Genomic DNA, 144,179 nt, shown 5'->3' on the forward strand with positions numbered 1-144,179 from the left:
TCGTTGAATAGCGTTCTATGGGACCATCGTTGTTGAACACCTTACAATTTTGGTAATTGTTGCGTCCGATTTGGTTCAGTGTATGCCGAGAAACAAGTTGCCGTGGTCAAAACCAGATGCACTTAAAATTAATTGTCTTTTTTTATAAAATACTGAGAAGCAAAACACACACGATCAGAAGGACACGCGTAGTTCCAGGTTAAATAGCAAACAAAAATAAATTGTTGACTTGATCCTTTCCAATTTGCATAATTGTTTGTTAGAGACAATCATTCACATTTGTGCTAAAATTTGGTAAAAAAAATCAAAATTTCGTATTTAACATTTTTCAATAAATTGTAGCACGAACACGTCAATAATAATCAACGCCTCAAAGTTTTAGAGAAAATTAAGTTCTTGCTTGGAAAAATATAAACAGTACAATCTTTAACAGTAACTTTGTGAAAAAAGTACATAAAATTGTTATGAACTTAAATTTCACACAATATGTGATATATTTTTTTAAATATTATGTTTAAATAAAAGCTCATGCCAAATTTGATATATTGAAAACCTTACCCGAGCAGAGTATGAAAGCAAAATAAAAACAAAATTTGATATTTTGATATGAGCGTTCGTGATAACATATTTTGCCTACCGTGTGGTCGAGTTAACAGTAATCCTAACAAAAATGAGATCTAAATGGTATATGAAGGGTATTAAAAAGATAACAAATCATGTTTTATTGATAACAAATCCATGTATGCGTTTTGATATTAGTTATTTTTTTAATAATAAACAAAATAAGTAATCAATATGTTATTATAACTAGGGTAGGAAAACAACAATAATTAAAAAAATCAAAAAAATACTAATTAACTTTATATTATGCTATCAAATTTAGTAATTTGAATTTTTTGAAATATATTGGTTGATATTCAAAATCAAAAAATGTTATAAATAAATTTTCATTGATTCAAAATAAAAATAAACCTTTATTTCAATCAGTTTTATCGATATCTATCAGTTATATCAATTTCTAACAGTTATATCGATTAGTTAATTCAATTCACAGGTAGATTAATATCAATAAATGTTGTAAAATATAACTGTAAAAATCATAATTGTCTTGTCATTGTTCATTAAAAAACAGCAATCATCCTGATTGACTCGTAAAAAAAATGGTTTCAGTGATAAATGTGGATGCTCATTTTATAAAATATCAAATTTTGTTAAAAATTATATTTTTTAGAGATATAAAAATAAAATTAAGATATGAATTCAACCGAAATAATAAAAATTGCATATCAAAATATGTTATCAACATGATTTCAAAAACATAATTAGGCATCATTTTAATAGTATTTTGATATCGGACTTTGCTCGAGTGTCGATGTCAATTGACAAAAATCATAAAACAACAACTTTGTTCAAATTTTTCAGATTTTAGTTAATAAGAATTAAAATGTTTCAATTATTTTTTCCTGTCTTAAAATAACATAAGAAAGTATATTAACAACAGGTTGAAAAAAATGATGAAAAATTGTTCTGGTATGAATTTTGCAATTTTTGAAGTGTACAAGGTTCACAGAATTTCAAAATTTTGAAGTTTTCTTAACGTTTTTTTTTTAAATAAATAAATGATTTTTATTCCTTGCATTGTTTTTCGTCGATATTGTTTTCCATACTAAGTACCAATGCAAGCTACGTCAGGGAGGCAGCTACCAACACGTGGACCCTACATATCGATCCCATAACTCATGGACCGGGGACTAAAGGCTAAACTTCTCTTCCGAAGGAAGGTTGTGATCAGAAATCTTATTCCTCTGAGAATCCCGGCTGCGCCAACTCAGGCCCTTTGGGTTGAAAGGCAATTACGCAATCACACCACCGGAGCCACTAAATTATGAATATTGACTAAGAACATTTTGAGATATTTAAGTTTTTCAAAACATTTCTTTAAAATTTTACTCAAAATTAAGAAATATTTTATTTTTCTCTACAACTTTGTCTCAGACGTCATTTCGATCAGAATCAGAAGTGAAGGTTTCGTGCTACAATTTATAGGCAAAGGTGCAATTTTGAAAAAAAGGTACAACATGCAAAATAGCTGAATTTTACCTAAAATATGCCTATAATAAACAGTTATGCAAAGTTCCTACTCGAAAACGTTACTTCCAATCTTAATAACACCTAATACAAAGTTGTAGGAAAAAAATAATTTATGTTCAAGAAAAAAAATACACGGTAGTATATTTCATTTGGAAAACAATAAAAAAAACTGTTCAAAACTTGAAAAACAAACAATGACTCCCCTTTTTCAATATTCCTCATTAAAACTCATACATTCTGTAAAAATTTCAAGCTGTAAAAATTTAAGAGCTATTTGTTTAAACTTTTTTTGTGCAATTTTGCACATTAAACGATTTTAGGGGTCTAAAAAATCGTTTTCGATACAAAATTTTCTAAAAATTTATCCGAACGATTTTTGTTAATTTTTAAGTGTAAAGTTTGTAATTTTTACAGAAGGTAACATTTTATATAATCGTTTTAATGAAAAATATTTAAAAAATATTGAAAAGAGTAATTTTTAGATACTTTTCTTATTTTTTTTTTCAAATTTACTTGATTTTTTGCCGTGTAAAAGAATATTTTTGTTCTACAACTTTGTTTCAGACGTCATTTCGATTGAAAGTTACGTTTTCGAGTTATTTTTTATGATTTCATTTATTTGTTAATGCTCAATTGCGTTAGCCGATTTCGAGTTATCTAGATTACGCCAGTGGACATTTTATACGACAGTCGAGGAGATGAAAGTATAGAATGGATAATTTCCTTAAGGGGAGTTACTGCTATTGTACCTTTGGACCAATGAAAGTATGTTTGATTGTATAACCCGATTCGCACCTTCCTCAAAATTGTCTTTTGCTTTCTTTTTACTTTCTATATACTTCCTCATCTATCGTATAACATGTACACTTTAAGTATGATATTTGACGTTAAACATCTCCAACTATCTAACAAATATGATTTCAAACAATCTAACAAATATGAAAAAATTAATAGCGGAAAAAAGTTTAAATGTTGTACTAATCATTGATTTTATTTGACTTTGTGCAATTTTAAAGTGTACATTGCGTCCATTTCAGAAAATGTTGTATTGTTGATTAGCGTAAATGTAAGTTAAAAAACCTTAAAAATATTTTTTTTTTGTTTTTGAGCTTATCACTGACTTTTTAATCTATTTTTATGAAAATTTGTGATTTTTATCAGTATGTATTTTTTCAGAAAAGGCAATCTAGTTTCCTACAACTTTGTCTCAAATGTTATTTCGATTAGAAAAGGCGTCATTGCACTATGATTTATTGAAAAATATCAAAAAAGCCTTTTTGAAAATTTAGTCGTTAGTCAAAATGGCTTAATTGCAGCTGGCCAGAACACAATGGATGCGATTTTAAGGAAGTTAGGTCTAAAATATGGAGGATGCAAATTAAAACAAACTTTCTTATTTCGCAAGATACAAGTTTGCTGTCTTGGCCAAAGTTGAAGAACGTAAATTTTATGAAAAAAAAATGTCCGAGACATAAAAGCTGTTCATCTTCAAACAACTGAGATATAGCGGAATGGCTCTAATGTTGGCATATGGATCTAAGATTGGGCCCATCGCTAAAAATCTGCTATTTATCAATATTATCTAGATAAGATTGGGACGGTTAAAATTGATATTTTTGGTCACTTGGCCTCAAGTTGAAAGTTAATAAATGTCAAATGCACAAATGTCTAATCGATTTGAGATCTTCGACAAAGTTGTTCTTTTTTCAATAATTTTATTTGTTAGGCTCAAATGTTCAAAAGGTTTGATCCAAATTGTAACAATTTTTGTACCCGGCCACCTCCAGCATAGTCTTGTTTTGTAGCTGCGCTTTAACCAAATGAAATAAGGAAGGCACCCGCCTTAATGTACATAATAGAATAATAAGAGCTGCATTGGTTTGAATAAAATATATTTTTTTATTCAAATTCAAATCTATCAAACATATCACAATGAATAAATGATGACATGTTGCGTTCACTTGCGCATTTTTTAGAAAATTCATTCATAAAATCATGCATGTGATGTATATTTTTCAGTGCTCTAAGAATAATAGCATTGCTCTGGAAAAGATTTAATTTATCATCTAGGAAAAATGATAAAATTATTCAAATGTTTAAAATATAATACTAAAAACATGAATTCCAGACAATTGTTATAATTCTTCGTACATCTAAATTGTTTGAAGATGTACGGCTTCCAGGTTTTCGGCATTTTTCATCAAATTTTACGTTCTACAAACGGCCTGCCCGAAGTACGGCCCGAGTTTAGAAAAAGTCTTCGCATCCGGTCCACGGGTTGTTCTATCCTCGTTCATCATTTCTAGACGAGAACTAAGAAGCATGTTTGCAGATTTCGGTAACAGTTTTTAAGGCCAATATGCAAAGAGCGCTCGGGAGCCATCAATTTCATGTTTCTTATTAAATAAGTTGTATTTTGCGTGAACAAATGTTGTTCTACTTGATATGACATATTTCAGTCATAAACAATTTGCTGCAACTTGTCATAATACTTCCATTATTTTATTTTATTTTATTTTTTTTTAGCAATTTTTAATGCTTGTTAAATGACAAAAAAGCTTATGATTGTGTAAAATGTGAGAATTTACAGCAAAAAAGGTTATCTTCCATTTAATTCCACTTAATTAATTTTGGTATCCATGACAGATACGTATTTCGACTACAATGTGCAGTCTTCATCAGTGTCATTCCCACTTGGTACCAAAATTAATTAAGTGGAATTAAATGGAAGATAACCTATTTTGCTGTTTTATTTAGCATTCCGCTAACAACGCAATTTCATTACTTCAGTGAGAAACTACGTTTAAGCCGACAAACCGAGATTGATAAATTCACATACTTAAACATTCACAAATGTTTGGATTCTGTTAGCTAATATAATTTTTTAATATTTTAGCATGCTTGGGTCAATAAACACATTTTTAAAGGTTTTTGGACTTGCACCAAAAAATTTCATTTGCGCGATTTTATTACTTTTGACCTAAATCAAATAATGTTACTGGAAAAATGTCAAAACGTACCGCGTAAAAACAGCTCCAATGTAAAATGATAATTTCTGGCCCGCCAGCTGGTATGGATTCCAATATTTGGCCCACAGTTCAAAAACTTTGAGTAGGCCTGCTCTACAACATTGCCGAAGATAGCAATGTATCCCACATGTACTTGAATTTTCAAAAAAACTTCTTTCCTGTGGGTAATCTACCTGTTTACTCAAAACATTTTACAATTTAAAATTTTGAGCAATTCAATAGTCATTAGTCTTCTTCTTCTTCTTCTTCTTCTTTTTCGCATATCAAGCTTATTGCTTAGCGCATATTAGCTTATTGCGTGCTCTCAACTTAGTGTTCTAAATGCACTCCCACAGTTATTAATTGAGAGCTTTCGATGCCAATACCAATGCATGAATTTGTATATTGTGTGGCAAGCACAATGATACTCTAAGCCAAGAGAAGTCGAGAAAATGTCCAACCCTCGACCGGACCGGGAATCGAACCCGCCGCCTCCGGCTTGGTAATACCGTGCCTTTACTGACTAGGCTATGAGGCCCCCTAAACTTATTTCACCCTGCACTCCCCTATATGCTGAACTTAAAATTCTCTAGTAGACATAATTGGCTTCCATGAGCAATGTCCTTTAGCAAGATTGTAAAATGAGTACTAATTATTTTTAGCAATGCTTTGAGATATATACCCATTTGAAAATAATACTATAATAAATAAGTTCATTTTATTTTAATATACCATAATTGTTAATAAAAAAAAGGTTCTTTGTATATCTGAGCCCCGTAACGTGCGTAGATCACCTTTTCGTGGTACGTCACGGGATGTAAGATCTACCACCGATTCCTAGTCTTGACTACTTCAAACTTGGGAACAGGATTTTTCAGTAATCAAAAGAACACATATTAGTCCTTGTTACTTTTTATGCCTTGCTGATAGTGATAAGTCCTCGGGTTGCCTGGACCGAAGATGATCTTGAAACAAAGAAAAAATGAATTGGTTAGTCTTCATCTATGTGATTCCTAATTTTCTATTCGTTGTTTCCTAGTTTGAAGTGGTTAAGACTGGGTTCTGATGCATGGTCACTATCGGTGTCATTCTTTAATTTTGTTGCTAAGGAATTCAATTTTGACTGACAAAGGGGCTCGCCTTCGGAGGGTGTTCCAACACTCCGAAGGGTATAAATAGCGGGACCTTTCAATTAGAATCGATTCCTTGCGATGAAGGCAATAATGACAAATGTATCAAAACCGAATACTTCATCATTTCTCAATAGTGATGGAGTAATACGACACTGGATATACTACACTGGATATACTACAATACGACACTGGATATACTACAATAGATTAAATTACTGGTCACAGTAGTTTTATGTCCCGAACAGAAAAAAAATATCTGAGCATCAATCTTTTTGTTCACTCAGAAAACCACTCCGTTTAAAATTAAAAACAGAAATGAAGTAAATGACCATCGATTATATATGACCCTACATTCCCCTATGTCATCCATCTTAAAATTCCTTAGTATATAATGAAATGAGCTCAATGAGCAATGTTGTATAGAAATTGTCATGTGAATTCAAGGTCACTGAATACATGGAGAACATTTTATTTGTGAATAAATGATTTTGTTAAAAAAAAATTCAAAAAAGCACAAAGCATTCGAATTAAAGCTGATTTTACACCAATATACCTTAGCATTCCAAAAAATGTTTGTTCGTTCCTGCGGACAATCTATTCAGTCACTCAAAAATCTTACCGTTCGACAATATATGGAATTTAAAATGTTAACCGTGGAACCACATTAACCTCATAAACCCCTATGTATTCTCCCCCGAAATCCCTTAATACTTCGTGAACTGTTTTATAAAAGCATAACATTCAGAAACTACTAATATTTTACGAAAAATAACGTTGTGAAAAAACATGTTCTTCAAAGAATCGGAGAAAATAGGGTAAAATAGCCTTAAACACATACTTCTAAGCAGGCTTGCTTCCACTCACTTGCTATAAAAGGATGATTTTCTGAATTTTGAAATCATTAGACGTTCTAATAATGTTTTGTACTTGTTGGATACAGGAGGAGGTTGAAAGGCGGGTGTTTGACACATGGAACCTGTCAAATTCGCTTTCAGATAGTCGCAATAGGCGATTTTACGACTCACGAGCGCTCACTCTGAGTGAACGCTCACGAGTCGTAAAATCGCTGATTGTGGCACTCTGGAAGCGAGGGTGACAGGTTTTGTGTGTCAGATATTTCCTTTCAGCATCTTCTTGTATCTAATAGGTGCAAAATATCATTGTTAACGTCTAATGATTTCAAAATTCAGAAAATAATTTTTTATAGCAAGTGAGTGGAAGCAACCCTGCTTCTAAGGCTCTCCGGCGTATGAAATAACGTGCAATCGATTCCTCAGCCTTTTTTACATTTGGAAAATTATTTGCTCATGGCCGAATACGAGCGTCCTTGTAAGATATTTAACTTTGGGTAATTTTGGGTTTTGTGACAACTTATAGCTGCTTTGATTAAAAAAACTCAGAGATCTTAACAATTCCCAACAGGAACTCATAACAGGGATGAGCATAGTTCGGAATTTACTCACTAGCGAGGTAATTAATAATGTTTGTATGATATTTCACTATCCTTATTGTATAGGATTAGCTCTAAGGCAAATTTGAGCAATACTTCTCCAGCTAACATACATACATATGTATATGTAAAGAGGATAGCTTTCAATTCAATCGGATTATTTCATGTGTCAAACACACACAAGAAATCAACTTAAAACCGCATCATCCTACCCACAACAAGATCCAAATTAGCATCGGAACCGTTCTGGCACCGAATCCAATTTGGCACAATGAAATCAATCCGCGTAACAAGACTTCAAACCAATTTCATTGGTTCCAAATTTGATTTAATCCACGCAGTAAAACGAAGCTATATGGCACTCACATACGAAAAAGGGGAGCTCGGCCAAGGTAAAGAAGGTGAGAAATAATTACACACATCTCCCAGTATGGTTTGTTCTAGTTTCGCCTCTCTGCTTCTCCATTTGTGCGTTGCGTCGTCGCCGCCGTCTTATGGAGTAATATGGTTTCAAAATAACCGGTGTGATTTCCTTCTATCCACCGGAAATCGCCATCCCCTCTGCAACTCGTAATTTGAATGCTGTATCGCTAAGCTAATGTTAAATCTCAGATGCACAGTTTTCAGTGTTGAGTGCTCGGCTTCTGCAGCTAGGAATCTATAACAAACAACGTAATATACGCTTCTTACCTCAACACACATATATGCGGACATGACTAGTTTTGGTCCGTGAATAATTGTGTAATTATAACGTCGAATCAAAATTGTAGACCAACTACTACGATTGGACTGGCGTGAAACTTGTTTTTGTTTTACTCATCTGCTTCTTTCTATATAGACGCATTTTTCCCCCATTCGACAAAAAAGAGATCTACAGGAATGTAACAATCTCTCTTGAGTAATATCATTCAAATCTGCGCAAAAAGGGAAGACTTTCAATTACTACCTGAAGCTAAACAAATGATACAATGCCAGAAAAAGCATCACAACCTTCATCGACTTCCATCAACATCATTAAACGAGCTTCTCCACCGATGACTGGTTGGCATTCACCGAGTAGCTATCTGACTGCCCATCCATTCATGTGTGGCGGGTGGGATTCCAACGACGACGACGACGACGCCGCGACGTGTGCTTCTTGTGTGAATGTGCGATGCTCGATAACAAGATTTGCCAAAGGAAACACAACGAATGTGGTGGCAAAGGGAGGAACGAGGGATGCCGCGTCGTTTTTTGATAAATGGAGAAAACTTTCTCCACGGACGCGACCGGCAAGAGCAAAGCAAAAGCAAACTCAGATGATTCGATGGTCATCGGCCACCAGCCAGATCCAGTCAAGCCAACGAGCCAAGCAACGACGAAATGCCACACTACTACCCATCAAGCACGAATCTTCCGTAACAGGTCACTGGTTCCTCCCAACGGCAGCAACATCATCATCGCCTTGCAACATGCAGCATTCCACTATCGGTACGGGAAGTGGCCGTGCTGCTCTTTGTCCAGGTTGGGATTTCAAGTGGAAGATTGGACTGTCGAGTGTGAAGAAAAATTCGCGAAAAATGTCTTCCATTTCCATTTGCTGCGTTCACCACCAACAACAACAACAAGAACAACAGCAGTGCACGCCCCGTGTGGCCGTTCGGAGTGAGTGGTCAACGACGATGGTAAGGTGGTAGCACGTGTTATATGATTCGGAACGGAGCGCACCAAATGGAAAGTGACAGACGGATGGCTGGGATCAAAACAATAAATGGAAAGATTGTTACCAGTAGCCAGCGGAGGGATTTATTGACACATTTGGTGGATGAAAGAGAAATGCAGTGCAGAAAGTGTGGCGATTTCAGTGGGTCACGAAATGCGTTGCGATTTGAGTGGCCGCGTTTTGCAACAGGAAGTTTCGGAACTTACCGCACCTGTGCCAAATACAAATCCGTAGAAGAAGAAAATGAATTGATCCTTTGATGGGCTCTTCAACGTTGGAATTAATCGAATCTCACAACGGAATCTTCTGTGAAGAGCAGTTGAAGTGATTTGAATAATTTACTTTTGCTTACGTTGTTCATGATGACTAGCAAATAGTTATTCCCATTTTTTTATGATCTTGAATTTGATTCTGCGTTCGAAATCTTTAAATATTTAATATATCTAGGTAGATAACTTTTATAATTCACAGAATTAATTCAGAATGATCTAAAGAACTTTTTAGAATCATTCCCCTTCCCTTAAACTTAGAGGCAAATAAGCTTTTACAAGCATAATATTGCATTCTTGAAATTATTTGCAGAACATTCAACAAAATTCTTGGAAATAGATTATTTTCGTAGTTGGGACTGCTTAACATCAAATATCAGAATTAAAGTGGACATTTTATACGATAGATGACGATATGAAAGTAAAGAGCTTATAGTTCCGTTATAGTGTGGCAGTGTGAAATTTGTATATAGAAAGTAGAAAGCGAACAAAGGACAATTTTAAGGAAGGTACGAATAGGGTAGAGCATCTCATTTACCAAGCTCATCCGTTAATGAGGTATGGTGAGGAGTGTTTCCTCCTGCCACCACTGGCAAAAGGGATGATAGGCGATTTGCTCATGTACCTCTGATGTGCGGAAACAGTTCTATCGATTGTTCCACACTCAAGTCGCCATCTAACGTAAACAACTACCCGATTCGTACCTTCCTCAAAATTGTCCTTTGCTCGCATTCTTCTTTGTATATACAATTTTCACACTGCCGTAGTATAACGGAACTATCAACTCTATAATTGAATTTATTTATTTATTTATTTCGTCAACCAACGTAGACTAGTACATATCACAACGGATCATATAAAATTTCCACTTTAAGTCTGATATTTGACGTTAAGCATCTCCGACTATGTAAATCGTTAAATTCACGCATGAAGTAATAACACATGATTAGTTAAAGCAGATTATTTTCGATTTTTAATTGATTCTTCTAGGAGCTCCCTGAAGGCTCCTTCCATAAATCCATCTTTAGAATTCCCATGCAATTAACGTCAGAAATTTTATAAATTTCTGCTTAAAATAATCTTGGACTTCTCCCTTGCATTCAATTTGTATTCTCCTCAGAATCCCCATAGTATTCCTCAGAATTCTTTTTTTCCTTTGGTTTGTTTTTTCCGTCGATCTTGTTTTCCGTGCTGAGCACCAATGCTACCGACGTGCCAGGAAGGCAGCTCCCACACCTGGACCCTACCTATCGACCCATCAACTCATGAACCGGGGACCAACGGCTTTACTTCCCATCCGAAGGAAGGCGTGATCAGAGATGTTATGCCTCAGAACATCCCGGCGGCGCCGACTGGGGTGAGAGAAAATCACGCTTACCACTACACCACCGGCGCCGTTCTCAGAATTCTGAAAACAAAAATTCATCACAGAATAACTTTGAAACTCTTCTCAGAATTCCTTTGTGATTGAATCCTCAAAATTCGATTCCATTGGGATTCTTCTCGGAATTTATTTCAAACTCTTTAGAATTCTCTGGGAAGTATCGTCACAAATCACCCCAGAATTCTTTAGATCTATCCGCAGAGACCATCTTTTTAGTTCACGGAATTTTCATGGAATTTTCATCAGAGCCCCCTTAAGCAAAATTTCAGAACTATTGTGGAATTTTTATTAGAATTGGACCTAGAATCCTCATCCAATCATCATAGAATTCTTCTCAGAACTCTTGTTAAAATGCACTCCCAATTATATTAAAATTATTTCCAAAATAGTTTCGGAGCTGAATTTTGCGTCTCTAATAATTTAAATAATTATCAAAAGCGACGCTCGTACCTGTTAAGCCAAGTAAAACTATATAGGTAAACCTGGCTTAATATTTAAGCCGAGAAGAAGAAATCGGTCCTCAGAGCACTTAATTTTACATGAGACTTTCGTAGTCTGTACTTTGGTATTCTTCTCTGATATACCTTGGTGTCATCCCTAGAATCCTTTAAAATTCTCTTAAAATTTATTTTGGATTTTTTTCTTAATCATCCTTGAAAGACTTTTGAAAATCTATCACAGACAAATACCTTTGGAAAGTTTCCAAGGTTTACAATTTATTTTTTGGGAAAAGAGGTATATTTTCCGGATTTTTAATCGAAATTGTAGGCATTTCCCAATAGTTTTCCTTGGGTTCTAAAGTTTTGCGGTATATATTATATATATATATATATATATATATATATATATATATATACACATATATATATATATATATATATATATATATATATATATATTATTTATATTTTATATATATTTTTTTTTTCCATATTTTATTATAAAAGTATGCCTATTAACATTTTAGAATTTATTTTCTGGTGATTTTGGACAAGTATTTGAAATCAGAGAATAAGATCTTGATGTTAATAAGCCTGCTTTATGAAATATAAAATTCTGACACGATCGACTACAGATAAATTTCCGTATCTCGATGTACTGCATCTCAATATTTTTAAAGGCATTTTAACTCGTGGTACAGTCGTTCATATCATCTTCTACATATTTCGAACTCTCTTTATGATGATGGGCACAAGAAGAAGTAAAAAAAGAGTTCATCAATTTCCGGAATTTTTGAAGTTTTTCCAATAGTGTGTTATTGGGAAAACTTCAAAAACAATTATGTATAAAACCAAATGCGAAAGAATTAATGGGTTAAATGACGCATTACAAAGCCTTTTTTCGAGGATATTGAATTTGTTTGTGCTTTGTCTTCTAAATTTATCGAATCCGAACTACCTTGAAAATTTGCTCATATTCGGAAATTTGCTGGTTTTTTGGAATAAAGGACATTTGTTTAATTATTTCAATTTACATTCATAGAGCAAATATTTTAATCTGTGAACAAAGATCTCTTTTGAATAAATCTGAAATAGGGGAAATTAATGTAATGTCGACCTAAATGCCCCTAAATTGGGCCCATACATAAATTCAGCAATCGACTACATTTTCAAAAGTGACCAAAATTAGATAAATTGATAAATAGCAGATTTTTAGCGACGGGCCCAATCATAGATTCATAGGCCAACAGTCAGAGTCAGAGTCAGAGTCAGAGTCAGAGTCAGAGTCAGAGTCAGAGTCAGAGTCAGAGTCAGAGTCAGAGTCAGAGACAGAGTCAGAGTCAGAATAAGAGTCAAAGTCAGAGTCCAAGTCAGAGTCAGAGTCAGAGTGATATATTGAGCCAAGGTGTCCTGTCCCCTACACGGTAACCGCAAAATACCCAATAATGGCTACAAAGTAAGCATTTTCGAGGGAAACTGGGACTACCCATTAAATTAGTAAAATTTCACCCATTTATGAGTAATTACAACTACAAAAACAAGTAGTAAGTATTCATTTTTGAGTAACAAATACTCATAAATGGGTAATATGTTTACTCATTTAATGGGTAGTCCCAGTCTCCCTCAAAATGCTTACTTTGTAGTCATTATTGGGTATTTTGCGGTTACCGTGTAGGTGACACCTATAGCTTAATGTGCAAATGAAGGTAAACCATAAAAATCGACATTCCCAAAATTTTCACCATTCGAAAGAAAGGGCTCTTCCCGTCATCTTAACACAATTACTTACATCTTTCATCGAGGGCGCTTTTCCGTCTACCATATTGGTGAACGTTAATTTATATGGAACAATATTTTCTCAACACAAATTTGAATGATTGCGTATAACAAAAATGCAAAGATTTATGGAAATCGTAGAAGGTCGCACCGTGTCTTAGTTAGAATAATTTTAATAAATATTTTTAGGAATAGCGTCAAAACGACGGGAATGGCAAAGGTTTGGGGAATATCGATTTTTTTGTTTTAAACATATTCTAACATAGACACCCTCCTGCCATGTAAACTCTCGCCTCATTTTTCAAAGAGGCGTATTTCTTTTTTTCGAAAAATCTACATAAACCGTCATTTCAAAATGGCGTCTTAGACAAAGTTGTTAAAAAATAGGTGGTTTTATCTGAATTTTAGAGCAATTTTGTGGTGATGATCAACATAATAGAATCGCAATACCTTTTAAAACCCCAGCAAGCAGAATATATGGACAAACCCTAATATTTATTATATGGTCGAAATATTGAACCGACAAACTGCACATAGGAACACTAAGAAGAATTAACAATCGATTGAAAAAAGCAAAAAGAGACAAAAGGCCGACAATATAAGGTCGAAAGTAATAAATAGTCCAATGAACAAAAGTTCGGATTGTCTAAAATTGAAAGAAAAACTAAATTGCATTTTTCATGAGCTTTATTAAAAAAATATATATAAATATATAAGGTATACTTTTTGAAATATTTCAGATTTTAACACATTTTTTGATTTTTCCTCAAAAATATTTAAAAAAAAATTGCCATGAACATTTTTCCCAGCATTACTTTATTTTTCTTAACAACTTTGATTCAGACGTCATTTCGATTAGAAGTGACGTAAAAGCTACAATTTATTGAAAAATTAAATTGTAAACATTAATACAAGATCCAAAATGGCAAAATTTTTAGCGACGCCGGTGGTAAGCGTGATTACCTTTCACCCCAGCAGGCCTGGGTTCAATACCAGTCGGCGCCGCCGGTATGTTCTAAGGCATAACATCTATGATCAAGCCTTCGGAAGGGATGTAAAGCCGTTGGTCCCCGTTGCATGAGTTGATTGGTCGATAAGTACACACTTAGAAAAAATCATGGAAATTTAGGTGCTCTGAGAGTGACAATACGAGCGTCAATTTTGTCATAAATTTGAGTCATAACAGACGCGAAATATAACTCAATCAAACGTACTTTTCGTCGAGCAACGAAATTTTCAGTATCGGAGCATTTAATATTACATGACATGTTTGTTTACGTCTCATCTGTTACGTCAAAGATGGATTCCGTCACTTGTAAAATTATTTATTTCTAAGTGTGTAGGGTCCAGGTGTGGGTACCTCCCTGGCATCGGTAGCATTGGTGCTCAGCACGGAAAACAAGTTCGACGGAAAACAAATCAAGAAAAAAAAAATGGCAAAATTTTTGCAAAAATGTGAATGATTGCCCATAACACATCTGTGTGTTGAAATACCTGGAAATCTTAATAAAGTCAACGAAAAGAACCTGTCAATGTTACTTAGGACCTAATGAAATGTTCAGGTTGATTTGACCTGGAATTGGTCAGTTCTTATTTTTGTTTTTTTTCAAACCGGTTAAAACAAAACAAAGCTTTACGAAGCTGACAGACTTCAAAACAATTTTTGAAATTCTCGACCAACAATTGAAAAGGGCCCATCAGCTTTGGTAAACAAGACTTTGTAAGCCATTTCCGCGCAAACCGAAGATCGCCCACGCAAATGAATGGCTTCATCGTGTAGGGGGAACTTTCCCCCTACCCGACGATGCTATTGGTTTGCGTTGCTCTTTTCAATTTTGGTCGATAATTAATTGGGTTGTTTGGGGTATTGAGGTAAATACACGTAATCTGTACTAAAAGTGGAGCCAAAATCCAAAATTTCATCAGTTTTGGTGCACTGGAACAATTTTAAATAAGTGCGATTACATTTGCAAAAAATCACAATCTTAGCGCCCCTTGGTGGGATTTTTTATGGGAGCAAGCTGTCAACTAATAGATTAGCGTCAAAAATTAAAAATTTAAATCTTGATTTTAAAATTAAGATGACAGTCTATGGGGTCGGTAAAAATATCGTTGTACTCAGGAAACAAAGCTCTTTCAGTTGATGTATAAAAACCACCATGTTTTTCGAAATTAAACAACCCAATCGGATCACTAATCCAAAACTGTGTCATATAGCTGCACAATTGGAATGGACAATACAGTACCGGACAAAAGTACACTTAATTCTATTTATATGCGATTTTTCTACGCCTCTATTTCTTATCGTATGAACCCAATTGAATAAAATTTATCTTAAAAAATATAAAACGAAGGTTTCAAACTATTTTTCCCTTCCTACATGATGGCTAAATTGAAGAAAAAAAACAATCGCGTAAAAACAGAATTGAACAGTGTATATCAGCTTGCAATTTTATTTTTTCTCTTTAAATAAAAAGTTGAAAAATGTCCCGAGCGATCATGAAATTTACTGAAATCTCGGCTACTGTTTGTTCAGGTATTCAATTATGGGTATAATTATGAGATTGATTGACAGTATTTGTATGAAATAAATCAAATCGTCTATCTTTGATACATCCTTTATAAAATTAAAATTCAAATATCAGTAGGTTTTCTATATTATGCTTGTTTAGATTTATATGCCTTTGGTTTTATTAAAATTTGATTTGTTCGAACAAAAATTATAACATATGAGATGCCATACTTTTGTCCTCAAAGTAAAAACCCAGTACGGACAATAGTATATCACGTTGTCTTTTGTTTCAGATGCACACTACGAAAAAGACGTGTACATTTCGGTTCCCTGAGACCGACACATGTAAGCGGCCCTCTTGACATAAGAATCAGTTGAAAGAAACGAGAAAACCAATTCAATCAAACGTTCTCTTCGTGGAGTTGCTTATCATTCGGTTTGAGAACACTTAATTTCACATGAAATGTTTGTTTATGTTCCATGATTTACATCCAATATGGATTACGTCTCGTGTAAAAGTAGTTATTTCTAAGTGTGTGCTTAACAAAATCAAACTGTTTTCGTACCTACTAAACGGATTTTAGTAAAACCAAAAGTATATAAAAAGTTCATGTTTTGCCTACAAATCAGGAAAATTTCAGCTTATTTGGAATATGGTTAACCACCCCATTTTCGGCCTATTAAGCACAACCCGCACTTAATATTTCTTAATCTTGCGTAGTTTAGCACCAAACGGAATGTTATTATTACTGATGGCTTCGAAATTTACCTTTCCGTATGTACCGGAATATTTGATAAAAAAAAATCCATTCGTTGAGATATTGTTAAAAGTCTAACACTGCTTATTGACTCCAAACTCGGCCTACGGATTCTAAACTCGGCCTAACGCATTGAAACGCCAATGAATTTATTTCGGCCTATCGGATGATGATAAAAATTGATTCGATCGGAGCGCTTCATTTGTTTTTTGATAATATTGGGTGGAAACATTCATATCACGCGTTCCTATTGACTTCGTTCGGTAGCATTTGAACTAAAGTATCGTACCAAACGCATAATTTTCCTGTTAACACTGAAATCATGGATTTATTTGATGTGTTCTGCTTGATGGCCCAAAATGGGTGCTTAGGTCGAAGTAGTTCCCTACCCTATTGTACTTCAAGAAAATACAGATTTTAAAAAGGATACTACAATAAGAGGCGCATTTATTCAATTGCCCATACTTCATACAAGTTATATCGATACATCTTTAACTCTTGGATATTACCAGCATCCATGATTTCAATATATTTCATGTACAGTTACAATAACTAACTTATGTTGGATTAGTTCGGAATAGTGTGTCAAATAATTTTAAAATAGCATTAAAGACATTCGGCTCCGCAAATTTTTCACCAAATAAGAATATTTAAAAAAAAAAACTTTGAAAAAGATCATCAATAAATTAAAAAGTTGCAACAGAATATTCAAAAGTTACAACACAAAAAAACGTGATGCCATAGAAAGCCCATGAGTGTTCTCTAAACAGTTGAAAAATGTTCAATTAATCGCCTAAAAGCTGCAATAAAATAAAACAAAATCTGCACTTGAAATGATGTAGTTCCCTTAAATAAAATTAAAAAGTGAACAGTAAATAAATTAACGACCAAACCATCAACAATTTCCATTTTTTTAAATAGTGCATTGAAATACGTCAAATTTAAATCAATTTTATTGGAATATTTTTTTATTACAAAAAAGTGCTTAGTGGTTTAATATGTTCAAGGAATTTTATTAATTCTGTAGGTAGGTATAGATTCTGATTTACCCAAAGCAATATTTCAATACGCATTAAGTAGCAAGTTGGTTGGCTCTCAGATCCCCTAGTCGATAAAGGCACAACGCTACAAAGCCGGACGCGACTGGTTCAATTCCCAGTCCGGTCGAGGAATTCTTTCGGGTTGGAAATTATCTTGACTTCCCTGGGGCATAGAGTAACACAGTGCTTGCCACACAATATAAAAACTCAGGCATTGGTTGGCATAGAAAGCTCTCAATTAATAACTGTGGAAGTGCATCAAGAATACTAAGTTGAAATTCGATAAAACGCTCCTAAAAGAAGCGTAAAAACCTAGAAGAAAAAGGTTGGCTCTCTACTCTCACATGAATGACTACACAATATTCGGTCTTCATGCTATCTTTAAGAAGCATCCTAAATTTTCGAACTAATAGCAGCAAATCAATCTTTCTGCCTTGAATTTCGGTTCGCAACTCACAAAACTTAAGCGTTAAACCAATTTAAACCTACTGGGGTGTGCACTTGCAATACCGAATCAAATCCAAGAGAAGGAAAACACACCTGCAATTACGTACCCCAACAACAACAACAACAACAACAACAACAACAACAACAACAACAACAACAACAACAACAACAACAACAACAACAACAACAACAACAACACCTACAGCTTCGGGAGGAAGTATCAAATTAAACGCCACTTCACTGGAGAACTTCTCAAATGGTGTTTCCCTCTTCTGATTCTCGAAATCGCATTCAAATCCAATTCCAATCACTTACTTCATAGCCGTTTGATACTGACTGCACGCGCGCGCTTGGTTAGAGATATTCTGCCAGTCATCAGATCAGACTGGAGCTCGGAGGCCCCACAGACAGCAAAGCAGATGTGTATTTACCGGCAGTCATGCACAACAGTTCCATTCCGCAAACGGATCTATTTGGAAAGGTTCTTGAACTGCTCGGCTCTCGCTCTTCGTTCCCGGTAATGAGTTGCAATTTCTGGACCTCCAATAGGCTCAATCCTGCTGACTCTTAATCGAGCACAAAGCTTGGGCTCGAAACGTGAGAAAAAGTTTCCTGCTTCGGTCGAGGTAGGTTATTGAAACCACGACTCCCAGCAGTACTGCTGCTGGCACACACACACTCGCACCAAGCAAAGGAGTGGAGGTACCTACATAATAATAAAAATCTGAATCTAAAAATGGTAATGTTGTTTTGTGTACACACTTTGGCGATGCATACGGGCAGATAAGACACGTTTTCTCCCGGGTTCCGAGTGGAAGAAAGCAAACCCACCGATCAACGCGACGGCGACGGGAGAAAGAAGCAGGTAGAAAACCACGAAACCGAAAACCGGAATATGATCTTTTTCTGAAGAACCAACAACCGGGCGGCGGGAACCCTTGGGCGAGAAACTTGATTTTTTTTTTGTTCCAGTACGGTGTTGGTACTGTGCACTTCCTTCTCCGACGTCATCAGCATCGCCACCGCCGCCGCCGTCGTCGTCTTCTGTCCAAAGGAGAGATGGTGCAAGTGCGCGTTTACTCTCACTTGAGGCAGTTTTGTATGGTGTGGTGCAGACACGATGCACCTCGATGTACATCTTGGGCACTGACCAAGCTCCGTTCGACCATGCAGTCAGGACGGGTGTGTCAGGTCAAGATTGGTTTTGATGGTCTTTTTTCATTTCGTTATTTTTCTTTATTTTTGATGAATTGAAATTCACTTTTTTCCATGTTTTCGCTTTCAATTATGAGCCTCCTGGGAAGGAAACCAACGGAAACAGGTTCGACTGTCTAAGGCAGCTTTGCTGAGCCTAGGGGAGAGTTAAAATTAATGTCATTTGTTCGATGAAAATGGAACAGTATTACAATTTAGCTGAAAGCATAATGCTACAGGGTTTAAATCAGTTAGATGTTAATTAAATGTTGCTAAATGTGGAACGGTGTTTTGCAACAATTTTTGGTGATACATCGGAACCCTACCCAAGTAACATTAAAAGTGTTATCGGGGGTTTTTAACCATTTTTCTAGTACAAATCAGAACTCTTGTAAAACCAAAATTGTTACATGGGAACTGTTGATTTAATTTTTTTATGTTAACGAATTTCAATCTGGCATGGTAAACGTTATCAACATCGTTTGAAAAATGTATGTACATTTCTGCGTTACACAGCGCAAACTTAGCTAAATTTCATAAAACGAATATCATAAATAATTATGCAAGATTCTCAGCATATTTCAGTATAGAAATTTTTAATTTTTCCGGAATAATTCTATTTAAAATTCGCTGAAATTCTCCTTATAATTCTCGTGCAGTTCACCTCCTTGTACCCTGAAAATAAAATTTCGTTTATACAACGAAATCGCTCGTTTGTTCTACGAATTTATTCGTTTGTTTTCTGCAACGAAATGGATTTGTAAATTGTATAAAGCTAATTTCGTTAGAACTGCCACACTCGCTATCGCTACACCCAACCAGCGGGCCATAAGTGTTGGTTGTGGAGATCGAAAAATGTGGAATGTGTTAGTGAGGATGGATAAAAATAACTTCTTTTTTTTTTCTTTGGTTTGTTTTACGTCGATCTTGTTTTCCGTGCTGAGCAGAATGTTATGTCTCAGAACATCCCGGCGGCGCCGACTAGGATTGAACCCAGGCCTGCTGGGGTGAGAGGTAATCACGCTTACCACTACAACACCGGTGCCGTTGAAAAAAAATAACTACATCATTGGAAGAAATAAACATAACAAAAACAAATTAAAAAAGGGTTCACACCAGACTAGCACCATGAACCTTGCGTTGGTCAGATCTGTGCCTTATCCATCGCTCTACCTGTGCTACGAAAAAGGGAAAAGCTAAAAGCAAATAAGAAGTACTCGATTTTTTCGATTTCGATTTCGTTTTGTTTTTTTCTGCTGCTTGCATGTATTTTTTTTTTCCTCTGACATAAAACCGTATTTTGATTTATAATGGTAGCTTACATTAATTGGTCAAACCGATAATATTTCAAAAAACAAGTATCCCATCTCCAACACACAATCAGCACTTTAGGAGATAATCAGCGAAGTTGTTGGTTTGCGCCAGATGACAAGAAACGCCTTCAAGTTCGAGTTAAAACTCTCTTAGACTTCTTCCTAAAACTCCGTTTGAAATTTTCTCTGAGCTACGTAAGACGGGGTGACATTGAGCCTAGGGGGTGACATTGGAGTAAAATTGAAAAATGTTTATTGATGGAAATAATGTTTCTTGAACTCCTGGAGTAAAGTGTAAATTACATTACCGAGTTTATTTATTTAAATAGTTCTGTGACGTAAAATGTGGGGCCTCCCTTAGCTCAGTCGGTAAAGGCGCAGCTACAAAGCAAGACCATGCTGGAGGTGGCTGGGTTCAATTCCCGGTCCGGTCTAGGAATTTTTCGGGTTGGAAAATGTCTCGACTTCCCTGGGCATAAAAGTATGATTGGATTTTCCACACAATTATACCAATGCAAAAATGGTACAGGCATCGAAAGCTCTCAATTAATAACTGTGGAAGTGCATAATATGCAATATGCAATAAGCTTGAAATGCGAAGAAGAAGAAGAAGAAGAAGAAGAAGAAGAAGAAGAAAAAGTGGCGTAAAATGTCATGAATAGTTACAAAAAACAAGTTTTTAACAATGTCTACATGCGAACAAAAGTTTGAAAAGGCAACAAAGAAAACTGCCTAAAAACTTTTAAACTTCTCTATAGTTTCTCAAATCTTCTATTAGGTTCCTACAATTGCCTTGAAGTTAATTAAACTGTCCTGTGGTTCTCTGATCATCCCTGATGATATAGAAGCTAAATTAAAGTTCTCACAATTATCCTGAAGTTCATGGTGCTGCCATTAGTTTAATTGAACTATACTAAAAATATAAACCTTCTCTGAAATTCTCCAAACTTCTATAAAATTCCCTAAATATTTCATTTTTTTTTTAAATTTTCATAAGTTTTCTGGGCTTTTCTGAAATTCTCTAAGCAGCTTAAGGTTTCTTAAGATTTCCCTGAAGTTCGTGGTGCTATCCTGAATTTATCAAATTTAACCATTACAGATCGATAAACTTCCCCGTATGTCTAGACTTTTCTGAAGGGACTGCCGTTAAGATCTTTCAGCTTCCCTGAAGGTCTCTAGACTAAGCTTCCATGAGGTTCTTGAAATATCTTTTAAGTGTTCACAATTTCCCTTTAATTCTCTGGATTTCGCTGAAATTTTCAGGGCTGTCCTGAAGTTCTTAGAACATCTTGAAAGTGTCTGCAGTTTCCCTGGATAGAGGCCTAAGATAACCTAGACAGTTAAGGCACAGCATTACCAAGCCGGAGGGAGCGGGTTCAATTGCCGGTCCGGATGAGGAAATCTTTTGGGTTGGAAATTGTTTCGACTTCCCTGGGCATAGAACATAATTGTGTTTATCACACAATATACAAATTTATGCAATGGTTGGCATATAAAGCTCTCAATTAATAACTGTGGCAGTGCATCTATAACTAAGTTGAGAGCTGGCAAAAACGTTCGCTACAGAAGCATAAAAAACCTAGAAAAAGCTAAATGTTTCCCTGAAGCTAATGGAACTGCCTTAAAGTGCTCAAAACTTTATTGATGAGCCTAAAATCCAACAGAAGATCCAGTATTACCACACTTTTATTTTTTTACAATTTAATTAAACTGTCCAAAAGCTCTCGTAATTCAACTTTTTCTCGGAACTTGAACCCTGAAGTTCACGAAATTTCCTTTATACTCATGGAACTACCCATAGTAAAGTAACTTCCCTTAACATCTTTAAACACAACTGAAGTTTTGGAAACTTCTATAAAGTTCCGGAAGCATCCTGAAGTTACTGGAACTTCCCTGCAGATCTTTGATTGCTTTAAAGTTATTGTTTTTTTTTTTAAGGTATTGAATTGGATTCACTCAGTCTATTGGTACTACTTCTCATTTTCCAGCAGATTTCTGAGGTTTTTTACTCATCGCTAAGTTCCTGCAGTTTTGGCGATTATAAGTTAACTAAACTCAAATAAGGGTCGTTCTCATTCGCCGTGTACCAACGCTACCGACGTCAGGGACTCGAGCAGGACAAAATAACTAATGAAAATATAATTCTGACCTGATACCAAAATTTGGTATAATACCAAAGAATAATACCAAAAAAATGCATGCAAAATACTTTGTAAATAACAAAAATTTATATTTGGATACCAAAATCATAACTGTGTGCTTTTGTTTTGGTATTGCATTATCATAATTTGGTATTGGAATGGTATTATGAGAACATTTTTTTTGGTATTTTACCTTTTATGTCAGGCTTATCAATACCAATTTAAGGTATCGAGATATTCGTTCTTGCTCGGGAAGGCAGCTCTCATACCTGGACCCTACCTATCAACCCATCACCTCATGGACAAGGGACCAACGGCTTTACTTCCCTTCTGAAGTGATCAAGGATGTTATGCGTCAGAAAATCCCAGCGACGCCGACTGGAATTGAACCCAGGCCCTCTGGGGTGAGAGGCAATCACGCTTAATACTACACCATTGGTGCCGCTAAAAATGTCACTTTGAAAATGACTTAACCATCGCTATCCGTAATTCTGAATGTTCTAGAAGTTCTAAGATCTGCACTGAACTTTTCGAAACTTTCTTTAAAGTGTTGGTATTTCTGTGAAATTCTGAGAACCTCTTGATGGATTCCACATTGCTTCTCTTGTTAAAATTTCTTGAAGTTATCGGAACTTCATAAAAAATCTCGCAATTTTCAAGGGACTCCAAACATATTTGAAGTTTCTAGACTTTGTTCTTGGAACATATATAAAATTCCTGCAATTTTTCTGAAGTTAATTGATGTTTTAAACTTTATTGAAGTATAAGGAAGTGCCTTAAATATCTCACAATTTTCCAGATATTCATAGAATGGCTCCGAAGTTCTCAGAACTTTCCAGAAGATCTCTGACCATTCCTTAAAAACTTCGAACTTACAATGAGTTTTTTGGAGATTTTTGAAGTTCTTGTAAAGTTCCAGAAATTATTATAAAGTTAATGGAACTGTCGTGAAATTCTCTGATCTACATCTAAGTTCACAAAATTATGGAACTATCCTGCAGTTCAAGGAACATACCCTATAAAGGTCTTTAAACTTGCCCAAAACTCTGGGCTGAAGTTTTTGAAACTTCTCTGAATGTTTCGGATATTCCCTTTCTTGTACACGCAAACCAAAAACTTATGACATTGAATGTTAGTTGCATTTCTTTTTATCCTCCTTTTTTGCCTTGATTTGTTTTTCGTCGATCTTGTTTTCCGTGCTGAGCACCAATGCTACCGACGCCAGGGAGGTAGCTTTCACAGTTTGACCCTACCTATCGACCCATCAACTCTTGAACCGGGGACAAACGGCTTTACTTCCCTTCCGAGGGAAGGCGTGATCATGGGATGAGAGGTAATCACGCTTACCACTACACCATCAGCGCAGCTAACTTGCTATCATCCTCCGCAGCGAATATCGCAGTGAAAAAGTTGACCTTGCAGAAGATGTTATGATTTTTTTATATATATAACGTGTTCTGTCTATGCTTTCGACTACTAGCAAGCATTTTATTTATAACATTGTAGAACGACGCACACACTTGCCACGACTCTCTCCAATTTCCGTTCAGCAGAAAAAGCATATGAAGTCGCTTCTTATTCGCTTTTAGCCCATCCGAAGCATGGAGAGAGCAGTGGAGAAATCACAGGTTTTAAAATCAGTCGACAACCTTTTTCTGTATATATATATATATATATTTTTTTACATGATTTATTTCACTCACTAGGGTAGAGAACTACTTCGGCTAATCGCCCATTTTGGGCCTATCGAGCAGAAAACTTCAAATAAATCCATGATTTCAGGGTTACCAAGTCAATTATGCGTTTGGTACGATACTTAAGTTAATAAGCTACGGAACGAAGCCAATGAGAATGCGTGATATGAAGGCTTGCACCCATTATTCCCAAAAACAAAAGAAGCGCTCCGACCGAATCAATTTTTATCTTCATCCAATAGGCCGAAGTGAATTCATTGACGTTTCAATGGCGTTTCAATGCTTTAGGCCGAGTTTAGAATCCGTAGGCCGAGTTTGGCGTCAAGAAGCAGTGTTAGACTTTTGACAATATCTCAACGAATGGATTCTCTTTATCAAATATACCGGTACATACGGAAAGGTAAATAAATTTGAAAGCCATGAATAATAATAACATTCCGTTTGGTGCTAAACTGAGCTAGATTAAGAATTATTAAGTGCGGGTTGTGCTTAATAGGCCGGAAATGGGGTATTTAAACCTAATACACTCCGCATTTTTCTTTCGTGATTTTCTGGCGCACCTCGGTATATCCTTCGAGAGCTATGAACTTTCCTAGTTTTGTTTTTACTGGCCTCCCCTGAATTTCTCAGAGCTCCTTAAAAATTCCTGTAATGTTACTGGTATTGATTAAAGTTTCCTGAAGTTCTCTGGAATGTACCAAGTAACAAAACGTATGAAAACCGACCAACCAAGACACATTCAAACAATTTTTTTTTAAATTTATTAGATTATGTTTTTTAGTTTCTAAATGAATTCGAAACTTAAGGGAATCAACCCACCTCAAAAGCCTTTAATGAAAGATTACATCGAGCTGTAGATTTTTTAAAAACTAAATTAAACCCTCAAGACCGAAGATACTTTTCTGACTATCAGACATACAAAATACTTATTGGATTTACTTTTGGGGACTCGCTTAGCTCAGGCGGTAAAGCTGCAGCTATAAAATAAGACCATGCTGGAGACAGCTGGGTTCAATTCCCGGTACGGTCTAAATTTTTTTGTGGACAATAATACTAATGCAAAAATGGTACTGGCTTGGAAAGCTCTCAATTAACAATTGAGAAAGTGCCCACAAAAATACTAAGTTGAGAGCTTGTGTAAACTTCCAGTAGGGACATAATAAAGTCAAAGAAGAAGAAGATGTGATTTATTGATTCAAATTATGAGTTTTGGCCCAAGTTAGAATATGGTCACTTGTAAACAATGTTGTGCTGGATACTCAATATTATCACCAATGACCTATATTTAGAATTGTCATGTGATGGTGACACATCAATCCTGAGTTGTTTTGAGACAAGTTAGAAGCTGGTCCCATCTCCAGGATCAGCCGGAACGAGTCCAGCTATGACCAATGCAGTCCTGAGCAGTGTGATTTGATGTGTTACATGATGGGTGCACAGTTCGAAAAAGTAGTGTAAATTTCTGTTCAATATGATGCACATAAATGGAGCGTCACAAATCATAGATGTTTACATTATAAATCGTGTAAAGTTGTGATACAATTCATGAAAAGTTGCAAATATTGCATACAAAAGCCCATCTTTTTAAACAACATTGCATACAAGTTGCTCCTTTACGTGAAATGAAATACAAGTTTATATGAAAGAATGTTTACAGCACAATTAAAATTCAGAATTTTTTGCTGTGTGGGTTATGGCTCGAGTCAGAATTTGGACACTTCACCTGGAACTTATCCGGATGTGGGCAATGTGATCCTGTATATTCAACTTAATTTTGAATTATAATCGCATCGCATGATGTGTTTTTGCTCAACTAAGATGCTGGACCCTTTTTCAGAAGCACCTACCCGGAAAAAGTCCGGGAGTAAACAATGTAGTCTTGGACAGACATGACCAGTCATGTGAAGTATGTGATGGGCTTGGCATGTTTTAGGTAACATCTAGTCTCAAGTCTCAAGACCCGTTCTCATTGGAACATGTTCCAGAACAATCTCCAGAACTAATAGACCGATTCCAATAAATATTAAGCAATCTGTGTGACCATGGTATCTTTCATTTGTCACTTGTTGTGACCGGTAAATCGATCTTAACATTTTTGTTTTCGATCTTACCAGCCTATTTTGATTCACTTAATATCAGTGTTTCAATAGCTGCGTTTCCTAGCAATCAGATAAACACACCACTCTAATTATAATCTATCGAAATGCTTTGTCCACATCATATTACATCCAACGAGGCAGCAAACTCGACAGCGAACATTAATCAATTAGCCCTGCACTTATCCAATTTCCAAACAACAGTCATCACTGGTGGACGCCACCTTAATTTGTGTTTCAACACCCTTCCATTTCCGTTAACCCATGTCTAACGGCGCGGATAAACCCATGTCGTCGTCGTGATTGTGAGGGTAACAGCTTCCCATTCGGTACCTGCGCTTTTGGTGACATCGACTTAAGCTCTACCCCTGGTTGCATCACAACGGCTATAGAGGCTTTAATCGTACTTTTGGTTTACTTTTCGCCTTTTAACAGTGTTTAAAAAGCAATCAATCAGCCCCAACCCCATCGATGGCCGCGTGTTAGATTCACAGTCGAACAAGCTGAAGTCTGAAGAATGCCACCGGTGCCGGCGATGGTGCTGATGCCGTTGTACATTTTGTTCGATTTTGCCGTTTTCAGGAGGGGGCATTCGATTTGCTTTCGCGTTGTTGTTGAAACCGCTACAAATAAACCCGGGGCCGGGGCCGAAAGAGGTCGTTTTGTGCAGAAAAATAAATACAATGTCCGTGCTGTGGTGCGTCTTTTTCGATTTTACTACCCGGCGTGTTATGTAAATCCGATCGGTTTTGTACTCGTTACTACGAACAACTATTTATTACCATTTTTATGATGCGGGGTGGCTTTAGAGATGATTCCTTTGGGGTCTCAACGGATAAATTCGCCTGCGCATACTTTCTTGTTAGTATTTTTTTTCTGTTTGTTTTTAATGGGAATGAGAGCAGCAGTGCGAACTTTTATTTTCTGTAGATCTTTCGACAGTTGGTCGGGTGAACATTTTTATGCGTTTCCATGTTGCAACTTGTGATTAACAATGCAGAGTGGTGGTGATTGGCTGGTTGATGGGGTCGAATGCTGCTTATGAGCTTTGTGTAACATTTATAATACCATGTCGTGTAGACTATGACTTGTAGTAAACGGAGAATAGTCTCACGTGAAAGCTTATTATAAAATGTAACAGATCTGGGTCGCATGTCAACATTGACAAGGAACTATTAACTATTGAAATAGGATTTGTGATGAGTAAAAGTATGAGTAGAGTTTGACAACCGATGCATTGGTTTTTTTTTCCTTGATTTTTTTTCCGTTGATCTTGTTTTTCGTGCTGAGCACCAATGCTACCGACGCCAGGAAGGCAGCTCCTACACCTGGACCCTATCATCTATCGACCCATCAACTCATGATCCGGGGACCAACGTGATCAGAGATTTTATGCCTCAGAACATCCTGACGGCGCCGACTGGGATTGAACGCAGGCCTGCATTGGTTGAAATGATAAATTCTCATTAATTATCAAGAAATTGTTGAAAACCATCCACGAACCTCACACTAAATAGATGCTCAGGAGTAGTTGATTCAAATCGATATGGATAAATGCGATTTCTTCAGGGTAAATGCTGGCTTCGTCAATACTCTTACCATTTATCGGCAGGTAAAGGAGCGTACAATTTTGGCCTAAAACCCTCGCGCCTTTGGAGGGTGTTTCAACATTCCGAAGGGTATAAATAGCGGGACCTTTCAATTAGAGTCAGATCCTTGCGATAAATGCAAGAATTACAACTTTAAAAAAAAAACTGCAAGGGACAGCCCAATGGGGTTGTACGCAATGATGACGTAGGACTACGTGGTATGATATAATAAATATTTTTGTAAACTGTAGGAGGAGCTTGTGTTTTGTGTAGGAATAGGAATTTTAGCGGAGTTCTCTCTGTTTATACTCTTTAGTATGACTATGATTGCCCTGAAAACAACCTTTTGATATGAATTTTAGTTGGGACATGTTCATAAAATTAACTCTTTTGGAAAATGTTGGGGGCCCTGAAAAGGAGCAATTGTAGTACAGGCTTTGGAAGATGATGACGTGTAGGCAGCTGCGTATTCAGTGACGGCATCACTGCTCCCATTTTCTCGGCACACCTCGGGTTTCCTCGTACATCAGACCGGAGATGAGCTTGACACCACCACGTCGAGCCAGACGACGAATGGCAGGCCCTGGATGTTATCACACGATGACACTTGGCGACTCCTTTGCCACGACCAGTCATACCTCCTGGTTGTTTGCCGTTGAGCGCAACTAATGCGAACGTGACTTTTTTTTTACTTTATCTGATCTTTATTTCTTGTATTTGTTTGATTTACATGTATGGATTTTCAAGTGAAAAGACGCATCTGTGTCACTTGAAAATCCATACATGTAAACCAAACAAATACAAGAAATAAAGATCATTTAGAGTCAAAAAAAAAAGTTGCGATGCACCCGTTCAACGGCAAACAACCAGTCATGCCGGTCGTGGCAAGGGTGGCAAGGATTTGGTAAAGGAGTGTACGAGGAAACCCGAAGTGTGCTGAAGGTGTGCCGAGAAAATGTGATCCGTGATGCCGTCACTGAACACGCCAAGAGCAGACAGTCCCGGCCATGGATGTCGTCTACCCATCATTATCACCAACAACCAAGTAACAAAACGGCCACCAAGTTCATTTAAGAAAAGAGTTAGAGTAGCATTTTTAAAGAACTACAAAAATAGTTTTCACCCTTAAGTCAAGGCTATTTTTTCTCATTGATGGCGATCTTCCATTGATAGTAAGTTCGAAATTTTGAAAAGTGTATGGAACGCTTTGGATGCATATTACGGTCAAAATAAGTTAAAATAAATCATTCCATTTTTGATAAATAGTATTTTCTTGCAGAATATGTTAAAAGGGAGGGAATTTTTATGTATTGTTTATGCAGAATATGCAAAATGGGAGGGACTTCAAATGTTAATCCTCCCTCCCCCACGAAATGTTACAGAGTATCATCAAAATACATGGAATGTTGAGATATTGAGATCGTGAGAGTGAATTTTCTCTTTCAAATTTGAATGTTTTGGCTCTATGGGGATTGGTAGTAAAGCGGTTAAAAAATGTATGGGAAAAAACCTTTTTTATTTGATTCTAGCTTATTTAACAAAAAATTCCAGGAAAAAACTGAACGACTAAGTCCATAAACGATTTCTTAAGGTTGTCGTCAACTTTTTTTTTTGGAAAGCTATGATGTGAAATTCACATGGATTTCATGCATTACATATGTGATATCATCCCACTGCGTCCTAGCAAGAAGTACGGTCGACTTGTTTCGCGCTCCGTTGTTTTGGAAGTTTTTTCGGTATTCGCTTGATATAATTTATCAGTTTTTTTCTCACTAAGTGACTCCTGGCATAGTTCCCGGTAAATTGATCGAAAAGTGAGTTTTTTTTAGTAGAAAGTGCCATTTTCGGAAAGATTAATCCGTGCTATTGAAAATTCGCAAACAAATTTGGGCATCATCGTTGCGTGGTCACGCATACGCGCTTACGCATACCCGCTCACGTATCATCATCATCGAGTGTGAGCACCCGTTTCTACATCTATATCGTTCATCATTCATCGTGCGCCTGTGTGCGCTGAGTGCCGCGCCTCGATCAAGTGCACCACAGCGAAGGTCATCCACGCTGCGCGTCGCTTCCCAGCCATCTGTGTAAACGCCTACACATATAACGCTCGGTGGTAGTAGTATAGGATTATCAGATAAGTTTTTGTTTTTTTCTTGTTTCTTTTACTCCCCCATTAGTTAAATTTTCGTTTTGTATTTCTGTGTTTGTAGTGTTTTCTGTGTATTGTGTCTGCGCGTTCAGTGGGAGAGCGTTTTGCGCTCCCACTAGTTGAACAAAATGGATGTTTTGTCAGAAGACGACATGGGTGACCATTCATCTCAGAAGAATGATGATATCATCCCTGGTTCGTCGTCTCAGTCTGACAATGGGCAGGCTGAGAAAAGCTCCAGATTGCGGGCCTACCCGAATGACTCGACTGGCCCATGGGTTGTCTATTTTCAGCCCAAAAACAAACCCTTGAATGTTGTTCAGATATCTGATGATCTGACAAAGCGATTCTCTGCCGTGACCGAAATAACGAAGGTTAGGCACAACAAACTTCGTGTGACCGTCGCTAACTTGAAACAGGCTAATGAAATTGCTGTTTCCCAGTTTTTCACACTGGAATATAGGGTGTACATTCCAGCCTCTGATGTGGAGATCGAAGGCGTGGTCACTGAGGCGAGCCTGAACCCCGAGATACTGGAGAAGCAAGCGGTTGGCCGATTCAAGAACCCCTTGCTTCCTCCGGTAAAGATACTGGCCGTTCATAGAATGAAGTCAGTATCGCTCAGCGAGGGTAAAAAGAGTTTTACCCCCACAGACTCGTTTCGGGTGACCTTTTCTGGATCTGCCCTTCCTCAATACATCGAGCTGGGAAAACTTCGTCTTCCTGTGCGGTTGTTTGTACCTCGGGTCATGAACTGCCAGCATTGTAAGCGGTTGGGACATACGGCCTCCCACTGCGGCAACAAGGCACGCTGCTCCAAATGCGGGGAGAAGCATGAGGATGGCGCCTGCGCAGCTACTGCACCAAAATGCGTGTACTGCAACGGAACTCCTCCTCATGCTCTCTCGTCGTGCCCGGCGTACAAACAGCTCGGGGACAAAATGAAACGCTCCCTTAAGGAACGTTCCAGGCGGTCTTTTGCAGAAATGCTTAAGACAGCCACGCCATCGACCAATGACAAAAATCTCTTTTCTCTTTTGTCAGATGACGAGACTGACTCTGACTTGGCTGAGGAGGGAACTTCTTTCAGTTTTCCGGAAGGTTCTGCACGGAAACGAAAGCGCATCCGTTCGCGGATTGTTGCAAATAAAGAACCCCAAATCAGCTTGCCTAAATCAAGGAGTGGTGGAAAAAAGGAGACTTCTACTCCTCCTGGATTCCGCAGAACTGACTATACCCAGGATTTTCCACCACTTCCGGGGACATCCAAAACCCCTGATGCCCCAATTTTAAGAACAGAAACCCCTTCTTCATCTGGGTTGTTCTCATTTGATGACATTGTGGACGGTATTCTCAAATACCTCAACATTTCTGATCCTCTGAAAAGCATTGTCCTCACATTGCTTCCCACTGTGAAATCCTTCTTGAAGCAATTGACTTCAAAATGGCCCCTTCTTGCAGCTATCATCTCCTTCGATGGATAATTTTCCAAACGAGGTCGGGGATTTGATCACTGTTCTACAGTGGAATTGTCGAAGTCTTATTCCGAAATTAGATTCGTTCAAGTATTTAGTCCATAACAATAATTGCGATGCATTTGCCCTCTGTGAAACATGGCTCTCTTCAGAAATTGATCTCCCTTTTTACGATTTTAACATTATTCGATTGGATCGTGAGGATTCACGTGGAGGAGGGGTACTTTTGGGGATCAAAAAGTGCCATTCCTTCTATAGAGTGAATCTTCCCGAATTCCCCGGTATTGAAGTTGTCGCATGTCAGGCTACCATTAAAGGTAAGAGCCTTTGTATTGCTTCTGTATATATTGCTCCTAGAGTCTCTGTTAATCGCAAACAACTTTTCGACATATGTGCGGTACTTCCCGCTCCATGGTTGATCATGGGAGATTTTAACTCCCACGGTACAGGCTGGGGGGAACTGTACGATGATAACCGTTCTACTTTGATTTATGATCTCTGCGACAACTTCAACATGACAATCCTTAACAATGGAGAAGTAACACGTTTGGCTGGTCCATCCTCGAATGGTAGCAGATTAGACCTCACCTTTTGCTCCAATTCACTATCGTTGGATTGCACTTGGCATGTAATCCAGGATCCGCACGGTAGTGATCATTTGCCGATCAAAATTTCGATTGCCAGTGGGTTCAACTCGTCAGAATCCGTTAACGTCGCGTATGATCTAACCCGTAACATCGATTGGACTAAGTTCCAATCCGCGATAGACGATACAGTATCGTCAGTGGAAGAGCTTCCGCCGTTGGAGGAATATAATTTCCTCTCTAATCTCATCGTCGACAGCGCACTTCAAGCTCAAACACGACCGGTGCCGCGATCGTCAATTCGTAAGAAAACACCGTCGCTCTGGTGGGATCAACAATGCACGGAGGTTTACCGTAAAAAGTCCGACGCGTTTAAACTTTTTCGGAAACGCGGAACACGCGAGCATTTCGACGCATACACATCTCTTGAACGCGAACTCAAGAGCCTCATCAAGGCCAAAAAACGGGGTTACTGGCGGCAGTTTGTAGACGGATTGTCGCGCGAAACGTCTATGAATACGCTTTGGAGTACGGCGCGAAGAATGCGTAACCGGTCTACTAACAACGAAAGCGAGGAATGCTCGGATCAATGGATTCTTAAATTCGCGCGAAAAGTGTGTCCAGATTCCGTGCCGTCGCAGTTGATTCCTCACGAAACCGCGAATTCGGTAGACGAAATCAGTCAGCCTTTTTCAATGGTCGAACTTTCACTCGCTCTCCTTTCGTGTGGCAATTCTGCCCCGGGATCTGATAGAATCAAGTTCAACTTGCTGAAAAACCTCCCAGACGTCGCTAAGAGGCGCATGTTGAACTTGTACAATCAGTTCTTGGAGCTCAATATTGTTCCCGACGATTGAAGACGAGTGAGGGTGATAGCCATTAAAAAGCCTGATAAACCCGCGTCGGATCACAATTCGTATCGGCCCATCGCGATGCTGTCGTGTATTCGGAAATTGATGGAGAAAATGATCCTTTTTCGCTTCGACAAATGGGTTGAGACGAACCACCTTCTTTCAGATACTCAATTTGGTTTCCGTAGGGGTAAGGGAACGAACGACTGTCTCGCGTTGCTTTCCTCGGAAATTCAGTTGGCTTTTGCTAAGAAAGAGCAAATGGCTTCTGTGTTCTTGGATATCAAGGGGGCTTTTGATTCAGTATCCGTTGAAGTTCTTTCAGAGAAACTCCACGCTTGTGGATTGTCTCCATTAATGAATAATTTTTTGTACAATTTGCTGTCAGAAAAACATATGAGCTTTTCTCATGGAAACTCTACAGCTTTTCGATTTAGCTACATGGGTCTCCCCCAAGGCTCATGTTTAAGCCCCCTTTTGTACAATTTCTACGTTAGAGAAATTGACAATTGTCTTAGTGACAATTGCACGTTGAGACAACTTGCAGATGATGGCGTAGTGTCTATCACAGGGCCAAAAGAGGTTGACCTGCAAGGACCCTTACAGGATACAATTTGTCTACTTGGGCTATTCAGCTAGGTATCGAATTCTCCACGGAGAAAACTGAGTTGGTCGTTTTTTCTAGGAAGCATAGCCCAGCACAACCGAAGCTTCAACTTTTGGGTAAACCGATCACTCATTCCATGTCTTTTAAATATCTCGGGGTCTGGTTCGATTCCAAATGCACCTGGAGATCCCACATTGAGTATCTGAGAAGAAAATGCCAACTAAGGATCAATTTCCTTCGATCAATTACCGGAACGTGGTGGGGAGCCCATCCACAAGATCTTCTGACGTTGTACCGGACAACGATTTTATCGGTTTTAGAGTACGGCAGTTTTTGCTTCCAGTCGGCAGCTAAAACGCACATCATCAAGCTGGAACGGATCCAGTATCGTTGTCTTCGTATCGCGTTAGGATGCATGCACTCGACTCATACTATGAGTCTCGAAGTGCTGGCGGGCATGTTGCCACTATCCGTCCGTTTTTCAGAGTTATCTCTGAGGCTCCTCACCGTTGCGAAGTAATGAACCCACTGGTGATTGCAAATTTTGAGAAGCTTCTGGAGCTAAATCCTCAAACATGTTTTATGACTTTGTACTACCTATATTTAACACAGGATGTCAGCCCTTCAAGAAATATTCCCAATCGTGTAGTCTTCTCCGATTTCGGCAATTCAGTGAATTTTGATTTATCTATGACGCAGGAAATCCGTGGAATTCCAGAGCATCATCGTCCTATGATTGCTCCGTCATTATACGCTGCAAAGTTTGGCCATGTTGATTCTGCAAGAACGTTTTTCACAGATGGATCTCTAATAGAGGAGTCCGCTGGTTTTGGTGTATTTAATGAATTTCATAGCGCCTCTCGAAAACTTGAAGCTCCTTGTTCTGTGTATGTGGCTGAACTGGCAGCAATTCACTACACTTTGGAAACTATTGCTTCACTTCTTCCAGACCACTACTTTATTTTTACGGATAGTCTCAGTTCTGTCGAGGCTATCCGTTCTATTAGACCTGTAAAGCACTTCTCGTATTTTCTCTTGAAAATACGAGAACTGCTTAGTGCTTTATCCGTGCGCTCTTTCATCATCACCTTCGCGTGGGTCCCTTCGCATTGCTCAATTTTGGGCAATGAGAAGGCGGATTCACTTGCGAAGGTGGGCGCTATGGAAGGCGACATTTATGATCGACAGATCGCCTATAGTGAATTTTTCTCTATTTATCGTCAGCAGTCGCTCGTTAGCTGGCAACATCAATGGAGTGAAGGGAGCTTGGGACGATGGCTACATTCAATTATCCCTAAGGTGTCGAAGTTTGCATGGTTCAAAGGGTTGGACTTGAGTCGAGACTTCATACGCGTGATGTCTCGTCTCATGTCCAATCACTATTGTCTAAACGCTCACTTGTTCCGTGTGGGGTTGGGAGACAGCAATCTCTGTGAATGTGGACAAGGTTACCAGGACGCTGATCACATCCTTTGGTCTTGTGTGGAGTATCGTGGAGTCAGATCACATTTTTATGATTCCCTTCGGGCTCGAGGTAGACAACCTAATGTTCCAGTTCGGGATATTTTGGCTAGACGCGATCTGGAGTTTATGAAACTCATATATGTTTACTTTAAGGATATTAACCTTAGATTGTAAGTTTGATTAACCTTGTGTTTAGTTTGTGTTTTGTACGTCTGGGGTTTTTTTTTTTTTTTTTTTCAATGTTTGTTTTCAAGATGAATAGAAATAATTTCATGCTTTAGGATTAATTAAATAGTTATATCGTAAACCACATTTAAAACCTCCTTCTTCCCTTTTCCCATCCAAAAAATTGTAAATCTTCACTAACCTCGAGACGACCGCGAGTACTCGGTCCAGTTCCTTTAACTTTAAATATAAGACAGTAACAATGTATAACGCAAAGGATAACTCGGCTCTGTAAAGTTTATTCGATTGAGCCTGTGCAAATAAAGTAATTACAAAAAAAAAATATGTGATATATTTTTTGAGTGTATCCCCTGTTTCCAAGTTTGGTTACAAGATTACAACTCTGGAGAGCATTTTGTGTGGTCGTTGGGAGTGGTTCTGAATATGATGATGAGTGTGCAAAATATTACGCAATTCCATCCTCCCTATTCGCACGCGCCCGAGGATAGGAGGCGAATGCCACTTCGACTTGTTTCGTCTAATTACTACTCTCCGACGACTGTGCTGGGGAAGCAGCATATGCATGCAGGTTATTGGCGGGTTTGTTAGTTAATTCGACGCTTTTGGACAATGCTGTAATTTACCAGTTTTTCAAAAGTTTCTTGTTGAAAATCATCATTCGCATTGTTATCGATGCGTAGACATATTTCTGATCGATTGGTGATAAAATTATTGAAAATGGACCAGTGGCAGTTGAGTTATTAACGTTCAAAATCTTTCATAATTTGTTACATGTTCCATTTTCGGTTTTCACAAAGTGTACCCCCATATAGAAATCACAGACGTAGTCCTACGTCAAAAAACTGCAAGGGACAGCCCAATGGGGTTGTACGCAATGATGACGTAGGACTACGTGGTATGATATAATAAATATTTTTGTTAACTGTAGGAGGAGCTTGTGTTTTGTGTAGGAATAGGAATTTTAGCGGGGTTCTCTCTGTTTATACTCTTTAGTATGACTATGATTGCCCTGAAAACAACCTTTTGATATGAATTTTAGTTGGGACATGTTCAGAAAATTAACTCTTTTGGAAAATGTTGGGGGCCCTGAAAAGGACCGATGGTAGTACAGGCTTTGGAAGATGATGACGTGTAGGCAGCTGCGTATTCAGTGACGGCATCACTGCTCACATTTTCTCGGCACACCTCGGGTTTCCTCGTACATCAGACCGGAGATGAGCTTGACACCACCACGTCGAGCCAGACGACGAATGGCAGGCCCTGGATGTTATCACACGATGACACTTGGCTACTCCTTTGCCACGACCAGTCATGCCTCCTGGTTGTTTGCCGTTGAACGGGTGCATCGCAACTAATGCGAACGTGACTTTTTTTTTGACTTTATCTGATCTTTATTTCTTGTATTTGTTTGGTTTACATGTATGGATTTTCAAGTGAAAAGACGCATCTGTGTCACTTGAAAATCCATACATGTAAACCAAACAAATACAAGAAATAAAGATCATTTAGAGTCAAAAAAAAAAAGTTGCGATGCACCCGTTCAACGGCAAACAACCAGTCATGCCGGTCGTGGCAAGGGTGGCAAGGATTTGGTAAAGGAGTCGCCATGTACGAGGAAACCAGAAGTGTGCTGAAGGTGTGCCGAGAAAATGTGATCCGTGATGCCGTCACTGAACACGCCAAGAGCAGACAGTCCCGGCCATGAATGTCGTCTACCCATCATTATCACCAACAACCAAGTAACAAAACGGCCCTTTTCAGGGCCACCAAGTTCATTTAAGAAAAGAGTTAGAGTAGAATTTTTAAAGAACTACAAAAATAGTTTTCACCCTTAAGTCAAGGCTATTTTTTCTCATTGATGGCGATCTTCCATTGATAGTAAGTTCGAAATTTTGAAAAGTGGATGGAACGCTTTGGATGCATATTACGGTCAAAATAAGTTAAAAGAAATCATTCAATTTTTGATAAATAGTATTTTCTTGCAGAATATGTTAAAAGGGAGGGAATTTTTATGTATTGTTTATGCAGAATATGCAAAATGGGAGGGACTTCAAATGTTAATCCTCCCTCCCCCACCAAATGTTACAGAGTATCATCAAAATACATGGAATGTTGAGATATTGAGATCGTGAGAGTGAATTTTCTCTTTCAAATTTGAATGTTTTGGCTCTATGGGGATTGGTAGTAAAGCGGTTAAAAAATGTATGGGAAAAAACCTTTTTTATTTGATTCTAGCTTATTTAACAAAAAATTCCAGGAAAAAACTGAACGACAAAGTCCATAAACGATTTCTTAAGGTTGTCGTCAACTTTTTTTGGAAAGCTATGATGTGAAATTCACATGGATTTCATGCATTACATATGTAATATATTTTTTGAGTGTATCCCCTGTTTCCAAGTTTGGTTACAAGATTACAACTCTGGAGAGCATTTTGTGTGGTCGTTGGGAGTGGTTCTGAATATGATGATGAGTGTGCAAAATATTACGCAATTCCATCCTCCCTATTCGCACGCGCCCGAGGATAGGAGGCGAATGCCACTTCGACTTGTTTCGTCTAATTACTACTCTCTGACGACTGTGCTGGGGAAGCAGCATATGCATGCAGGTTATTGGCGGGTTTGTTAGTTAATTCGACGCTTTTGGACAATGCTGTAATTTACCAGTTTTTCAAAAGTTTCTTGTTGAAAATCATCATTTGCATTGTTATCGATGCGTAGACATATTTCTGATCGATTGGTGATAAAATTATTGAAAATGGACCAGTGGCAGTTGAGTTATTAACGTTAAAAATCTTTCATAATTTGTTACATGTTCCATTTTCGGTTTTCACAAAGTGTACCCCCATATAGAAATCACAGACGTAGTCCTACGTCAAAATCGAATACATATCTCAATAGTGATGGAGTAATACGACATGCACTAAGCTAAGGACACGGGATATCCTACAGTAGATCAAATTACTGGGCGTAGTGGTGTTAGGTCCCGAACAGAGGAAAAAAACATGTGATGTACCCTCATACAAGAAATAAGCAAGTTACCTCCCTGATGATTGACAGGTAAAGCTATTGAAGAAGTCGGAAATCACCCTGAATGAATTTCGTTTATCCATATCGATTTTTGAATCAACTATTCCAGAACATCTAGTGTGAGGCTCGTGGATCGTCCTCCTTGGTTGAGTTTCAAAAATTTCTTGAAAATTAATGAGAATTCAACGTTTAAACCAATGCATCGGTTGTCAAACTCTACTATTATCTTTAATCATTACCGGAATTAGAAATTATTGTATATTACAGCAGGATTTAACATATGCTTTTATAGTAAACAGAACATTACACAGTGGTCCAGAATGAAAATATAAACGCAATCGTAGTAGGTTGCTGTAATATTTAGGCGTTTGGTGTCTTTGGTAAAGTTTATTAGCTTCAAAAGTCTCTTATTTTTGGTGGTTTTAAACATTAGATTGAGGGTCATTCATTAATTTTCAAAAACAAACCTGTTTTTTTTTTTTAAATAAAGACATATGTCGTTCAGTAAAGATGTAGCTGAGTGAATTTCAAGCAGATTTGTGACAAAAAGTATGTTTTCTCTTAACGTTCTCATCTCATAGGAAAAAATCAACATTAAATTAGGGTGTATCTGAAAATTATAGTTGTGAGCTCTAAATCTTTTGTTATCAATTTCTCAGGTAAAGCGCCTTCAAGAATTGTTTAGGATTTTTTGAAATCAGTGATGGCATAGTCATTCGCGAATTGATATTTTTTCGCTCTCATATGCTCTCAATATCACGCCTGATATTGGAGGAAATATCATGCCTGATATTGATTTTACAAGCTTCTTTGATATTGCACAACGTGTAAAGTTTAAGTTGAGAATTGAATCGACGCATTAATGATTCTGTTGCACCTCTTTTGCTTAGATAGACAAGATATAATTATGCCATCTCTCTTTAATCTTCACCGATGGCAGACACGAAGGTACTACTGCCAGCAGTGATGGGAGATTCGGGTGCGTTCGGGTGTGACTCAAAAGTTATGAAACTCAATCTCACCACAGTTTGGTGAGATTTTCAGCTAGTGAGTTTTGTTAGCTTGATATTCCGAGCTGTAATATCATAGCTTGCAATATCAAACGCAGTTAATTGCTTGTTGATTTTTGTTTTCAAAAATCAAGCGTGATCTTGTTCTTTGGTGCGATTTGATTTTTTGATATTTTTCCAAATAAAGTAAATTGATGTTCCTTAAATATCACGTGACATAAACGATTTTCTTAATCAAATACAACTTTCAAATGTTAAAACTCAGCATTGAGCAAACACACAACAATTTGCAAGCCAGCCTTTGAAAAAGTACACCTTGAAGTGTATAATACGAAAAAATATAGTTCTTTTTTAAACTCCCAATAAATCAATATGACTTAATTATTATTATTTTTTTAATATAATTGGGAATAAATTCTTCCAAATACGAGATACAGGCAGTTTTTTATTTTTAAAACATTCGTCTCAAAAAGCTTCAAAAGTCTCTTCAAGATGACCTTCATGAAAAATTTGAAATACACTCAAGTCTTTTTTACACAGGGGTTTTTTAAACAAAACGGTTTTTTTTTAAATAACGCAGTTAAAGATCCAAAAAGTTCCAAGTGTTTCATGATACATGGACTTAGCCAAAAAACAATATGGGTAAATATTTTCGGAACGGGGCAGTCGTGTAGAGAATGCAAATCGATTCCGTCTTCCGGTTTGTGAAAAACTATCAAATACCTTACAATATTGGTATTTTCTGAACGGGAATGAGGTTTAGGGACCAAAAATTGATCGTTGACGCCATGTTGGAATCCAAGGTGGCAACTTCCGGCTTATGATGCCGTTTTTGGCCACAATTTAATCTCAAGGACAACCAGAACTATTCCAGATGCACCAATTGGTAATCAACATGACCTCCAATTAAAATTGATCTTAAATTATTTTGTCAATTAGTGAGACACCTGATGAGTTGGGGCTCATATCAGATTTTGGCCAATAATTTTTAATATGTATTATGATACTGGTTATTTGATACATGGGAGCTCTTCAAAATGATTGTGATGGCATGTATTCCTTTACAGAATATTGGGTGAGATCTTTCCATTATTTTTCTATTTTTTCCCTCTGGTTGTTACATAAAACCACTGCGACCAGTAATTTGATCTATTGTAGCATATCCCGTGTCCTTAGTTTAGTGCATGTCGTATTACTCCATTACTATTGAGAAATGATGAAGTATTCGGTTTTGATATAGTTGTCACTCTTGCCTTCATCACAAGGAACCGATTCTAACTGAAAGGTCCCGCTATTTATACCCTTCGGAGTGTTGAAGCACCCTCCGAAGGCGCGCCCCTTTGTCAGTCAAAACCGGATTCCTTAGCAACAAAAATAAGCAATGACACCGATAATGACCATGCATAGATGAAAACTAACTAACTAATTTTGTCCATGTTTTTTTTTTTCCTCTGTGGACAAAGATGAGTCTTGTCACTATCAACAAGGCATAAAAAGTAGCATGGACTAAGATGCGTTCCTTTGATTACTGAAAAATTATGTTCCCCTAGTTTGAAGAAGTCAGGACTAGAATTCGGTGGTAGAACTTACCCCGAGTAGCACACTTTCATCACAATAAGTTACAGCAACTTGTTTATGACTGAAATAAGTCGTATATAAGTTTCTACAATTGATTTGTGACAAGCGTGCTACTAGGGACATCCCGTAACGTACCACGAAAAGTTGATCTACCCACGTTACGGGGTATAATACTTTTCTCTTAATATTCATTCCATTATTATATTATATGAATCATTAAATGCTGGGTAAGAGAGGGTCCACCAGAGCACCCAATTGAAGCGAAATGGATGGGGAGAGTGGAAATGACAACTCCATATCTTCAACATTTCGTGAATAGAGGCATCCTCTTGTTGGATGGTTTGTTTTTTGACAGGTTGCGTGATCCTGTTGTTGGAAGGAGATTATCAAGTTTCCCGTGGAGGCACGAGGACGATGTTTTCCACGGATCTAGTTAACCAACCTTTTTTTGGTCCTTCATACAATGACAGGTTGAGTACAATTAGAGGTTATTAAACTTAATCAAGAGGAACAGCGAGGACAGCCCACAGTCTACTGACAGTTGTCTTACTACAGTGAGTGGTAGTTCTAAATCATCATCATCATATCATATTTTGGCATCTTTCCCGAGGTTGTATGAAACTGGATCGTGTGTGGCCCAGCATTCTGCCGCTCATCACAAATCAGTCCCATTTGTGTTTTTGTCGAAACTGAGTTTTTTTGTGGAAATGGTAACTACCTAGATTTTCATAAAAACAGCCAAACTGGTTGTCCCATCACATAAGAAGCAATAGTACAAATAAAACTTAAAATGCGGCTTGCTGATTTGTACTATGGGATGCGTGGCAATTACACGCTAATCACGAATATGCGCAATGTAAGCACTACATACAGGACTTCCGATTTTGATATTTGTTACATATCAGCCTTATAATGCAAAAGGCAAATAGCATGGGGATCATGTTCTAGCTTTATCTCCGGAATCTGAGAACCAATTTTATAGATATTTAGTAGCGTTCTGTGAAACGTCTGTGCCTTTTATTTAGAACTGGTTTTATCCTATTTGGTGTAGTCTTAACCAAGAATCTATGTAACTGGCAGTATTTTTCTTTTTTTTTATCTCCTGAACCAAATGTCAGAATATAAAAAAATCTGGATTTAGTGCGAATCGTCTTCAAGAAAAAATCATGACCAGTACATTTTGTTAAAATCATAGCTCCGGAATTGATTCTTGTGTGACCAACAAAAATTGGTCTCGCCATCTCCTGGAAAAGTTAGTGAGTAACGTAATTTGATTTTGAAATTTCCCTTGCTTGTTCATATCTTCGGAATCTACATGTTCGATTGAGATTAAATTCTATAGCGTTCTGTTACAGGTAGGATGAAATCCACATTCTTCTTATAAGTTTTTAAACATTCTCAAATTATAAAATAGTATGTTAATGTTGTCACTGATCAAGATCAAGGGCTCGCAGAAAAAGTCAAATCTCGTGAACTTATAATTTATTCTGAGATCCCAAACAACGAAAAATATTAAGACCTCGGACGAGAATTTTCACTGCTTATGAAAAGTGGCCAGCAGTTTCAGACCAAATTGCGAATAAAAAATCTATTTTTGACTAAACCTTCTCCGATTTGTGTGAAACTTTGCATAATTCTTTGTAATGGCTAATTATTTATATTTGAGATGAAATTCGGGAAGTTATTGAATGCGCCACTTCGAGTTCTTTGCCGGACTCAAAAAATCCTGAAAAACATTTTAGTCCTAATTTAATTAGTCATTGCAAACAACTATTAAAAGTTTCACGTAATCCGAAGAAGGTCGTGTTGGACCAATTCGTTATTTAACGTGGAATTCTCCTGGGCGATAAACCGACACTCAAATGATTCCGTGGTTCCTACATCGTTTATAAGGTGCAATACACACACTTAGAAATAACTATTTTACACGAGACGTAATCCATCTTTGACGTAAATTATAGAACGTAAACAAACATCTCATGTAAAATTAAGTGTCCCTAAACCGAAGCATACGCAACTCGACGAAAAGTACGCTTGATTCTTATGTAATTTGGGCCGCTTGCATGTGTCGGTCTCAGGGCACGGAAATTTACATGACTTTTTCGTAGTGTGCAGTTTACTTTTTGTTTACCCTTCATCGATGCGCAAACGAAGCTTTTTTATTCGGGCGTAAAGCAATCTAATTTTTATAATAAATTAGGAATAAAGGAATCTAATTTTTTAATGCTTGTGGTGAGTTTTGTTAATAGTTGGTGAATTAATATAGATTTTGATTTATAGTCACGATATCACCGCTAGTTCCTAGTACCATCCGCTGGTGTTGATTTTATCAGAACGTGTTTTTGAAAAATTAAAGCGTCCCGAACTTTGCGTTTTTTTTGTGATTTTCATTTAAAAATCAAATTGTCGCAAATTTGTAAAACTATCAAAATTTAAGAAAAATAAAAATAAATTTAGATCTTCTCTATGATATAGCCCTTGAAAATTTCATAAAAAAATCTTAACAGGGTTCATAAACTTCAGAAATTTGCGATATTTAAAGAAAGCTGGTTTGGTCTTTAAGATATTTAAACAATCTCAAAAAAGTCTTCCAAAATTTCTGCAAAATATCATGAATTAGTAAGAAGTGAAGCTTTGAACTAAACTTCTTGATGGAAAATAAAAATATATATCGGGTGAATAATGGCTTCAGCAATACCATTAGGTAGCTGTGTAAACGTACCATTAAAACGATGTAATGCCCCTTAAACCCTTTAAACGGTCCTTTACAGCGTAGCTACTCAGATTTACCGTTCTGCTAGTGTTTTATTAGTCAAAGAAGCGGAACGACGGGCATGCGTCTTAAATGTGTCATCCCCGGACAAGTAACAAATGACCTAAAATGTGCTAATGTGACTCCATGGTTTCAACGGTTAACGAGGAACAGGGTTCGACTCCGGAAAGGGGGACTGCTACCCTACTATACATCATGTTCAAATCTAAGATTTCTCACAGGTTTCTCATAAGACATCAACGATAGTAATTTCAGCAAGCGACAAACCCTGCATGAAACAGGAATTGTTAGGGTTTCGCAAGCATGCGCTTCGATTTTAACCTGCTCCATTCCTATTTACTCAAATCCAATCAACTTAATCCAAACTTAAGCAATTTTCCCGCACCAACAAACCATTGATCCCAGCAATCAAATAATCAAAACAACACCAAACTAACCTCTAGATCGCGTGTCTACGAACCGCTGACGATACACAGAAAAATTCTCCCAATAATGGCCCAACCGAACGGGCGGCGCGATCGATCCACCTTCGATATCTCCTTCGTAAAACTTCGAAAACCATTCAACACCACCGTTCGATCGTTTTACTGCTGCAATTTTGAGTGCAGTTTGCCGTTTGTTGCTTGCACCGTCTTCCTTCACATTCACCCATACAAATACAACCATACACGCTCGTTCGTCCGTGTTCGAACCGGCTTTCCAACCTGCTGCTGCGCCAAAACGGAATGCACTTGAAAATGCAACTGCAAGCTTTCGTTTCAGCTGCTTTTGCCCGCCACAAATCGATCGTACTTACAATTTTGTACGAACAACAATTTAACCATTTAATTAGACGCATGAACTAATAACCATCAGCGTATGTATGTTTCTGTATATGTGTTTTATGTATTTCTTCACTGCGTTTTCAATTTCTTATGCTCTTCTCGGTTGGATGCGTTTTGTATCCATTTCCATTACGCTTTACCAGCTTAGCACTCCTGTTTTGCATTGGGCCACTTTTTTTTCACTCCTTCGCTGAACATGAGGTATTTACGCTGTTTCAAACCACCTTTACTTCTTTTGTACCTTTCCTTCAGCACCGAAACATGTTTAGGAAAAACGCGATTTCGCACCAACTTTTCAGCGGATAGCGTTTCCTTGCCACGGCTTGTTTAGGGGGGGGGGGTGGATCCTAAACACCAAAGCTCTTCCGAAACTGGTAGTTGTTTTACTTGATTAATTTCACCCATTCATAAATTATTAAACAACTTGCAGCCCGTACCCTCACGCATTCCCGACCGTACTCTCGGCCAACCCATTCCAAGTCACTTGAAACAATGCGAGCTCTTCGCCTTCCATCAAATTCGCTCTAACAACGACAGAGTAAATTTCACCTTTGGCTTTAATTATTTTTAAGCTGTGCCATACAATCTTCTTCTACGATTAGCACCCTGCTTGACCAACTTGTTATTAGGGGCTTTACAATTTCACTTATCTCAGTCAGACACTACCCATTCCGGCTATCGCTTGTAATCGCAGATATTCATCACCGTGTCGCATAACTCTTGTCAACAGCCCATTTTACACTTGTCTCGTTTTCTAATTCACAACATCTCTCTTTCTTCTTTAACAATTCAAATCCGATCTGAACTTGCAATAAATTAAAGTTTCACATTAAACACTTTGTTTCCCACCGCACTTTTCCTCAAACGTCTACCTTAGTGACCTCAGTTTAACGAAAGTTTAACGTTCTTCCAAGAACCAACCACCTCTACGGAGATGCACAACAACCAAAACACAAAAACCGAACGCGATCGAAACCACCAAGCATCCTCGTACACACGTCACGATTCACGTTCCAAAACGTACTGAATTCAACTCGATCGCGGTTTTCGCTCGCTGCGAGTTCGATCCTATCATCGTGAGGATTTGCAGCTCAACTCTCTCATGCTGCGTGCATTGTACGGTTGCACTGAGAGTCCGAAGTAGAGAGAATGAAAAATAATGAGGAAGGGTTCATTACCAAGAGCGCAAACTCCAACCGAACGAACGGCGATGCACATTCGCGGAGTTGAACTTTCTCTTTGCTCGAGTGCAGTTGTTTGGCAAACAGTGTAAAATGCCGATATGTAGCTCTACTCGTTTTGAAGTTAGACTGGGGGAGATGAGAATATGGTCAATTAGTAGTGAGTTCATTCTCTCCATTCTCCTTTGGTTTATGCATTTGTCGGAGAATTTCTGTGAGAGTGAGAGAGCATTGTGCAGTTTCTCTTTCTTTAGATTGGACAATTGCTAAAGCAGGTGACTCTGGGAATAGGCGACCTTTCTTCCCAAAAATAAAATTTTGATTTAACCACCTTCATATCCCTTTTCTGCCTGGTTGTTCATTTTTTGAGATGTAAAAATTAGATTTTGAAAAGAGTGCTGTAGCTGAACACCAATTACGTAAGGGATTTTTTCAACAAAATATATTCCATGAGAATCAGAAAAAGCGTGGAAAATTTAGGGAAATTCCGAGAACTTCAGGCAAATTACGAGAAGTTAACTACAGTTTCATTAATTTCAGAAAAAAACGGAGGACTTAACAAAGTTTTTAAAATTTCGTTTAGGGTAATTTCTAAAACATCATCAGGATAATAGTGTGAACTTCAGGGATGTTCCAAGAGCTTCAGGAGGGATTTAAGAACTTCAGGGAATTCTTACTTTGTGGAAAATTTAAGGATCTTTAAAATTAAAGGCAGCTTCAAAAATGCTGGGGAATTCACTTGAACAGACAGCGGGAACATAATACATGATCCCATAATTTTGAAATCTGGGGAAGCTAAAATGATAGCATCCATAAAAAAGGATCCGAGAAAATTTTGATAAGTTAAGTATAATTTAAGCAATTTCAGGAAAACAGCGGGAGTTTTAAAAAATCCAGAAAATTTCAGGGCAGTCTAGAGATATTTAGAACATTATCATTTCTTTCAGGGTAATTCCTGAAACATCATCTGAAGAATAGTGTGAACTTCAGAGATGTTCCAAGAACTTTAGGAAGGATTAGAAACTTCAGGACATTCCTACTTACTTCGCAAAAATTTAAAGAAGTTGTGAAAAATTAAAGATAATTCAAAACATTACTGAGAAGTTATTTGAATGAACCGCGGGAAAAGAAGAAATGATCCCAAAACCTCTCGAAGAGTTAAGGGCACTTCTAGGAAGCTTCAAGAACTTCCAAGTTGTAGCTTTAGCTTCGGAATGCTGCAGTAAGTTCTAAAAGTTCTGAGAACTTCAAGGATATTCGGAGAACTTCCAAGAAGTCAATAAATCAAAGATGTTCAGAGAACTTGAGGTATATTGTAGAGTTTTGAAGTTCCAAGAAGCTCAGGGGAGCTAGGTTTTGAGATATTCATGGAAGCTCAGAGATCTTAAGGGCATTTCAGGGATATTTCTAGAATTTTTAGAAAGTCTAGACTTTAGGGAAAGTTAAATTATCTGTGAGGGCAAGTTAATTAGAACAGTTCCATAAATTTCAGGATAACCTTTAAGATGTTCCGGGAAATTCGTGCAAGTTATGGGATCACTGGACAAGTGAACTTCAAAAAAGTTTCACAAACATCAGGAACATTTCGGAAGCTTCAAAGGAGATCAAAGAATATAAGGGCAGTTCAATTAACTTCAGGAAATAGATGGAAATATTTATAAATTTCTGATAACTTCAGGGAAGCCTAAAAAACTATAGAAAGATTTAGAAAAGCATAATTTCAGGAAAGCATCGTCAAACGTCAGAAATGTTAAGACTTTAATTTTAAAGATCTTGGTGAATTAGATCTGTTTTTTTTTTTTAAGAAAAGCTTATGAAAAATGCAAACTTTTGAAATAAATGAAAACCTTGGACACTTAAGGACAGCATGAAATGTATGATGTAGTTCTCTATGTCATAGTTCTATTTAATCCAGGAAACAGTTTTAAAAATATCAGCTATCACGTAATAGTAGCTATGTCGTAGAATGCTATGTAGTAGAATGCTATGTAGTAGCATGCTATGAAATAGAATTTTCCAGTGTACACACGATTAGATTTCTTATTGAAGATTTATTTGCATTCATTCATTAGCATGCATCATAAAAAAATAATTGCTGGAAAGATTTAAGATGCTGACAACGAAGTTTCCACACAATTACAACAAACATTCCAAGCGATTTCGACGGAGTTTGCTGATGATTACGACTTATGAGGTTCAAGACGATTTCAGTGGAGATTTCAGGTATTGAAAATGAAGTTTCCAGGCGATTCCAAAGGAGGAAATACCAGGCGATTCCGGCAGAGAATATTCCAGATGATTTCAGGGGAGATTTCAGAAGCTGAAAATGAAGTTTCCAGGCTATTCCAAAGAAGGAGATTCCAGACGATTTCAACATAGATGCCAGACAATTTTAACCAAATTTGCAAACGTTCCCGACAGAGGATTTCAGATGCTGTCAACGAAGGTTCCAGATGATTGTTGCCAGTGGAGGAGGATACAGGCGATTTCGATTTGAATTTCATTTGCTGAGATTTCAGACGATTCCAACGGACGAAGAATCCAGGCGGTTTCGACATAGTTTCCAGATAATTTCAACAAAATATGCTGACGTTCCTGACGGAGGAAGTACCAGACGATTTTGGTGAAAATTTTAAATACTGTCAATGAAGGTTCCAGACGATTCCAATGGAAGAGGTTCCAGACAAGCGCAACAAAGATTCCAGGTGACTTTGACAGAATGTGCTGACGTTCACGACGGAATAGGTTTCAAATGATTTCAGTTGAGATTTCAGATGCTGAACATTAAGTTTCCAGATGATTTCGATGGAGGAGATTCCAGGCGATTTTGACATAAATTTGCAGTTTCCAGACGAGGAAGTTCCAGATGGTTTCGATGGAGTTTTCAGATACTACCAACTAAGGTTCCAGACGATTCCGACGGAAGAGATTATAGGAGATTTTTACGTACGATTTTGGGGGAGATTTCAAATGCTGCAAATAGAGTTTCCAGAAGATTCCGACAGAGGAGATTCCACACGATTTCGACAAAGATTCCAGACAACTGAAACTGAGTTTGCTGACGTTCTTGAAAAAGGAGATTCCGGACGATTGTGGTGGAGATTTTAGATGCCTCCAAAGAAAATTCTAGCCGATTCCTACAGAGATTTCAAACTTTTTTCGACGGAGAAGGTTCAATATTCCAAGTTTAGTGTTATGAACTGCCCTGTAGTTGCATAAACTCCAGGAAACTTTTACGATGGGTGATTTCAAGAAACTTCTACGAATTCGAGGCTAACTCTCAGGATACTTCAGTTCTCAGAGTAATTTAGGAATGTCCTCAGGGAACTTTATAAAGATTCAGTTTTATAAGGATGTTTTTGTACATCCACCGGCAGAGTCCTGCATGTTCTCCTGGAATTTAATTCTGGTTTTTTTTTCTAGATTTGATCTGGAAGTTTCTTCTGACGGACATTGCCAAATTATGATGATTTATTTTGAAAGCTCTTTCCAAGTTCCCCCAGAAGTCCTGCTGACTTTCCCGGAAATGTCTGCCGACTTGTTCTGTCAGTTTCTCTAAAATTTTCTGAAAGTTTCTTCCAACTTGCCTCGGAAATGTCTTCCACCTTGGGTGTCAACAGTCTGTCAGCTTTCCCTGATAGTTTCTACTACCTTCCTGACAGCTCTGGAAGTTCTTTCCATCATCTCCAGAAAGTTTTCATCAGCAATCATTCGATTTTTTTTTAATTTATTGATAGAAAAGAATGTATATTTAGCTTGCATTTTATTACTGTTTCCGCTCTAAATCGAAATAGCTACCATAGAGTTAAGTGAAATTATTGGAAATTGATTCCCAGGGTGTCACTTGGTGCTTCAATAAAAAAAACCTTTATTAATTACGTCATCTCAACTAATTTCCCCCGCCTCCCCAGCTTCAATAAAAATAGCTTTTTTTTATTACGTAATTTCTACAACCCCTTCTCCCCTAGTAGAAATCAGAGTATTTGTTGTGCCAAAAAGTATTTGTGTTGGCCAAATATTCTTACGTTTTCTTACATTGGAGAGAGGGGGTCTCAGAAATATTTTACGTAAGCATGAACATATATACAGACCATTCAAAGATTCGATGGAAAATCTTACAACGGGGAAAGGAGGTTTTGTTAAATATTACTGTTAAGTCTTAAAAGTTTAGTCTTAAGTATTGACTGTTAAGTCTTAAAATGGAGAGAGGGATAGACGTTCTCACATTCAAACACAAAAAGTATGACAAATTTTCGAAATCAAAGACTTTAATCATCCAAGATTGAAGAATTTTTCATGAAACGACAATTCAGACGAAGGACTGTCATAAAGGGAGCTCTGGGGATAAATCTAAATGAATTCTGAGGAGAATTCAATAGTAGTTATGAAGAGAACTTCTTCAAAAAATAAGCTTTGCCTTAACTGGAAACAATGTAGTGCTGAGTATCTCTTTATTCGTGGTTAAACCTAAAGAGAATTCTAAGGAAATTGCGAGGATACCATAAAGGGATTTATTCCAAGGTAGGTCTGAGGTGAATCCTAAAAAAAATGAAGGGAGTTGCAGGGACATTCTAAAGGAATTCTAAGGAAAAATTCCACAAGAGCTCCAAGCATGATGCACTTATGAAATGCTAAGAAAAATTGAAAGGCAATTATGAGGAGAATTTTAAGTAGATCTAAACAGTTAGAGTTAAGGGGGGAAACACGAGTAAATTTTTTTTCATATATTTTTTTATGTTTCACTTTATTTTTTTTTTAATTACTACGAGCACGAGGAAGGAGTAATCTATGGCCCCGGTATCACCAATTAACCGCGTTACTGGGGCCATACAACGCGTTTTTCTCGAAACGGTGTTTTCCAAATTGGCGGGAAAGATAACTCAAAAAGTTCTCATCCAAATGACTTGAAACCTGGCGCATCTTAAAGGAAATGTATGTGAACCACTTATATCATGAAAAAATTAACAATAAATAATTTTCAGGTCTGCCTAAGGTGGAAAAAACAGTGAAAAATCAAATCAAAATTTTTAAATCGTTTTTTTTTTTTGGTTCACATAGAACAAAAATCTTTTCTGAATAAGGTCCAATTGATAAAAGTAAGTTTTGTCCATTTTTCAGGTCTCTAGAACACCCGTCAATTACCAATCCCCACCGGAGGTGACCTCCTTCCGATGTGACCCCAAGGAGCCACAGAGGTCACACACCAATGAAAAAAATCTCAAATGTAGAGGAAGATTTAAGCAATTAAATGCAAACGTTTGCGTTGTTTCATTTGCTCACAAAAAATGTTACATTTATTTCCCCCCTTAAGTATTCTGAAGAAATCTCCAAGAAATCTCCAAGAAAGTTCCAATGTAATGATGAGGGGAATACTAATCCCAATGAATTGAGCTCCAAGTATGTTCTAAAGAGAATTGCAAGGCAGTTCAGATTTGAATATCAAGATAACTTTATGGAAATGTTATGGATAATTCAAAAACAATTCCAAAGATTTTTCGAAAGGAATGCTGAAAAGAGGTTTCATATGTATTTCAAATAAATACGCACGAGAATTTCATGAGAATACTGAGAAACATATAAAAAAATCAGACAAGAAATCAAAAATAATTCATTGAACAATTCCATTGAAGTTTCAGGAAAATACTTATTAAATACCATGGAAGGTTAAAAAAAGTCGAAGGAATTTTAAGGAAAATTCAACAACATTTTGCGAGAATTATAAGAAGTTCAATAATAAGAGCAGACTAAAATATAAGAGATGTTTGTAGATTATTCCTTGAATGTTGAAGAAAATAATAAGGAAATATCTGATTAACTTCCACGATGGACTTTGAGGAAAAGCTAAGATATTTTTTTCATTAATTTATTTGATAAAACTTAATAGAATTAACTGTACAGAGCAAATGATTCTTGTTCACTATAAAAAAAACTTAACTCTTAAAACTATAGTCAGTAGGTACAACACAACAAACACTTTTTCTTCCGATATCCAATAAGCCTTCTCTATCGCTTCTAATGGTTTCATTGTATGGCAGTACCGCCAGCAATGGACACAAAACGCAGCACTGGACACAAAACACAGCACTCACACACTCATCACAAAACGGTTACTTTCCAATGTCGACGATGCATCGACCGAAAGAAATGCTGATGAAGAACAATGAGGAAGACCACACAACGGTTGTTGCCGAGTAAACAGAAGATCGCGTGACACACATCGAGAGTTGTCTGCTTCTGTCGACGGCCGAGTGAACGCTCAAAATGCTTAGATGATTTTAAAGATATTATTGAGAAAATCGTATGTAGGTTTTAAAGAAAAGTTAGATACACACATTTTTAAAGATCCTAGACACAGAAATAAAAATCTAGCTCCAGCTTTTGGTAAAAACTTACAAAATTGTGAATGTTGCTAAGAAGAGATTGTAATATAATTGTTCATCAATACTCTGGATTTGAATACTCGAAATTCTAGACTTTTTAAAACATCTTACATAAAAAATGGAACGTCTAAGAAAACAGATCATGGTAAATTAAAAACTTCCAAAACCCTAGACTCAAACCAATTTATCAAACTTTAGGACATTAAAATTATTTGACATCTGAGATTTATATCATTTCGCGTTATTCCGAACTGAGCAAATTAGAAAAATGCTAGGAAAAATGTCAAGAATGATATGAATCAAATATGAAGATATGGTGATTTTTTTTTTTTTTTCATTCATTAGTTTTCCGTCGATCTTGTTTTCCGTACTGAGTACAAATGCTACCGAAATACAAAGGAGGCAGTTCTCAAACCTGGACCCTACATATCGACCGATCAACTCATGGACCAGGGACCATCGGCCTTACTTCTCTTCCGAAGGAAGACGTGATCAGAGATTTCCCGGTGACCCCGACTGGGATTGAACTCAGGTCTGCTGGGTGAGAGGTAATCGCGCTTACTACTACATCACCGGCGTAACGACACCGGGATGTTCTGAGGCATACAGCCTCAGAAAATCCTGGCAGCGCCGATTAGGATTGAACCCAGACCCTTTTGGGGTGAGAGGCAATTGCAATCACCACCGGCACCGCTATTTATGATAAAATGATTTTTCATAGCAAATTTTTCTTCTTTAAAGTATGATCACTGCATTAAAGATTTCTACCTACCCTCTTCTAAGGCCATTCTCTAGCTAATAAAGTATCACACGAAAACGTTAATTTGTTAACATAAAAGGAGGAGACTTCCAGCCCGAGGGAGGGTCTACCAAGTTATTGAGTTATTATGTTCTGAGGCATAAAATCTCTGATCACGCCTTCCTTCGGAAGGGGAGTAAGGCCGTTGTCGATAAGAAAGCTCCAGGTGTGGGTAACATTGGTACTCAGTACGGAAAACAAGATCGACGGAAAACAAATCAAGCCCATAAGGTGCCCTCCCAAAATATGGGAGTTCCTAAGGGGATCCCGCTTAGGGTTGATGCATATATTATATCACACTCTAAGGGGGAAGGGGGGTGTAAGTTTTTATGACAAGCATTGCATTAGGTGTAGGAAAAACGTATCGAAAGCGGGCAGGGCCCTAGTAGCACCCTCTTTATAAATTGGTCTTGGAAGCTTATATACGACTTATTTCAGTTATAAACAAGTTACTGCAACTTTTTGGGACAGAATTGTGCTCCTTGGGGGGAGACATCATAGCATTGATTTTTTTTTTTTTTTTTTTTGGGGAAATTCATGGAAAATTTCAAGGGAGTTCTAGGAGAATTCGGACAAAGAATTCCAAATGAGTCGAATTCTGATAAGACTTTCAGAGCAATTCTAGAGATGATTTCAAGACATGTTTTAGAAAATATTCATGGCAATTCGGAGGAGACTTTCAAGGGGAATCAAAGATAAATTTGGAAATTTTTGTTAGAATTCCGAAATAGCTCTGATCAGAATTCCATCGTATTAAAGTGTGATGTTGAAAGATGTAAGAGAACGGAAATCTGAAAAAATGCGTTGAAGAAATTCTTGGATGATTCTTAGGAAATTCTTAAGAAAATTTTGAATAAATCCTATGAAGAGATTCAAGGGAATTACCAATGTAACTCAGAAAATCATCCTCGACTCCTTTCTACGCTATTGTTAATGACTTGAAATTATACCTGATTATTTTTAAGTGTGTCTTCAAACATTTTCTTGTTAGTAAATATTAACGATTATTGACAATACTCTTCACCAATTGCATCTCAAATAAAAGGCATATGAATTATAAATGCCATTTATGCTTTCTCATGCTCGAGAAAAACATAGTGTGACACAATAAACATAGGAGAGGGGGTATTAGTAAATGTGTTATGTTTGGTTACATGGCGAATTAAACGGTATTAAGCTTTATTGATCTCTAGATCAAAGAAGAAAAGTTATGACAAAATGCAGTATTACTTCTGTTGGTGGGCTTTTGAGACTTGGATTATACTAAATGTGAATTTGATTTGAACTCCATGACAGTTCATGCCATTCAACCAGTAGATTGTGATAGAAGCATATCACGTATGGTCGATTTTCTTCACGTTATGCATGCCAAACCGAACGCAACCAGCTTGATACCTTATTATTTATGCAAATCCGAGCACCGAGACTGCTACTGTTGCTGACGGAATGTTCACCAGTAGCTTCAATCAAAGTCCGCGCAAGTAGCGTAAGAGAAAGACTTCTTTCACTTGCATACTGTTTTGTTTTTGTTTTTTGCACACAACATGCTGGCGTAACCACGTTGTTTGCATACTTACATAGTTGGTATGTTTCTCTTTTCTAGGCATCACAGGCGCCCACTGACTGACTCTCGGATATTGGACGCCAACGAAAAAATAAATTAATGGGAAAATAATTAATCAGCTTTTACCCGCGAGTGGCTTTCTACGTACAACGCTCTAGAGTCGCTGCTAGTCAAGCATGGTGATGATGATGATGATGGTCGGTGACTTACACCGGATTTGTTGGGTGAATTTATACATTAATGGGTTTGCTACCAACCTACTACCAAGCGAGAGAAACCAGGTGAAAAGGGTCGAAGGGAGACTTATTTACGCTCTCGGTTCGGAAGTGACCGACCAAATAGTGAAACTGATTAGGGGCAATTTTCTTTCCCACACCGACTGGCTGGGGAGCGATTAGATCCAAAGTGATTAAAAATCTTGACTGCTGGTTACCTATGGGGCAATGAAGTATCTGGTAGCTAGGTTTCGCTGTTAGATGCATGCATATGAGAGTGCGATTATGAGTCTATGAGCAAGCAACATGATGTTGGAGAAATATGGTGCAATACTCGGCGTTTGGTAGTGCTGTAACGCTTGTTTACGATTCAGGATGTTATGAAAATCACCTATCGGAAGCGAAGTTGATGAAAAATGGGATTTATTAAACTTTTGCATGATCTGACTAGGCCAACTAGTTTGACAGGGGAGCGCTTTGGTTGAATCCATTAACTGTTTTCTTACTCTTCTTTTTAACTATGACGCTCTTACACAAGTTTATACCTACTCTCAACTCAGTGGTCTTTGAAGTGCTTCGCAGTTTTTCATTGATAGCTTTCTATGCCACCCAATCGTCTGGCAAGTATAATGATACGCTACCCAACAAACATTGGAAGCGGAATAAGAACGTATTCAGGCAAAAATATGCTTCTTCCGCTCAAATTGTTTGTTGAGTATGCTCAAGGAAGTCCCGAAAAATTTTTTTTCCTTGATTTGTTTTCCGTTGATCTTGTTTTCCGTGCTGAGCACCAATGGTACCGACGCCAGGGAGGCAGCTCCCACACCTGTACCCTACCTATCGACCCATCAACTCATGAACCGGGGACCGAAGGAAGGCGTGATCAGAGATGTTATGCCTCAGAACATCCCGGCGGCGCCAACTGGGATTGAACCCAGGCCTGCTGGGGTGAGAAGTAATCACGCTTACCACTACACCACCGGCACCGCTAAGTCCCGAAAATGTCCAACCTGAAATATCTTTAAGACCGGACCGAGAATGGAACCCGCGGCCTCCAGCTTGTAATACCATGCCTTAAAGACGAAATTTACGGCCCACTTCTATCCACTTCGCACTGACTACCATAACCATTACCATTGAAGTTTTCAAACCATAAGTAAAAAGGTTCTAATATAGTTTTCTTTCCGAAAATGTGTGGAGAAAACAAGAATTTTTAATGGTAATGGTTCTTAACAACGCATTTTTTGTAAGGTCCACTTCCAAAAAACCATAATACATAAGGTTAAAACTTTATCACACAAACGTTCATGTAAAGTTCCATATCCATTTCAAGTTTAGCAGGGATTATAAACAATTTTTAACCATTTTCGGCAAGGTCAAGATATGGTTCGCGTTTATGCGGGTTTGATTACTGAAAAATCCTGTTCCCCTAGTTTGAAGTAGTCAGGACTAGGAATCGGTGGTAACGTACCGTACCACGAAAAGGTGATCTACCCACGTTACGCACGCGAAAGAGTACCAACTCTTTTAAACTTTCTTTTTGTTTTTTTTCCTTGATTCTTTTCCGTCGATCTTGTTTTCCGTGCTGAGCACCAATGCTACCGACGCCAGAGAGGCAGCTCCCACACCTGGACCCTACCTATATACCCATCAACACATGAACCGGGGACCAACGGCTTTACTTCCCTTCCGAAGGAAGGCGTGATCAGAGATGTTATGCCTCAGAACATGCCGGCGGTGCCGACTGGGATTGAACCAATCACGCTTACCACTACACCACCGGCGCCGCTATCTTTGAACTTTCATCGTACGACAAAACAATCATGGTATGTTATTTTGTATGTCCAGTACTATAGGGAAAAGGTGCGTTACAGTTGGTATATTACGCAAACAATTGATGTAATGTGACCCCTTTTGAGAGCTAACTCAACCAATACATTTGATAATTAAGCTGTAATGTGCAAGACCCATTAATCTTGATGTGGTTAGACAAAGATGACACACTAGCTCAGCGTCCACAACAACACTAGTAGACGAAGTCATGTCTAATGGACAGTTTCCAATTGATGATTGATTGAAACCGCCCAAAATGCTCATACTGACATCACACACATCCAGCTCGGTGCCGAAAGATGGGATATGAAGAGAAGTCATTAGCCTCGCTATTGTCTCCTCACGCTCACCTTGATTGATTGTCGTCACGGCGCTCGATTGTTATAAATCAGTAACTGTTGTCAAATGGTGACATTGTCTCAACTCGCTTAGAGAGCAGCATAATTTGGACTATATGACATAAAATACGTGACATAATGGCATGCAGCAGGCCTTTGAAGGTGTAAAGTTGTCATCGATAGTGTTGTGTAAAGGAGCAGAGCTTAATGCCCGACGTTACTTAACAGATATAGAAATAATACGCTTCAATCATAGTTACTAATAACTACCTATCATTACATGATCTTCCAATTAAATCAGCCCAAATATTCCCTGGCCTGTGGAGTACGCAACTGCTCAATTATGTGTGGTGCATTCTACGGTGGTTCGTAACCGCGGTCTTGCATGCAAATCTGCGCTAATTCGTTTCACTGAGCGGTAAATGGAAAACAAAAGGGCCATAAATTTGCTATAAGAACAATCTTTCCCATTCCCAGCCCGTGTGCCGGCAGCAGTAAACTCGTGAAAGAAAGCAATTTTCCTATTACCAGCCCACCGCTTTCTGTCAATAATATCCCATCACATATGCACCGTATCACGAGATCCGCTCTGATCTCACGTCGAACACCAAGTAGGCTGTTACAACCGTTCTTCACTATCTGCTTCTACACCCAATAGTAGGCTGGCCTAATGTAATCGGGTTAACACTGCTCGCAGTTGCATCTGGATGTAACACGCCAGTTGCGTGTGTTACAAGATCAAGTCGACCGCGAGACTTTTAATTATGCTCGCGTCTGACTATAACGACGAACAATGATGGGAATTGATTAGGTAGACCGTCTAGGTGGAGCAAATCTACAACATCTTATCTCCCGTGCCCGTTCGATGTGGATAAACTCGGCACCATCTCATCCCTCTCTTTCTGTCTCTCTGTGCAAGGATAGATTACGTATCTGATCACGAGAGCACTTTCCGCGTGATTTTAACCTATGAAGAAAGTTTGTAGACCTCTTCTAGGGTAGGTTGAGTGCATTTCGTTTTTTTATAAGACCTTGCATGCGCAGTTGATATGGATCTAGCAGAATTTATGCTCTCATGAACTGTTGATGTTGATGCAGCTTCATTAATGCTGCCCGAAAAAAAAAAGTTTAATTGCACTTGATTTGGTAAATAATTGTCGAGATTTGAGGACAAACGATAATCTTTTGAAGTTCATTAAAATAATTTTGATGTTTATGGATCTTGAATTATTCTCTTTATTCTTATGCCATAAGCGCAAATCAACGCGGTCATTATTCTGGCGGTGATTTGTTCGGTTTCTGCACTGGACGAGAATCTTTCCAATTCGAATATTTTCTGGATCGCTATCGGCATAGAATGTAATAGCAATAATCAAACTGAATTCGGTGTAGAAAGCACTTAAATGCATTTAAAAGTAATTTAAACTAAAATTTCTCTTCGCCTCGGAACCGCACTTTTCCCAACTTGTAAGCTTGAATACAGTACCTACGGTTTACGCACATGGAATACATTTGAAGCATCTTGCGGATGTAGCTAAATCACATGAACGGATATTCCCAGCCAAACTTTACTGCTCCTTCGGACGCTCGCCGCTAATCTGCCCCGGCAACTCAAGCATACATATAAAAAGCTGATGACATTCATATGGCGCTCTGCTGAACTGACGACGACGACGACGACGACGACGGTGGCGGCACAACCGTGAAACCCGAAACCACGTTCCACACGCGAACGTGATTGAGAGATTCAAGTCCGGGCTCCATCAAGGAGAAAAGCCGGGCAACAAAAATTGCGCGTGGTTCAATGTGCCCATAAAAGCCCATAATGCATGCACGACACAGGCACCCGTTGCGTTGCGTTGGTGTTGCAGTTGTCGGCAGTTCCAGTGGTAAAATAACCAGGAAGAATGTGAAATGGAACTGGAATCCGGCCCTCGAAGGTGATATAATGTATGATTTGTTTCAGTACCTGCCAAATTGATTTTCCGTGATTGAAAGCATTTGGCATTTGATTCCAAAAAGTTCAAACCTTTTACCAGGGTAAGCTAACTCCATCCAGTCATCATGCAGCGGTCGGCGGGCTTGCCTCCCTTTTTACCACTCACACGCATTGCAAAATTACGCTGTTTTTTTTTTGCCAAAATACCGTTCCTTTTGGCAATTACCCCAGAATGAGAACCAGAATTGGATCGTGTTTTGAATATCCGTCCCCGGACACGTTCACGTTCACACACACACAACTGGGAATTGGCCAAGAATGTCACTTACCTCTAGCGATTGCTGAGCGGAATTTATAGCAGCCTTTCTCTCCTTCTTTGCTCCTCCTCCTCCTCCTTGCAGAGCTGAAATCTCCTTCTTGAGAAGACCAATGCTTCGGTCTTTGGATTTCAGCTCCTCCAGCTGCAACGGAAAGGTGAAAAAGAAGCAGAACAACATAAAATTAGATGTTAACATAAATTACCGTTTCCCGCTGTCGATTCCGATTACGCCATAAAGTGACGAGATCAGTAGGTTAATAGAGTTAACGGAGTTTCGAGAGGAGTGATTTGTTCTAGCGAAAGGCGAGTAGAATTTAGATCGGGTATTAGAAAAAAAATGTCGGTCAAATTTACGCCACCAGTGCACACAGTGGGCAAATCTGACCCAGAGTCGCACTTATGCTGGTTTCAAGAGGTAGGAGATACCTGTTCTTATGTAAATAAAAATCCGATGGAATCGAATGCCACTGGTTTTATCGTACGCAGACTACCAGAAGTGCCCTATGTTGCCCATTTCTCCCCATTTTCTGATGAAATTAGAAGTTATTTTTTATATAAAATGTAGTGGATGTGGATATAGGTAATCAATAACAACTAATCTCAAAATGTGCTGACTAAAGAGATAGCCTATTTTGCCCCATTTTCCCCAAAACTTGTTATTCAAGGGTTAATTATTAATAGATTTGAAAACTGCCGCTAAATTTCAGACATAAAACAAATAATTTCTTAAGTAAAAAATTTTCTAGCGAATCGATTAGAGCTTGTATCGGATTGTGTAGACTTAGGGAAGTAGTTCATTCTGCCATATTTTCCCCAAAACTCGTTTTTTAAGGGTCTTCGGTAAAATGTGTAACGACAAATTGGCTACGTTTAAAAAATCATTGTTAAAAAATTTATCGATAGTTTTTAAATATATTGATTCCAAATAAATCTTTAAAGTATCCAGTTTCAAATGGCGAAGTGTTTTAAGGTGTCCTCCGAGGTGTCGATGGTACTTAAAGGATATCCATGGAACTCCCGAGCATCCATGTTTGATGCCATTTTGAATTTCAAGATGATGACTTCCAGTTAAAGACAAACTGGGAAACACTGCCAAATGCTCCACAATATGGGTATTTTTGGAATCGAGTTGACGTATATGAACCAGAATTCGATGTCTGTCGTCATTTTAGAATCCAATATGGCGGCTTCCGCTCTCAGAAATATTGGAAAATACTGAAAAAATACCCCACAATATGGGTATTTTTGGACTCGAGGTGACGTTTAGGGATCGAAAATTGATGTCTGACACCATTATGAAATCTAAGATGGTGAGTCCCGATTACATAAAAACTGAGAAATACTGTTAAATACCCCACATTATGGGTATTATTTTGAATCAGGGTGACGTGAAGGGACTGGAATCCATGTGTGATGCCATATTGAATTCCAAGAACACCCATTTTAGAATACTAAATTTAAAAATAACACCGGAAGGACATATCGAATATCTTGAAATTAATTGTTGCAGAAAATTAATCACGATAATAAAATCAAAGTCCTACCATAAGAGTCAGTGATTCAGTATGCGATGCTTCAACCCGACCAAGTCAGAACACTTCTCCATCGATCAGCCGAGGGAAAATAATGCACCATTCATAAGGATCATTACATTCCTCGCAGAACTGAACCCCAGACTTGGAGCCCCCAGTAGGCACTCTCATCCAACCAACAGAGGCGTGAGAATCTGCCCCCGGGTAAACTTGGCATGCACACAACAAATCGGGCATTTAGGTACTTCGAACCGTATTCAACCATCCGGCGTCGTCCGTCGAAAGACAGCAGCTAATTTCGTATTCTGTCTGGGCATGCACATACGTACGTACACAATGCAGAGAAGCTAAACCCTGCACAATTCATCTTCTTCAGCCCGCAATACAGGCAACACGAAGAACAAAACCACACGAGGGAGGAAAAAAAATCCCTCCAATGATTTGTTCTCCTTGATGCACTAACCTTTTTTGAACGGCGGAATCATACTGCTCGGGGCCATCCAAAACGATTGTTATGATGAGGATTCTTATGGTTTGCGATTTTTTTTTTCGTGTCTTTCTGGTAAGTGAATGGGAAGAGATTGTTGAATGCCTCACGGGCCCAATTCTGGTAAATTACAGAACACAGCAGTAAGATTCATTCATAATATCACTTAATTAAAGAATTTTAAATTTTTGAGGATTTGCAACGAAGCAGCAACACCCTAAAATAAAAACTTCGTTTTAGACACGTCTTCGGGATTTTTTCAAGGCATACAAAAGAGCCTCTAATAACAGCTTCATGCAACCGTCATAAATCGGAACGTGAATTCCAGAGATCATGCGAAACAAAGCTTGGAACAAGATCTCCGTGCTAGATATGGGAGCCCAACATTTAAGCAGGAATGACTCATTACTCATGGAGTCCCAAAGAGTTTAACATTTTTCGCGCAGCATCATGCCAGCGCGGTGCGGACCGTTGATAACACGCAGTTCCATTCATAAATTATACTCAATGAATTAGAAAGGCTGAGGATTGAGGTTTTCAGCGATTGAACCGGCATTGGCAGCTTGGGTGGTTTGGTATGTATAGGTAATGGAGCAGCATAGCATATTATTTGGGTTCACGTTGTTTTCGGTAAACCACAAAAATGTCTCCGGCGGTGCACTTACCAGTCGTTGGATTTCGCTTTTGGCCGACTTGGTGAGTTGAGTCAATCGCAGTTCGTGCAGGTCCCTTTGCACTCGAATGTCAGAAGCTTTCCGCCGTTCAGCCTCCGAGGAAATCTGTCGAAAGAAAGGGAGAGCAGATCAATGGAAATGCGATGCACTGCAAGCTGGAATTTATGATGGTTCCGATGATGAACAATGGACAATGGAATGAATCATCCTCGGTAGCATCGCATCGGTACTGGGTAGCTAAAGGAGGAAAACAACTTCACCAACATTGGATCATGCTTTATGCTAATGCGGCTGTCGTTTTTTGCTCCTCTAAGCAGCCAGGAAGTGTTGGTACATGAAACAATGAAGCAGCAACAAAACCAAAACAAAACAAAAAATAGCTAATCAGGTAGTGTTGTTATGGAAAGATGCAACATTTGTACATCGTCTAACGCACAGTCGCTTATGGATGTAAAGATGTAAGATGTTCATGATGGAAAATAGGTTCAACTAGAATAATTAACACTCATGAAGTGGATTAGGTACTCTTCCGAGGACAACACATTTAATTTTTTTTTTGCCGAGGTTTGCACAGCCAAGTGCTCAGCACTCCGTTTTACTGGTACCTCAGCAAAAGTAACGTTTGGTTGCTGAGTCTCGGAAAAAGCTTTGCTGAATCTCAGCAAACAAACGTCATGTTTGCTGACATCTCAGTAAATTTGATTGCCAAACACTCGTCTGTGCAAACAAACCTGTTCTGCTGATTACTCATGGTTATTCCAGTTACTCATAGTTAGAACAGCTTAATGCAGCCTCCTAACATCTTGACAGCTCCCATACATGTGAGCTGTAGCTGAAAATTCGTGGTTCTTATGGCGGCTGTTGGTGTAATGGTGTAAATTTTGAAAACGGCGTAACTTATTTATTTTATAATAATTTTAAGCTTTTATTCATTTATTTTTTTTATTTTTACATTGAATTTATTTGAATGTAAAGTTGTGCAAAAGCTAAATATCTAAAGGTAATTGGTATTGTCTTCAGGAAATATAATCTTCGTTGTATACGTACTCATCCCCTAGGTATAAAAGTCAAGATCACAGGTATAAAAAAGAAACTACAATGTGTTGAATCGGAACCTACCTAACTAATTAAAACCAAAGATTTAAGTAAACTTAAGGAGAAAAATCTATTCAACTCTCTAATAAGGAAAATCCCAAAGGCTTGGTAGCCATCATAATGAAGTAATGAAATTGGGTTGTTAGCGGAATGCTTAAATAAAACAGCAAAAAAAGGTTAGGAAGTTCTTTAGTGGGAATGACACTGATGAAGACTGCACATTGCAGTCAAAATACGTATCTGTCATGTATACCAAAATTAATTAAGTGGAATTAAATGGAAGATAACCTTTTTTTGCTGTTTTATAAACGCTCAAGAAGTTTTGTCATAAGACACCAATTTTCCCGGAATGTCTCTGGACATCCCTGAGGTTTTCTATGCTGCTATGAGGTTCCTTAAATATTCAAAATTCCATGACGCTTATAGAGTTTTCGGATTTTTCATATAATTCTAGAATATCCCATTATTCCACGGATCATTTTGAAAGTCTCTGCAAATTTCCTTAATTTAATGGGATTGCTCTAAAGCTACATGATCGTCCTCGATGTACTCGGAATTTCGCTGAATATCATAAAACTATCTAAAAGTTTCTACATTTCATTAAAGGCATCTGTAATTTTTTTTTAAATTAATGTAACTACCATGAAGTTCTCTAATCAACTAAGCTGCATTTTCGACAATTTATAAAGTTCTTGAAATTCCCATGATAATCATATAAAATTCATAAAATAATCTCACATTTCCTTATCTTAACATAACTTGTTTTACTTTCTAGAAGTTCTCTGGGAGCTTTTCTGAAGATTTCAAAATTTCCCTGATTTTCTCGAAATTTCTGTAAGTTTTCTGCAATTTCCTTGAAATAATTTGAACTTCCGTTTGGTTCTCTGATCTGTTCCTCCTAAACTCTTTATACCATCCTGATGTTTTCTGGACCTCTGTGAATATTCCGAAATATTTCTGATTTTTTCATAATTTCTCTGAAATTTGCATACGTTCTCTGAAGGTCTCTATACTTTCCTGAAATGTTTAGCATATCTTCCTGAAGAACTTGGAGTTGTCATGAATTTATCTAATCTCACGCTAATTGATTTTTAAAATCCTCAAAAACGCTGGAATTTCCTGCAGTTACGGGTAATGGCCATAAGATCTCTTAAATTCACCAAAGATCTCTAGATCTAGCTTTTCTGAGGAACTGAGAACTTCTTAAAAGTTTTCACAGTTTTTCTCAAACTATCTCCACATCTATGAATTTCTTTGGACTTTAAAGAACATTCCTGAAATTCTAAGAACTTCTTCAAAGTTCCTGCAGTCTTTAAAAACTTCAAATCGGTTCCATCAGCTTATGGAACCGATTTGAAGTTTTAAAGATTCCCCATATTTTCAACATGTTTTAAGAACTTCCCTTATGTTCCCGCGGCTTGTTTATTAAGCTGCTCAGAAATTCTAATCATTACCTTTTATTCCTCAGATCTTCCTACAATTGATGTAAAGTTAATGGGACTTCACTGAACATCTGTAACATTTCATACTTCCATAATTATTGCACTTTAAAAATGTTCAATAACTCTTGAACTTGTACTTGATATATGAATCTTCAAACCGTTGAATATTTTGAGATCTTCAACTTACTAAATTTGATTAAATATTAAACTTCAACATTTAATGGGTTTGATTGTAAAGCTGTTTCCTTAAAACTGATTGTAATGTCTTAACATTGATTGCGTTAATTGCCATTGTTGTTGTTTTTCCAAAAATATAAAATTTGTGATGTAGGGAAATGATAAATAGCAGATTTTCAGCGATGTGCCCAATCTTAGATCCATGGACCAACATTTTATGTAAACCTGCGTTAAATATCTGAAAAACGCAGGGAATTTTATTTAGCCAAACGAGAAGACGTATGAAGTTTAATTCATTCATAGAATGTGTTCCAGAAAAAAAAGAATAATAATATTCCTAAAGCTTGATTGCATTTCTTTAACGTATATAAATTGTGCAGTAAAACAGAGGCGAACCAGCCTCAGGCTGAAAGCCTCCCTAATAAAGAAAATTTAACTTAACTTGTGCAGTGAAACATTCCGATATAATCATAAACATAAAGGGTGAGACGTACACAAACATGTCATGTAAAATTTAGTGTTTCGAGACTGAAAAGTTCATTACTCGACGAAAATTACGTTCGATTGAGCTGAATTTTGTGTCTGTAATGACTCAATTTTATGTCAAAATTAACGCTCGTATATGTCAGTCTCAGAGCACCTAAATTTATATGAATGTTTAAAAGAGTGTATGCTGATGGTTTGTGACCTTTATCAGACACGTATTTCATGCAACCCTAAGCCTAACCTCCTCATTTATGATTAAAAGCGACTCGGTTAAGTATTTTCGTTACAAAGTATGTGTCATATTTACAAGAAATATTAATTCCTTATAACAACAAAAATGTCACGGTTACAATCTGTCACAACTGATTGCACCCCTAACCTTTCCATATTTTACCTAGTATAAAGAACCCCCATTAATATTTTTTTACGATCAAGACATATACGCCACCTGATAACCATCTCCGGACCCACAACTGCACGGCAGCCGTTTGCAAATTTGACATTGGACCGGAAAATGAAGATTGACAGCTGAAAGGAACCCTCTACTATACTGTCATCGCGACTCTTCACCGCAGCAACACCGAATCTTGCGTAATCTCACCCAACATCTTTATTATAAACACGTTCGATCGCCATTATCGCGAGGTGTCCGGTTGAATTAAAACAATTTACTTCTTACTGCGAGAAGCGATGCGCAGAATTACGAAATGACCCCAGCCGCGATCTGACCCCACTACGCGTCCTGACGTTCATTATTTGATTATTTTACGCAATTTAAATTCTCCATTCGTACTACGCGATGCCTGGCATGGCACATAAGACATCGGACATAAGACTTGTTTAAATTAATTTAAATAGCAACCATATAAGGAACGCACTCTCTGTGCTCCTCGGTTGGATTGTCTCCGAAACGAACGAAAGGTTGTGCCTTATTAGGACCAGCACATACCAGAAATATTATCCTTTATGGCAATAATAATAATCATAGTAATAACCACCCAAGTCACCACGTCCATGTTCAATGCGACACCTTGGCGAATTCCAATGCGAGAGAAAAAGGCAATAATAAAGATTCTCCCCTTGTTGCTGTCTGGGTAATGATTTTTTACTTGATCCGTAAATTATGCAACCGGGGCCGAAATTATTAATCATCCTTTAAAACTCGGAACTGAACATCGGATTTCGATAGCCACTCTTCTTTCTTCTTTCCTTTATTTAACGTCGGTCTCTGTTCCGCAATCTATTGCCAATCACCGACGGACATCGATTGCCATCCATTGACGACAATCGAATATGCAGGAAGGCAGCTTCCACAACTGCGTAGGATATCGCACCCATTCACAACACACATGGGCCGGGACCAACGGCTTACTTCCCTTCCGAAGGAAGACGTGACCAGAGATTTTTATGCCTCAGAAAAATCCCACCGACCTCGGCTGGGATTGAACCCAGACCCATTGGGGTGAGAAGGTAGTCACGCTTACCACTACACCACCGGCCCCAGCTCGATAGCCACTCAACGCACGAATCGATGTGACATTAATCGGGATGGTGAGAGATGTGAAGGAGACGATGACCATGGTCACGCAACGGCCTCGATCATGGTCGGTGTTGTAAAACGGCGTGATAAACGACGACTTGCCAAACGGAGGCTGCAGACTGTAGGTCAGCACTTCAACTTGGCTCGTGTTGCTGTAGGTCCAGGGAAATAACCCAACGAACTTGAAATTCGGTGGCACTCATCGGTAACTTTATGAGGTGGAAGAGTGGGTAATCTGAGAACACAATTAGCTCAAAGGGCATATGAAGTGTAAATCGAAAATGTATACAGCCACTTTATGACCACGTGCTGCTGGTACGTTGAATGTTGTAGCATGCCATGCATCATTGTATCGTCATCGTTTACTATACGGCCGATGCGATCGACTCAAAATTGAGTGGTTTTTCAATCAAAGTCTCTAAATCACTCAAAAAACTACTCGAATATGAGAGAAATCAACAAAATATTTACTCATTCTAGGGGTATACTAAAAGACTGAGTGAAACCTCTTTAAACTTTCCTCATATTCGAAGGTTTTTTTTTTCTTTATTAAAGAGATTTTTAGCCATGGCTAGTTCATTTCTTTCATATTCGAAAAGATTTTCCTGAAAAATCGAGAAAAAATTTACTCAGTCTATGAGTGAACTAGACGGCAAATGGATCTAACTCCTGTTCACTCAAATCCGCAAAAGCGTAGGTCACTCATAGAATGAGTAAATTTGTTCTCAATTATACTCAATTATATGAGTGAATTACGCTTTTGCGCATTTGAGTGAACGTAACTCAAATATGAGTTAGATTGAACGGCCGTGCATGCAACCGTACCGCACGCAAGAACAGTTGCAAACAAGTAGCAAAGAGACAAACCTGTTTCTAATGGCTACTTGTATACAAGGAGGCCATTTGATAAGCCAGGAAAAACTGATCAGAAACGATGACAAAATTACTGTTATTTTTATTAGAGCGATTCGTTCATCTTGACTTTCCTTGTGAAATATAGTTTTATCGTTATTAAAAGTCTGAATTGTATTTTTACCAGGAAAAAAAACCGGAGATATGCCAGGAATTTTAAATATGAAACACTTTGAAACAAAAACTTGAAAGGGAGCATAGCATTTTAGGGGAAGGGGGCTGCTGGTCTACAGGTTTTGACCAGCCATGTATTAGGTTTAGGTATAAGGTCACACGTAACGCGGGTAGATCACCTCTCCGTGGTGCGTTACGGTGTAAGATCTACCACCGAAGACTGTCCTGACTAACGGGTGTTCAATAAAAAAATGAGAATTTTTTCAGTCATATACACAGCAAAAAAAAGTTGTTGAATATTACATCGAAACTGCTGCAACCAGGTCAATCCATCGGTTGTGTAAAATCACATTGTACGATGTACATCGATTTTGCGGACAAAATTACATCCATTGATGTAATATTGTATCTGCGTTTTGCTATTACATGATTATTTCATGCATCAGCTTGAATTACGTTGATCGATATTACATTTTTTTTTTGCTGTGTAGCTAGAAAAAAAAATTTTGTTCGATGAATTGAGTATTTTTTATTGCAAACATAATGTTTATTCTTCAAAAAAACGACAATGAATATTGGAGAAGGGGCCCTGGTCAGCCGTACGACGCAACTTAGTCGCAATGCTCTCACAAGGGTGCTGGACGGCATTGAAATCATTCTCATTTTTTATTGAACACCCGTTACTTCAAACTAGGGGAACAGGATTTTTGTGTAATCAATGGAACACATCTTGGTCCTTGTTACTTTTTATGCCTTGAAAATAGTGCCAAGGCTCGGTTGTTCTACCGAGGACGATCTTGAAACAAGAATAAAATGAGTTAGTTATTCTTTATCACTGTGATTCCGAATCTTTTATTCGTTGTTCCCTAGTTTGGAGTGGTTAAGACAAGGGCTCTGATGCACGGACAAGTGCTGTAAAATCTCGACAATACACGGTGATATTGATAATTCTACTTTGGTCACTCATTTGAGCTAACAGTTATCGTCAAGGCAAACCATGTCAATTGTCAATGACAATGCTGTCAGTGACGAACATAGCCAATTTCTTTTTATTAGGTAAATTTGTAACAAAATTAAATGACTTGAGCAACACAATTACATGGAGCCGTTAAAGTGAACAAGCATCTACGTCCTGAACGGCTTGCATAACAATAATATGACACAGGATGCACGAAATAACACTTTTTGTTACCAATGACGAAAAAACTGAATGAGATTTTGAGCTTTTTTTTGAAGATACTTGTCAGTGACTATGTGAAATACAATTTTGTCAATATCGCGCGAAAGTCTGTCAATGACAATGACAAATCTCAGCATTGGCTCTAACTCTTCGAAGGGTATAAATAGCGAAATCTTTCAATTAGAATCGGTTCCATGGGATGAAGGCAAGAATGACAACTGCATCAAAACCGAGTACTTAATTATTTCTCAATAGTGATGGAGTAATACGACATGCACTAAACTACCCTAGTAGCACATTTGTCACAAACTGGTTGAGGTAAACTTTAAGTGACTCATTTTGGTCACAAACAAGTTGCTGTAACCTTTTGTGACAGATGTGTGCTTCTTGGGTAAGGACACGAGATATGATAAAATTGATATAATTAATGGTTGCATAATCAATTTTTAATTCAAACACTGCGTAAAGTAAGCAACCTCCCCCCTCCCGCTCTCTAACTACGCTTATGAGATTGAGCTTTTTTTTTTAATAAATCATCTGTACATACCAAATCGATAAGATTTTCTTATCTTCCGAAGTTGTTTCAGTTTGAAACTATACTTCTATTGATATGAGTGAGGGAGGTGCCCCCCCCCCCCTCTACAACCACGAGATAGAGAAATTGTTTTTGAATATTTCATCTGAATATACCAAATCAAGATAAGAAACTTCGAAATTATTTGGTACATCGGCAGCAGCCAACACTGCATTTAAAGATTTTTGGCATTTAATTCAAACCAATAATATATGAACAGTTATAATATTTTTTAAAAACATTATAGCACCATACTTTCTTTGGTAAAGTTGTTCGGAACTTACCGGGCTATATTTGTGCATTGTTGGTTTCATGGTTCAGCAAAATTGTGGTCTCTAGGGATAAAAATCCAAAAAAGTAGGTTTTCCCATACTAATTTCCATACAAATTTCAAACACAAGCCGGGTTACAACCAAACGCCTCCGTTAGGGATGTGGCTAAGAAGCTGCACCTAAGCCGAAGTTTTGTCCAGAAGGCCAAAACTAAGGCTGGGCTTCGAACGTTCAAGGTACAAAAGGCCCCTAATCGCGACGAGAAGCAGAACAAGTCCGCCAAAACCCGTGCCAGGAAGTTGTACCTCAACATGCTGACGAAAGTTGAATGCTGCATCATGGACGACGAAACATATGTGAAGGCCGACTTCAAACAGATCCCCGGCAACCTGTTTTTCACGGCCAAGGATAAGTTCAGCGTTCCAGAGCATGTCCGCACTCAGAAGATGTTCAAATTTGCGAAGAAATTCCTGGTTTGGCAAGCCATCTGCACGTGCGGGAAGCGGAGTGCACCTTTCGTGACCCAGGACACGATGAACGGACAGGTGTACATAAAAGAGTGCCTCCAGAAGCGGCTGCTTCCTCTCCTGAAGGCCCACAACGTCCCAACAATCTTCTGGCCGGATTTGGCCTCATGCCACTACTCCAAGGACGTGCTGAAGTGGTATGCGGACAATAAGGTCAATTTCGTGCCGAAAATGTTCAACCCTCCCAACACTCCGGAGCTCCGCCCCATCGAGAAGTACTGGGCGATTATGAAGCAGCACCTTCTTAAACGACCTAAGGTAGTGAAGACAGTCGAGGAACTGAAGAAAGTATGGGTTTACATGCAAAAAACGGTTGATTCACAGGTTGTGCAGAATCTTATGGCCGGGGTTAAGGCCAAGGTGCGGGCATTTGCGTATGGACTGTAAATGAAATACGAGTAAAATGGTAAAATGAAGTTTAATAGTTTTCTCAATCCCTGAAAATTTGATGGCAATCGGATGAAAACTCGAATTTTGCGAATCAATTTTGTGTGTGGCAATTTTATCGTGGACACCCTTTACATTCATCCACGTAAACTTGTATTTCATTTTACGCAACCGAGCAACTTGTAAACAATGTTGTTTACAAAGATGGCCTTTTGTATACAATATTAGCTACATTGCATGCAATGTGTCAGAACTTTATATGATATATAATGTAAACGTATATGATATGTGACACTTCATTTATGTGCATCATATTGAACACAAATTTACACTACTTTTTCGAACTGTGAAGGTAAAGTTTGCGTTTTTTCCATATAACGGTGACCCACTCTAATGAATAGTTTATTCGATTCAATCAAAGTGTGTTGTTACTTCGTACGTGAAGTTTACGATTTTCAGAGTTGGGACGAAATGCTATGCTTATATCAACATGAAGCTTTAATGTAATAATTTATTAGCTAGAAAAAGTTCTGAAGATGATAGTTCCGCTAGAGTACTATCGAAGAGAGTGTGAAAATTTAACAGAAATTGAAATTGAGTGAAGGGCCATTAACGCAACAATACTAATCAACCGCACACTCCATTACCTACACAGCAAAAAAAGTTGTTGAATATTACATCCAAACTGCTGCAACCAGGTCAATCCATCGGTTGTGTAATATCACATTGTACGATGTACATCGATTTTGCGAACAAAATTACATCCATTGATGTAATATTGTATCTGCTTTTTGCTATTACATCATTATTTCATACATCAGCTTGAATTACGTTGATCGATATTACATTTTTTGTTGCTGTGTAGTTGATACATTGATGCACAGTAAAAAATAAATTTTAATATTCTATCCAAGAGGATGCACTTCAGTCATGTCGAAAATCTCATGTAATTTTTATGGCAACACAAATAAACAAATGCAGTAAAAGCAACGTAATGACAGTTCATACACTGTATTAATGATAATTTTGCCTTTTTTCGCAAGTAAAATTACACCATATTTTCGACACGATTGAAGTGCATCCACTTTGATGTGATATTAAAATTATTTTTTTGCTGTGTGGATGAGGAAAATGAGGCAAAAGAGTGCGTGCTCGACTTGTTCATATACCGTCTGCGGCTAATAAACGTCGCTAGAACTATTCCACAGCTGCAGATAGTAAATGTAAATGCCAGGAAGTTTACGCGTCTTTAGGGCAGGTTTATTAATTTCAAAGCAATTGCAGGAATATCATCATAAGAGTAGCGAGAACTCCAGCGAAGTTCCAAGAGCTTCAAAGAATAAAGAATTTCAAGGCGGTCAAAAAAAACTGTGGGAACTGTAAAGAAATACCGAACAGCCTGCGGGATAGTAAGGTAACTTCTGTAAAATTTTGGGCACTTCAGGGAAACTGCATAACTGTAAAGAAGTTCTAGGAACTAGCAGCGATATCCACAGAACTTCAAAAGAACGGGAGGAAATTGTGGGAGCTTGTTCTAGAGAGCTACAGGAAAGCTCAGAATTACGGACAGTCACAAAACTTCAGAAACGTCCAGATTTTTGGGCAAGTTTGAACTTCTTTTAAAGTTATTTTCAATAAATTCAGGACAAAAAATTTTGTGACATTCCAGGGATAGAATTTGACAATACCGTAAGGTATGGACGTTAACCAGTACGCAGGGATCATTTCCTAATTTGAAACATATTTAGGAAGCCTTGAGATTTTCACGAAATTAAAACATTGCTTTGGACAGTTCCATTAATTTCAGGGCAGTAGAAGTTTTTCCTGCAAAAGCTCGGAAAATTTTACTCATTCTATGAGTGATCTACGATTTTGTGAATTTGAGTGATCGATACTCAAATATGAGGTAGATTAATTTGCCGTGAAAATTAAAAAAAAACTTGAACGCAATATGCCTCATAACATCCACTCGATACTCACTTGAATTTTCTCCTCCAAGAACTTATTCGTTTCACGCATGGCGGAAAGCTCCTGGTTGAGCTTGAGAATGTCAAGATTAAGCTGGTTGATGGTCACTTGGCCAACGTTATCATCCGAACTGGCACTTTCGCCCCCGCCACCAGTTCGGTGCGGTCGCTTCGGTGCTGATGCGGAGCTGATCGACGATGTCTGTACGGCACCGTTCCGCTTCTTATGGGACAGAGCTTCCTGAAGCTTTTTACACTCCGTCTTGGTTCGCCGTAGGTCCGACTCATTTTGGGCCCTAAAAGGAATCCAAAATTAAATGTTATTTTAATCTGAGAGGATTCTATAAAGTGGAGCTCCATGGTACCTTAAAACGCGAACGGCGTTTCGTTCCGTGGCCAAGTTCGACCGCAGATCGTTAATTTCCAGCCTCATCTGTTCGTTCTGAGCAAGCAGCTTCTGTACCGTCAACGCATTGTGCGCTTCACTGACAACCTGCTTCTTGGACTTTCCTGTACATTTCTCATTGTGTTGCGTTGACTTGGTGGCATCTGGTTTCGGAGGAATGGGTGGTTTACTGGCAACTATTTTGCTATCACTGTTCAGTGGATCCATCTTCATTCGCTTATTGCTTGAAATTCCCGGATTGATCCCCACCATGGAAGCTGGTCGGACATTTTCTTTGTCTATTTGCTTCACAACCGAAGCGTACGTTTGTTCCTGTTCCGGGACACTTTCTGACAGGCTCACTGAGGGCACTTTCTTCCTTTTGAGTGAATTGATTTCCTTATCACTATCACATTTGATCACACTAGCACTACTTCGGATCGATACCACTTCATTGGACTCCAATGAGTCCTTCTGCGTGTGCCCCTCATCAGACATTTTACTCTGATATTGACTTGCCTTTTGGCCACTCATGTACAAGGTTAGGTTTTCACTGTCACTGATGTCGCTCTGCTTGAGAATTCGAGAACGACTGGTGCTTCTGCTCCGTTCCACTTTCGATTTCGATAAACCAGATGCACTGCAGGAGATTCCGTTGTTTGCGTTCTGATGCTGCTGGTGATGATTATTACGCTGATTTTTGCTGTCTGCCATTCCTCTCTGTGTTGCTGCTTGCTTCAAGTTCAAGTTTTAACATTTAATTTTAATTTTTCTTCTGAGTTTATTTGTTAATTAGATAACCGATTTTCTGTTTGCTACTGCACTTTTGCACTTTTTCTGTTCAATTCATGGAAATATCACAATCACTCCGTCAAGTTGGTAAGAATAGTAGAGTTCTATTGAAGCGAGCAACGTGATTCGTTGATGACGCTACCGTGATGTTCAGTTCTGGCGCCGCTTAAAAGTGCATTCAGCTGGAACGAGAAGAATGAAAACGTTTTCGATTAGTCTACAAAAACAATATTTGGGCCAACAGAACGATTTACGAATGATCTTGGCCAAGGCATCATCTTCTTCTTGGCTAAGTATTACGTCCCACCAGGAACTTAACGCCTGCCCTCTTCATGCTATTGCTTGAACACTATCACAGTTGTTAATTGAAAGTTTTCTAAGTCAATAGCAATTTAAGATTCCTATACCGATATTTTCACTGAATCTAGTGCAGCGTGGCACCGCGGAACACCACTTTGTGCATTTACACAAAACTCAAGGCCGTGGTTACCTGCTAGAACAAACGGTTGATTCTAATGAAACGTTGTGATTAAAGTTGTTAATTGGAATCAAGTAATTTTGAGCGCGCAAAGTGATAGGGCCTTCATATGAAAGGTTGTCGCTTTAGCGATATCGCAAGGGACTGTCGTTATATAGAACTGTTGTTATGAAAGAAAATCGTTATAGAGAGTTATGAATTAGAATGCAGTTACAGAGAGAGAGAAAAACACATACAGTCGCTCATTGGGGGTTTTACCGTTGGGAATTCACTAATTGGGTGACATCCTAACTAATTAGTAATCCCGTAAGAAAAATATTTGTCAAAAAGCCTTAACATTCCATTGATGTTCTTTGACACTAATGTAGAGAACTGTTTTGCCAGAAGACTACAGGTTAACAACTGAAAAGCCATGCCAACCAGTGCACAGTGGGCATTATAGGGACAAAAATGATTAAAATTGTTAGCCACAATTTCATTCATTCATGGTAGCACTTGTTTTGAGCCTGTTCTACCCCAAAATTCCATGAAAAATCTGATAATGCTCGAATTAAGTGTTTTTTTTTTGAAGATAAGGGATATCAGTCCAAATGAGCTCAAAATTTGCGCCTGGTTTATTTTCGGTCTATTTACTAGTTTAAACATCTTTCTGTGTACTTTATGCAACGTAAACATTGTTTTTCAAAAAGGAATTAAAAATTCACATTGTTGACATATTTCACGCATTATTTGACCCCATATTCTCCTATAAATTTTTCTTAAGTTTCCCAAAGGTCACATATTGACAGTGAAAAACATAATTGTTAACTTCTATTATAATTAGTTAACTAATTAGATGATTTTAATATATGAGAGCAGTAATGCCAACATTCCAGTTTAAACTGGATTCCTCCAGTTTTTTTAGGCATTCAGTATGAAATCTTCCAGTATTATGAGAATTCACCTAGTTTTATCCAGTTCTTCATTATTAATAGCAAATTATATTTAAGTATGATTACCATTACACAATGATGCTTAAACTTTAAACTTTTATATTGGAATTGAAATTTTATATATCAATATTTATTAACAGTCACAATACCATATCTGCAAAATGCGTTTATATGTCACAGCATTGACACGCATTTTGTATGATTGGTATAATGGCAGTTTACATCATTTTACGGAAAATTTCCATATTTATAAGAAATCTGTTTTCTAATTGCGTTAAAAAAATATGTTCGGCAAAACAACAACATAAACATAAACTACTTTAACACATGACAATCAGTTTTAAGAGAACAGATTTACCAGCAAAACCATTAAATGCCCAAGATTTTGAACGTTTTAAAAATGCCAGAATTCCAGAACTAAACGAATTAATAAAATAGTCAAGGATAAGCAAATAAGGTAGTGGAATTAAATGGAAATTACTAATCCTTCTCTCTCTCTCGTTATCCAGGCATTCGACTAAGACGCCCACATTCATCAGGATTTAAACGAATTAAGTCCCTGGCATTTGATTAATTTCAAGTTTGCAATCTTAAACACATTTAAAAATTCAGCATTTCAAATATTTTTGCTAGTTTTGGATGTCCGGAATATTTAATTTCCATGATTTCATGATTTCCAGGATATCGATTTATTTATTTTAAAATTAATGTTCATTCTCTTTTATTTTGCTCGACAATACTCTTGAACAATGTTTGCAGTACACTCTCTGAATTCAATCTGCACTACAACTTATAATTAATAGTATATAACCTAAAAATAATCCTGAATACAATCACTTGAAGTTCTCCTCAGCATTCATTTAGTATTTTCCAGAAATTCCCATCAAAATTCTTTTTCTAGTCTTCTGAACATCCTGAAATTCCCTTAGGGGCTTCTGGTCAGTATTCCTATTAATTATATAAAATGCTCCTCATAATTTCCTTGGAACTCACTTTTGAAATTTCTAAACAGTATCCCCGGAATATTCTGTGAATTCTTCTCGGAATTCCTTTGAAATTTTCCTCAAAATTTTTATGCAACTATCTTCGGATTTTGGAATTCGATTTCCTTTGAATTTCCTTAATATTTTATTTTGAACTATTTTGAAATACCTAATAAATCCATTGGAATTTGGTTTATTATTTGTTTTTATTATTTTATTTTATTGATTACTTCTAGGTGAAACACGAAATGAGATGCAAGGCGTAGAGAAAAGCAAACCTACGGAACCCATAGATTGGAGCAGCAAATTAATATGGTGAGACCATTCCAAATACCTTTTGCAATTAAAAAATAAATAAACTAAATATATGCCAGGTTCAAAAGAACATTTTGAAACTGGAAGTAATACTAATATCCTATTGATAGAGGTAATACATACATGCGGGACTTATTATAAGTGAAAGTAACCTCGGAATGGGCGTGACTCTCCAGAAATTCCACACGCACACACACTCACACACACAGACACACACACACACACACACACACATACACATACACACACACACACACACACACACACACACACACACACACACACAGACACACACACACACACACACACACACACACACACACACACACACACAGACACACAAACACACACACACACACACACACACACACACACACACACACACACACACACACACACACACACACACACACACACACACACACACACACACACACACACACACACACACACACACACACACACACACACACACACACACACACACACACACACACACACACACACACACACACACACACACACACACAGACACACACACACACACAGACACACACACACACACACACACACACACACACACACACACACACACACACACACACACATACACACACACACACACACATACACACACCTAATAAATCCGTTGGAATTATTTTCAGAATTATCGTAGAATTTACGTCAGAATTCCCTTTGAATTTCTCCTAAGAATGCACTTGCAGTTCTATTCACATTTTTTTTAAAGATTTTTCCTCAAAATTACATTGGCATTAGATTGAGCCTGTACAAATAAAATAATTTACAATTCTCCTGGAATAATTCATAATCCTTCTTTTAGCGTACGCTAGGATTCTCCGAAAGTTGGCATGTAATTAAGCTCTGAATTATTTTTCTCCTAGAAGCTTCTTGAAATTATACTCAGAATTCTCATAGATTTCTCCTTGAAAGTCTCCTTTGAATTATCGTGAATAATCCTCAAATTTAAATTCATAACTAATCTCGGTATGTCCTATGAATATTTGATAAAACTTCTTTTGAAACTTATTCACAATGTCCATGGAATCTTACTAAGAACTACCTTCGTATTCTCCTTGGTTTCCCATGGAATCTAGAATTCCTCAGAGCTGTCTTGAAAGCAGATTTCATTTGATGTTTTTCTCACGTTCTTCCCAGAACTCTTAAAAAAAATCGAATCAAATTCCATGAGCCTTGAAAAAAATTCTTTGATAGTTGATTTTTGTTTTCAAATCTGTGATCTTGGAAAATTTTTCAATATTCAAAAAACATGCATATTCATTTTTGTTCCAGGTTTTTGAATATGTCTCCAAATATAGTTATTTTCAAAACCAGAATTTAAAAAAATATTGATAATGTATAAAATAATAGTTTAGTTATAGATTGCAAGGAAATCAAATGTTCATGAGCATCCAGTTTGTTGTGTGCATTATGCCAGTTATTTTTGGAAAACTGAACTGTTCCCTGAACGGGAACAAGGGGTAAAATGATCGTAAAAATACTTACGTACGCAAGCGGAATCGATTTCTTGGCTATTTCCAACAAACAATTCAGAGCTACAAATAATCACATATATTGAATAAATGCTGCATAACAGTGTACAATGCCGAACAAAACGGGTTCTTGTATTATGTGCTGAAAAAAGCTCATTGAGATCGATAGATGCATCTTCGTTCCGCTGTTTGCTCTGATCTGATTAAATTACTCATTAAAAGCTTTATAAACGTTAACTGTCTTCTCGATTCAACACCTGAAGTTTGATCTAATAACCAACTGAATAATTTAATTCGAAACTTTTCAATTGATTTCTAATAATGTTTTCTAGCTCCATTACCAGATTTCATTAAATTGCTTTACAATATTGCAGAATAAAGGTGGATACAGTCAGCATAGTAGCTCTTATACCACTATGCGTCCATGTTTTAATCGCATGCTTTGTAAATGCTTCATAAACGACGCATTAGATTCACAACACTGATTCAGCCTAACAACATGACAAAATAAGTAGAATAGAGGTTACCGTTTCCGTGTTCCAAGTAGAAGGTCGCGGGTTCAATCCAAAAATCAACCCTTTTTTTATTTGTGTTCTTCACCTAATTAATTTAAATCGTAGTCATCGATCACATCACTCACGACACTCACTGATCTAGTATAAAAAATAACCCAGCATCCTTTCCTTGGAAATTGGACAGGTGAAGTGGTAAAATTGTTCTAATGTAAAACAACGATAAATGAATTGATCATTTCCAGTGGACCTTGAAGGAGATATAGTTAAAGAATTTCTATTGCGAGTGCTGATATGTATTAAGTTTCAAGCAAGCTTTTATTGATTATTGAACTGCCCATATGATGTACTTTAGGATAGCTCAGATGGCAAGGCAAGCGGCTGTCGATCGGAAGGTACATGGTTCGAACTCATGTAACGACACGTATATATGTAATATATTTTCTAATATATATATACGGTACTCGTCAGAAACATGAAAACAATGACAGAAGAAACAACTAAACCTGTCTCCCGTTCTTATTTTCGGGTAAATGTTCCCGCAGTTGAATATCCGTTTAATAAATGTATAATCGTGTATAATTATACGTTACTTCACCTGAGAATCCAAGCGTCTAACAGCATCGCTATTTTAAGGAAGCAATGATGTCTAATAAACGCTGAATAATCAAAAATTTGATAGAATAATGTTACAACTCATGTAAGTCGAATAAAAGCATTTAGAAAAACCTTATACAGCACCAATTAGTTCAAAGTTATGGTTGAATAGATTCTCCAGATTAGTGTGAACAAAACCTGAATAGAAGTTATTATTAAAAATAGTACAAGTATTATTAAGCATGCAGTTGAATAAAATCGTTAAGAAGTCGTTTATTCAATAGGCGATTGTTTGTTGGGTTTCCATTAAGAAAACATATAGTTCATTTATAACACATTTGAGATATAAATCCATTTTGTTCCCAACATCCCCACTGTGCTGCGAATGATGATTGTACCGCTTTGCAAAGCTAGCCATTTATATTTTCACAGGACTCAAACCTTAATTTTACACATTTTCACAAACAATATACTTCCAGCTGTCATATTATATTCAAGAAATAGTAAATGAATTAATATTTAAGCAAGGCTTTCCCTTTTTATAGTATGCCTACAGTTTCTGGTCTAGATAGATGTGTGATATCTGCTCGAGTTGTAGTCTTTGTATAAATAGCTGAAGATATATTTTTTATCCAAGTTGGAGGAAACAATAAACTAATATAAAAAATGTTATAAAGCATTGTTGCGCCCAAATAACCCATTTAAACTTCACATATCGATTTAGATGATTCAAGTTTACACAGAATTGGCTCTTCGAATCCTTCAGCATTATCCAGAACTGTAGTCCTAAAATTTGAACTGAGTAGTCGCACTATATTTGAAATGTGCCTATAGAAGATAAGTTCGGCTGCCATAGCAATGCGCCTCATTGAAGTCCAGTTTAAAATCAACCGAGAAAAAAATCGCCACCATTAGGATTACCCCTGCACCAGAGCTTAAATTATTGACTGCTCAGGGTGGGTGTGAAAGCACTGCACTAGTCCATATATTGCTCTATCCAGAACGTTTGTGCCCCACCGTAAAGGACAAGGCAATAAGCCTCCAAAACCCGCAATCTTGGAAAAAAAAGGATTGATGATGCACTTTCAAAATTTTGCACAATTGATATTTTAAAATATTTCTATTTCTCGCATATTTTCTGCAAATGTTTTCAATGATTCTTCTGGGGAGGAAAACTCAAGGGCACTCAATAGATGTATTATATTAAATAATCGAAGTTTTTCAATACATTTGATGAAAGTGGTTCAAATTGGTAGATTTTGATATAATAATAAATAAAAAGCATTTTAAAACTTCTCTCCCATACCTTGCCACTAGTGTTTGCATTTCCGGGAACGATTTCCCAGGATTCCCGAATCCCGGGAATATAGATGTTGATTCCCTAATTTCCCGGGAAATTTATATTAATTGTAAAATTGCTTTCAATTTGGCTGCAGTTTACGTTCTCTTTTGTCATTCATAATTTTTTTTTTTAATGTGTTTATTTTTCCAGGCTCATTTGCCGTAGCTTTGCGGAGCCGATATTCATTGTTTAGGTTACAAAATTTCTTAAGACTAACGTTAGTAAAGCGGGGGCCGATTACTCGCGGCTATCTCGAGGTTAGGGGTAACAAATTGTAACAAATGGATGGCAGGGTAGGGATTGAGAACACAAGGTTTGGAGAGCAATGTGCTCTTGATCTCGAACTAAGCGACCAACTGATGAAAAAGACAAACATGGGGGTACACCGATGGGCAGCTAACAACTTGGGGGAACACAAGATGACACTAACTACTAAATCCTCAGATCTATCCGTTTTAAAAACACATATATTAAATTGCAATAGTCGAGATCTCGGCTCGCCAAGATGTCTCTTACGGGCCGCATGGGTTGTTTTCCTCGGGCCCTGAGGGATGCGGATAACTCGGATCTAGCAACACAATGGAGGGTACATGACCAAAGTACGTGGTCGATATCGTGATAGCCACTACCACAAGCGCACAAATTGCTGCCTGCGAGCCCGATTCGGAAGAAATGCGAGTCTAACGAGTAGTGATTGGACATGAGCCTTGATATGACACGTATAAAGTCACGGCTCATGTCCAATCCTTTGAACCATGGCTTGTTCGATACCTGTGGGAGAATAGAATGTAACCATCTTCCCAGATCACTCTCATTCCATTTTTGTTGCCAGTTGGTGAGGACGTGCTGACGGGTAATTGGGAAAAATTCCGCAAAGGCGATTTGTCGATCAAAAATATCGCCTTCCATAGCGCCCACCTTAGCTAGCGAGTCCGCTTTCTCATTGCCCGGAATTGAGCAATGAGATGGGACCCAAACTAAGGTGATAGTATAGGAGCAGTTAGATAAAGTACTCAATTTAGCTCGGATTTCGGTCAGGAAATACGAGGAGTGCTTCATCGGCCTCATTGATCGAATAGCCTCCAACGAGCTAAGGCTATCAGTAAAAATAAAATAGTGATCAGATGGTAGTGAGGCAATTTGCTCTACTGCGTAAAATATGGCTGCTAGTTCCGCAACGTATACGGAACAGGGTTTTTGCAGTTGATATGAGGCGCTATGAAATTCGTTGAATACTCCAAATCCAGTGGAAGCGTTTATAGTTGACCCATCTGTGAAAAAACTCTTATTGTTACTAACATGGTGGTACTTGTTTGCAAAAATTAAGGGAACAACCATCGACCGATGGTGATCTGGTATTCCACGGATTTCTTGCAACATGGTCAGATCAAAATTTACAGAGGAACTATAGAAGGCTTGAAAGCAATCACGATTGGAGATTAATGAAGAAGGACCAACCTCCAGCGTCATGTACTCATAGTACAAACTCATGAATCTTGTTTGAGGATTTCTGTCGAGTAGCTTCTCAAAATTTTCTATTACCAATGGGTTCATTACTTCACAACGGATAAGAAACCGGAAGGACAGTTCCGCGAAACGATCTGTCAGTGGGAGAACACCCGCGAGTACTTCGAGGCTCATCGTATGCGTGGAGTGCATACAGCCAAGCGCGATTCGGAGGCAACGGTATTGAACCCGTTGTAGCTTCAGGATGTGTGTTTTTGCCGCGGATTGAAAGCAGAAGCTACCGTACTCTAGGACCGACAAGATGGTTGTTCGATACAACCTGATCAGATCTTCCGGGTGTGCTCCCCACCAAGTTCCAGTAATTGTACGAAGAAAATTAATTCTTTGCTGGCATTTTTGTTTCAGATACGCAATATGTTTTCCCCATGTGCATTTGGAATCGAACCAGACACCTAAATACTTAAAAGAAATACTTTGAGTGATTGTTTTACCCATTAGCTGAAGCTGTAACTGTGCAGGATGGTGCTTCCTAGAAAAAACAACCAACTCAGTTTTCTCCGGAGAGAATTCGATACCCAGCTTCAAAGCCCAAGTAGACAAGTTGTCTAAGGTATCTTGCAATGGTCCTTGCAGGTCCGGTGCACTTGGCCCTATAACAGACACAACGCCGTCATCTGCAAGCTGCCTTAGCGAGCAATTTTCATCAAGACAACCATCAATGTCTTTGACATAAAAATTATAAAGAAGGAGGCTTAAACATGAGCCCTGGGGGAGACCCATGTAACTAATTCGTGAAGTTGTCGAGTTTCCATGAGAAAAGCTCATATATTTCTCAGACAACAAGTGGCTCAAATAGTTGTTCATAATTGGTGAAAGCCCACTATCGTGGAGTTTATCCGAAAGGACATCGATACAAACAGAATCAAAAGCCCCCTTAATGTCCAAGAAAACTGAACCCATTTGCTGTTTTTGCGCATAGGCCAGTTGAATTTCAGTTGAAAGCAACGCAAGACAGTCGCTCGTTCCTTTGCCTCTCCGAAATCCAAATTGCGTATCTGAAAGTAAACCATTCGACTCGACCCATTTGTCTAGACGAAAAAGAATCATTTTCTCCAACAATTTCCGTATACAGGACAGCATCGCGATGGGACGGTACGAGTTATAATCCGACGCGGGTTTACCGGGTTTTCGAATGGCGATAACTCTTACTTGTCTCCAGTCATCCGGAACAATGTTGTGCTCCAGAAATTGATTGAATAAGTTCAACAAGCGTCTCTTCGCGACATCTGGGAGATTTTTAAGCAAGTTGAACTTGATTCTATCCATTCCTGGAGCTGAATTGTTACATGAAAGGAGAGCAAGTGAGAATTCCACCATCGAAAACGGGGAATCTATTTCGTTATTACCCGACGGACGATCACGAACGTTGGTTTGAACCGACACCGAATCCGGGCAAACTTTCCGCGCGAAGCTGAAAATCCATCTGTCCGAGTACTCCTTGTCTTCGTTAATCGGTGTAGACGCGTTTCGCATTCTCCTGCCGACATTCCAGAGTGTTCTCATGGAAGTCTCTCGCGACAAACCATCGACGAACCGACGCCAGTAACCGCGTTTTTTTGCTTTAATTAAGTCCTTAAAAGTTTTCTCGAGATCGGTGTACCGCTCGAAATCCCCGACCTTGCCGTGTTTGCGGAAGCGTTTAAACGCGGCGGACTTCTCGCTGTTCGCGTCGGTGCAATCCTTATCCCACCACGGGGTGGGAGGTCGCTTGCGGACGGAAACACCCGGAACACGTTTCGTCTGTGCTTGCAGCGCAGAATCGATGATGACACGCGCGAGAAAGGAGTACTCGTCCAGCGGAGGAAGTACATCAACCGATTGACTGGCATCAAGAACCGCGGTCGCGAATTTTCGCCAGTCAATGTTTTTCGTAAGATCGTACGCGATGTCGACCGAGCGAGTAGAAGATGAACCATTGGTAATAGAAATTTTGATTGGCAAATGGTCACTACCGTAGGGATCTTGAATTACTTTCCACGAGCAATCCAACGATAGTGAACTCGAGCAAAGTGAGAGGTCTAATCTGCTTATTTTTGCTGGAGGTTTGGCTACTCGTGTTGCTTCCCCGGTGTTTAGAATTGTCATTTTGAAGAAGTCGCACATGTCGTATATCAAGGTTGAGCGGTTGTCGTCGTACAGTTCCCCCCAGCCTGTACCGTGAGAGTTAAAATCTCCCAAGATCAACCGAGGCTCTGGCATAGCCGTGCAGATATCCGAGAAACTTTGACGAGAAATCGCAGTTCGCGGTGGAAGATATACTGAGGCAATACTGAGGCATTTACCTCGAATATTAACCTGACATGCAACAACTTCAATGCCTGTCACCGAAGGCAGATCGATTCTGTAGAAGGAATGGAGCTTGTTGATCCCCAGAAGCACCCCTCCATACGAATCTGCCCGATCAAGGCGAATAATGTTGAAATCGTGGAAAGCAAGATCGTTGTCTGAAGAGAGCCATGTTTCACAAAGGGCAAATGCATCAGAAAGTAAATTGTTAACTAAAAATTTAAATGTGTCAAGTTTTGGCATAAGACTTCTACAGTTCCACTGAAGAACAGAGATCATATCCCCGACCTCATTCGGAGAATTATCCATCAAAGGATATGATCGATGCAAGGAAGGACCACCTAGAAGCTAGTTGCTTCAAAAGAGTTTTCACCATTGGGAGCACTAAATTAATAATGCTCCTCGTTGAGTCAGAGACATTGAATATACTGAAGAAGCTATCCACAATACCAGAAAACGTGAACATGGGGGCATGTTCTTGCTGATTATTCAGCTGCTTTTCTGGCCGAAAAACTGGGACATCTGGGGTTTTAGATGATCCTGGAAGTGACGGAAAGTTCTTGTCATAATTACAAGGTTGAAAACCCGGTGGAATGGGCTTCGGTGCATTTCCGTTACCTCTTGATTTTTCCAAGGTGGAAGGGTGGTCCGTACGAGTGGCCTTACGAGGCTTTTCGGTGTTGTGTTGTTTTGCTCGTTTTCTCGTATTGCCTTTAAAGACAAACGGACTACCCTCACCGACCTCTGAGTCAGAGTCTAGATCATCAACTGGCAAAATGGAGAACGTGTTACTGCTTTTTGGTGTGGTCTGAGAAGATGAAGCGGTATTCTTCAAGAGTTCTGCTAGTGTTCTCTTGGAGCGAGCTTGCAGAGACCGCTTAAGTTTATCTCCCTGCTGTTTATACCTCGGGCAGTCAGTCAGGGTATGTAGGCTTTCCTTGCAGTACACGCATTTTGGAGGAGCACCGCAAGGGCCCTCTTGATGTTGCTCGCCACACTGATCGCAGCGTGGTTTGTTCGAGCAGTAGTCCGATGTATGACCAAGTTGTTTACATTTCGAGCAGTTCATTACCCGAGGTACAAACAGACGTACAGGCAGCCGAACCTTGCCAATAGCGACGTAGTGAGGTAACGCTGAACCCGAAAAGGTCACACGAAACGAGTTTGACAAGGAATAAGTTTTTTTGGAGCCTACTACGGATACTGACTGCATTTGAAGGCAGTCCAATATCTTCACCTTCGGCAGAGCACGGTTTTTAAAGATTCCGAAGGAATCGGGACCCAAGAAATCATCACTAGTCAAACTCGCTTCGGTGACCACTCCTTCAATTTCTACCTCACTACTGGGTATGTAGACTCGGTATTCCAATGAAAAAAGCTCGCACGCAACAATTTGGTTAGCCTGCTTCCGGTCATCAACGGTAACACGCAGTTTTATTGGTGTTACCTTGAAAATATCGGTAACGGCCGAAAAATGTGTTGTTAGATCCTTAGAGATCCTCGGAATGTTCAAAGGTTTTTGTTTGGGCCGGAAAAAAACAACCCATGGGCCTTTCGAGGCTTCTGGGTAAGCCTTTAGGCGGGGGAGCGCAGAGATTTTTGGGGGCAATGGTGTGGGGGGTGCAGGACGAGGAGGTGATGGTGGGGGAGAGGGTTGTGGGGGATACCTTTTCTTGGGATATGCTCCAGTATTTTTGCTGGAGAGCGAGTCAACTGGGACGTCAAGGGTTTCCATTTCCACAACTTCCTCGAGACTTTCGTGTGAGGAATTAAGAGTTTCGTCGTCTGAGATGGAAAGCGACCATCCCCCGCCTTTATCATTTTCATCCATTGCGGTTAAATATCGCCTCAATGGTGTTTTTAATAAATATTTTACAAATAATTACAGTAATTTCAAATAGTATCAAAAAAATGCAAAAAAAAAATAAAATAAGAAAATAAAAAAAAAACAAAAAAAAATTATATAGTTTTACTCTAATAAAGAGTAATACGAAAGAAGGAAAAAAAAAACAAAAAAAGAAAAAAAAAATATATATATACTAAAAAAAAAAAAATGTTTTTGGATCACCCTAACTATGCTCTACTTATAAATAGTATGAGAAAAAAAAAACCAAGAAAAAAAAAATTTTAGATATATACTATTTACAAAATTTTGAATCACCCTAATTATGACCCAACCTAATCTAATATTGGACCATGCGGGGAGATGCGATACTGGTGAAAACAAAGCGACACGGTATACCTATTACACTGAGGCGGCAGATGACTGGTGCGAGGCTATTGTTTGCCCCAACGGCTGTTGGGTCGATAACCTGATAGCTGGTATGCCTCGGTCGCCTCGGTAGGCAATTTAACGTGCTTTCGTTGTTGCTATCAATGGGATGATGCGATGATGCGATGATGGTGATTAAAGCTGGACCGTAAGCAAAGCGCTCGGCGTATGGTTAACGGCTTCCTCACTCGCGCACTAGTTGTATAAGCACTATGCCAACTAACTTTGGCGAGAAAAAACCCTCGCGTGGGGAAAAACTCAAAAACTCAAAAACTAGTGTCGTACAACGAGACCGATGCGACTTGATCGGCTCAGCGTGCGAGACGGAATGGTTCATAATTTTTATAAATTGTTGTTTTAATTTGATGTCAGTTGAACATACATCTTCAGCAAAGATCTTCGAAAAATTGACTGTGAGTGCGATAAATCGAACTACTCCATAAATCTGCTGACGTTATCAGTCAGTATGATTGCACTCACACTTGACCATTCTACCTGAAAACATAACGTCTTGATACGATGATGTTGATTTCTATATGTTAAATTATCCCTTCATTGATTAGCTGAGGAACACGACTCCATTCATAAGTCTGTTTCCATTGATCCATTACAGTTGGTGAATTCAGTGGATTCAATACAGTTTATTGTTTTGCTGCAGCTGAAACACAAAAGTGTTAAGCGTAATAGGAATTGATGTATTTCTTGTAATCAATTTGAATTGTCACAAATCAGCTACAGATATGGCGGATAATTGGTGATATTTCAAAAAACTTCCTTCTGACGTGGAAAACGCACAATGACTTAGGTGTTTGCAAATTTTAAGTGCAAGGGATCTTCAACGAGCGGACTGCTGCGTCATTTGCATCAGAAGCACAACATATCTTGCAAGCGTCAGGTTCAAGCATCAGCCGACCAGCAACCTGAACCATCTTCTTCGAAAGCTTCTGCCATTTTATGGATGATGATTTAGAAATTTACACTACTTTTTCGAACTGTGCATGAATAAAATAATGCAGAAAGAACTAACGTTGTTTGAACTCAACGGGCGACTGTCAAAGAATCTCAAGCGACTCTTTGGTGACATCAAGACAATCAAGCCGACTTCAACGAAAAGTGACCGTGTCTTCTCCGTTTCTGCAAATATTTGCAGCATAAACCGATCGCGCCTTTCCGACAAACACCTCAATGTTCTTTGTTTTTTTGTAGAAGGATTTCAAACGTATTGACAAAGAATAACCACCATTTTCTTGTCTGCCTTTTTTATTAATAAAGTTTATTTTTACCCTCGATTTTCATTTCAAGTGTTTTATTTCTCTTTCCCGAGATCCCATGAATATTCCCGGAAAATTTTAATTTGACTTCCCGTTTCCCGGGAAGTTGATTCCCGGGAAATTTGGAAACCCTACTTGCCATTCACAATTATGAAATATACAGCATCGAGCCTTTTTTCAAGATGGTGGGTTTTAGAGGCCTATAAAAGAGTAAACAAAAACTTTCCATCACACTCCACTGCGTCCTAGCAAGAAGTAAGGTCGACTTAGTTCGCGCTCCGCTATTTTGAAAGTTTTCTCGCTATTCGCTTGATTTAAATTATCAGTTTTTCTCGCTTAGAGTTCCCAGCTAAATAATTAACTAAAAGTGAGTTTTTTCTGAGAAGAAAGTGTGTTTTCGGCATCATCGGAAGGAAAATTGTTTTTGCTATAGCCAATTCGCCAACCATTTTGCGCACCATCGGTGTGTGGTAACGCATACCTGCACACGGATCATCGTCATCGAGTGTCAGCATCTGCCTCAGCATTTACACCGCTCATCTATCATCGTGTGTTCAGCTGAGTGCCGACCCTCATACAAGCACACACCAACGAAGACCACCCGCACACGCGGATCGAAGATCATCCACGCTGCGCGTCGCTCGGCTGCTGCTGTGTAAACTATCGGTGGTAGTAGTATCGGATTATCAGATAAGTTTTTGTTCTTGTTTCTTTCTTTCGCTCATCATTTAAATTTAAGCTTGTTTTTCTGTGTTTGTAGTTTTTTTTTCGTGTATTGTGTCCGAGTAATTATCGTTTCAGTGGTAGAGCGTTTTTCGCTCCCACTAGTACGGCAAAATGGACATTTTGTCGCAAGACGAAATGGACGTTTTGTCGGAAGATGACACTTCTTTGCCACGCGATGGCAAGAAGGGTCGAAAACGTACGTCTTCTCAGAAGACAGATGATGCCTTCCCTGGTTCGTCGTCTCAGTCTGGCAAAGGTCAGGCTCAGAAAAAACCCCGATCGCGAGCCTATCCAGATGACTCGACTGGCCCATGGGTTGAGTCTGACCCCCGAGATCTTGGAGAAGCAGGCGGTTGGCCGTTTCAAGAACCGTTTGCTTCCCCCGGTGAAGATACTGGATGTCTAAAAACTAGGCTCAGTATCTGTCAGCGAGGGTAAAAAGAGTTTTACCCCCACAGACTCGTTCCGTGTGACCTTTTCTGGTTCAGCCCTTCCTCACTACATCGAGCTGAGAAAACTTCGACTACCTGTGCGCTTGTTCGTTCCCCGGGTCATGAACTGCCAAAACTGTAAGCAGTTGGGACATACGGCGTCCCACTGTGGCAGCAAGGCACGCTGTTCCAAATGCGGGGAGAAGCACGAGGATGGCACCTGCACAGTCACTGAACCAAAATGCGTGTACTGTAAGGGAACTCCTCATGGTCTCTCGTCATGCCCGGTGTACAAACAACGCGGGGAGAAATTACAACGCTCACTCAAGGAACGTTCCCCGCAGTCTTTTGCGGAAATGCTTAAGACGGCCACGCCATCGACCAACGACAAAAATCCATTCTCTCTTTTGTCGGATGATGAGACTGACTCTGACTTGGCTGAGGAGGGAACTTCTTTCCGTTTTTCTGCACGGAAACGAAAACGCATCCGTTCGCGGAAAGTTGACAATGAAGAACCCCAAATCAGCTTGCCCAAATCAAGGAGTGGTGGAAAAAAAGAGACTTCTACTCCTCCTGGGTTCCGCAGAACTGACTATACGCAGGATTTTCCACCTCTCCCGGGGACATTCAAAACCCCTGATGTCGCATTTTTAAGAACAGAAGCTCCTTCTTCATCTGGGTTGTTCTCATTTGATAAAATTGTGGACGATATCCTCAAGTACCTCAATATTTCTGATCCTCTCAAAAGCATTGTTCTGGCAATGCTTCCTTCTATGACGACCCTTTTGAAGCAATTGACAATTGAGGAGTGGCCCCTCCTTGCAGTAATCATTTCCTTCGATGGATAATTTTCCAAACGAGGTCGGGGATTTGATCACTGTTCTACAGTGGAATTGCCGAAGCCTTATTCCAAAATTAGACTCTTTTAAGTTTTTAGTTCACAATAATGATTGTGATGCATTTGCTCTTTGTGAAACTTGGCTCTCTTCAGATATAGATCTTCCTTTTTTATGATTTTAACATTATTCGACTGGATCGTGAGGCTTCGCGTGGAGGAGGGGTAGTTTTGGGGATCAAAAAGTGCCATTCCTTCTATAGAGTGAATCTTCCACAATTTACAGGTATTGAGGTTGTCGCATGTCAGGCTATTATTAAAGGTAAGAGCCTTTGTATTGCTTCTGTTTATATTCCTCCTAGAGCAGTTGTTAATCGAAAACAACTGTTCAGTACTTCCAGCTCCACGGTTGATTATGGGAGATTTTAATTCCCACGGTACAGGCTGGGGGGAACTGTATGATGACAACCGTTCTACTATGATATATGACCTCTGTGACAACTTCAATATGACGATTCTTAACAATGGAGAAGTAACACGTTTGGCTGGTCCATCCTCAAATGGAAGTAAATTAGACCTCACACTTTGCTCTAACTCATTTTCGTTGGATTGCACGTGGAATGTGATCCAAGATCCCCACGGTAGTGATCACTTGCCGATCCAAATTAAGATTGCCAGTGGGTTCAATCTGTCGGAATCCGTTAACGTCGCGTACGACCTCACCCATAATATCGATTGGACTACGTTCAAGACCGCGATACAGGAAGCTGTGTCGTCGGTAGAAGGGCTTCCACCGTTGGAGGAATATAACTTCCTCTCCAATCTGATCTTGGACAGCGCGCTTCGAGCTCAAACTCGGCCAGTTCCTGGAACGTCTTTCCGTAGGAAACCTCCTTCCCCTTGGTGGGACCAGCAATGCACTGAAGTTTATCGTAAAAAGTCCGACGCGTTTAAGCTTTTCCGGAAACGTGGAACACCCGTGAATTTCGAAGCGTACTCTTCTCTTGAACGCGAACTCAAGAGCCTCATCAAAGCCAAGAAACGCGGATACTGGCGGCAATTCGTGGACGGATTATCACGCGAAACGTCGATGAATACGCTTTGGAACGCGGCTCGAAGGATGCGTAACCGGTCTTCGAACAACGAGAGCGAGGAGTACTCAGATGGTTGGATTCTCAAGTTCGCGCGAAAAATGGGTTGAGACGAACCACCTACTCTCAGATACTCAATTTGGATTCAGTAGGGGCAAGGGAACGAACGACTGTCTCGCGTTTCTTTCCACAGAAATTCAGTTGGCTTTTGCTAAAAAAGAGCAAATGGCTTCTGTATTCTTGGATATCAAGGGGCTTTTGATTCAGTATCGGTTGAAGTCCTTTCAGACAAACTCCACGCTTGTGGCCTTTCTCCATTAATAAATAACTTTTTGTACAATTTGCTGTCAGAGAAACATATGAGCTTTTCTCATGGAAACTCTACAGCTTCTCGATTTAGTTACATGGGTCTCCCCCAGGGCTCATGTTTAAGCCCCCTTTTGTATAATTTCTACGTCAGAGAAATTGACAATTGTCTAAGTGACAACTGCACGTTGAGACAACTTGCAGATGACGGCGTAGTGTCTATGACAGGGCCCAAAGGGGTCGACCTGCAAGGACCCTTACAGGATACCTTAGACAATTTGTCTACTTGGGCTATTCAGCTAGGTACCGAATTCTCCACGGAGGAAACTGAGTTGGTCGTTTTTTCAAGGAAGCATAGTCCAGCACAACCAAAGCTTCAACTTTTGGGTAAACCGATCACTCATTCTATGTCCTTCAAATATCTTGGGGTCTGGTGCGATTCAAAATGCACCGGGAGATCCCGCATTGAGTATCTGAGACGAAAATGCCAACACAGGATCAATTTTCTCCGAACAATTACCGGAACGTAGTGGGGAGCTCATCCACAAGATCTTCTTACGTTGTACCGGACAACGATTTTATCGGTTTTAGAATACGGTAGTTTTTGTTTCCCGTCGGCGGCTAAAACTCACATCATCAAACTGGAACGTATCCAGTATCGTTATCTTCGTATCGCGTTAGGATGCATGCACTCGACTCATACGATGAGTCTAGAAGTGTTGGCGGGATGACTATCGGATCGGTTTTCGGAATTGTCCCTTAGGCTCCTCACCCGTTGCGAAGTTATGAACCCACTGGTAATCGAAAACTTTGAAAAGCTTCTTGAGCTGAACCCTCAAACTCGTTTTATGTCATTGTACTACGTGTACATAACACTGGATGTCAGCCCTTCACAGCATAATCCTCATCGTGTATGCTTCTCCGACTTCGGCAATTCAGTTAGTTTTGATTTATCTATGACGCGGGAGATTCGTGGGATCCCAGAACATCATCGTTCCATGATTATTCCGTCAATGTATGCTGCAAAAGTTGGCCAAGTTGATTCCGCAAGATCGTTCTTCACAGATGGATCATTAATGGAGGCGTCCGCTGGTTTTGGTATTTATAACGAATTTCATAGCGCCTCTCGAATGCTTCAAGCTCCCTGTTCCGTATATATTGCTGAGCTGGCGGCTATATACTATACGCTAGAAACGATCGCCTCACTTCCACCAGATCACTATTTTATTTTTACGGATAGTCTCAGTTCTGTCGAGGCTATGCGCTCTACGAGGCCGGTAAAGCACTCCTCGTATTTTTTCATGAAAATACGAGAGTTTCTAAGTGCTTTATCTTTAAGATCTTTGCATGGGTCCCATTTCATTGCTCGATTCCGGGCAATAAGATGGCGGACTCACTTGCTAGGGTGGGCGATATGGAAGGCGATATTTACGATCGACAAATCGCCTACGAAGAATTTTTCTTCATTTATCGTCAACAGTCACTCGTCAGCTGGCTGAATAAATGGAGCGAAGGAAGTTTGGGACGATGGCTATATTCGATCATCCCTAAGGTGTCGAAGAGTCCTTGGTTCAAGGGGTTGGATGTGGGTCGAGACTTCATTCGTATGATGTGTCTGACAGCAATCTATGTGAATGTGGACAAGGTTACCAGGACGCCGATCACATTATTTGGTCTTGTGCTGAGCATCGCGGAGTCAGATCTGAACTGTACGATTCCCTTCGGGCTCGAGGTAGACAACCTAATGTTCCAGTTCGAGATATTTTGGGTAGACGCGATCTGGAGTTTATGAAACTTATATATGTTTTCTTTAAGAATATTAACCTTAGATTGTAAGTTTGACTAACCTTGTGTTTAGTTTTTGTTTTGTTCGTGTGGGTTTTTTTTTAATGTTTGCTTCTGTAATAATTGTATAATTACACTGTGGATACCAAATTTAATAGGAATAAGTTCATTTTTTAGGAATAATGAAATATTTGTATCGTAAATCATAACTCAAACCTCCTCCTCCCTCTCCCCATCCATAAAACTGTAAATCTCTACTAACCTCGAGATGACCGCGAGTAATCGGTTCAGTTCCTTTAAATCTAGATTTAAGACATCAATTATGTATAACGCAAATGATAACTTGGCTCTGTAAAGATTTTTCAATTGAGCCTGTACAAATAAATTAATTAATAAAAAAAAACATTCCATCACATTCCAGCAGCACAAAGTGAAAGCACTACACTATTCAATTAATTGCTCTGTCCAGACCGTTTGTACCAAATGGTAAAGGACGAGGCAACGAAGCTAACAAAAACATTCAGCCACTCACGAACAGGCGACTCACGCCGCTTGCCTTCGCTCACACACCATGAAATTGAGGTATTTTTCCATAGAAAATATACGCTCAGTCATTCCAAAAAAGGATTGGGTACCAACGTTCTGACTGAGCTACTGGCTGAGTGCTCGGCTGTCAGTGACTCGTTTACCTCTAAATCATTCAGACTATCACAAGGCAGTGAATGATGAGGCAGATGGCAGTTCTTATTCATATGAAAATGACTCATTGAACCTGACTGTTTTGCGAACTGAGGGCGACTCACACCGCTTGCCTTCATTCACACACCATGCAATGGATTACCAACTTGGTCGATTTTTACAACAGAGGTCGCTAGTAAAACAATGTTAAAATATTTGATACAGGTAAGGTAAATGGCTATAATTTGGACCTATGGTTCTAAAGATTGGGCTCATTCATAAAAATCTCATATTTTTAGATGTTTCTTAGAACAATGCACCATCTGGATAGTAAACTATCCATGTTTTGGTTCCTAGAGTAAAATTGTCAAAAAATGCTATCCTTCAAAATTTATGTAAGGGTCCAATATTAGGGACAGTTAGACCGACATTAGGAACATTAACTATCTTTGCAAATAAAACCATGCACATTTATTTCAAATTTAAAAGGGGAAAAAATCTTCAGCACTAGTGCTAAGCTTGCCACATATCATACATGTTTACATTATAAATCGTGAAAAGTTCAGAGACATTTCATGAAATGTTGCAAATGCTGTATGCAACCGTCCATCTTTGTAAGTAAAATTTCTTGCAAGTTGCCAGTTTGTGTGAAATGAAATACAAGTTTTATTTTTTTTATATTTCTTCCAATATTTTTAGAAAAAAACAAAGCGTAATTTTTGTGTTCGGGACTGTTAGCTTTCCCTTAATGCCGGTTTTTAATAGGGTTTTAGGTATTTTTTAGTCAGATTATAGACATAGGCGTACCCATATGGGCGCAGCCCCCTTAACTAAGCCAAATGGCATTCGGCCAAATCATCCATCGTATTAAAAAAAAAAAAAGAAACCTGGTTACGCCCTTGATTACAGACTTGAAACATGTGTGGACAACATAACGAGTCCTGAAGAATGTTGGTGGTTATAGTTGAATATCTATTCTGCTTCGTTTCATGATTTACATCAAAGATAAATTGCGTCACGTGTAGAAATAGTTATTTCAAAGTGTGCGTTACAGGAATTCACGTTAAACGAATTCACACAATATAAATCTCAACTACATATTTCTTTGTTGCAAAAAGTTGACTCGCTTACTGCGTATTTTCGGAATATTTAATATAGGACTCATTTTCCGTTTCTGCATCTCGATTTCATCCACGTCACTAGACTTTTCTTGGGTGAATGTCTGTAACAGACGCTGTCTGTGGCTACTATTTTAAGTGCGGAAAAGACTTTATTCTCCTCCCATTCGTTCAAGGCTGCCGACATATGAATATTTTTTTTAATGGAGTTCTGAGTGTGGCGTCGGTCAATTTCCATTTACAGTAAGCAATAATTACTCCATCTTCCCATATTTGAAACGACCACATCAAGATGGAACCCAAATCACTCAAACTTCCACCCAACTACGGATGCAAAGTTCGAAATAGAAAGTATAAATATTTACGATTAGATCATGCCGGCATGCCGGCTGCAGGCGGGAGCTGCTCTTCCTCTTATTCATAAAATTTTATATTTTCGCGAGGGAGGAAAATTTGATGATTTATTTCCATTTACCCGGGCGCGTGATGTTGGATTTTTGCCACGCTACTGTAGAAAACTGGAAGCACAGGGAAGGGATTGAGAAAAAAATGCACAGTCACAACACACACGAGAAAACTGACCGTGAGCCGTGCGTGGTCGGTAATTTGGCTGACGAGAGATGGTGTGAAGTTAACAACACGATGAAACGAAAATTGTTTCACGACCACTACCTATCAATATGGCAGGCCGTAAGGGGTTGTAGAGTTGGCACACTGACAACAATGGTCGTGCACATAAACGTGAATTTTGTGTCATTTTCTGACGTCATATTAGAAGAAACCAACCGCGGAAAAAGCAGGGTGTGTTGCTCGGAGCTCTAGTTTACTGCGAGCAGATGATGAATGATGTTTTTCTGCGTCTATCTCTACTATGTCGTATTTTCAAGCGCATACAACAGCTCATCAATTAGTGTGGTATCAATTGGTTGAAGCAGGTTTATCAAAAATCCGTTCAATTAAAGATGATCTAGATATTCTTATTCTCGGCATTTTTTTTTAGAACGACACAAGGATATTGAATTCTGAAATAAAACATCCAAGACCAAGACGTTTAAAGCTCCCGTGAAACGTAAACCTATCCATAAATCTACACCTAACTTCCTCGATTGCACAACCAATGTAACGAAAAACCCATAAGCGCATATCCCACCACAGATCTTCTCTCATTGACTTATCGGTTTTATTACCAAGGTGCTGGTGGTGCATACTTGGAAGAATCCCTTCAAGATGCGTGGCCTTCTGGTGCGCCTTCACCACATATGTGAGTGCACGTCAATAAAACGCGTAACGAAACGACCAACCGAATGGCAGTTACCCACTTGTGACCCCGCCAATTCAAAAGGCCACTTGAGCAGAATCTGCTGATTCGTCGTCATCTTCATCGTTCTGGCCTGCACTCAAGGTATGCGCGCAGAATTGAAATTAATTGGTCATTATCATGACGGATGCCTTTCACCGATGGAGAACAGAAACTACTGACGAGACGACGCGGATGACGTGACACACTACCGGGTACCATACTTTCAAATAAATAGTAGAATTTTATTGCCCTATAGAGCGGGAAATGCTAGTGACTTTATGCAGACGCTCATTGTGGAGAGAAAGATATTCCACGCTACAGAGGTGGTGGTTATGCTCTACAACGACGCGTGGCTAATGCTATAAAATTAATTTCCTAGATGGCATTTTTACTGCGATGTGAGAAAATTTTACATTGTGAAGAATGCGTAAGAAAATTCTCACTCCCATAGTCAGTAATCTCACTTTTGATTTAAATTTTAATTAAAGTACCAGAAACTTAAACATTCTTCCGACAGTAATTCAAACACGTCCTGTCAACCTTTTGCTGCCAAGAATGTGTTCAGCCGAGCAGGAGAAAATAACTAATCAATACTACATTCTGATCTGATACCAAAATTTGGTATTGATCAGCATGACATAAGAGATAAAATACCAAAGAATAATACCAAAAAATTGAATGCTAAATAGTTTGTAAAAAAACAAAAAATATATATTTGTATACCAAAAGAATACCTGTGTGGTATTGTTTCGGTATTGCATTATCATAATTTGGTATTGGCATGGTATTGTGGGACCATTTTTTTGGTATTTTACCTCTTATGTCATGCTCATCCATACCAATTTAAGGTATCGAGATATTTGTTCCTGCTCTTGAAGACCAGGAATTCCCGAGCAGGAAAAAATTACTTATTAATACCAAATCCAGGAAAATAGCATAACTAAATATGGTTTTAGTGAGGCTGACATAAGAGGTAAAATACCAAAAATAATACCTCAAAAATGTACGAATAACGAACTAATAAATAATTTAGTTATTACAATAACAAACGGATAACAGACACTTTTTTAGATGCCAGAATACCATACTTTATTATTTTGAAGGTCTTATAATACCAATTCAATAACTCTTTTAGGTGATTTTGTCTAAAAACTGAAAGATCACATTTTGTTATTTGATATTGTACAAAATATTTTGATAACTGAATAATAACAAAACAAGGTTTTATACCACAAGCATACCGAAATCTTGTGTCATACCACATTAAGATATTCATTTGTTATCGATTAGCTATCGGTTCCTGCACGAGAACCTGAGCAGGAACGAATATCTCGAAACCTTAAATTGGTATGGATGAGCATGATATAAGTGGTAAAATACCAAAAATATGTTCCCACACTACCATTCCAATATCAAATTATGCAATTGCAATTCCAAAACAATACCACACAGGTATTCTTTTGGTATACAAATATCAATTTTTGTTATTCGCAATGTATTTTGTATGTAATTTTTTGGTATTATTCTTTGGTATTTTACCTCTTATGTCATGCTGATCAATACCAAATTTTGGTATCAGGTCAGAATAAGGTATTCATTAGTTACTTTCTCCTGCACGAGAACTCAAAAAACCCCTGAACTCTGCGAAAGTATTAAAATTTTAAATGCAGCATTGTTTGAATTTTACGAAATCCAATATGGTTTACACTTCGGAATACGGGTCATGGGGTTTTGCGTGGGATTTGACACGGGAATTCGCTCGGGAAATTTTTCCGATGACATTTCTTTTACATTAAATTGACTTTTCTCACGATTATAACACGCACACATGTGTAATCCCATTTTTAAGTGCGAATTTTGTTATGCACGCTTTTTCACCAGCCAAAAAGTGCGTTTTTTTATCGCTATTCTCACTGTCAGATCACTAATCCTCACGCAATAGAGCATTTCCAGCCCAAAATGCTAAAAAAATGTCAATTTTGTCTCGGCCCATTCCAATTTGAATAAAACACAGCTACCAATGATTGCATTTTTCATCTAATAGTATATTTTAGGGGCAACTTTTGAAAAGGGCGTATTCAAAAAATTGATTATATTTTAACAAAAAATCATGATCGCAGGCGCCGGTGGTGTAGTGGTTAGCGTTATAACATCTCACCCCAGCAGGTATGGGTTCAATCCCAGTTGGCGCCGCCGGGATGTTCTGAGGCATAACATCTCTGATCACGCCTTCCTTCGGAAGGGAAGTAAAGCCGTTGGTCCCCGGTTCATGAGTTGATGGGTATATAGGTAGGGTCCAGGTGTGGGAGCTGCCTCTCTGGCGTTGGTAGCATTTGGTGCTCTGCATGGAAAACAAGATTGACGGAAAACAAATCAAGAAAAAAAGATCATGACATGAAAATGATTGATCTGATCAAAATGACATCTGAGAAGCAGTTGAAATTATTTAAATATTCTCTCATTCTAATGATAAACCCAAAATATACAATGTATTCAAATATTGTTTCTTATCTCACCAATACCAATAATACCACCATATCTGAGAATAAATTGTTTGTTATTTAATATACATTCATGGAAAAAAAACATGTTGTTACTGGACATTGCGACTTACATTTCAAAATGGTAAAAAAGATTAAAAAATACATGATTATTATTTTTTTACATTCGAGAAAACCTGGACTTGGGAAAAAAAGTTTCTAGGAGCAAATTTTTTCAAAATGTCTGCGTAAAATCTAACTAAATTACTATTTTACAAAAAAAAATCAGTTTCGTTATTTTTTTAAAAATCCAAAAAAAATATAAACTTTTTTTGAAGCAAGTTATCAGCTTACACTTTTCACCAAATTTTAGGGCATTACTTCAGCTGGCAAGACGTTTATGAGTGGTTTTAAAAAAAAAGAGGAGCTCTAGGTTCACTTTCACGAATCGATCACTTTTACGGATGTTCCGTATCTTCAGGTGAACTATCCCGTGGTCCCCAGGGTTCATTTGCTGGCCACAATTTCAAATTCATTCTGATAAGACGTCTATGAAAGGTTTATAAAAAACCACAGAGCTACAGGATCAGTTTCATGAATTGACCATGATCGCGCACGGGCGGGATCCCTACGTTGTGTTTATGATCGTTGTGATAGGTACGGAGATGGAAATAAATAAAACACACAGTTTGCTTGACCGTCCTGCCATGGCGGAGGTATTCGAGATACTATATTGTTTTCTATATTTCTTTGTATAGTAGCTACAGTGGGTAGGGTAGTTGTACATGTAGATGACATTGCACAAACAGACCATTTTTACGGATGTTCCGGATCTTCCACTGGACCAGACTTGTCTCCTACTGGAAACTGATTCTTCCCAAAAGGTGGTCAAATATCTGCTTAACAACTTCTCCACATACATCTGGAAGTTATCTCTTCAAATTGTAGTACAATCAGTGTTTGGTCCCAATTAGCTGAAATCTCATATGGTACGTGTATTCGTTAATGCCGGATCGACCGTACTATAGGAATCCAGTGGCATCAGTACTAGAGCAATCCAGCAAGAACGAATCCGCACTATAGGAATCTTGACTGTAATAGATATTTTTGATTTATAGTTATGCTTCCTTCTTTTGAACATGAGCAGCTCGTTCGAGTTGTAGGGATTTGTGAAATTATTAAATAATCAATGTTGTACATTTGTAGAAATGTTTCATTCTTTTAACATGACCAGTTCTTTCAAGTTGTGCTGATTTCAGAAATTTTTGAAAAATCAATCATTCCTCCTTCTTTTTAACATGAACAACTCATTCGATTTGTACTGATTTCGTTATTTTCTAAATATTCAATATTTATAGGAATGCTTCCTTCCTATAAATATTGCCCATTCGCCGAAATGACCCATATAGCAAAATGTCCTTCGGCGAAATGTTCTTTGGAGAAACGTCCTTCGGTGGAATGACACAGCCCAAAGTGAACATGTGATTAAATTATGTTACAACGAATGGAATTTGACTACTACACAACAAAATCACAATGAAGAAAGGGTTACAATGGTGCACCAGCGATACTATCAATCGCTCAAGGACTCCAAACCAGCTAATCGGTAACCCTGTGATGTTGGGATTTCACATACAGTCCACCAAGTACAGGTCGAAGTCTTTGACAAAGGTTAACATTGGCCACACATGCTCCGGGTATCACCGGGAATGAAACCTAAATCTGAAGTAAACTATAGTCACATCAAATCACATCAAAATTCAAGTATTTGATTATTTACGGCCAGTTAATGCGCCAAAAGTCACATTGGGCACGTTCCGAGTGATCCCTAGCTAGAATTTGCCATAAACCAAAATGTATGGCATGGACATTCAGATACAGACCTACATATATTGGGGCCACTCTTAGCTCAGTCGGTAAAGGCGCAACTATAATGCAAGCCCATGGTGGAGGCTGCTGGGTTAGATTTATAAAGCAAGGTCTAGGAATTCGTGTTAAAAAACGTCTCGACTTCAACGGGGTATGGAGTATGATTGCACTTGCCACACAATAATACTAATTCAAAAATGGTACTGGCTCACAAAGCTCTCGATTAACAACTCTGGAAGTGTTCAAAGAATACAAAGTTGATAGCTGGCGTAAAGTCCCAGTAGGGACCTAATAAAGCCATAGAAGATGCTTCATACAAAAAGGAAAAAACTGTATGAGTCAGACGGATGTCGCACGGATAGATAGGAATGGAGAAATCGTATGCACATAGAATGCTCCCGATTAACAACTGTGGAAGTGATTGGAGAAAACAACGTCGAGAGCTGGCGTTAAAATTCCAATTGAGAAGTAATAGCCGTGAAAAAGATCTATGATATGATTCAGACTCAGACCATACCGAAACATGTATTCATCAAATATCACTAAATTAAGTCAACAATTTGCGAGCTTGGAGAAAACTTTAATTTTGTATTCAGTGCATGCTTACTTCAAATATTATTTAGCACGTTTATGCCCAATCCTCCCTTTTCACGATGTTCAAATAAAATACTGTATCTATCCAGGGCTGTTGTATTAGTAATTGAAAACAAAATTCTCAGAAACACCACAAGCAAACATTAATCATAAAGCAATTAGCTTATTTGGCGACTCTTATCACCATTGCGAAGCTATACTTCGGATCTTGGAAATAAGTTTAAACTCCGTAGACAACAAATTCATCTCTCATAAAGCAAATATTGGCTCTGCTACTAGTCAACCACCTAGATCCCAGATAATCCCTGATTATTTATTTATCAAAATACCTTTTTTATCTTATTTTGTGTCATCCAAGCCGATCGGTACTATATACGGTGGACCACATAGGATCCGCTATCAGTTCGTAAATTGAACGGCACGTTTCAACACCAGCCGTACACAGCAGGGTGATGATGCCACGCTCTTGTTCCCTCGATGATTAGTAGACTGCCGTCCGGTCGAGCGGCAGTTGGGAGCGAATTAGCGGATCGGCTTACACACTTCAACACTTTTGCAGCACTCTATTTTTGTCGCCCCTATTCAACTTTGCTCACTACTGTTGTGATTGTGATTTGCTCGAATATGTATGGTATTTTATCGCTCCACTGACTTCTTCTTTCAGGGGGAAAATTCAAAATTCCGCCCACGGTTTTCCACTCGCACTTTCTGTTTCGATTTTTGATCGGGTGATTTCCGAACACTTTGGCTTTGATACTAAATATGGATAAAATTAAAGTAACTCGGATGGGATTATTTCGTTGAATTTCGGGGTAACTTAGGAAACTTAAACACAGCCAAACTGGGGTTCGATATTTTTTTGTGTGTAAATTATAAACTCGTGCAATATTTTGTTTAAATCTGTGTTCTTGCTTTTTCGTTGCGATTCCGGAGATTATCACATTAATCCCTTCAATTCGTTTTCTCCGAACTATTTCCGCCGATTTCCACCGTGCGTTAATCAAATTCGCATTGTTATCAGAAATTGTTCGATTACGACACACTGCGTTCGCGTTAAATTAGTTTCAATTAAAAATAAGTATGACTTAACTTCGATGTTGGTCGCAGATAAATATTCTAAGTGAGTGAGTGACTTAAAATTAAAATTAAATGTTTCCTTGCGGGTGGACGACGACTGACTAAAGACCGGCCGACAGAATCACGCAAAAATTTCCCCAGAGAACCGAGACGAGAGTTTCTGCGCGAGAGAAAGAGAACATGTGTGAAAGTTCGGAAGACCTAGGTACCGACCTATACCTAGTGTTGTTTATTTCGACGGTTCGCATCTTGCGTCAGCCGCGGCTAGTTGAGCACACGAGCTTGAGAGCGACGATTTAGTTCTTCCGGAGGTCAAGCGCTAGGGGGAGACAACTGGGGAATAGATTTGAATCATGTATAATTTTATTTTTTTTAATGTGTGCAAAATTATGGTCAGAACTATTTCTATTGATTTAGCATAGATAATGTTCAACAGACGAATGAAGAACTTGCGAATAAGAATTAAAAAGAAGCCAGATGTCCTGTCCTGTCTTAGGTCGAGCGCATCTACTCTCGCTATGGGACGTAGGGTAAGTGTAACAGTTATGGCTTTACGTTCCTCTTGTAACATGGGGCATCGCATATGCCATAAGTCGATCCATGACTGGTACACTTGCCTTTCACACACATCGAAAAACTTTTTCAACCACTGCCTGGCTTCCACAAGGTTGGTGTTTGTTTTTGTCGCATATGGGATTTACCGGTATAAATGATGGAGAGGTGGAACACTATGGACTAGGGTGTCCCAAAAATTTGTTTTCGAAAAGTTAACTTGCTCTCTGCTAGAATGGTAGATTAGGCTGTTAGAAACTATATCGGAATACATGAAAATTATACAAATAAAATGAAATTCGCAAGATTCGGTTTTGCCATTTTTTCAGAACAATTTCCAATTTTGTGTTCAAAGGGGTAGACATATAATCGTAATAAATGAAACCAATACCATATACTAAATCAATTTTTTTTTTTTTTTTTTTTATAAATCGTTTATTTTTCCAGGCTCATTTGCTGTAGCTTTGCGGAGCCGATATTCATTGTTTAAATAACAAAATTACTTAAAACTAACGTTAGTAAAGCGGAGGCCGATTACTCGCGGCTATCTCGAGGTTAGGGGTAACAAATTGTAACAAATGGATGGCAGGGTAGGGATTGTGAACACAAGGTTTGGAGAGCAATGTGCTCTTGATCTCGAACTAGGCGACACTCTGATGAAAAAGACAAACATGGGGGTACACCGATGGGTAGCTAACAACTTGGGAGAACACAAGATGACACTAACTTCTAAATCCTCAAATCTATCCGTTTTAAAAACACATAAATTAAATTCAAATAGTCAAGGTCTCGGCTCGCCAAGACATCTCTAACGGGTATCGCGGGTTGTTTTCCTCGGGCCCTGAGGGATGTGGATAACTCAGATCTGGCAACACGGTGTAAGGTACACGACCAAACAACATGCTCGATATCGTGATAACCACTGCCACACGCACATAAATTGCTGCCTGAGAGCCCAATTCGATAGAAGTGAGAGTCTAACGAGCAGTGATTGGACATAAGCCTTGATATAACGCGTATAAAGTCGCGGCTCATGTCCAACCCTTTGAACCATGGCTTGTTCGACACCTGAGGGAGAATAGAATGTAACCATCTTCCCAATTCACCATCATTCCATTTTTGTTGCCAACTGATGAGGACTTGCTGACGAGCAATGGAGAAAAATTCGTTGAAGGCGATTTGTCGCTCAAAAATATCGCCTTCCATAGCGCCCACCTTAGCCAATGAGTCCGCTTTCTCATTACCCGGAATTGAGCAATGAGATGGGACCCAAGCTAAGGTGATAGTATAGGAGCAGTTAGATAAAGCACTCAGTTTAGATCGTATTTCAGGCAGGAAATACGAGGAGTGCTTCATCGGCCTCATTGAACGAATAGCCTCCAATGAGCTAAGACTATCCGTAAAAATAAAATAATGGTCAGACGGTAGTGAGGCGATTCGCTCTACTGCGTAAAATATAGCTGCGAGTTCCGCAACGTATACTGAGCATGGTTTCTGCAGTTTATAAGAGGCGCTATGAAATTGATTAAATACACCAAATCCAGTGGAAGCATTTATGGTTGACCCATCTGTGAAAAATCTTTTATCGTTACTTACATGGTGGTACTTGATTGCGAAAATTGAGGGAACAACCATCGACCGATGGTGATCTGGTATTCCATGGATTTCTTGCATCATGGTCAGATCAAAATTTACAGAGGAACTATAGAAGGCTTGAAAGCAATCACGATTGGAGATTAATGAAGAAGGACCAACCTCCAGCGTCATGTACTCATAGTACAAACTCATGAATCTTGTTTGAGGATTTCTGTCGAGTAGCTTCTCAAAATTTTCTATTACCAATGGGTTCATTACTTCACAACGGATAAGAAACCGGAAGGACAGTTCCGCGAAACGATCTGTCAGTGGGAGAACACCCGCGAGTACTTCGAGGCTCATCGTATGCGTGGAGTGCATACAGCCAAGCGCGATTCGGAGGCAACGGTATTGAACCCGTTGTAGCTTCAGGATGTGTGTTTTTGCCGCGGATTGAAAGCAGAAGCTACCGTACTCTAGGACCGACAAGATGGTTGTTCGATACAACCTGATCAGATCTTCCGGGTGTGCTCCCCACCAAGTTCCAGTAATTGTACGAAGAAAATTAATTCTTTGCTGGCATTTTTGTTTCAGATACGCAATATGTTTTCCCCATGTGCATTTGGAATCGAACCAGACACCTAAATACTTAAAAGAAATACTTTGAGTGATTGTTTTACCCATTAGCTGAAGCTGTAACTGTGCAGGATGGTGCTTCCTAGAAAAAACAACCAACTCAGTTTTCTCCGGAGAGAATTCGATACCCAGCTTCAAAGCCCAAGTAGACAAGTTGTCTAAGGTATCTTGCAATGGTCCTTGCAGGTCCGGTGCACTTGGCCCTATAACAGACACAACGCCGTCATCTGCAAGCTGCCTTAGCGAGCAATTTTCATCAAGACAACCATCAATGTCTTTGACATAAAAATTATAAAGAAGGAGGCTTAAACATGAGCCCTGGGGGAGACCCATGTAACTAATTCGTGAAGTTGTCGAGTTTCCATGAGAAAAGCTCATATATTTCTCAGACAACAAGTGGCTCAAATAGTTGTTCATAATTGGTGAAAGCCCACTATCGTGGAGTTTATCCGAAAGGACATCGATACAAACAGAATCAAAAGCCCCCTTAATGTCCAAGAAAACTGAACCCATTTGCTGTTTTTGCGCATAGGCCAGTTGAATTTCAGTTGAAAGCAACGCAAGACAGTCGCTCGTTCCTTTGCCTCTCCGAAATCCAAATTGCGTATCTGAAAGTAAACCATTCGACTCGACCCATTTGTCTAGACGAAAAAGAATCATTTTCTCCAACAATTTCCGTATACAGGACAGCATCGCGATGGGACGGTACGAGTTATAATCCGACGCAGGTTTACCGGGTTTTCGAATGGCGATAACTCTTACTTGCCTCCAATCATCCGGAACAATGTTGTGCTCCAGAAATTGATTGAATAAGTTCAACAAGCGTCTCTTCGCGACGTCTGGGAGATTTTTGAGCAAGTTAAACTTGATTCTATCCATTCCTGGAGCTGAGTTGTTACATGAGAGGAGAGCAAGTGAGAATTCCACCATCGAAAACGGAGAATCTATTTCGTTATTACCCGACGGACGATCACGAACGTTGGTTTGAACCGGCACCGAATCCGGGCAAACTTTCCGCGCGAAGCTGAATATCCAACTGTCTGAGTACTCCTTGTCTTCGTTGACCGGTGATGACGCGTTTCGCATTCTCCTGCCGACATTCCAGAGTGTTCTCATGGAAGTCTCTCGCGACAAACCATCGACGAACCGACGCCAGTAACCGCGTTTCTTGGCTTTAATCAAGCCCTTGAAAGTTTTCTCGAGGTCGGTGTACCGCTCGAAATCCCCGACCTTACCGTGTTTGCGGAAGCGTTTATACGCGGCGGACTTCTCGCTGTTCGCGTTGGTGCAATCCTTATCCCACCACGGAGTGAGAGGTCGTCTGCGAATGGAAACACCCGGAACGCGTTTCGTCTGTGCTTGAAGAGCGCAGTCAACGATAAGTCGCGATAAAAAGGAGTACTCATCCAGCGGAGGGAGTATCTCAACCGATTCAATACCACCGAGAACCGTGGCCGCAAATTTTTTCCAGTCGATGTTTTTCGTGAGGTCGTACGCGATGTCAACCGAGCGAGTGGAAGATGAACCATTGGTAATAGAAATTTTGATTGGCAAATGATCACTACCGTAGGGATCTTGGATTACTTTCCACGAGCAATCCAACGCTAGTGAACTCGAACAAAGTGAGAGGTCTAATCTGCTTACTCTTGCTGGAGGTTTGGCTACTCGTGTTGCTTCCCCGGTGTTCAGAATTGTCATTTTGAAGATGTCGCACATGTCGTATATCAAGGTTGAGCGGTTGTCGTCGTACAGTTCCCCCCAGCCTGTACCGTGAGAGTTAAAATCTCCTAAGATCAACCGAGGCTCAGATAAAACTGAGCAGATATCTGAGAGACCTTGGCGAGAAATCGCAGTTCTCGGAGGAAAATATACTGAGGCAATACTGAGGCTTTTACCTCGAATATTTACCTGACACGCGACAACTTCAATGCCTGTCACGGAAGGCAGATCGATTCTATAAAAGGAATGGAGCTTATTAATCCCTAGAAGCACCCCTCCATACGAATCTGCTCGATCAAGGCGAATAATGTTAAAATCGTGGAAAGGGAGATCGGTGTCTGAAGAAAGCCATGTTTCACAAAGAGCAAATGCGTCACAAAGTGAGTTGTGAACTAAAAATTTGAATGCGTCAAGTTTCGGTATAAGACTTCTGCAGTTCCACTGAAGAAGAGAGATCATATCTCCGACCTCATTCGGAAAATTATCCATCAAAGATATGATCGATGCAAGGAAGGACCACCTAGAAGCTAGTTGCTTCAAAAGAGTTTTCACAAATGGAAGCACTAAATTAATAATGTTCCTAGTTGAGTCAGAGACGTTGAATATATTGAAGATGCTCTCCACAATTCCAGAAAACGTGAACATGGCATCATGTTCTTGCTGGTTATTTAGCTGATTTTCTGGCTGAAAAACTGGGATATCTGGGGTTTTAGATGATCCCGGAAGTGGCGGAAAGTCTTTGTTAAAATTACAAACTTGAAATCCCGGTGGTGGGGGTTTTGCTACATTTCCGCTACCTCTTAAATTTGTCAAGGTAGGTTGAGAGTCCGTACGAGAGGCCTTACGAGGTTTTTGGGTGACGTTTGTTTTGGACCGCTTCCTCGTGTTGCCGTTAAAGACAAAAGGACTAGTCTCACCAACCTCTGAGTCAGAGCCCTGATCATCATCTGGCAGGAGGTGGAATGTGTTGTTGCTTTTTGGGGTGGTTTGGGAAGATGAAGCGGTCGTTTTCAAAATTTCTGCTAACGAGCGCTTAGAGCGAGCTTGCAAGGACCGCTTTAGTTTTTCTCCCTGCTGTTTGTACTTCGGGCAATCACTCAGAGCATGCGGAGCATCCTTACAGTAAACGCATATTGGTGTAGCATGACAAGGACCCTCCGTATGCTCCTCCCCACATTGATCGCACCGCGGTTTGTTGGAACAAAAGTCCGCGGTGTGACCTAGTTGTTTGCATTTCAAGCAATTCATTACCCTCGGTACAAACAAGCGTACAGGTAGTCGAACCTTCCCAATTGTGACGTAGTCAGGTAATGCCGATCCTGAAAAGGTCACACGAAACGAATCTGAGAGGGTATACTTTTTGTTTGTGCCTATGTGCGACACTGACTGCAGTTGAATGCAGTCCAGTATCTTGACTTTCGGAAGGGCACGGTTTTTGAAAATGCCGAAAGATTCGACTTGCAGGAAATCCTCACAAGTCAGACTCGAATCGGTGACCACTCCTTCAATTTCTACGTCACAACTGGGGACGTAGACTCGATATTCGATCGAAAAAAGCTCACAGGCAACAATTCGGTTTGCCTGTTTCAGGTTATCAACGGTAACGCGCAGTTTGTTTGGCGTCACCTTAAAGATATCGGTTACGGCCGAAAAATGTTTTGTCAGATCCTTCGAAATCCGAGAAATATTCAAAGGTTTTTGTTTGGGCCGGAAGAAAACAACCCACGGACCTTTCGAGTCATCAGGGTAAGCCTTGTGGCGGGGGGTCGCTGATATTTTCGGGGGAAGGAGTGGAGTAGGGGGCACATAAGGACAAGGCGGCGATGGTGGACAAGGCGGCGATGGAGGAGAAGGGGGCTGTGGTAGAGATTTCACTTTTGGATAGGCTCCAGTGTTCTTGCTGGTGGTTTGATCAAGGTGCTCTTCGAGGGTATCCATTTCCTCAGAGCTATCAAGCTTTTCAAATGAGGGAGACTTTATTGAATCATCATCAGAGATGTCAAGCGACAGACCCCCGCCTTTATTTGTATCATCCATTGCGGTGACTTAAGATACCACCGCAACGGAATTGGTTGCAATCTTAGTTATTAAATGTTTATATTTTCCACAAATTTCAAATATATGGATTGAAATTGGAAAGGAAACAACAAGAAAAGGAAGTCAACACTGTGAGTGAATTGCTCAGTGTTAAAAAAATAAAAATAAAATAAAATATGTGCAAAAAAAAACTAAATAAGATAATGAATAATAATAAAAATAATAATTTGTAAGAAAGGAAATTCAACGCTGCAGGGGGATTACTTAATATTAGCAAATCAAAAACCAAACAAAAAAAAATTATTTACAAAAAAAAAAAAAAGAATTAGGCTGAGAAAAAAAAATTAACTTATCTCTATATGCCGGGATGGCGCGTTTACAAACTCCACTGTGCGATGAAGCAGAGATGATCGCTCTATTGTTGCAGCACGTGGCTTAGCACAAAGGGCACCGTCTGGTCTGTATAGACCGTATCTGCAGTTCTGCTGCTTCGTTGTACGGTGTATACGGGTGATGACCTTTTGATGCCGTATGATGCGATGTCTAGGTGGTGGTTGATAGTTTTACCGTTGGACAATCCAATCTTCAGACTCGGCTGAGATGGTTGCTTCCTCCGGGGAACGTTTATGTCCGCCTGTGGCACTGCACACCTGAAGGTGTAAAAAAAAACTCCGATCGGGGAGAGAAAAAAAAATCCACTTTTTTCCGAAAAACACTTTTGCGGCGGCGGGAGAGTAGCGTAAGCAAACTTGCTCTGTCGAACGTTCGACGAGGAATGATATACTAAATCAATGACAAACGTAAATTTTACCTGCAAATGCAGGTGACTTCTTAAAAAACAAGAATGTACTAAGGTTTACATGCTACACGTAAAATTCAACGTCTTGGCCACGAAATTTACAGGATTTACTTCTTGATCTCATGGTGTAAAAATTCTCTGTGCGTTAGCTCGTAAGTTCAAGATGGTGACAGAAGAAAGTATAGGCATTCCTCATTGTTGGAAGATTTGAGATTGCCAGACAGCCCAGTTTTTAGCCTTTATTGGAATTTAAAAAAAATAATCTTATTTTTTTTTAATCCAGAAGTAAAATAGAAGAATGCAGGACCCAATTATTTGGGATGCTCATAATTGCAATTGGTGAGCTATCAGATTATTCCAGCAAACGAGGGACTCCGCTTCCTGATCATCAGTTGCTGGCTTAAATAAATAGTAAGAATCAAATATTTACATTGAAACAAAAAATAGAACGATGATCAATTTCCTCTTTCTATCCTTTCATACATCAGAAAGCAAGGATCTTAATAATATACCGAACTCCCAGAACCTGAAACCCTTTCCTGAAGTAAAAAACGTAAGTCCTTATAGAAGCAGTTCCAGTTGAAAAAAAAAACAGGTAGTAGATCGAGTGAAATCATCAAATAAGGTGGTGCACCAATTAAATACAAATTTTATGTTGATAAAACATTTTTTAAATAAATGTGTCACCAAAATAACTGGCTTCATACACTTCATGAAAAAATAAATCGATTATTCCAACTTGAATATCATCCGTAGATCCGCTAAAATTTACGTAAAAATCACTTGATTTTTATATGCCCAACTAAAATGGGATTTCATTCCCAAAATACGTAATATACACCTGAAAAGTATGCTTGAAAATATCTACGTACCTATTCAGGTGAATTTTACGTGAATTTTATTTGCAGTATAGGATTGAAGTTTGAGACGTTAATCAACTGTATATTGAATAAGAATGGCAGATATTACCACTAATGGATTTGTTTTATGGTGATAGAGTTGCAATTCTCCTCAATGTAAGCAAAGTGTGGAGATGAAAAGAACATTGCACTCGCGTATACTTATATTTGTCGTACTATCCATTTGAATATCACTAGGGAAAAGTTGATACCAATAAATCAACTTTTTTATATAACCGTTGCATTTTTTTTAATATTACTGATATAGGGTAAATGTCGGCTTCGGCACCCATTGACTGTTTTCGGCAACCAAAATTTAAACGATAATTTCACTATGTTTTCCCATCGACACACTTCCCTGAATGTATCCAAACGATTCTTTAGTCTTTCAGCTTCAATCTGATTATATTTGTACGACCGAGCAATCCTATTATGCCAGATTTTTCTTCAAATGAAGCATACGCACTACAAAATGGGGCTGATTTCGAGTTGCCGATAATAGAACAGCTGGTTAACACGCAGTTCTAATGGGAAGGTTGCCGAAGAAAAAGAGACTGCCGACAATAGTCACACTCACCTGAGAAGTTTGGAGCATTGTAAAAACGCTTTCAAACCGTTTTGAAAAATTCTGTCGATTGGAATGGATAGAGAAGCAAGCAGCAGATGAATGTTAACAAACAGACACGTGATATATGTGCGTGACGCTGAATAAAATGCTAATAGAAGTGCGGACGCTGCTTAGATTGACGAGAATACGTAAATTCCCCTAGATAAGGACATTATAACTGTGTGAACTGATACTGGCATCTGTTGGCTAATGAAAATCAATATTTTGTAGGTATTGATATTGATATTGTTCAGCACTGCCTCACACTGAACCAACGAGAAACGTAAATTTCACCTGAAAGTTCAGGTAGCATCCCTAAAACAGTAATACAGTAAACAAATGGGCATAAATAGGGTTAAAATCAAATTATTATCTTCTAACTATAATATATTATTTATTTATTTATTTTGTTTTTCTTCATCGGACTTAACGTGTCTAAATGAAGCCTGATGGGGAAAAGCCTAGAAAAGGCGTAAAAACCCCATATCTTTTATTATGTTTGAAAATATCTACCACCCTCTCACTTCATTATAAAAAGGTTGAGCCCCCCTTCCCCCACATTCCCCTACATAATTTGTCGATGATCCCTGATTTATTTTTGTTTATATAATAAGACAAATTTCCTATCTGACACGACGTCAACGATGGTGCTCCGTGGTGCTCTACATGATATGGTAGCACAATTTCGCTGCTTTTCTTCTCACGAAGAGAGAGTGAAAACAAGTTTTTATTTCCTTGATTTTGTTTCCTGTGCTGAGCACCAATGCTACCGACGCTAGAGGGGCAGCTCCCACATCTGGACCCTACCTATCGACACATCAACTCATGATCCGGGGACCAACGGCTTTAATTCCCTTACAAAGGAAGGCGTGTGATCAGAGATGTTATGCCTCAGAACATCCTGGCGGCACCGACTGGGATTGAACCCAGGCCTGCTGGGGTGAGAAGTAATCACGCTTACCACTACACCACAGGCGTCGCTAGTGAAAACAGGTTAATAGACAATTGTTAACTCTCACACACTCCCGTTCTGGTTCTACAGAAATGCCGCGAATAGAACGTGCCCACACATCATTTGTTCATCAATTTCAAATGCGCATACGACACAATCGATCGAGATCAGTTAAGGAAGATTATGCACAAGTACGGATTTCCGGATCGCGATTGGTCAAAGCGACGATGGATCGAGTTATGTGCGTTGTTCGAGTATCGGGGACACTCTCGAGTCCATTTGAATCTCGAAGGACGGCAAGGTGATGGACTTTTGTGTTTGCTATTTAACATCGCGTTAGAAGGTGTGATAAGAAGAGCTAGGATAGACACGAGTGGCACGATCTTGAGGAAGTCCATCCAGCTTCTTGGTTTCGCCGATGACATCGACATCATGGCGATGGCGGAAACGTACATCAGACTGAATGCTGAAGCTAGACGGATTGGGCTTGCCATCAACGCATCGAAGACAAAATACATGAATGGAAGAGGTTCTAGGGAAGACAATGCTAGCTCAGATTCACGGTGACGAAATCGAAGTGGACGATGAGTTCGTGTATTTGACCTCACTAGTGACCGCCGAAAATGATACCAGCAGAGAAATTCAAAGACACATTATGGCAGGGAATCGTGTCTACTTTGGACTTCGAAGGATGCTCCGGCCGAATAAAATTCGCCGCCGCACGAAGTTGACTATTGGTGGTCCTCTACGGACCAACTCGCCCTTGGTGTTTTCGAACGGCAGGTGTTGCGTACCTTCTAAAGTGGAGTGCAGATGGATGACAAAAAGTGGATGAGGCGAATGATCCACGAATTTGGAGTCTGATCAGAGTCAGGCCGGAGTCATGTGAAGTCAAAATCAGTGTTAATTTTAGTATTCTACCTGTATATAACACCATTATCTCCAACTATTAGACCAGATGATACCGGAAATGCCTCCGACTCCAACCCGACATTGTCCAGACTCCAGAACCCCGTACCCTCTATTGCCCTACTGTGGCACTTAGTCAAATGAAGCAAAATTCCCTTCTTTTCTTGGTTATGATCCCAAACGTTGATTTCTTCATTTGAAAGATGTTCAGCCTTTGGAATTATCCAATGCTGTCACGGTACATTTGGAGCTGGTTACTCACTGATTTTTCATACGTGCGCTCCTTTTAGGAGTGCTCATAATTTTAATTTAAGAATGTAAACACAATTTAGTGCTCTCTAATTAAAACTAAGGTATGGGTTAACTTACCTGCTATCAGCTTCTCATAAACTTGAAAATACTTAATTTTTCGGATCAAAACGCTAGGATGTTTTACGTTCAAAGTTTCGGGCTTTGGAGTAGACCTTTTTCAGAATATATAATGTAGTACAGTCTTTCGTTCAGCTCAAAAATCTTGGCGATCTTAAACTAAAACTAGCCCTGATGAAGATCCCAACCCCTCGATCGAAACGTTGACGATGATAAAACTGTACAACAATATGACTAATTCTTTAAGATCTTTAAACTTCCCCGAAAGTCTAGACTTTTCTGAAGTTTGCGGAGCTTCCCTGAAGCAATTGAAACTGCCCTGAAGATACTTCAATAATGTCCTTTAGACCTGAATTTCTCATAAGTTTTAAAAATTTGACGAAAGTTTCCTGAAGATAATTGAACTGATCTGAAGTTCTTTGATGTATCCTGAAGCTCCCACATTTTTTCTGATGTTTTCGATACTACTCATGGAACGTTCATAAAAAACTCAAAACATCCCTGAAGTATCCTAAATGTTCCATGTGTTCTGGAAATTTCTCTTAAACGTTACCTAGTTTTTTCAAGTAATAGAACTTCCCTGAAGACCTCTCATGTTTACAGAAATTTTCTGAACATTCCCAAAATTCTCAGAATATTCCATTATTCTACAGAACTTCCTGAAAATTCCTGCCTTTAATAAATAGAACTACTCAGAAGATCTCAGACCTTCATCTAAATACTTAAATACTTGAATAATGAAACTGCTTAAAAATCTTATATTTTTTTAATTCCTTCATTTGTCAAGGATCACTTGCGTTAGCTTCACGGACCTTAAAAAACTTTTCTTAAAACTACTGTAGTGGATGGTGGTTGGGCAACTTAAAAATCTTAACACTTCTCTAAAGTTTTCTGATTTTCTTTTAAAATGTTGGAACTTTACTGAAGTTTTCGAAAATTCTCTGAGTTTCTTGGAACTTCTGTAAAGCTCATATAATTTCCTTAAAGTTAATTGACCTGCCCTGAGGTTTTCGAAACCATTTTGAAGTTCTAGCAATTCTCCTTAATTTCTTGGAACTGCCCTGGAATAAAAGGAACTTGTTTCGGATTAAACATCACAATGGTTTATATTTGTGTATGGTACTGTATGTTTCCGAAAATTTCCGGACGTTTTTGGAAGTTACTATTGAAGATCTTTAACCTTCCCCAGAAATCTGGACTATCCTAAACTTTTTGGAACATCCCTAAAGATTTTTGAACATCTCTGATTTTTTATGGACTGAATTTCTAGGAACTTCTATACGGTTCAAGCAATTTTCAGAACTTATTGAAAGTACCCCTTCGACCCCTCAGTAGTGTCACTGGAAAGTGTTGATAGAAAGTATAAGTCATAGGATATGTTTGGTAATCGGAGAATTGTTAAATGTTATTTTTCATTTACAGATGGATTATTTCAAAAAAAAAATCTGATCACTTTTTTCCTATGAGCACCAATGCTACCAACACCAAGGAGGCAGCTCCCACACCTGGGCCCTACCTATCAACCCATCAACTCATGAACCGGGGACCAACGGCTTTACTTCCCAGAGATGTTATGCCTCAGAACATCCCGGTGGCGCCGACTGGGATTGAACCCAGACCTGCTGGGGTGAGAGGTAATCACGCTCACCACTACACCACCAGCACTGCTTTCTCATCGCTTGGTGCGGAACAATATGTCTTCACCTTCAAAAGCATCTATTAACATTTTTAGTTGCCTGCACTGGAGAGTATGTTCATGAAGCGATCCAAATAAAATCAAATTGTTTGTACCAGATGAGCGCACAATTTATACCAAATTAACCAAATGCAATACAAAAACCATACCACACAGGTATTTTTTTTTTTTTTTTGGTATCCAAATATACATTTTTGATAATTAGAATATATTTTGCATGCAATTTTTTGGTATTTAAACTCTTATGTCAGGCTGATCAACACCAAATGCTGTATCAGGAACATAATTAGATACTCAAACGTTATTTTTTTCTGCTCGGGATTTGATTTCCCTTCCAAATTTAAGCACAAATATTGATTCTGGGTGAAGACAGAATATTTGTCATTTCGTATGTTTGCAGGGATATTTTGCTCACATGAGCGCATACTAATCTAGATGGGCGTTCAACAACAGGTTTAATTCCATAGGCCATAATTGGAACATACCATCATAGGAACGTATAGCCGTAATTTGTACAACTACCCTATTGGAGATCGGATTGAACAAAACGATGCCTAGTCGTTTCGCCCGAGATTCAAATCCAGAAAATCATTTAGCTCAATTTTATTTTATTTTTTATACTAATAGGGTAGATAACTACTTTGGCCTAAGCGCCCATTTTGGGCCTATCAAGCAGAAAACATAAATTAAATAAATGATTTCGGCGTTAACAGGTAAATTATGCGCTTGGTACGATACTTGAGTTCAAATGCTACCAAACGAAGTCAATAAGATCGCGTGATATGAATGTTTGCACCCAATATTCTCAAATACAAATGAAGCGCTCCGACAGAATCAATCTTTATCTTCATCCGATGGGCCGAAGTGAATTCATTGGCATTTCAATGGCGTTTCAATGCGTTAGGCCGAGTTTAGAATCCGTACGCCGAGTTTGGTGTCAAGAAGCAGTGTTAGACTTTTAACAATATATCAACAATTTGTTTCTCTTTATCAAATCTTACGGTACGTACGGAAAGGTAAATAAATTTGAAAGCCATCAGTTAATAACATTCCGTTTGATGCTAAACTACGCTAGATAAAGAAAGACTAAGTGCGGGTTGTGCCTAATAGGCCGAAAATGGGGTAGTTAACCCTACCACGGACAAACAGACTTAACACATTAATTGTTTCTCACTGTATTACTTCGTTGCAAAAACACTACCACTATCTGGTGAGTACAATGTTACGGGAGTACGCTGAATAGATGGCAATAGTGTGTAAACGTCAACCGCAAGGGAATTGACTATGCGCGCCACAGTCAGCGATACTACCAACTAAGAATTATTTAAATAGACCGTTAAATGCGTGAGCGAGAGTTATGTCTGTTCGTCTGAGCTGATACGGGTTTATTCGCAAATCGTATTTTCAAGATAAATAAAAAAAAAGCTACATAATTGGAAATCAGCCTGTAGAAAGTAATATTGCTATCAACTTATTAAATATTAATTTAAAAATATTTTCAACAGCCTCATTTTATATGAGGTGTTAACCCACAGTCCACATCCGACTGTCGTTACATCGTCTACCAAACAAGACGTATCTAGTTTGAGCTCTAAGCAGTACGATTCTACTATTCATCGCTCGCGCCAAAATTTGCACCCACTTGCCCTACTCCGAAAGTGGTAAACCACGGCTCGATCGGAATTATTTTCTCTCGCACTTTTTCGTTTAGTGCTGTTCGTTCAGAAACGATCCTCTTCCTACTTCCACCGAGGCGAGTGACTATTCCATTATGGTCATTATCGATCAATCGGACATATCAGTGCTAACATTTGAAAACGGCGCAAAAGCCATTTGTAAACAAATGGTTTGTGGGCCCTTTACTCGCTACCCGAAGAACGCCCACGCAAACCAACAGCATCGAAAATTTCCCCTACCCGATGTTGCTGTTGTGTCGCGTGGGTGTACTTCAAGTAGTGAGTAAAGGGCCCACAAACCATTTGTTTACAAATGGCTTTTGTGCCGTTTTCAAATGTTAGCACTGATATCTCCCTCTTACTCAGCGGAAAATGCGCTCATCATTCGATTCGGTGTTTGCTCGGGCTGCTCTTTGCTGTCATATTCATAATAAACTTTTGCCATCCAGCACTCAGGTGAGATGGACGACATGAATGTGGTGCGGTCCATTTGAATATCAACCATATGGGATAATTTAAACACTGCAAACAGCTGTTGTTCTCTGCATATGATTGCTGGAATCTTTAATTAATTTAAATACAATTTAAGAAAACTGGTGGACTTTATTTTAAATTCGGTGTATACCATCCTGTTCAGCTGAGTTCTCCGTCTTACTTGCCGATTTACATCTTACCATTACTCAGACGGGCTGGCGTGATTTCGTCAATCAATTTCGGTGACGTGGTCTTTTGCTCCCCGCATAAACGCGAACCATAAATTGACCTTACCGATAATGGTTATAAATTGTTTATAATCCCTCCTTAACTTTAACTGAAATGGTTTTGGAACCTTACATGAACGTTTGTGTGATAAAGTTTTAACCTTATGTATTATAGTTTTTAGGAAGCGGACCTTACAAATAATGGGTTGTTAAGAACCATTACCATTTCAAATTCTTGTTTTCTCCATACATTTTCGGAAAGAGAACTATATTAGAACGTTTTTACTTATGGTTTGAGAACATTAATGGTTATGGTTATGGTAGTCAGTAAGGCCCATGAATGGTTTTGTAACATCGATCAACTTTATGTGGAATATATCGCGAATTGGTTGCCTGTAAATTAATAATTATCAGTTCGCGATATATTCCACGTAAAGTTGAGCGATAATACAAAACGATTAATGGACCTTACTGACTACCATAACCATAATCATTAATGTTCTCAAACCATAAGTAAAAACGTTCTAATATAGTTCTCTTTCCGAAAATGTATGGAGAAAATAAGAACTTGAAATGGTAATGGTTCTTAACGACCCATTATTTGTAAGGTCCGCTTCCTAAAAACCATAATACATAAGGTTAAAACTTTATCACACAAACGTTCATGTAAGGTTCCAAAACCATTTCAGTTAAAGTTTAGGAGGGATTATAAACAATTTATAACCATTATCGGTAAGGTCAAGTGATGGTTTGCGTTTATGCGGGTCTCGTTGTAAAGGATCGTATTTCACTGCAAAATCGTACATTTTTTAGCAATTCTGAACCGGAAAAAGGCGTGTGCGTGAATAAAAAGCCACAGAATGGAATGAGCAACGATGATCATTAGACACGCACGCACTGATACCATCATCATCACCATCACCATCGCCATCACCATCACCATCTCCATCGCCATCGCCTACGTGTGCAGTAAAAAAATTGGATTTATAAATTGGTGTACACTGGAGTCGCTTTTTACGCGGTTTTTTTTTACACGGTTTTTTTTTACGCGGTTTTTTACGCGGATTTCGGAATTTACGCGGTTTTTTTTACGCGGATTCCGGAATTTACGCGGTTTTTTTTTACGCGGATTTTGGTTTTTTTTTACGCGGATTTCAGAATTTACGCGGTTTATCGCTTTTTACGCGGTTTTTTCTTACACGGTCTTTTTTTACTCGGTTTTTTTTTACGCGGATTTCGGAATTTACGCGGTTTTTTTTTACGTGGATTCCGGAATTTACGCGGTTTTTTTTACGCGGTTTTTTTTTACGCTGTTTTTTTTACGCGGGACGTATCACCCGCGTAAAAAGCGACTCCAGTGTATATGGCATGCTTCAGTAGGCTGGTCAACATTATTTTTTTTCCTTGATTTGTTTTCCATCGATCTTGTTTTCCGTGCTGAGCACCAATGCTATCGGCGCCAGGAAGGCAGCTCCCACACCTGGACCCTACCTATCGACCCATCAACTCATGAACCGGGGACCAACGGCGGTACTTCCCTTCCGAAGGAAGGCGTGAGCAGAGATGTTATGCCTCAGAACATCAAGGCGGTGCCGACGCTTACCACTACACCACCGGCGCCGCTGGTCAACAATATTTGGGAGATAACTTTTATTTTTTTCAACGGATCATCCACCACCCTCTGAAAGCTTCAACTTATTTGGGTTTAAGGTTCAATTTACTTTGATGCTTTTTGGAAAATTTCAAAAGCAGTTTTTTCCGACGCATTATTTCAGATTGCAAAAAATTTGCACTATTCGATTCCTTTTGATAGTTTACACAAAATGACGAGAGCTTTTTGCAATCTAAAATAATGCATCGAAAAAAACTGCTTTTAAATTTTTTTAAAATGCATCAAAGTAAATTGAACCTTAAGACGAGCTGACGCTTTTATTTTGATTATATGGGAATTTTTGTAAAGATGTATTGCGAAATGACACTCCTTCACTGTTTCGTGCATGGAACTGGTTGTGCAGACTCAATTAAGCTCAAAATGTCGGCACTTATAGCTTAACTTATGGTCATTGGCATAAATAGAGGGGGGGGGGGTGCTTCCCCCCAGGTTTTGGGTTGCACCCCCCCCCCCCCCAGAAAATTGCAGAAATAAATACCGGAGCAATTTATTTTTCAGATTATTCAGAATAAATTTTGCTGTGATTTTAAATTGCTTAATATATTGCATATTCATGGTTGATAATTGGTTCTCATCTTTTATTTATTGATTCGTTGATTCCCTTTAGTGTAGAAACGTTATGCCTTGATGACGCTTGGTGCAGTAGCTAACTTTTGACGTAGGACTACGTCTTTGATTTCTATATGGGGGTACACTTTGTGAAAACCGAAAATGGAACATGTAACAAATTAAGAAAGATTTTGAACGTTAATAACTGAGCTGCTCCTGGTCCAATTTCAATAATTTTATCACCAATCGATCAGAAATATAGATACGCATCGATAACAATGTTCCGAATGTTGATTTTCAACAAGAAACTATTGAAAAACTGGTAAATGTCCAGCATTGTTCAAAAGCGTCGAATTAACTAACAAATCCACCAATTACCTACATGCATATGCTGCTTCCCCAGCACAGTCGTCAGAGAGTAGTAAGTAGACGGAACAAGTCGAAGTGGCATTCGCCTCCGATCCTCGGGCGCGTGCGAATAGGGAGGATGGAATTGCGTAATATTTTGCACACTGATCGCCACACTCAGAACCACATGCTCCCAACGACCACACCACTGTGTGGTGGTGTTCGGTCGTCGAAATTAGTAGCAGCAGTAGCAGTGCTTTCGGCGTGTGGCGTTGAAAATTGTACTCCAGTAATAACGAAAGGCTGCCTGCAAGCAGCGAGCTGCAGAGCCCACATCAGCAACCATCAAAGGAGGAAGAAGCTGCACCGCTATGCTATGGATCGGAATCAGTAGCTCTTCGTGAGTCGCTGCGGGTCGGTCATCTATGCCAAGCGTGTCACCCTCACTCCAAACGACATACAGCTCGACAGCCTCATCCGTGTTGAACACCCAGCTCAGAATTTCTCAACCATCACTACAAAACGGTCCTTTTCAGGGCCACCAAAAATGTGTTAAAGAGTATTATTTGGACATTGGTCAAGGTCATCAGTTCCCGCAAGCGGCTAGCTGTCAAGGCTCATCCAGTCTATAGAAGGTGTGGAATTGTAGCTGCAGAGCTCATATGAGCAATCATAGAGAAGGAGGAAGAAGTCCCACCGCTAGGCTAGAATCGGAATCAGTAGCTCGTCGTGCTCAGCTCAGCATTACTCAACCAGTATACAAATCGGTCCTTTTCAGGACCACCATAAATTAGCACTCACGAGTTCAATCTCTCGAAGTCCCTCCTTTTTTACATATTCTGCACAAACGATACTTTCCGGGGCGGGGCGCCCCAATTATATAATTCGGAAGGAAATCCTGTGAGGGGTGAATTGAAAACATCTTAATACCAAAATGCACAAAACATAAAAATTCATAAATAACAAAAAAATCAAAATACACCTTTTAAAGTCAGGTAGATTAATCGAAAATACTCAAGTTGACAGTCCCTTGGATTCTCTTCATCAAGTTTCTCTTTGAAATAAATACTACAAATTTAATACGCTTACAAATAAAAAACGGAAAGAGTTAAGATAATTAATGATTGATCAATTAAAAGAACTAAATGTTCACATTTGTTCCGTCCACTAGCGGTCCTACGTCAAGCTTCCGTTCGTGCCCCTAGGCACAGACCCTTCTACTTTTTAAATAGGCATACAGTTACTGCAACTTCACTCTTCATAGACTTCTCTGACACCGTTGGTGGTATTAGTGAGTAAAAAAAAACCCGCTGTCGGGTCAGACACTTTGACAGTTGATTTTGTGGTTAAAAAAATAAACAAAATCGTTTTTACACTGTTAGACTAGCACAATTGTGTTAGTGAGATCTCGCGGCAAGAAGTCTATGTCATCCAATGACGTTTATATAAGGTTCGGGCCAATAGGCAGTTTGCTGATGTTAGAAGCAAAAATATTGTAAACATTGCTGAGCACTAAAGTGACGACGTCACTCTACCACAACATTCCATACTGCGAACAGTGGGAGTGACGTCGCTGCCAACAGGTGTTTCGTGTAAAAAGATAAACATTGCAATGAAATACGAACACCTCTAAACATTTGCACATTTTACTAACACTAATAAGCCTGTTGGCTGAGACCTTATATAAATGACATTGTATGTCATTAACTTCGTTGACGTTGTTGATGCTAAACGCAGAAAAAAAAAACTCAAATTTCGCAGTTTTCGTTCGCATTCTTTGACGAGTGGGATGTTTTGAGTGATTTCAAAAGGAAGAGGAGTTTTCAGTGTTTAGTATATCACCAACTGTAGCGGGATGTCCAGTAAAAAGCCGTCAAAACCCGTGAACAACCTGTTCAAATACTTTCAGCCAGAGGGTAATTTTTTTATTTTTCCAGTTCATTCAGTATAAACACGTGAACATTCTTTCCTTTTTTTAACAGCAGATCCTGCCAAGTCGAAAGATGAGAGCCTTGGGAGAGAAAGGCCTGGCGTACCCGCTGGCGAAAATCTTAAGCTCATGAGCTGTGGTTCATTAGATGACAACAATCAGCCAAGAAAAGGTAAGTCTTTTTTAAACATAAAATTTTCCAAATTCGTATTATTATTAAACGAGAAAATTTTCCTCCATACGGTTAACTCTCAATAACTCAAACTTGAACAGAACGTACTGATTTCAGCGGGACTACTCAGTCATACAAAAGGGAGTTAACGCATTTTTACTCACTTTTGAGTAAGCGGCGTTCACGCGTATGCTGTTTTAATCCTACCCAGCGATATTTTGACGCCGTGAGGAGTTTTGGTTATGATTGTTTCAACAAGACTTAGTATTTCCTGCTCCGGAGTTATTGTACCGGAACTGGAAATGGTAGTGAACCGTTCTCAGAAGAAATTCCTATTTATTTGAAGGCTTTTCTGCCGGGGTTTTAAGAGAACTTTCCCGTAATCTTGAGCGATTTCTCCGACACGGCTGACATTTTTGCAAGTTCCGGGTTTTGCTCATTGAGTGGCTTTCACTCAATTTGACATGTATTGTATACTCAGTTTTACAGGGTGGCCAGCTAACCGGGAAAACCTGAAAAACCGGGAATTCCGAAAGTAACCGTGAAAAACCTGGAGATTTGATGGAACAACCGGGAAAAATCGATAATGCTAACATACGGTAATTTTTGTTTTGTTTTATTTACAAGGTTTTAAATCAAGGGCTGATGCACCTTGGTACGGTCTGTTAAATTATAGTTTGTATTTTATTTTTTATGGAGGTACAAGTTTATTATGATTAATATTTGTTTTTATACACAAACATATTATTAAATTAATGAAAACATTAACTTTAGAATTCGATATGATTTCTAAGCCATTCAGAATTCATCATCGGAGTTCTCCTCAGAAATCCATGCTGAATTTTTTTTTTTAACTTTCCTTAAGAATTTTCTTTAAATTCTCCTCTAATTTGTTTTTGGTTATTTTTCGTCAATATTATCAGTATCAATATTAAAATTCCATAATAAAATGTGTATGGTTATTTTGGGGTATCATCCGAACCATTTGTGAGAAAGTACGACAATTTGGGTTATCGTTCGTTTATGGTATTTGTTTATTAGGGTTATCATCAGAACGCTCTTTTAATTATACCTATAATTCTTTTTGAACTCTAATCGGAAGTCTTTTGAAATTCTACTGTAATTCTCCTGCTATTTTCCTCACAATGCCCATTAAATTCCTCAGATTCACCAAGGAATTCAATTCAGAACTTCCTTTTAACTCACAATTTCTTAGAACTTCATCTCAAAATTATCTTGGAATGTTGCTCCCTTAGAATGTTTCCCCTATTTTGTTCTCCTCAAAATTTCTTCAATTCCTTTTAAATGCTTCCGCAAAACTCCATGGGTGTTCTCGGCAGAGTTCTTAAAAAAATCTTAAATTTACGTTTTGAGTTTTTTTTTGCTCAATTCCAGATTAACTTCCATATCTGTTTTTTTTTTGCTCTCTTAATTTAGGATCACTAAGACTTGTAATAGTTACAAATCTCGAAAAAAAAGTCATGGTCTAAGATTCTAAACAAATATCAAAGCCTCACAGTCTTGTCAACTTTCCTAGATCCCAAAACATTCTCCAAGAAATTTCTCTAGATCTCATTTGTTATCAAATTAAAGTATTTTAAAACAATTTCTTAATCAATTAATTCCTTATTTATAATTTGATATAATGACCCATTCAGACCGATAGTGTTCCTGCCTAGTGACCATTATAAATATATCTATATATTAGAAAATTCTGGAGTTTTGAAAACAGACCTTATAGGCTGGCGTGAAACATAGGGCTTAAAAAAATGATAGATATTGATTTTTCTAAGTACTATTATAAATTTACCCACAAATAACTACGAAAACTTGCACGTGGTCACGATTTAAGAAAAAATAACCACTTTTACTTTTATTTAAAAAATTGAAAATTGGGAAATTTTTGAGATTCGTACCGGGAAAATCGGGAAAAAACGGGAATTTCAAAATGAAAAGTCATTGGCCACTGGTTTAACCAGTGAACATAATTCCTAATCATACTTATAATTCAATGTAAGAAGAACATTTTTTTTTCTTTTTTTTTCCGTTCGTTGGATCATAAAGAGGGGTGATTAACAAATAATATGTCAGAAAATGTATAAAATCGGAAGTTCTTGGATTTCTTGCATAATTTTTTAATCTTGCATTAAATATTTAACATCGAAATTAAATTTGGAATTCGCCCCTGAAAAATAGAAATGGTTTCACAATACATATTTGTTCTGATCTAATTGGAAGTAACATATGTAAAAAATAAAAAATTCACAAACAATAGAGATGCCTAAAATCACGTTAAGCTTCCGCAGAATTTTTCTATAATCCATCACGTATTTTGAAAATTCATTACTCATTAACAAGTCGTAGAATAAATGTTTTTGCGTCAAACAATATTGAAATCTTCTCAGGATTCCGGAGAATCTAACATCCAGAAATGATTCCCATGAAAATTATATCGATATTTATTTATTTAGTTGGAAAAACTTTTTCGAGACACGTACACAACTTCAAGTCAGAAAATATTTATCATATTTTTTACACTTATGGAGTGTACTATTTTATTAATATTACTCGGTTTAACTTTTTATAGAAAAATATGAAGTTGTTCTTTGCCGTTAAAATGTTTTGTTTGAAACTTTTCCAGGTCCCATATTATTCAAATAATTCCATTTTATATTGATGTGTCAATATTTATCCCACAAAGATTTGTATTAAGTTAAAATTAAAAAAAAACATTCACACTATTCCGTGCATTTCAAAAACCCCACATTTGATGCTAAACTAGTTTTATTTTCAAAACCTGAACCCGAGGGGCACGCACTAGCCTTTCAATACTATGCCTGCTGACAAAATATTTAAAATCTTGCCATTGGTGCATTCATTCATTCACATTCAAGTATTTAAATTCAAATTATAACTGACTCACGCACTCATACTTAGAAGTGTATGCCCCTCGCCTGAACCACAAATGCTGCGAAAGAAGCTTATAAAAAATTCTATAAAAAAAATTATTTTATTTATATTTATAGGAAAATTGATAGATTGTCTATGCAAATTTATGTTGTTATCTTAAAGTTTATTAATAATGCAACTAATGGAAATGTCGAGAATAAACCACACCAAAAATTCAATATTAAGTAGTAGCACAAACATTGGTACCTCCGTCTAAAACTGGTTTTAAGTTATTTAAGTTATTTGTCTCCGTTAAACTTCAGAGAATTCATTATCCCACAATGTCGAAGAAAATTTTATGCGAATTTGGATTTTTTTATTATTGTACAAATTGGGCCGACACGTCTCAGGTTTTTATGCAATTTCGCCAATGGGAATAAAGTTTATGGTTTTATGAAAAAAAAGTAAAATAGATTTTAAACAAAGTTAAACGAAAAAAAATCAATTAAATTTTTACAGGGAAATTGCTTTACTTAATTTTTTGTTTATTCTATTTTCATTCAAAGAACCATAATGTTTAGCTGTGGGAAAAACTTCATTAAACATATTTTTAACAGAAATTACTATTTTGAATTATTTGGATAGGATAAATATCAACATTTTATCATTTTACAGAGCTGGATGGCAGCTAGTCCATTTTTAAAACCAAAGGGAGATGATGATGAACCAAGCAAGTCTCAAATCGTGGTCAATCATAGTTTGACGCTACACGTTGACAAACCAATTCTGGAAAGACTTGAACGAATGGTATCGGACAAAGATGTACCTAAAGATTTGGGTAATTTAGAGTCAGGTCCGTCGCAGCCTCGAGTATTTTTTCCGAAAACTTCGCATGGAGACCGAATGCGATCGTTTTCAGCTAAATATTATGATGCTCACAGCTGGATAGAGTATAGTGTTGCTGCCGACAAGGTTTTCTGCTTCGTTTGTAGGATGTTTTCCACTGGAGTGACACGGAATCAAAACGAAAAATTTGTCACGTCGGGATTTACAAGGTTTCAAAATCGACCGGAAACGTTCAGGAGCAAATTATGGCAAAACATCAAGAAGTAGTGGAACATAACCGAGATTACACGATAAAGCTTATAACCGTTATTCTTTGTCTTGCACGCCAAGGTTTGCCCCTAAGAGGACATCGTGAAGGAGCTGCCTAAAAAAACCGTGGAAATTTTCTTGAGTTATGTGAAGTTTTGGGGAAGTTTGATAAGGAGTTCTCCTCGCATTTCGAACGTTATATCAACTACTGTAGCCCAAGACAACAAAATGAAATCATCGAAATAACCGGAGAAGTCACCATCTTCCAAATCGTTGAGGAAGTTAAAAGTTGTGGTTTTTTGGTTTCATGGTAGATGAGACGAGAAGCTTTAAAGAAGAGCAGCTGTCAGTACACAAATGGGTTGGAAGCGGAAGAAAGATTCTTGGGATTCTTGGATTGTTCATCGTCTAGAGACGCACAAGCTCTCAAGGAACTAATCACAGAATTCCTATCTCAACTGGGATTGAAAGGTGTAGGGTAGAGCGCTACTTCGTTGTAATCGTCCATTTCCGTTCTATCGATCAGAAAAGATCAATAATATCAATGATTTCACCGTGCACAAATCAATAATAGGTTTGTTCCGATGCGTTAGCTCATTAGCTACAACATGAATCCTATTAGAGCGCATTGTATGAATATTTACGCTCATTGTTCTCAAAACAAAAGAAGCGCTCCTAGCGAATCCCCTTTTTCTACGTTTATCCGTAGGACGAAGAAAATCTAATGGCGTTTCAATGCGTTAGGACGGAATTGAAACTCGTAGAACGAATTTAGAATCAAGAAGCAGTATTAGATTTTAAACAATATCTCAACAATTTGTGACTCATTATCAAATCTAACGGTACGTATGGAGAGGTGAATAAATTTAGAAGTCATCTTTGACAGAAATATTCCATTTTTTGTTTAAATTCGTTCAGAAAAGAGAGGTAAAGCGCGGCTTGTGCTTAGTAGGACGTAAATTAGATCAAAAACCCTACCATTAATAGCGCAGTGTTATGATGGCGCAAAAGTCATGTCAGGTTCACGAGGAGGATTGCAAGCTAAAATAAAAGAAATGCATCCACACGCCATGTACATTCACTGCTTGGCACATAAACTGAACTTGGTAGTGGTAGATGCCTGCGCGAATATCAAGTCGTCTACTAACTTCTTCAGTGTATTAGAGGCGATGCATGTACACTTTTTGAAACCAGGAAACCACGCCCATTTGAAGGAGTTACGTCAAAATTTGGGGATCAAGAAAGGAGCACGAAAGCTGAACAGTCTTAGCACGACACGATGGAGTTGCCGATATGAGAACTGTAAAGCTGCCTTAACAAACTTTGCAGCAATTAAAAACGCACTCGACGATGAAGCTGATCAGTTCCGCAGCTAAAATGCTGTGGAAGCCACTGGTTTACTATCGCATATATCGAAGGCTGCATTCGTGATTAATCTAATGATCTTCCACAAGGTCCTGTCAATAACCAACGTGCTGACGAAATATTTTCAAACAAAAAAACGCGTCTCTTGGACAGGCCAGTGATATAGTTATTGGTACCATTACGGCATTGAAAGCAAATCGGAATAATTTCAAGGAAATTTGGAACGAAATTGAAGAATTTGCATCGGAGCAGCACATCGACCTTGAACCTAGTAAGTTGTTTATATTATTTATATTGATAATGAATTTAATCAAAGCACTCTTCAAAAGTGATCAAATTTATCAAAACACAATTTCATTCAAGTTAGCATTATTTTAGAATATGATATTTGTTTTACAGCATTGAATTTACGCTTGATTTATAAAAAAAAACAAAACTAAATATCTTTAACCTGTATCACCGTCGACAGGTAACATTCGAATCGACGAAAGCAGCCCAAAAAATTGAACGACTTCGTTACCGAATCGACGTTGGGCAAGTCTGTATACATCGAGACTTCGGAAGCGCAGTCATCGTTCAAATTCTGGGAAATCAACGCGTTCCTTCCGATAATGGACAGCATCATTGCAAATTTTGAAGCACGGTTCAACAACTTGCCATTTGATCGGGCGGTTGATGCTTTCATTAATTTGAAGATGGAAGAAGCTTCCAAGTTTGTCGATCACTATATTGACTTAAAGGAAATCGACAAAACTGTGCTAACAGCGGAAGCAATCGTCTTGAAAAATGTCCTCACAACAAAAGGCTTGTCATGTAACATCGAAAATCTTAAAAGTGAAGTTAGAGAAGACCTCACACCTAACATGTACAAGCTCTTACAAACAGCCATTGGTCTGCCTGTCAGTTCAACAGGGTGTGAGAGAAGCTTTTCGGCCATGAGGTGCATGAAAACGTGGTTGAGAACTACTATGTTCCAAGACCGGTTTTCATCACTAGCGGTACTTAACATTGAAAATGAATTTATCAAAGAAAAAGTTACTCCTGAACAAGTTCTAAACAAGTTTGCTAAAGTAATCTCCCTCCCCATACTACCGATGGTTTATGTCTTGCCAGCTAGGGACATGGCCCCCTCCAACCCAACATGCTAGTTACGCCTCTGCTTATGGTGAACAAATTAGCGCAAGATTACATCACGATTCAAGTTAGTTTCAAAGCGATATTTATTTTTAGATGTGTGTAAGCATTTTCTTCATATATTTCAACAAAATAGAGGTAGCTTATGCAAAGTATTAACGTGATTGTACCAACAAAATAATACTTTCCACAGGCCAATGCAAAGATTCGTGTCTTTAGAAGAGAAAAGCACTCTCTGAATGGTTCAGGAGTTTGTGATGTAACACGCGCTGGCACTTTTGGTTTATTGTTTATATTGGGCTGTTGGTTCAAATGTATGCTCATTAGAGTGGGTCATCGTTATATGGAAAAACGCAAACTTTACCTCATTAATCGAGAACAACCCTTTTTTGGTTCCATTTGGAGTCCCAAACAATTGTGCAAAATTTGGAGACGACTGGTTGTAACTTAGCTTTCCGCATTGCGTTTGAAATTTGTATGGAAATTAGTATGAGAAAACCAACTTTTTTGCATTTTTATCCCTAGAGATAACAATTTAGCATAAACAGTGCAACTAAGTATGTACAAATATAGCCGAGGAAGTGCCTAACAACTTTGTCCAAGGAAGTACGGTACTAGAATGTATCTAAAAAAAGTTATAACAATTGAAATATTTATGGTTATGGTTTGAACACCAAAAATCCCTTTTCTGCCAATACTGCCGGTGTACCAATGGGAGTCAGATTCCAAACTGAAATAATTTCGGAGTTTCTTATCTTACTGATTTGGTATGTTCACATGTATTATTCAAAAACAATAGCTCTATTTCATATGTGTAGTTGGAGAAGGGGGGAGGGTAATAATACACTCGTCCCCCTCACTCATATCAATTGTTTCAAATTGAAATAACTTCGGAGTTTCTTATCTTATCGATTTGATATGTTCATGTTGAATTATTCAAAAACATTTGCTCAATCGTAGTTAGAGAGTGAGGGGGGGGGGTTACTATATGCAGTTTTTAAAACAAAAATTGTTGTTTATTTATTTTCATCAACCGATGTAGACTAGTACAAATACATATGGGTCATTCCGCGCCAAGTGTACACAGCACATGCAATTGACCTCTTCCGATTTATGCCAAATTTGGAGGGAATGTTCATTTAAGTTCAAATTCTAAAAATCCTAAGTTTTAGGCTAATCGGAGCACCCCTCGATCAAGGGGCTCATTTTCCATTTTTCGTTATTTTTTAGAAAGCACTACTTTCTATTGTTCATATCTCCGGAACGAATAAAGCTACAAATAGCATTATGCATTGCTTTAATAAGAAAATTAGACAAGACATCTAAATTTGTAACGTTTGTTTCTGTACAGTGTTGCCAAATTTTTTTTTTATTTTCGTTTGAAAACTTTAAATGCAGTTTTCTAATAATACATGCCGTTTAATTTTCAATTTAAGGACACCATCGTGTTCTCTATTCTTTTTTACATAAGAAACAGTTAACGACAAAAAGTAATTTGCCTACCATTTTTTTTTTCCTTAATATTTACCTTCAAGTAGTGTTGAAAAATTGGTAATATATTTTCAAGTATTCAACCCATTTGGCATTTGGCTAAATGACATTCGGCCAAACGGCATTCGGCCAAATGGTCAGACACCTATTTATCAACTATTTCGTCCAGGATTAATATTTGAAAAATATGAAAATGACAATTCTGTATTGATACCAAATTCTTTCGTAATCCATCAATCCGTTTTAACAAGTAGGGGAAATGTTGGCTTCGGCCATACCTTAACCTATTATCATCATGGTAGTAAACAAAGTCCATGAGAGCTCAATTTTGGCATGTGGATACATTGTGTTTCAGAGAATCTATTGGCCAAATTAGAGTGCTCTCGGACTTTGTTTAACCCTGACGATAAAAGCATTTAAAATGTTAAAGTATTGCCGAAGCCAACATTGCCCCTAGTAAAAACAAGATATGTGTATTTAAATTGCTTCAGCGTGGATGGCCTCCGTCAAACTCGAACAAATGTATGGAGCATAATTTATTAAGCTACGCACGACAGCAATCGCTGTAAAATCTCATTTAACCTACGTTATATTTTAATTCGTGTTTAATGCCGTTTAATCTTATGAAATTATTAAATAAATGAATAAAACTGTCTTGTCCGGAATATGAATCACTACTTCAACGTCATTATAGCTTAAGTGTATAATAAAGTGGTCAATGTCACCAATTAAAAAAAAAACTCTAAATGCTTATATTTTATATTCTAAGAATATACGTTTTTTTATGATTTTCCTCTAATGTGCCTCAGGGCTACAACACTGGATTTTTTAGATTATTATAAATTCTATATTTGAATAGAGATTACACCGTAACCAAAACAGTTCTATGTGTTCTTGACCCACTATTTCGACGGGGTCTTAATTCAGATTTTTCAAATTATGATTCCTGTTATTCAACTAAAGTAAAGTACCAGATATTATGAAGGTATCCATATTATAAAAACCCGAATTTATCCACCTATGGTGTGATCAGACCTTTCTTACTTATTCAAGTTTATTTATTTTATTGTCATTATCAGTGACCAAGCCCCCCACCCCCGTGTCATCCAGTGACGCTACGCCACTGCCTGGGGGTACCCGGAATATATCCGGGTGTAGTCTATTTGGTGAGGCTACCAATCACCTTATCATCGTATTTTAATGTGATTTAATGGGTTTTATTCAATTCATATTCAAGCAACTTCCCCGGGGTACCCGGAACATGTCCAAGTGTGTCCAATGTGGTCTGGAACACTTAACACGACTTGCATTGATCTTATTTTTGAATTCTGTAGTAATTTGATGTGTCGCATGATGGTTTTGATACGTTTTCCGTTAAATCCAGCGTGAAGGCCCATATTCACCGGATCTTATTCCGGCCATATCTCCGGAACCGGTTCACCGATTCCAAAACCGTTCAATAGCGTTCAATGGGACCCCAAGACCTATCATTTGGCACCGAGTTTGTCCAAATCGATTGAGCGGTTGCTGAGAAACGTGAGCGCATTCATTTCGTTACATACACACACACATACACACATACACGCACACACACACACACACACACAGACATGTTCCGATCTCGTCGAGCTGAGTCGAATGGTATATGATGGTTTTGATACGTTTTCCGTTAAATCCAGCGTGAAGGCCCATATTCACCGGATCTTATTCCGGTCATATCTCCGGAACCGGTTCACCGATTCCAAAACCGTTCAATAGCGTTCAATGGGACCCCAAGACCTATCATTTGGCGCCAAGTTTGTCCAAATCGGTTGAGCGGTTGCTGAGAAACGTGAGCGCATTCATTTCGTTACATACACACACATATACACACATACACACATACACACACACACACAGACATGTTCCGATCTCGTCGAGCTGAGTCGAATGGTATATGACACTCGGCCCTCCGGGCCTCGGATCGATAGTCGGTTTTTCAAGTGATATCTATACCCTTCTTTGTAAGAAGGGTAAAAAGCACTTTAGAGCAAAATCATAAAAGGCGTATTCATGCAATACTTTGTTTACACTTAAGCTGGAATGACCCATGCATTTAAATTCATAAGATCAGTAAACTTACCATATACAACGTACATATGTTAACTTTTCTACAATATCTGCAACAAAGTTTTCTGATTTCCGCTTTTCCGATTAACCTTGACAAATATCCTCGAACTCGGTGTGGAGCATGAACTATTCACTTCCCACACGCACGACTCCTTTCAAACAATGCCAACTTTCCCCATTAAAACTCTTTTCCACCATCGCACTTCACCACCTTTTCATGACACCTTCTTCCCCTGCCCCGCAGATCAATTTGCCATCTATGTACCTACTATCTTAATCACAACAGTTGAAGGCTGTACGCAAAACCATCAAAGGTACTTTATTTTTGGAGGCCACCGATTCTTGCTTCCCTCGATTCTTGATCTGAAGTAGGTATTGTTTACAGACCAAAAAGAATGCAACGGTGAGCAGCACTGCGTTTCTTCTTCCTCCTCCACCCGTCGTTCAGTATTCGGTGCTGGGTTCGTAAATAACCACGCGCCTCCACTGCACTGCAGATTGTTTTCGTTCTTGTTCTTGCTGCTGCGATGGCGGCGCTGCTACCACACTTGGACGAGTGACATAAATACTTTCCCAATTTATTTTGTATCTTTTCTTCTTCGTCAAATTCTATTTACGGACTCTTGGGATGGATTTAATGTTCTGGGAACGAATTTCACAACAACGAATTTAATTGTTAAATTTTACGAAAATTTCACTTGATTACTGTGGTCCAACTCACTTACTTTCAATAAAATCAAATTTTACTGTAAGGAGTTGCGTTCGAAATGGTTGAATGTTTAAAATAAGGGAATGCTTCTTCGGGAATAACGATGAAACGGTATAGTCTGGACCGGACCGGGTGTTACACTGCTGTGCATCTGTGCGAGGCGTGATGCAGACTGCAACTGAAGGAAGCGAAGGAATCTGTGTCAGTCATTACTTATCGATGTGACAGCGTGCTAAAGCCGCACACTACGCAAATTTCTGGGTTCTTTACGTGCGAAGATGCAGTGCGGTGGTAGTCTGAGCCCAGCGGCCGATGATTACCTACATGTACACACTAGAATGCATCGAACTATGATTTTGTCAACGAACAATGTAAACATATAGGGATATTGTACACCGTTTGAAAAATTCATGTAAATTTCTGCGAGATACAGCGCACATAAAATTAACGCTAGATTTGGCGTAAATTTACGCGATTTTCGTGTCAAGTTAAACGCAATATCGCATAAATAAGCACTATTGTATGCAAGCATGTAAACAATTTCATTGTTTGTGCCAACTATAGCTCAAAATTAAACGAGATTTTACGCGATAGTTAAAATTCAAAAAAAAAATCTGTGTAGAAGGTACAGTAGAGTTAGAGTGGGGAATGATAATTAGGACTAATTAAGTAGCATATAAATGCGGTGCCGGTGGTGTAGTGGTAAGCGTGATTATCTCTCACCCCAGCAGGCCTGGGTTCAATCCCAGTCGGCGCCGTCGGGATGTTCTGAGGCATAACATCTCTGATCATGCCTTCCTTCGGAAGGGAAGTAAAGCCATTGGTCCCCGGTTCATGAGTTTGATGGGTCGATAAGTAGGGAGCTGCCTCCCTGGCGTCGGTAGCATTGGTGCTCAGCACGGAAAACAAGGTCGGCTGAAAACAAATCAAAGGAAAAAAAAGTAGCATATAACAAATTTACCTTTTTTCTATGACATTTAGAGGCAGCACAAGGGGTCTAAGGTCAAAATGACGAACGCTTCTTCTTCTTCTTCTTCGCATTTCAAGCTTATTGCATATCGCATATTAGCTTATTGCGTGCTCTCAACTTAGTGTTCTAGATGCACTTCCATAGTTATTAATTGAGAGCTTTCGATGCCTGTACCATTTTTGCATTGATATGATTGTGTGGCAAGTCCAATCATACTTCTATGCCCAGGGAAGTCGAGAAATTTTCCAACCCGAAAAATTCCTAGACCGAACCGGGAATCGAGCCCAGCCACCTCCAGCATGGTCTTGCTTTGTTGCTGCGCCTTTATCGACTGAGCTAAGGGAGGCCCCACGCTACTTTTTTGACGTAGGACTACGTCTTTGATTTCTATATGGGGGTACACTTTGTGAAAACCGAAAATGGAACATGTAACAAATTAAGAAAGATTTTGAACGTTAATAACTTAGCTACCCCTGGTCCAATTTCAATAGTTTTATCACCAATCGATCAGAAATATGGCTACGCAATGATAACAATGCTTCCGAATGTTGATTTTCAACAAGAAACTATTGAAAAACTGGTAAATGTTCAGCATTGTCAAAAAGCGTCGAATTAACTAACAAATCCACCAATTACCTACATGCATATGCTGCTTCCCCAGCACAGTCGTCAGAGAGTAGTAAGTAGACGAAACAAGTCGAAGTGGCATTCGCCTCCGATGCTCGGGCGCGTGTAAATAGGGAGGATGGAATTGCGTAATATTTTACACACTCATCGCCATGTTCAGAACCAAACGCAAATTCTTCGAGATAACCACCATCCGTCGTCTGGCTTGCCGTGGCGGTGTCTGACGTATCTCCGGTTTAATTTACGAGGTGTGCTGAAGGTGTTCCTGAAAAATGAGATCTGTGATGCTGTCACCTACACTAAACACGCCAAGCGTAAGCGGCCATGGATGTCATCTACGTTTTTGAAGTGACAGAGACGCACTCTGTTTGGTTTCAGAGGTTAAATCATCACCAACATTGGAAACAAAACGGCTCTTTTCAGGGCCACCAAGCTTATTACAGTAAAGAGTAGGAATAGAATTCATCTGCCTGTTTGTCCATATTCAGAACCACCGACCACACAAAATGCTCATGTGATCAAACTGGAAGCAGGGATACAAATTGTTTTGATCAACCTTGATCAACTTTGAATCGCCACGGCCGGATATTTTCGATGAAAGAAGCAACAATCTAGCATCTAATTCGACGAAGACGGCAGGAAACATTTCTGGATCAACAATAGAATAGGGCCCATCAGCATTTGTAAACAAACCGTTCCAAAGCCTCACAAATCGAAGGCCGCTCACACAAACCAACACCAACATCTTGTAGGTAGAAGTTTCCCCTATCCGATGATGGTGTTGGTTTGTGTGGGTGGCCTTCGCTTTGTGAGTAAAGGGCTTTGGAACGGTTTGTTTACAAATGCTGATGGGCTCTTTTCAATTGTTGATCCAGATTTGTGAAGCCGAGTTATTTACGAAAGAGAGTGTCGATGAAGAGAATCGATCAATGTAGATAGAACCTATTGAAAAGTGACGCGAGATTTGTTTTCCGTACTGAGCTCCAATGCTACCGACGCCAGGAAGGCAGCTCCCAGAGATGTTATGCCTTAGAACATGCCGATGGCGCCCAATGAGCTGGATTACCGAGGTGAAGCAATCACTCACACAACCACTGTACGATACACGCAAGTACACGCAAGTAGTGACGTCACTACTTGCGTTTACGTTGATTTTTTGGTTTACTAATACAACCCTATTTCACGATCTGCGCCACCTCTCTCTGTACCTCATTGGATGGCGCCGACTGAGATTGGACCCAGGCCTGCTGGGGTGAGAGGTAATTACGCTAACCACCGGCGCCGATATCTATCACGGCGAATGAGAACGACCCAAATTTGAGTTTAGTTATCTCAGAAATAAGTGCAGGAACTCAGCGATGAGTAAATATTCCTCATGTTTTCCCAGGTTTTTCCAGGATTTTCCAGGGAAAAATTCCCGAATTTGAGAAAAGTAAAGATTGGATTCACTCAGTCTATTGGTACAACTCCGAGACTGAATAAAATTTTCGTCAATTTCCTCATTTTCTGGCAGATTTTTCAGGTTTTCCACAGGAAATCATGAGACAAATTTACTCATCGCTGAGTTCCTACACTCTTGGCGATTATGAGTGAACTAAACTCAAGTTGGAACTAAACACGCTGATTGGCGATCTCTCATCGCTGGGCGTTGCCGCTGAATTTAAGCTCGGCAGGATCGGCACCAAGGTGATGCTGCGAACAAAAGCGGAGTACGAAGTGGCCGTGAAATATCTGAAGGATTCCAAGGCGGAATTTTTCACGCACGACATCCCCGGTGAGAAGCCCTTCAAGGTAGTCATCAGGGGTCTACCAAATTTCGACCCCAAGATGGTCGAAGCTGAAATCAACCGGTACAAGCTAGCCCCAATCGCTGTATTCCGAATGACAAGGAGAGACGAAAACGTGAAGACGTACCCGGATTGCCTCTTCCTGGTGCACTTCCAGAAAGGGACGGTGACTCTCAATGCGCTGCAAGCCATCCGATCGATCTACTCCATCATCGTACGGTGGGAGCCATACCGTGGCGGTCATCGTGACGTAACGCAGTGCCAGCGGTGCCTCAATTTTGGTCACGGTACCCGCAACTGCAACATCAAGCCACGCTGCAGCAACTGCGCTCAAGAACACGCCACTTCCAGCTGCCCTGCGGATGGAGCCGTGACGTTAAAATGTGCCAACTGTGGTGGTGCACATCAAGGTTCCGACAGACAGTGCTCCAAACGCGAGGACTTCAAACGCATCCGAAAGCAGGCGTCAAGCAACAATCAACCAGGACGCAAGAAGGACAAAACCCCAGCATTCAGGACGGAGGATTTTCCGCCTCTTCGTGCTCCCCAGCAAAGGCAAGCGAATTCGCGGGTGCAACCCGCCCCTCCTCAAGAAGCTTCCGGTGATTCTGCTGGCCAAAGCTCTCCATCCCCCCCTGGATTCTGGAGACAACCAACAACGCAAAACAACAACCCCGATCTGTTCTCAGCGGATGAACTGATGGAAATTTTCGTCAACATGTCCGGTGCTCTTCGTAAGTGCCGCAATAAGCCCGAACAGATCCAACTGCTCGGTAAGTTCATCATCCAGTATGGCGTCTAAACCGCTAACTATCGTCACCTGGAATGCTTGCTCCGTAAGAGCAAAAAGGATTGAGCTTGCCGACTTCCTCCGCAAGCACAGCATCGACGTGGGTCTTCTAACCGAGACCCATCTAAAGTCCGGCGACAGCTTCTGGTTGCCTGACCACAACATTATCCGGCTTGATCGCACCAGCTCCAGGGGGGGTGGTGTTGCGGTCGTCGTCAAGAAAGGAATAAAATACCACACTCTGTCCCATATCCGCACCTCCATCATCGAGGCCTTTGGTGTGGAGGTGGAGTCGTCGACTGGATACGTCCAGTTCATCGCCGTCTACTGCCCTCGACAGTGTGCCGCCAGCAGTGGACTAGCGGCTAAATTTAAGAAGGACCTGTCCACCATCACCCGTACCGGTTCCCGCTTCGTAGTTGGAGGAGATCTGAATGCTCGCCATGAGGCCTGGCGGAACTACCAGCAGAACCAGAACGGTCGTCTCCTGTTCGACCATTCACAGCATGGGCTGTACTCCGTTTGGTTTTCGGATGAACCAACATTGATCTCACCGGCGGGCAACCCATCGACGATAGACCTGTTCCTGACAAATATCGGCTTGTCCAAGCCGGTAGCCTTGAACGAACTCAGCTCCGACCACCAACCGGTGGTGTCTGAGCTGGGCTGCAACGTGGCTCCTGCTTCAAGCCTGCGCAAGGACTATCATCACGTAAACTGGGCCCAGTTTGGACGCGTGGTAGACAGGCACATCATCGACAACCCGCCGCTTGACACCGTGGAGGACATCGACCGAGCGTTGGAGGGACTCCACCAAGCCATAACCGTGGCTGACGAGACGTGCGTCCGACGAGTTCCTGTGAGGGGTAAGTTTATTGCTATTGATTCCCACACCCAACTCTTAATTCGCCTGAGAAATGTTCGTAGACGCCAGTTTCAGAGGACTGGAGATCAAGCGAGGAAACGTGAAAAGGCCGATCTGAACAAGGAGATTGCTTCCAGAATGGTCTCACTCCGGAACAAAAGTTTCGGGCGGCTTGTCCAGAATCTGGACGACCGCCCCAGACCATTCTGGAAAGTTGCCAAGGTCTTAAAGACGCACCCTAAACCCATTCCGCCACTAAAAGATGAAAATGATGACGATCGGCTCATAATCACCCCTCAGGAGAAAGCAAATGCGATGGTGAGCATATTGCCAAATCGCACATGCTTGGCTCCAACATCCAAAGTCCGCTCGAAGTTCAGGTTGAGCAATGCGTACTCAACCTTGATTCCTCCCCTTGTGCCATCCCTCCGGAGGATAGAATCACAGTGGAACAGATTTGCTCAGCGCTGAAATGCACCAAAAACATGAAGGCCCCCGGGTTTGACGGAATATTCAACCTAGTGTTGAAAAATCTCAGCATGAAGGTTCACTCTCTGCTGGCTGCTGTCTTCAACAGATGCTTGGAACTGCACTACTTTCCAAGTATCTGGAAGACAGCGAAAATCATACCTATCCGCAAACCCGGTAAGGATCCAACATTGTCTTCAAGCTACAGACCAATCAGCCTCCTTTCAGCGCTGAGCAAATTGTTCGAGAAACTCATTCTCAATCGTTTGCTCAAGTTTGTCGAGGAAAATAACATTCTCCTTCCGGAACAGTTTGGGTTCAGAAAGGGGCACTCCACCAATCACCAGCTAGTGCGAGTGATGAATAACATCCGAAGTAACAAAGCTGTATCCAAGTCCACAGCCATGGCCTTGTTAGACGTTGAGAAAGCGTTTGATAATGTCTGGCACAATGGGCTTGTATACAAGCTTTGTAACTTCAACTTTCCATTACATCTGGTTAAAATCACCCGTAGCTACCTCCAGCAAAGGTCGTTTAAGGTATCGTTGAATGGTTGTCTTTCCGACACGTTTTCCATCCCAGCAGGAGTCCCGCAAGGCAGTCTGCTGGGACCCTTGCTTTAAAGCATTTACACTTCCGACATTCCTCCCCTTGGAGACGGTTGCGTGTTTTTCCTGTTCGCAGATGATACCGCAATAGCCGTCAAAGGAAGGATGCCTCGCGAAATAACGAACAAACTTCAACGATGCCTTAACGCCTTTGCTGATTATGCCACCACGTGGAAAATCAAAATCAATGCTTCCAAAACACAAACAATCATGTTCCTCCATCGGCAATCACCCAAACTAAAACCGGCTCCCTCTTGTACTGTAATCATGGATGGCACAAGGGTTGAGTGGTCCGCCGAAGTAACCTATCTCGGGATGTTGTTCGATGAAAAGCTCCTCTTCCGTTCGCATGTAGAGAAAACAGTAGTCAAGTGTTCTGTCTTGGTTAGGTGTCTGTATCCGCTGATTTGCCACAGATCCCGCCTCTCAAGGGTGAACAAACTGGCCGTCTACAAACAAATAATAGCACCTGCGATCCTCTACGCAGCTCCGGTGTGGGAATCATGTGCACAGACTCACAGGAACAAAATCCAGGTCGCTCAGAATAGAGTGCTGAGGATGGTTCTTGATCGTCCATTCCACACTAGAATAACAAATTTACATGAAGAGGCAGGCATTGCCAAAATAGATTCCAAAATAAACGAAATTAAGACTAAATTTGCACAAAAATGTAATTTATCAGAACATGCTTTGATAAGCAATTTGTATATAGTAGGTTAGGTGTACATAGTAGTTGTAGGTTAGTTGTAGTTGTAAATAGTAATTATAAGTAGTCTCCTTTTTCCAATTCAAATCAAACCAATCCCACCAAGGTGGTCATACTTTAAAATAGGCCTGATAGGACTAGGAACTGTAAATAATAATTAAAATCTCAAATGTACTAAAGTTGAAAAGACGCATCTGTGTCACTTGAAAATTCATACATGTAAACCACACAATCACAAGAAATAAAGATCATTTAAATGCTGGTATCAGCTCATTTTCACTTCGGACGGCGTGGTGAGCAATAGTAGCAGTAGGTCGTGCCAATCGTCATCGCAATTTCTTCGAGATAACCACCATCCGTCGTCTGGCTCGCCGTCGCAGTGTCTGACGTATCTCCGGTCTGATCTACGAGGTGTGCTGAAGGTGTTCGTGGAAAATGAGGTCCGTGATGCTGTCACTTACACTAAACACGCCAAGCGTAAGTGGCCATGGATGTCCTCTTCAATAAAACGGCCCTTTTCAGGGCCATCAAGCTTACATCAGTAAAGAGTTGGAATAGAATTTATCTATGCTTGTTTGTCCATATTCAGAACCACAAGCCCCTAACGACCACACAAACTTGGAAGCAGGGGTGCAAGTGATTTTGATTGATTCAGGGTGGCCAGCGAACCGGGAATACCGGGAAATATCCAGGAATTTGGAAAGTAACCGGGAAAAACCCGTGAATTCTGCAAGAGAACCGGGAAAATAAATTAACCATATCATAGGAACAAATTTTTACATCAGAATTTCAGAATAAACCATTAAAACAGAGCGATCCTTTAGCAAATGAATGTCTTGCTCTATTTGTTGCATAATTTTCTTCAGTATACCGTCTTATTGTTTTTAGAATTTAATCACTCAGCAATATTGCAAATTGATTTTTGTCGTTTCAATTTCAGATGTAAAGTGCATGGTCCTCTAAAGAAAATATTGAAGATGCTGGAGTTTGGAAACAAATATTTGTAAAAACCGAAACTGAATTATTCTTTTCCGGGGTTTTAATTTTACGTTGTTAGAAATTCTCATGATGAATTCCAGAATTAACCTGGAATTCTGCTCTGAATTATCTTGAAATTGTTCTGAAATAAACCAGAAAACACTCCGCGTAATAATTACCGTTGAATTCTTTTGGGAATTTTCTTCCAACCCCTTCTAAGAATTTATTGGAATCCTTCATATAATTCCCGTTCCCGCCTATCCGGAGACTTTGATTCCTTTAAAAATCTTTTCAAACATTTCTTTTAACTCTATTTAAAACAAAAGAAATCTTTCGAAAATTAATTTATAAACCCCTTGGAGTATTTTAAAGAATTTCTTTCTAATTATCAGCAAATTTTTTGGAATCAATTTTGTTTGGGTTATGTGATGAATCATTCGCACTAGGGTTGAAATTATTGCCAGAACATTTTAAGAACTCTGTTTCTTGTTTAATTCCCATCATAATTCTCTTGGAATTCTTCTTAAAATTCATCTGTCATGTTCCTCACGATGCCCATACAAATCTCATCAGAACCACGTAGGAATTTTCTGCAATGTTTTATTTTTATTTTCACAATTCTTTTTTAAATCTACTAAAATTACCTAACAGTTTAATTTAGAACTTGCATTCTTCTCCAAAGAAATCCTTCCAAATTCATCTAACAATTTCTATGGATTTCATGTAAGAATAATTCTGGAAATCTGCTCTTCTCCTTCGAAAACTGTGTGGGAATCCTTCTCAATATTTGTTTTTAATCAACACTTTGAATTCTTTTAAATTTTACTAAAAATTCCAGGGTTTGTCCGCCAGATTCTACAGATTGCTATGTAATTTGTTATTACCCTTAAAATGCTTCCAAGTCTCAGAGCGTGACAATTATGACTCCACGACTCATAAGTATGATATTTTTTTTTATAAATCTGTGATCAATTTTGAAATTTTGATCAATTAAAAGAACTTAATGCTCTTCACATTTATTCCGTCCACTAGCGGTCCTACGTCAAGCTTCCGTTTGTGCCCCTAGGCACAAACCCTTCTACTTTTTTTTAAATAATACACATTACACTGGCCCTAAAAAATAAAAGTTCCAATTTCCCACGGGCCAACCCCTAGGATTGTGCCTTTGTATAAACAATGTATGTGCCTATCAGTGTTGGCAAAATAAGAAATCAATTGATATTTTTCCGCTCTCATGCGCTCGCAATATCACGCGTGATATTGAAACAAAATATCATGCTTGATATTGATTTTACAAGCTCCTTTGATATTGCGAGACTATTCACAACGTTCAAAAATCAAGCTGAGAGTTGATTCGACACAAAAATGATTCCATTGCACATCGTTTTTTAAGAAAGAGAAAGCATAAGTTGCTATCTCTTTTTAGTCTTTACCGATGGCAGACGCGAAGGGACTGCTTCAAGCCGTTATGGAAGTTTCGGTTGCATTCGGGTGTAAAGCAAAAATCATTAAACTCAATCTCACCACAGTTTGGTGAAATTTGCAGTTGGTGATATTTGTTAGCTTGATATTCCGAGCTGCGATATCACAGCTTGCAAAATCAACCGCAGTAGTTTGTTTGTTGATTTTTGTCTACGGAAATCAATTGTGATCTTGGGCGTTGGTGAGATTTGATTTTTTGATATTTTCCCAACACTGGTGCCTATATAAACAATAAACCAAACGCGCCAGCCCGTGTTATGTCAAAAACAGCTGAAACATTCAGAGAGTGATTATCTCACCTAAAGACACAAGTCTGGATGTTGGTCCGTGAAAAATTTGAACTTTTAGTTTTTAGTGGAAATCGTTGCATAGTTAAGCCATAGAGGTAACTCTAAGACCACTGGGTCCCGAAGAAAATCATTATTATTTTTGGCTCACTCAGTACCAGAACAACGGTCCCAAGCAGTCCCAAGCTATTTCACTCACCCCTGCATGTTCTGCATGAATCCACACACCCCTGATGTTATCTGTCAAACTTTCATAGCGAATCAAAACAAACATAGTGTAGTAATAGAATTTCAACTAGAATAGGGTACGTTAATCGTTTGCTTGGGACCAATAGGCTACTAAAGTGGTGAGCCAATTTAAAATCGTTAGTTTCGTATTGATTGTTGGTTAAGCTGCCTTTATTTTGTTGCAATATACGACCAAAATGCACAAGTAAATTCCAGAATAAATATCACCATAACACTAACTTCAATCCTGATTTTTTTTTTTTGAGTTTCGAGCGCCTTTGGATACGGTTGTTTGTTCTCTGTTTTGTGCGTGCGTTCGCGTTCATAGTTTTCGGCTGCATTTGCCGGATTAGCGCTGGCGCTCTGCCTCCCGGACGTTTATACGTGTGTGATTGGTAGTTTTCTCGCTTTCCGGGAAGTTTTAGAATAGAGAAAGAAAACGCGATTCAACATGTTTGCAAGCATCAGAAGAGATGTCGCAATTCGCGTTGTTTGATTTTCTCCCGGATCAGAAATTAGTGGCATCGCGAGTGATAAATTTTAATTTCAGTTTATTTACGCGCTGCAAGGTGCGTGAAAGAGCTCGGCACAATCGGTGATGATGTTGGCTCGCTTGCAACTTTCTTTGCAAAAAAAAGTGTTTTCGAAAGAAATTGATCGAAAGTGTACCAAAAGTGCTTCTGAACGTGTTTCGCAGTTGGGTGTGATGAAATTCGTTAATTCGCGGTTTATATTCAGTGAAAATTCCGTATCCCAAAAGTGCTCACCGAGTTCCTTTTTTTTTGCCGTTCGACGACGACGGGTTTGCGAGAGAAAAATAGGCATCGGGAATGTGATCCCGGATGTATTGATTTGGTGAGTACGTTACAGTTGAAGATTGTTATTTTACATTTCTCGATTGCATTTACGAGGGGTCGTCCGGAGAGCTTTGAGGCTTAGGCGTTGTTGCTTTTGAGGGCAAACGCATTGGTCGCTGGTAAGGGCCAGCAGATGAATCAAGAGGTATTCGAAACAAAATTGATAAGGATTGTCACACACGAACACACACACACACACACACACACACACACACACACACACACAGACACACACACACACACACACACGCACACACACACACACACACACACACACACACACACACACACACACAGACACACACACACACACACACACACACACACACACACACACACACACACACACACACACACACACACACACACACACAGACACACACACACACACACACACACACACACACACACACACACACACACACACACAGACACACACAGAAACAGACACACTCTCTCACACACACACACACACACACACACACACACATCGGTCACCAGGCGAGACACTGCAAAGGCCCTGACAGATCTGATCTGTGCAGGAAATGCGGAGAGAAGGGGCACGTTGCAAAAGACTGTACAAAGCAACCGAGGTGCATGCTCTGCAAAAAGGAGGATGGAAACGGCCATGTGACGGGAAGTTTCAGGTGCCCTGAGTTCAAGAAGACGATGGTGGGCCAGCAAGAATGAAGGTAACCCAAATAAATCTCAATCATTGTAACACAGCACAGCAACTGTTGTGGCAGTCAACAACGGAAACAAAGTGCGACGTTGCAATCATTGCAGAGCCATATCGAGTCCCTCTCGATAATGGTAACTGGGTGGCGGATAGAGCAGGAATGGCGGCCATATAAGTCATGGGCAGGTATCGCATTCAACAAGTGGTGGCAAGCCCATACGAAGGTTTCGTGATCGCCAAAATCAATGGAATCTATGTATGTA

The 144,179-nt window shown here is 39.0% G+C and overlaps 1 protein-coding gene across 1 annotated transcript; it reads right to left on the bottom strand.

Moving 5' to 3' along the window:
- Positions 1-19,419: 19,419 nt before the first annotated feature.
- LOC135708703 (uncharacterized) lies at positions 19,420-102,086 on the bottom strand. The gene is made up of 6 exons (XM_065230807.1): positions 101,247-102,086; positions 72,867-73,860; positions 72,515-72,797; positions 61,820-61,933; positions 59,146-59,277; positions 19,420-19,437 (listed from the first exon to the last, which is right to left on the bottom strand). Exons 2-6 carry the CDS (start codon positions 73,598-73,600, stop codon positions 19,420-19,422), a joined length of 1,281 nt encoding a protein of 426 aa, XP_065086879.1. The 5' UTR covers positions 73,601-73,860; positions 101,247-102,086.
- Between the last annotated feature and the right edge of the window lie 42,093 nt (positions 102,087-144,179).

Source organism: Ochlerotatus camptorhynchus, unplaced genomic scaffold (genome assembly GCF_037179485.1).
Source record: "Ochlerotatus camptorhynchus isolate MF236.1 unplaced genomic scaffold, CSIRO-AGI_Acam_v1.1 ptg000332l, whole genome shotgun sequence".
In the NCBI taxonomy this organism is placed as follows: domain Eukaryota; kingdom Metazoa; phylum Arthropoda; class Insecta; order Diptera; family Culicidae; genus Ochlerotatus; species Ochlerotatus camptorhynchus.

What these genes read in the sequence shown, in the direction of transcription:
- LOC135708703 (XM_065230807.1), bottom strand. Translation starts at nt 73,600, where the DNA reads ATGGCAGACAGCAAAAATCAGCGTAATAATCATCACCAGCAGCATCAG. An exon ending in TCTTGGAGGAGAAAATTCAA is followed by an intron (nt 61,934 to 72,514) that starts GTGAGTATCGAG and finishes TTCTTTCGACAG; the next exon opens with ATTTCCTCGGAGGCTGAACG. An exon ending in AAAGCGAAATCCAACGACTG is followed by an intron (nt 59,278 to 61,819) that starts GTAAGTGCACCG and finishes TTTCCGTTGCAG; the next exon opens with CTGGAGGAGCTGAAATCCAA.